Consider the following 137,805-nt stretch of genomic DNA (forward strand, 5'->3'; position numbering starts at 1 on the left):
GGGTGTGGATCGCTGGGCTCCCGTTACAAGGCAACAGGTTGGGAACTTGGTTCTTGGCAGAAGACGGCAGACGGGACCCATCTTCTTCACGGTTACATTCTTCCACGGTGCCCACACAGGACACACGCAGAGCCAGGGTGCATGTTTGGGTTGGCAGGGAGGGGCTGGGCTGGGATCTCTCGGATGTGGGAATTGTGAGGGCAGTTGGCTGTACCTGTGAAGAAGCCCCGAGTGGCCCACCGGGCAGGGCACTTTGCGTGTCACGTGAGCGGGACCTGGTCTGCCGTTAGGTTCCAGTAAATGGAGTCCCTGCTGAGCAGCAGTTCAGCAGATGGGCGAGGAAGCTCAGGCAGGGTGAGCTACCAGGGAAAGGGGAGACTGCACCGATGGGCTTCTCAGGGCCTGGGGTCCCCGAAGAGACTACCGGGCAGACTCCAGCCTGGGCGCGAGGGGTGGAGGGCCAGCCAGGGAGCCAGGCGTCACCGGGTGCCATCTGGGCGGAGGGCCTGGGCTGTGGAGGAGGAGCGCTTACCCTCTGGGTGTCTCAGAGGCGGGCCTGGGAGTGGGCTGGCCCCAGCTCTTTGTCTCCTGGCCTCTGGTCCTTGGTCCCTGGCAGCATCTGAGAGATGCAGTGGCGGGGGCGGGGGGGGGGGGTAGTGGCTCTGTCTAAGGGGGTCGGGTGGTAACTGGGCAGGGCCTGAGCCTTCAGACCCAGGACAGGTGGGACAGGACCCCTTCCAGGCGGGGGACCTCAGATCAGGTGCCTCCCCCCGGACACCATGTCAGAGCTGGACAGGGCACTGATATGCAGTGTGTTCCATCTTCAGGCCACAGCAAGAACTTTGTAGGCTCTGAAGCCAGATGTACAGAGTTTGAGTCCTGCACAGGCTGCAGGAAGTTCCCCTCCTTGTCTCGCCTTGGGCTGTCACCTGTAAATGGAGACTCTGCTACATGGATGTGGCTGTGAACCACATGCTCGTCTGCTCCCCCTTCCCCCACCACCAAATTCACGAGTCGGAAACTTAATCCCCCACTCCGCCTGCTGCTGCTATGTACTGGCAGGCCTTTGGAAAGGAATTAGAAAAAGCTGAAGCCACGGGTGGTCCCAGGAAGGGAGTGGTGGTTTTGTGAGAAGATCAGAGGTTTGAGCTGCCTTCATCTTCTCTCTTGCCTTTAAACTGACACTCGTGAAAGCTTTGCCATACATCGCCAGAATAGTTCAGGATTTCTACTTACCAGGAGCCCTGTAACAGTTAGACCAAGCTACTGCTACTTGGGTTGAGGACTGCCACCAAGTGGGAAGGATGGCAAAGCTGTAAAGGTGGTGGGGGATGGGGGTGGTAGGAACTCAGTGAGTCCCAAAGCATCACTGGCTCCATGGGCACCCAAGGCCCTGCTCTCAGAAGCCACAGCACTTGCTGGGAAGGCACCTCTGGTGTGCAGCCTGTGACCACAGTTGCCTAGGTTACTGGGCAGAAACCCATGCACAGTCCTTACTGGAGCCTGGGTGAACTGACAGGTGGCTACAAATGAGATAAAGGCTGGACACTTGAGTCTTCCTGTCACGTCCGTCCCCTGTGTCCTGAGCTTTGAGTTTGTCTCCAGTCCTCCCTGCAGGCAGACAGGTCACCACGTGGTAAGGGACACTCCATTTCCTCCACCCCTCTTTGGGCCTTTCCAACACCTACTGTCCCTGCCTCTTCTGAACTCTCAGACCACGCCCCCAGGCTAGGAGACAGTGAACCATGGTGACCCCAGGCTCCAGAGCAGTTCCTGAGTGGTGATGTTTGTCCATCGGCCCACCAGAGAACAGGCCCGGATGTCCGTGAGGCTGTGCTGAGGCCAAGCCTATGGAGAATGGACAATCATCAGCGTGAGTCCAGTGCCCACACCCAGAGAAGCAGTAAGAGCTGCTGTTCCGTGGGCAGCATCACCCCCCACCCCCATCTCCCTGGCTGGAGCCCTTGGCTCAAGCTGAATTTGGTCAGCTCCAGCTCACGTCCCGATAAAGCTTCACCTGCCCATCAGATCCGTGAGCTGTGACTCCACCTCCTCCTACGGTTTCTGTACTGTAAGATCCCACATTCCAGAATCATCACCCTCTGCCACAGTGTATACACAGCCCTGGGACTTCTGGCTTCCAGACTGTAAGAAGCAAATTCTGCCAGGAATTACAGTCTGCCAGGAGGCAGCCACACAACGCTGGTAAAGACGGGCTGAAGGAGAATGGTAGGCTCCTCCCCCCGCTCCTGCCTGTTCCTCCCAGTGAACCTGAGTGAACCTGTTCATGTCAGGGTCAGGCTGGGTGTGGCCCCTCTGTACAACCATCTAAGCTGCAGCTACTCATAGGACATGGCGCTCCAGCAGGTCTGTCGACATTGGTTTTGCTGCCTGCCAGATGAGGGCACCATCCAGGATCCCTGACTCCAGGGGTTCCATTCCAAGATGACCTGTCCCCTCCAGGTATCCAAGGCTGGGCCCAGCCTGGATGATCAGAGGCTGTTGGACCAGAGGCCCAGACACAGTGGGGAGGGGGATTCAAGAGGTTGTTTCTACCTCTTGGGCATCCATAGTGCTTGTATGGATTAGTTTTGTTGATAATATTAGTGAGATAATATATAAAACTAGTGTGCTGATAAGAAAAACAATTATAAGAGTATGGTCGTGAAAATCAGTTAGTTCCTCTATGATAGGGAAGCCCCGGGAGAGATGCAAATGGAGCATGGGTGTGTGCAGACAGTGGCTGACGACATCACTGTCCTGAGTAGAGGCTGCCCTCTGAGTCACCCGCTAAGGAAGGCCAAGGAGCCTTACCTCAGCCCACATGAGGCCAGGGGCAGTCTTTGTGGTCCTCAGGGCTGGGTAAGCGGTGACTTCATAGTGTGAGGCTGGGCAGGGAGTTCAGATGGGGGACAGGGCCAGATGAAGGCACAGGACCTACAATGGCCACCAGCAGTTCTTGTCTGAAAAGTGCAGGTGTGGGGAGGGGAAGGAGAGGGTGTATACAGGGATGAGTGGCAGATCTCATTCAGTCAACCAGCACACTGGAGAGGGGGCACTGGAAACAGGGCCAGGCCAATGTCCACACACTGGTGGGTGGCAGAGGTGGCCCCATACACCCTGAGACTGAGAGGGGCTACACCTCCCCAGAGGGCCACCCCAGGGATGCTCCTGCAGCCTAGACCAGAGCTGGGAGACGTGGGCCCCAGGGAAGGGGAGAGGTGTCCTGCAGCACAGATGGGAGCTCCACTGCCCGCCCTAGAGGTCAGCACAGAACTGCCCTGAGCTGCAAGAGCCTAGGACTACTTGTCTCTGCAGCCCACTTCCTGGTGGAAAGGGGAAGCTGCCAAGCCTGCTGTGGCCTTTTACTCTGAGCCTCTGTGTCCCTCTGTGTTAGGGGACCAAACACGGTTGTGGGAGTCAGAGGGGACTTTTGGGTGTGGGGAGAGCACATGGGTTTGCCTCCCCTCCAGGGCTCAGCCCGAGTGACCTCTGACCTGAGGCTCACAACACCCACCTGGCACACACACAGGGCCACATATTTCACTGAGCGTCCTGACAGCTCCAGGGCCCAGAGAGGACGGTGGCCACTTGTCAACTGCAGAGGTCCAGCCAACTCTGGTCTGCAGCCCCAGCCAGCCCTGAGGCCTGAGACCCCCCCTCTCCCCAAGGGCATACGGAAAGCTTAGAGGAAGGAAACGCGCTTTAGAGGAAGGAAACGCGCGGGCCTCCGGGGCCTCTGTCATCTCCAGCTCCCCCTCCTTTCCCCATCCTCTTTTCTCCATCCTGAGTGGCCCCTCCCCACGGATCTTATCCAAGAGAGCTCAGTCAGGTTCCCAGGAGCCAGGCCTGTCAGCGCCCCTAGTGCTGCGGGTGGGTCCTGGCCAGGCCGGTGGGCGGGGCCTGGAGTGGGCGGGGCATCGAGGGGGCGGAACCAGTCAGGGTGGGCGGGGCAGGGGCGGGGTCCGGGGGACGGGGCCTGGGCGGGGCCAGCCGGGGAGGGGCGGGTCCCGGGGACGAGCCAGGGGCGGGGCCAGCCGGGGAGGGGCGGAGTCTGGGATGGGGACTGGGCGGGGCCAGCCAGGGAGGGGCGGGGCTGGCCAGGGAGGGGCGGGGTCCGGGGACGAGCCAGGGGCGGGGCCAGCCGGGGAAGGGCGGGGCCGCCCCTTCCAAGGAGGGCGGGCCCGGCGGTCGCCTTTAAATGTGGCCGGGCGCTGGCGCCACCGCAGGCCTGGGAGCCGCCGCTGTCGAGCCCGGCCATGTCCCTGCGTCCGGGGCCTGTCCCCGTCTGAGCGTCCGCGGCCTGCGTGTCCCGTCCGCGTCCCGCCCGCGTCCCCGCCGGTCCCCGCCGGTCCCCGGCACCGCCATGCCGGCGCGCTCGCTGCTGCTGGCCGCGCTGGCCGCGCTGGCGCTGGCCCCGGAGCCGCCGGCCGCGCCGTGCCCCGCGCGCTGCGACGTGTCGCGCTGCCCCAGCCCGCGCTGCCCCGGCGGCTACGTGCCCGACCCGTGCCACTGCTGCCTGGTGTGCGCGGCGGGCGAGGGCGAGCCGTGCGGCGGCGCGCGGGACGCGCCGTGCGGGGACGGCCTGGCGTGCGTGCAGGGCGCGTGCCGCTGCCGCTGGGCGCAGGCCGTGTGCGGCACCGACGGGCACACCTACGCCAGCGTCTGCGCCCTGCAGGCCGCCAGCCGCCGCGCGCTGCGCCTCGCGGGCGCGCCCGTGCGCCAGCTGCAGAAGGGCGCCTGCCCCTCGGGTAAGCGGGCCCGCCCTGGGGAAACTGAGGCTCGGCCGAGGGAGGGCGGGAGGGCCCCACTTCCTGCCTCAGAATGGCGCGTCCGGCCCTGTGGCCTCCCAGGCGGGGAAACTGAGGCCCCCCGGAGGCAAATATTGACCACAGGGTCCAAGACTGGGTCAGGGGTGACACCTGGTGCCCTAGCAGCCTTCAGCTCGGAGTCGAGGCCGCCTGGAAGGCCCGGCTGGCCTGGGCAGCACCGGGTGCCGCTAGCTCTGGACTACACGCACTTACACGTCCCCTGCCCCCCCCCCCCCGCGGGGTGGGGGTTGGTCTTGGTCTCCGGTCTTGGGGCCTTGTGGGCAACACCGCCTTTTGTCTCCTCTGCGGTGGCTGGACGTGTTCTCCAGGGAGGTTAGGAGCAGGGAGACCCCGGGCCATGGGGTTGCCGGGGCTCTGGGATGAGGATTCCTCAGTCCCAGGACAGCCCCCTGACCTGCAGCTGAGGTGGTTCTGGATGGCTGTTGTCCCTCAGCGGGCCTCAGGCTCGGAGGAAAATGCTATCAAACAGTGCTGCCCCTTTCCTTGTTTGGGGCTTGCTTAGGAAAGACAGGCTCTGCTCTTGCTTGGACAGCTGGTCCCCAAGCCCAGCGAGGCCCTGGGTTTGTACAGGTGGGTGAAGCCCTGTGCATCCGCTCTGCCTGTGGTTCACAGGCTCCAGGGTGGGGCCGTCACCACGACGCAGTCCTGAAGAAGGCAAGAGAGCACACAGGAGCAAAGGTGTGTGTGGTGGTCACTGTGCAAAGTGCAAGCCGCTCAGCGCTCAGAGCAGCTGGTGGAGGGAGCAGAGGCAGGAGAGGGTCGCACCCCCCCCAGATGTCAGGGACAGTTCCACAAATGGCTGTGCCAGGCCAGTGGACCTGGCCTTCATCCTGACGGGCAGAGCTGGCTTCCCAGTAGACGGCGCATCTTTCACCCTGTCCTCCCTGCTCAGCCAAGCGGTCCTCCCTGTGTCACGTCTGATCCTCCTTCCCCTCATCCTGGCCTGCTATCCACTGTCCACCTCCAGTATGGCCACTGTGGAGCTCAGTCGTGAACTTGCAGGCCTCGGGCTTGGGACCCCCGCACCTCTTTGGGCCAGGGCAGCTGAGGGGTCCCCAGTGAGGGTGATGACTGAGATGGGGTGTGGCTTGCCACCTCTTTTCTGGCACTGAGGTGTCGACACAGCTGGCTGGCCACGGGAGGCCAAGGCCAACCACTGGTCTCTACCCTGTCCATCCTCTGTCGCTTTCTGTGCCTCCCCCACACACACCATGTGACCATGGCGGGGGTTGACAGTGGGACGGTTGTGCTCGAGCTCCTGGCTCACCAGATCCACTCAGCCTCCCTCCACCTCGGTGGTGTGCAGGCCTCTGGGTCCTTGGGGTTTGAATGCGCAGTGCTGGCAGGTTTTGCACTTGGGTTTGACTCCGTGTGAAGGCACAGCCTGGGGGCCTGTTTGTGTAGGAGCTCTGCCTGCCTTCTGATGTCCAGTCCACTTCTTGGCAGCTTGGGCTGCACATGGCTTGGACTTCCACACCGATCAGGCAAGGTGACCAGTCCCCTCTGTGCCCTCCTAGGACAGCAGAGGGTGGGGTGGCCATCCACGGAGCCAGCGGCGGCCCAGCCCCACATGAGTAGCTGACAATAGCCAGGAGCCTGTGCGGGGGCTGCTGAGACCAGGGGGGGCCAGCCGTGGAGGAGCCGGAGGCCCGGGCCACTGTCCCCATGCCCTGGGGCCGGGACTCCTGGAAGATGTGCCTCGCCTCCACCACCGTGCATGCCGGCCTGGAGCACAGAGACTGGGGTCCTGAGGCAACATGATAGATGGTGTCTGGGGCCCTCTCCAAGCCATAGGGAGGACGAAGAGTCAGGGTGCCCACCCCAACTCCAGAGCCGTGCCACACACCCCCAGGAGCCCCAAAGGTAGTCCCGGGGGGCAGCTGCCCCAACAGAATCAGAGCGAATGTCAGGCCCAGCTCTGCCCACAGAGCCCCTGCACCCATGTGGTCTGCCTACTTCATGGTGGGCAGCAGGCGGGGTGAGCAGGTGAGCACAGGGTTTCCACAGGGTTTCCAGGTGGCAGACGCCTGCTGCCGGTTTGGCTCCATGGGAGGGAGGGAGGTGGGAGAGAAAGAAAGAAAGGAGGGAGGGCACTGTGCTACCAGGTCAGGGCCTGGCACGGCTGGCTGCATGTCATGGCTCTGCAGCACTGCCTGGGGCTCGGAGCATGGTCCTGGGAGCCCCATCAGCTGCTCTCAATGCAGGAGGGTGGGAAGAGGGTGTACAAGCAGTGGGTGAACAGTGAATAAACCCACCCCCCTGTGCTCCGTGTCCTGGCAGCAGAGCCAGAGCCCACACCAAGCAGACCGCCCGCCCGACACAAAGCCTCAGGCTGGGCCCCCACCCAGGTGCCCACCTCAGCCTGCAGGCAGCTACGCCTCCTTCTCAGGTGCCCCAGCAGGACACCCGAGGGCTTGGTGTCCCAGTCCCCCTGACACTGCAGCTTCACCGCTGCCAGCCTCTGCCCTGCTCTGGTCCCAAGACACACCGTTTCTAGTGTCACCTGGCCCCACCCATGCAGTCCTCCTCCTCCTTGCCCTTCACCCACCCCTGTGGCCATTCTGTCCCCTCCAGAGCCTGTCCCCAAGGTCCAAGTTCCTCTGACCTGGGCCCAGCTGGCCCTGGCAGTGAGCAGGGAAGGCACAGACAGGAGAGCTGGCAGCATCCCCCATCCCCTGCCACTGGCCCTGAGGCGCAGAGACGCCTCTCCCAGGCCCTCAGCCCCAGGACAGCTCCCTGGTTTTCCTTCTCTCGTGTGTCCTCAGGTGACCCATGTCTCCCCAGCCAAGCACACCAGCCTCCAGCTGTGGCTCCCAGCAGGGTCCATTCTGCTGTCTGCAGCCCCCGGTCTTGCTCTGGAAGGGTAAGGTGGGATGGCAGCTGCCCAGGCCTGGGGCAGAGACGCTGCCACCCCTGCTGCACTGCTGGCAGGCTGCCAGGCCCAGCAGCACCAGACACCAGGCTCTGAGCTCCCGCTGGAGCCTCACACTAGTTCTCTAAGGCAGGTGCTCTGCTCCACCTTCAGGCAAGGCTCAGAGAGGCCAAGCGACCCAACTCAGGTGCACAGCCAGGCCCCTCCACCCCAGGTCCTAGGACCTTGTATCTGTGCCAATCTTTGGGCAGTAGGATGGCTGTCCGGCTTCGTCCAAGCCCAGCAGTGCAGCCCCCAGCCATGCCCGGGTGAGATCAGCTGAGCCCCCAGCTCTATCCAGTTCTTCCTGGATGGGCTAACAGAACCAACAGACTCCATTGTGAAGGCTGGCAGGTGGCAGCCATTCTGTGAACGCTGCCATCTGGCTTCTGCCTGTCCTCCATGCCCCCTTTACCAGTCTGTGCGCACAGTGTCTATCCAATCGACAGCACTTGGGTTTGTCTGCATCATCATCCACCAGCCCACAAAGCATGTGAATCCATCGTCCCATTCGTTGTCCAGTGGCCTGGCAGGAATGGTACCGCCGTGGTCTTGAAAGAAACTGAGGCACAAAGAGGAGAGTTGTGAGGTCTTTGGACTCCTGAGTAGCCATTTGCATCTTTCAGACCCTACAACTCTCCCCCTGCTAAATAGTGACGCCGGAACTTCACATCCCATGCCCTGTGCAGCAGGCCACACATGCCCTCACCCCCACCCCATCAGAGCTTCTGCAAGTCCAGCCAGGCACGAAGGTCCCCGGGCAGCTCTCCCCTCTTCCTGTGTCCTGGCCGTGCCCTCTCCTCTCTTGGGGTGTGGGGGTGCAGACACCTGGCCATGGTTGCTTTTATCTGTGTCAAGCTCCTCCAGACCAGAGCCTCTAGGGCCTTTAGATTTCAGTTGAGTTTATTTATGAGAAAAAAAAATAAATTTAAAGCCAACAGCTGAGTCTGTTGAGACGGCTGTGGACTTGAGGCTTTGGCTCCAGGATGGCGTGGGTGTGGGGTTGTCAAAACCCCACATAAACAGTGCGCTTCCCAGCCAGCCATGGTGGGAAGGGGAAGGGGCGGTGGACCGCTCGCCCTGACTCAGGCTGACTCATCCCCGTGCCAGGCCGGCTTAAAGGGCCCTGGGCTCCATTCTGAGCTGCGCCTGCCGAGCTGTGGATGGACTCAGCCCAGCAGAATGCACTTAGCGGCCTCCCATGAGCGTCTCTCCCCGCATCTGCTTCTGCCCCACCGTGCTAGCCTCTGCCAGCAAGCAGGGAACGGGCGTGCGGGTCAGGGGTCAGGCAGACACTCCTGCCATCTCACCCTATCCCTCTGGGGCTCCTGTGTGGGGTGAGGGCCAGTGCACAGCTTTAGGGAGTCTGTTGTCCTGTCCCCAGAAGGGGGACAGCTGGAAACAGGACTCCAGCCAGCCCGTCCCCCAGCCCTCCGTCTGTAGGCCTTGCTACTCTTCCCTGGCTCTCTTTAGTCTTTCCAGAGAGCTCTAAAGAGGACTTGCCTGCAGTCCTGATTTTACCTCGTCCCTAATTCTCCCGCAGGAGAACAAGCCACCCGCAGAGGCCACCCTGCTGAGCTGAGCTGAGCCAGGGGCTGCACTGGCAGAAACCGGGAGGGCAGAGGGGCTCAGAACCCACGAGGCCCTGGGGAGGGGATGGGGAGGGGCTTGAATTCTGCTCCAGCTCTGCAGTGCCAGGACAGCGGGGCAGGGTGGGGGAGTGGGCAGGGTAGGCCTGTGCCGGAAGCTCTGGGTTCCATATGAAGCCGTGTGCAGCCCCTTTCCTCCCCGCTCTCGTCTATCCTGGCATGCTGGGCCCAGTCCTCAGTGTGCCAGAGCACGACCTTCATGTCCCCTTCACGCCAGGCTTGCAGTCAGCGGGTGATTTTGCAGATGCTGTTGCACCCCTGGGCGTGGCTCTTCCAGGCCTGGGTCAGGCAGCTGTGTCCACCTATGGTCACACTGCTGTCCAAACAGCCAGTGGGCAACCGTCCAGGACCCAGCACTGAGCTACTGTAGCAGTGGCACAGGACTGGGCAGGCTGCACACTTGCACGACGGCCACAGGAACCCTGGGGGCTTGCCACCCGGAGGGGAGGGAGTCCCACCCTCGGGTCTTGGTGGAGGTGGGGCGCTGGGCTGGGCAGCAGCGATGGGCAGAGCAGGGCGTGGCAGCAGAGGTCGCCCCACATGAAGGATGAGGCTGGCCTCCAGGCCCTGGCCTCTTCCTGGGACCCGGTATGCCTGGCAGCATGGCGGGAGGCCCTTCCTCCGGATGGGCCAGTCCTCCAGACTGCCATTTCTCAGGGCCCCTGGGCCATGAAATCGCACGTGCTGGGCACCACGGGGGTGGCAGAGCCTTTCTGGGCAGCTGCTGTTACTGTCAGTTTCCTTCTGTGCTTGGGCCAAGGGACAGGGTGGCTGTGCCTGGCACGGGCCAGCCGGCTGCAATGCAGAATTTGGGGATGGTCAGCAGCCCTCTGGGGACTGAAACTTGGACACAGGGGTCCTGGCACTGGAGCCAATGGCCGTGGTTGCTGTGGCCTCCTGACCCTGGCCTGAGGGGGCCTGCAGGCTGCCTGCTTCCTGCAGGAGCTCCTGCCCAGGGGTGGCAGTCGCAGCCATGCCAAGCCCAAGGGCTTAGTGCCCAGAGTGTGAGTGCCGGACTGTGGGGGCCTGGAGGCCTGGGCAGAGGCCTCAGACCTGTGGTCCCAGCAGACAGCAGCCCGGCTGCTGAAGAGTGGTGATCTGAGCCTGCAGAGGTTCTGGGGAGAAGTGTGAACCGCCTCAGGTGGGGCTGACTCGTGGGGAGCCTGTCCACGGAGGACGGCAGCCAGGGGGCCCTCACTGGGGCCCTCGACAGTCACTGCACCAGCCTCAGGCCAGAGGGACCCGAGGGACCGGAGGGACTGTCCCTGCGGGCATGTCACAGGGGGCAGGCAGGGGCTGGGGCCCTGTTGCTGGCTCTGAAGCCAGCTGGGCTTCCAGGTGGAGCTGCTGCCCCATCCCCGCCCCTGCCCCGTGCTCTGGCAGGGCTGTGGGGGGCGGCTTGCCTCTGACGCAGCCTCCTCCTTCCTGCCAGTGCAGGTCTCCAGCAGCTGACCAGCCCACGGTTCAAGTTCAACTTCATCGCCGACGTAGTGGAGAAGATTGCTCCCGCTGTGGTCCACATCGACCTCTTCCTCAGGTGTGTGGCCGCCTCCCCCTCCTGCCCACCTTCCCTCAGGCCGCTGGGCCCCATAGACTTGAGGTCAGCAGCCAGGCGGGGGGGGTGTCCAGGGACCTCACTCCTCAAGGCTAAGCTTAGAACAGCACAGAAGGGGACAGGCTGGGAGAGGACAGCACATGGGGGGACAGCCTGGAGGACAGCATGGAGGGGGACAGCCTGAAGGACAGCACATGGGGAAACAGCCTGAAGGACAGCACGGAGGGGGACAGCCTGGAGGACAGCACGTGGGGAGACAGCCTGGAGGACAGCACATGGGGAGACAGCCCATCCGTCTGCAGTGCGTCTCACCAGAGCAAATCGCAGCTCAGAGAGGGATCTGCTCTTTATGGGCAGGAAAGCATGTCTGCTTCCTGTGGCCGAGTGCAGCTTGCACCCGGGCCTGTGCTCTCGTCCTCCACCCCGCTGTCCCCACCACGCCCGCCTGACCACCCCGTGCTGACAACCCCCTCTGTGTGGCAGACACCCTCTGTTTGGCAATAACGCGCCCCTGAGCAGCGGCTCCGGCTTCATCATGTCGGAGGCCGGTTTGATCGTCACCAATGCCCACGTGGTGTCCAGCGCCAACACCGTCTCTGGCCGGCAGCAGCTCAAAGTGCAGCTGCAGAATGGAGACTCATACGAGGCCACCATCAAGGACATCGACAAGAAGTCTGACATCGCCACCATTAAGATCCACCCCAAGGTAGGGGTGCGGTGGGCAGGCGGGCAGGCGGGTGGGCAGGGCAGCTCACTCCAGCCCCGTCTTCTCACCGGAAGGCCCCGGGCACTGAAGTTTGCCCACCAGCACTGAGTGTCCGGAACCCCTGTTCTGAATGTCCAAGCACCAGGCAGAGACCCAGCAAGCCTGGGCCACCAGGGAAGGCTCCAGGCCACCCCACGAGGGTCTCTCCTGACCCCAGGCCATGCAGATGTCCTCACAGGGTGGCAGACGTGAGGTGGAGAGCCCTGGGACCTGTGCCCCAGGGAGGGCCCCTTGCCCGGCGGCACAGACAGCCACGCTGAGAGCCAGCCAGGCTCTTCGGGCTCCATGCAGAAGCAGAGAGGGTGGCAGGTTCGAGGCTGACATCACACCTCTCTGGCCTGAGCTTCCTTACTGGGAAATCAGATTGAGCTGTTTTGAGCCTTCCAAAATGGGGGTTCCAGGCCCTAGCCTGGACTCCAGGGGGCAGCCAGTCTCTCCATCCTATGCATCTTGGGGTGCAGTATTTGGCGGGGTGGTATCTGTGCCTTCTACCAGAATCCACAGGGAGCTGTGGCCATTAAGCCCAGGCCTCAAGGACCTAGGAGGCCGGGCCACGGCTGCTGTGTCATGGACACTCTGTCTGCCCAGCTGAGCCTCCATTCTGGGGACTCTGGGACTGAGTCTCTGTCAGGCACTGTCCTGGCCTTGGCCGAGGACTCTGGGGACTCGCCCAGGCCTCCGGCCTGCCCTGGGGCCTGCCAGGGTTTCGCTGGGTCCCCCTAGCCTTGCTCCTCTGCTCCTCCCTCCCTCGTCCCCTCTCCAGAAAAAGCTCCCCGTGTTGCTGCTGGGGCGCTCGGCAGACCTGCGGCCCGGAGAGTTTGTGGTGGCCATTGGAAGTCCCTTCGCCCTGCAGAACACGGTGACCACGGGCATCGTGAGCACCACGCAGCGGGACGGCAAGGAGCTGGGCCTTCGCCACTCCGACATGGACTACATCCAGACCGACGCCATCATCAACGTGAGTCCCCCGGGGGCCCCGCGGGTCAGCCTGGACTCCAGCTGCCGTCCAGGTCCGACAGCCTCTGCATTCTGGAGCTCGGCCACCCTGGATGGCCGCCTCCCTGGCCAGCCTGCGAGGCTCCTGACTGGGCTTGAAGTCGTTTGGGTGAAGCCAGTGGCTCTCTGCTGGCGTGGCTGGCAACCGTAGCATGGAAGCGGGAGTCGCCCCTGTGGGTGCCACCAGGAGTGAGGGGTGACGCTGCCGCACCCAGGCCTGAGGCTTACAGAGATCACACCAGCTGCCCACTGTCCCCCGATTCTACCTATACAGCGGTGGCTGAGCACGGTCTCAGCCACCCAGTTCCCTCTGTCATCGCTGGCAGCAGAGGTGGCGCTGTGGGCTCCCCGCCCAGCCAACGCGCTCTTTCCTCCCTTGCAGTACGGGAACTCCGGAGGCCCGCTGGTGAACCTGGTGAGTGTCCCTGCCAGCAGATCACTGGTTTTCTGGGGCTCTGCTCACTCTGGCCTTGAGGTCAAGCTCACAGTGCTCCACCCAGTACCACGGGGAGTCACCCCGGGCCCCTCAGGGCCAGTGGTCACCAGCCAGGAGGACTCGCCTGAGGACAGCAGCCGGGGCTAGGGCCAGGGGCCCTGTGGTGACATGGGATGTAGCAGACGCCATGGACCACACTGTGCTGAGCCTCGGTGTCCTCAGGTGACCAGAGGAGGTAGAAGGCTACCTGCTCCCTTCCGTCCCCTCCATCACCTTTCCTCACTGCTGTCCTGAGCTCCAAAGTCAGGCTCATCCCCATCCAGGCTGAGATTCTCCCAGAACAAAGCAGGGGCTTTGCATGGGACAGGACAGGAGGTGGACAGGCGTGGCTACTCCTGAGTACCACGTAAGCCCCTGGCCTAAGGGGGACCAGGGAGGGCTTGGGGGAAGGGAACGCCTAGCACAGACTCAAGATGGAGGAGGACGGGGTACACAAGAGAGCCCCAGGGAAGAGGGATGGCAGCCGGGGCTTGGAGGCCACAGAAGCCAGGAGGATGAGGTCAGGGGTAGGGCTGAGGAGAGCGCTGGGCGCTGGCCAGATGGGGCTCAGCTCGGAGAGGCTCCTGTGGGTGGGGCGTAGGCTGGAGGCCAGGACGCCAGGCCAAGAGGACTCTGTGTTGCTTGTTGTCCAGTGGTGAGGCTGGGGGGAGGGGGGAGGACGGGGGAGGGGGGGAGGACGGGGGAGGGGCGAAGGATTCGTGGTCCTGAGCTCCAGGGGTCAGGAGGACAAACAGACCTCGTGCAGAGGGCCCCCTGGCCGCATCCTGCCCGAGACGTTTCCCTGAGTGGACCGAGCATGGAGCAGCCTCAAGGACCTTGAGGAGCACAGCGGGGAGGAGGTCACAGACCTCGAGACCTCCAGAGACTTCTGTTCAGGAGGGCGGGGCATCCAGGTCACCGCCGCTGCGGACGCCGGGCTTTGAAGGGGTCCCCTGAGTAACCACCCCCCCTGCTCCCCCTGGGCCAGGACGGCGAGGTCATCGGCATCAACACGCTCAAGGTCACGGCCGGCATCTCCTTTGCCATCCCCTCTGACCGCATCGCACGCTTCCTCTCTGAGTTCCAGGACAAGAACACTAAAGGTACAGAGCTCACCGAGAGGCCGGGGAGGCCATGGCTCCACGGCCGCCCCAACTCCCAGAGCCCACGCCAGGGGCCCACTCTGGACCCTCGTCCCTCCCAAAGCCACAGGGCCCCGGGACAGCCCTTCTCAGTGCAGCCATGTTCACCCCTCCCACTCCAGATGGCTGAGGCTCATCTCCACCCCCACCTTCTCCCTGCCACCTCCCTGTCCCCCTGTTCATCCATTATCCATCCCCACGCCCACATATCCACCCATGCTGTTATCATCCACCATCCACCTACCCACCCAGCTCGTCCACCTGTCCATCTGCCCATGTATCTGGCTACCTGCTCATTTACCCACTCATCCATCTATCCATCCACTCACCACTCATCAGTCTACCAAGCCACCCACCTATCCACCCACCCATGCATCTACCATCCACCATCCCAACTCATCCACCAATCTGTCCGTTCATGTATGCGTCCATCTATCCACTCATTTTCCCACCCATCCACTCATCTGTCTACCCAACCATCCATCTACCCATTTTCCTTCCCTCCTTTTCTTCCTTCTTCCCCTCCCTCTACCCATCCATCCACCCTTTCAGCCTTTTCCACCTGGCAGGCATTCTTTCTTCCAGGAGAGCAGATCCCAAGACTCTGCTCCTTGAGAACCTCCCCTGGGAGAGGTCACCCTGTCCCTTCTAGAGGCCCTGAGCCTCCCCTCGGGAGAGGTCTGGCCAAGGCACAGTGACTGCGGTGGACACATGCCAGCCTCCTCAAGTTGGTAATTGCCACCTGCTCTGGAGGAGGCTGTGACTTTTCCTGTTCTTAGGCCTCTCCTGTGCCCCCGTCCCATTTGTGGGCCTTTCTTGTGGTCCCCCTTCCTGTTCGTAGGCTTTCCATTTTAACATCTCCTGAGCGGTGATCAGAGTGTCTGCTGTTCATGTGGTCTCCATCACGTTCTTAGCATCTTAACACCTGCTAATATACTACATTGGTTTTGTTAGTTTCTTATTCATTTATTTGCTCAAATTGAATTCGGGGTTCACGCTTGTTGGTAGACATTTGGTCACAGGAGCCACTCCTCTAGCTCTTTTAGCATTGGTTGTTGTTGGAGATACAGTCCCTGATTATGCCTGAGTCTCCCTCGGCTTCCATCCACTTAACGGCCTTCCTCGCTGAGAGGGCAGGACACGTTATTGCTCTCAGCCACTGGTGGAAATGAGGGTCTTACAAATGCTTTCTGTCTAGGCTTTCCTTGAGCCTCAGGTCCCCCCCCCCCGCCCCAGTCTCTACCACATAAAAAGCTAAGATTACAGGTGTGTATATAAAGTTATAGCACATGGATTGATTTTTTTTTAATGTTAAACCAACCTTGAATTCTTGGAGGTAAACCTCACATACTTGTGATGCGTTATCCTTTTATATATTTTTGAATTTGATTTACTGAGAGTGTTGAGACTTTTTCATGTGTCTTCATTGGACATACTGGCTTGCTTTTCTTTCCTGGTTTTGGTATGGGGAAAATGGATTGATGTGTACTCACTTATTTTCAGTGCCTAGAGGGGTCAGTAGTTTCTGGGCTACTTCCTCCTTACATAAATTATGGACTTCATTGGAGGATCTGACGTGTTCATCATGGGACAATTTTTAAACAGGAGTAAAGCTCCTTTATTTGAGTGGCTGACTTCTCTTGACTTGTCTTCAGTAGTATGGAACTGACAGGCAATGTTTCCACTTTCAGGTGTGCAGGACTGTGGGTATGGCTCTTATTCTTGGCATCTTCATTTTCTCATGAATGTGGTGGGTAGAGATTTAGCAGTGTTACTGATCCCAAAGAGTCAACTTTTAGTTTTCCTTTATTTTCTCTTTTGTTTCTGTTTTCTATTTCATTAATTACATTCTTATTCTTGTTTTCTATGCTTCCTTTGTTTCCTTCTTTTTAGTTTTTAAGTCTGAAGTCAAATGCTTTTCCTTATTTGTTTATTTACTTTTTATTGTAATGTATAGAGGGGTTTCAGTTACATTCACCAGGTAGTAGGTGCACTACTTCTCACACATTGATGCCCCTTCTCATGTTTCTGTCCCCATTTCCCTTCCCCCACCCCCACTCAAGTGCTTTTCTAACAGTCATTAAAGTGCTACCCATTTCCCTCTTAAACGCTGCCTTTGTATTCTGCAAAGCTTGGTGTCTTATTTTAAACAGTTGAAATACTTTCTAACTCCCCGTTTGATTTCATAACTTTCTAACTCCCCATTTGAAGACAGGCTAGTTAGGAGTATTACTTAGTTTCTGAGTAATTAGGGATTTTCTAAATATCTGTTACTTGTTTTCTTTAATCAGAAAAGTTCATGAAATGAGAAAAAATTCAGCTGAGGGAAGGAAGGGCTCAAGTGATCATACATTGTAAGAACAAAGTACTGAGTTCAGCCCTTGTACCAAAGGAAAGGAAAGGAGGAAGGAAGAAAGGAAGAAGGAAGGAAGGGGGAAAAAAAGAGCAAAATGGAATGACTTTGTTCAAAAAGTTAACTTCAAAGATTTAGATTTCCTGAGGCTTGTTTGGTGATTCCGTATCTGTTGCTGTGATTTCTGGGTCTAAGACACCTGCCGAGTGACGGGGGCTTCCCTCACTGAGTGGCGGTGAGCTGTGCCCTCGTGTGGCGGTGTTACCCGGCGAGCTGGACCCACCGCTCTGGTCTATGATTTACAGCGCGGGCCCAGATAGGTCTGAGCTCAGTTCTGAGCAAGGACATTTAGGGGCTCGGCGGCCGGACGACGGTGGGGAGAGCCTGCTGGCCTCTGGGTGGGTGCAGAGCGCAAGTGTCAGAGCTGAGACGCTGGCTGGAGGGCAGAGCAGACATGAGGTCCCGGGAGCTGGGTGCTCTGTGAGGCAGGGCAGGATGCCTCTCGCCCCGTCAGGCGGGGCGGCGTCCTCGGGAAGGACGTGGGTCTCTGGCCTGCCCTAACCCAGTCCTGTGGGTTTCATTTCCAGACTGGAAGAAGCGCTTCATTGGCTTACGGATGAGAACCATCACTCCCAGGTGAGGTTGCCCAGACAGGTCCCCCTCCTCGGCCCCCTCCTCGGCCCACAGGCTGGGCCCTTACTCTGGGATGCCCACGTCTGCTCTTCCTACTGGACACTGCCCTTGTCCCATGGGCACTTCCTCCTCCAGGAAGTCCTCTGGAGTACACAGGCCCCTCCTCCCGCCTGGCTCTACAGGGCCTCCCCCTCGTGCATATCTCCCTCCCCATCTCCCTCCCCATTTCCCTTTACCAAAATACCAGTCATGGGATTTAGGACTCACCCTAAATCTGGATTATTTTATCTTAACTGCAAACACGTCACAGGCATTCCAAGGTCCTGCGTGACCTCTGGGGGGACCTCCCCACTCCTCCCGCCGTGGGAGTGGCCATCCTCTCTCTGCACAACACTGGCCTCCCTCTACCGCCTGTCTGCGGGGCCTCCGGGCCTGGTGGCTTGGCCAGGAGCCCCTGGAGTGAGGACTGTGTCCTGTTTGAAAGCCCTTTGAAGCCGAGAATACCAGCTTTCCATGGTGCCTGCTCCTTCTCTGCTCCGACTGGCCTGGTGTCTGTCTGTCCGCCCATCTCTCCTCCCATCCGCCCGCTTAGCTGTTACTTTTTCCTGGTTCCCCTCCTGCCTTTCCCTTTCCTGCCACCTCCCATCTCTCCCCCCCCTCCCCCTCCTCCCGTCTGGCCAGCCGTTGCCACCCTGCGTGCCTGTCCAGTGGGCCCTGCCTGGTGGTGGCGGGAAGGATGGTGGCTGTGTGCCTCAGACCGGGTGTGGAGGCTCGAGGGGGCCTTACTCAAATGTGTCTTTTCAGTTTGGTGGAAGAGCTCAAGGCCAGCAACCCAGACTTTCCAGCAGTCAGCAGTGGAATTTATGTGCAAGAGGTGGTTCCGAACTCACCTTCGCAGAGGTGAGAAGGCTGAGCAGGAGCCGGGTGGAAGGGGAGGGCCTGGGGTATGGGTGGGGTACGTGTGGGGTCTGAGCCAGCCTCTTCCACTGACCTTTCATGACCTCGAGACTCCTGGCAAAGTGATGTGGAAAGAGCAGGTAGATTCTGGCTGTTCCCCAACGGCCCGGGGGAGCTGGAGACAAACAGAATGTCCCAGAGAGGGCGGCCACGCCTGTTGTTGGTGGGGCGCCATCTTTCCTTCAGAGTGCTCGGGTCCAGATCCAGCTCAGCTTTGGGGAGACCCAAGCCTTTGTGAGCCTCGGTTTCCTTCTCTGTGGAATGGAGATGGTTTTCAGGGCTGAAAGAGATGGCGTTGTTTTCTTTGAAACTGTCAAGCACCTGAGCTCTGCTGGGTTTTACCACATCACAGGCTCGGGCACAGCCGCTCCCTGCCCAAGCAGGGCTCTGGGCTCCGAACAAACCCCACCCGGCCACTGCAAAACCACAGTTCTAGGAGCCTGGCGGACCCTAGAGTCCGGGCTGCTGTCAGGATGGAGACGGAGCCCGGCCATGTCCGCAGTGAACATTTGCCCCTCTTGAGCCCGGGGCGTGGGCCAGGGCCCTGCTCTTTCTCGTAGAAGCGATTTTCTTAAATCAAGCAGAGCAAGAGGGCCCTGGGCCTCCATGCGGGCCTGGGTGTGGTCACTGCACTATCTCCATTGGCAGGGGGGGCATCCAAGATGGCGATGTCATCGTCAAAGTCAACGGGCGTCCCTTGGCGGACTCGAGTGAGCTGCAGGAGGCGGTCCTGAACGAGTCCCCACTCCTGCTGGAGGTGCGGCGGGGAAATGACGACCTCCTCTTCAACATCTCCCCCGAAGTGGTGATGTGACCCGGGGACACGGGACATGGGGGCCGCCACACATGGGGGCCATGCAGCACGGGGCCACACGACACGGGGCCATAAGACGGGGCTATGGGCACCACGTGACACTGAGCCACCTCCCGCCAGAGCCTGCTGGGGCTCAGGACGAAGGACTCCTCCCAGTCCAGGAGTGGAGCTGGGCCTGGCCAAGGGTCTGCATCTCAACCAGACCCCTGGTCCCAGGGCCTGAGAGGAAAGCCCAGGGTCAGCCCTGAGCCCCTGTTGCTGGTGCTTCCGCTGTTGGGACTCTGGAGACTTCTGCAGCCCCCAGGGCGTGACAGGGGCTGCCGGCCCTGCCTCCCAGAGTCCCTGAAGGACAGACGGCGCGTAGTAGGTCTGGGGTTCTTCTCCCTGGAGCTGGTTCCGGGAGCATCCACCCTGAGCCAAGCCCTGCCCAGGCCACGCGGTCACCTGCCAGCGGGGCCAGAAGCACGGGAGCAGGGCCTCCCGCTCACCAGGTGACAGGCAGCGGCCCGGGGGCTGGGACTGAGCCGCTCGCTCCCCTCCCAGCAGGCACTGCCACCAGGCGGCCCTCACGGTCGCCTGCTCGCTGATGTGTGTTTCCAGGTGTATTTATGAGCTGGGCCGTAATAGCCTCCCGCAGTGTTGCGAGTACTGTACGTTTGTCTACTGTGTGGAATTAAAGTTTACGAGCACGTGGTTCCCTGCTAGTGGTGTCTGAGCCACGACACACGTGCACGGCACCCAGACACATATACGCACACACACACACACACACACACACACTCACACAAAACGGCACACAGACACATACACACACACACACACACACAAAACGGCACACAGACACATACACACACACACACACACACACAAAACGGCACACAGACACATACACACACACACACACACACACACACACACACACACACAAAACGGCACACAGACACATACACACACACACACACACACACACACGAGCCGGGACATTTCCTGGGGGTTTACTCTGGCACTTGGCTAGATGCACGAGGTGGGACCTCAACAGGCGTGTGTGACACTCAAGCAATAGCACACACAGGGCACACCTGTCCCCAGGCTGCCCTGTGCTGTGAGCTGGCACCTCCACTGGTCTCAGCTCCCCGCCATGGCCTCTGCCCCCACCCAGGAGGAAGGTGGACCCAGACCATCTCTGTATGCAGCAGGAGATGAGGCCCACAAAGACCCTGACTTCCAGGGCACCCCCGGGGAAGAACCTTATCTCTCACTGTAGACATGTCCCAGCAATGGAAAATGGGCAGAAAGATCTCAAAGGCGAGAAAAGAAGGCGCCGTGGGCCTGTAATGCCAGCCGCTCTGAAGTCAGGGGAAGGGGGCTGGCAGTCCGAGGCTGGCCGCACAGTCTGGGGTCCTGCCTGTTGCCAGGGGAGCGGAAGTCCCGCCCACTCCCCTCCCCAAGCCTGTCCCCACTCCCCAGGGCTCAGGGGACAGCCTGGATGCGGGCCCTCCACCCCCCACCCCGGGCACACCGGCTCCACAGGGAGATGGAGCCAGTCTGCCAGCCCTGAGTGGAGTGGCACTAGGTGAAGTCTGGATTCAGGGTCTGGCCCTACAGGGCCCACCCTGCCCTCCTCTCTTGGGTCCGCTGCGCCTGTGAGACTGCAGAGCAGGATGAGTGTCCACTGGTGGGCCTGGCTGTGCTCGTGGCTCTGACACGGTCCCACCGACCCACTGGGGCCTTTGTGCTGAGCTGCACACCGGAGGCTGTGGCTGGCGTGGCCCAGGAAGGTTCTCAGGCCTCCGTGAGGCGGCGGGCCACCTGGCAGAAGACCTCCGGCCCCAGAGGCCCTGCCTCTTGGCAGGAGTGCCTTTGTGCCGTGCAGGGCCCATCACTCCCAGCCAGGCAGGCGGCCGACCTCCAGCTGTTCCTGCAGCTGCAAAGAAAGAAAGGAAGAGCCTGTGAAAAACAACTCTTCCAGAGCCAGCCAGCTGCGAACATTGTGCAACTTTGGGGGCCCCCACCTGCCCGGCCTCCTCTCCTCGGTGTATCCCCTGAGGCCTGGCAGGCGTGCCCCAGGGCCCTCAGGCAACCTGGGGGTACAGCTGCGCTCCTACAAGCCTGGGGCCTGGGGCCAACGTTTGCCATGGGGAAACTGAGGCTCAGACAGGGGCCAGGACTGGCTCCAGGTCACACAGGCGCCAGTGGCTGGCCTCCTGGTGACCAGGAGAGGTTCTGTGTCCCCATGGGCAGCTGCGGTCACAGCTGCCATGGGGTAAACATCCGCTGCAGGGAGGAATTGGGGCTGCAGACCCTCCAGTTCTCCAGCAGCTGACCTGTGCCTTGCATCCCCCTCCAAGTCCTGGCTGCCCACCCCGACCAAAAATGGACATTCAGGGATGAGTCCCAGCCTAGGAGGAGTGGGGGAGCCTCGGCCGCTCCCCAGCCTTGAACAGGTCAGGGTGAGCACGGGGTGAGCATGGGAGCAGAAGCCATGGCTCAGGCCCTGGAGCCACAGTGCAGGCCTGCTCTGGGTCCCCTCTCACAGCCTCTGTCCCTAAAGACCACTGTGCAGGCCCGGCTCTGGGTCACCTCTCTGGTCCCCTGCTTCTAGATAAGGACTCCTCTGTGCAGTCGCCTGCTGTCTGGCAGTCCCTGCGTGGACCCTTCCCAGGCCCCACGTAGACCCTTTCCCAGCCCACAAGGACCTTCCCCTGCCCTGTGAGGACCACGAAGGGTGACAGATGCCCACAGACTTGTCCGCTGGGTGTGTGGGACTTTGCCCGTGGGACCGAGGAGGCATCTAAAAAGGAGATGTGCTTCTGGGGCGCTGCTGCCTGGGAATGCCAGAGGCCTCGGAGACAGAGGGCCAGTGAGGACAAGAGAAGGGGGCCCAGAGGCTGCTTCATCACCACTGGCCTCTGTGAGCCCCGAGGTCCTGTCCACACAACCAGGGCATCCCCCCTGCAGACACTCCCTCCACAGAGCAGGCACACAGCCTCTGCCCACTCCCCGCCCTCACCAAGGACACCAGGCCTGGTAGGCCTCCAGGGGACAGGGATACCCTGGCCTCCCCACGGCTCAGCTCCTGCCTCAGCCCTGCTCACCCTTCCCCTCTCCCCCGAGGAGCCTGGGCCCTCAGCTTTGTCCTGGCCTGCTATGCCCATCCTTCTCTGTGCCTGGTAACAGAGCACGTGGCAGGAATGGGGCAGTGGGGGCCCGCTCACCTCATGAGGGCTGGGAGACAGAGACGAGAGGAAGGGCAGGGCGGGGCCCCGGTCTCCCCTTGGTCCTCCTCAGGGCCCCACCGCTTACTAACGCACAGGGGACACACGGGCCCGTGAGGCGCACGCAGGGAGACTGGCATAGCCCCCAGGGCTTCCCAAAGGCCCTGTCACCCAGGGCCACGGTCCCCTAGCCTGGTGGTGAAGCACCAGCAGGGTCTGCAGGGCGCTGGAGCCCTACAGGAGCCTCCCCCGCTCTCCCTTCCTCCGCTCGCCCCCTCCCGTGTGGGGTCGCGAAGACGGCCACTCACGGATGGGACACGTTTGCTTCCAGTGCTAAACTGAGGCTACATGAGGTGTGTGCGGCCCTGCTGCGGGCAGGGTGGCCCGGCCGAGGCCTCCACTGCAGGATCCAGGCCTGAGCCCTCGTCCGTCGCCTGGTGCTGGTCGGGGATCCTTCTTGAGTTCTGGGCTCTGAGACTCTGCTGGCTTCGGCCAGGCTCAGCCGTGGGGCTTGGCAAGCTGCGGGCTCGGGGAAATAGTTGCTGAGTGAACGAACGCCTGGAGACTCTTCCAGGCTGGCAGGGGGCACGCCTTGCTCTGCTTCCTCCAGCAAACCTCCTGAGAGCCTGCTGGGGCGGGGACCGGGAGAGACAGGTGTCCTCACCCTGCCTCTGTGCAGGTCTCCAGGTGCCGTGCCGTGGTCCTGGGGGGGGGGGCATTGCCGACAGGAGCAGGCGTCAGGCTCCAGGCCACTCCCGTCCGTCTTCACCCAAACTCGGTCCTCATCCTCCAACCAGAGCCGCAGGGCCGGCGAGGGCAGCGTGGGGGTGGTGGGAGTGGGTTCTGCGTGGGGTTCCAGCATGGGGGGCCCGGCAAAGCAGTGCCCGCATGGGGATGCTAACGTGGGGTGCTGGTGTGAGGGGCTGGCAGGGCAGGGGAGGCAATGCCGCCCCAGGAGGGGCCCCAGGGAGAGAGGGCACCAGGCGTGGGGCTGGACAGTGGATGGTGAAGCCAGTCTGCTCGTGCCCACTCCCACACAGCCCCTGGAAGTCATAACCCTGATTCCTGGCTCAACAGCCCTGCCAGGAGCTTTCTGGGGGACCCTGCCCCTGGCAGAGAAGGAATGCGGCTTCTTGTCCAGCCCCTTCCCCCATTCCCCATCCCCCATCCCCGCCAGGCTCCTCTGCCAGGGCTGAGCTTAGTGTCCCAGGATGGGCAGTCAAGTGCTTCAGAGGACGAGCGAGGAAATGAGCTGGTGCCAGGGGCTGGGGACCCAGCCCTGCGAGGGAGACGCCTGGGCCCCCCTGGGGCCTCTCCACTGGGCCTGGTCAGCGCAGGAGCTGAATTTCTTGACCAGTCCTGCTCTGCCATTCATTTAAAACACATTTTAAAATCAAGGACCCTAGCTGGAGATGGAAACCCCCTCACCCCTTGTCCCTTTAAGGCATGGAAAGTGGGCCGTCTCCCAGATCTCAGCAGATGCAAACCTGGGGGGGTCCACACCCCAGATGATCTCCTGGGCAGAACCCGTCCTCAGACGGGAGGGGCTGCCAGACTCCAGGAAGGAGACAAGTGACAGCCGCTGGTGACATTCCTGGGCCCGGTCCAGGCTCCTCTGGAAAGACGTCTTGCTGCTAAACTCATCTGCCTGGCCTCTCCTGGGCCTCCTCTCCATCCTTTCTACATTTTTTCCCTCAAAGAAAAAAAAGTTTATTGCCCTTTTCAAATGTAAAAAGTAACACATGCTGGCTTTAGAAAACCAGATAAGCCGAGGAGAAAAATGACATTTTCCTCAGCACATGCATGCGCCGTGAGCTGCAAGTCACCCCAGTTCCCGACCGCCCCGTCTTTCTGCGGTCACAGGGACTTGTGGAAGTTTCCTTGGACTGGTGCTGGGTCCGCGCTGGGAGGGACGGACGTTCAGATAACCTGCTCTTCTCTCCGCCGACTCCTGGGCTTCCTGCCTTCCTCCCTGGTCTGCCCGTCATTGCCCTGAGAACGGGCCTGCTCTCTCAGTATGGGGACCGCGTGAGGGTGACAGAATGTTTCATCTTTTTCTGAGTGGAGACACCGTAGAGGGCTGCACCTCTGCTGTGACCTTCACAGCCCTCCTTTCCACTCACCAGCGGCGGTGCCCATAGCTAGCTTGGCTTTGCTCGGCTCCCTGAAACCTCAGAGCAGCGCCTCAGAAAACGGCTCCCGCTGGGACCGAATCCTACAGCTCCTGAAAGTGTGGGGTCAGGAAAGCACCCCCAGCCTGAGGGCATGGGTCCACCTCCTCCTCTGGCTGCATAGTCTCAGCATGGCCCCGGGGTGGATTTTGGGGGGCTCCTGAGCCTCCATCCTGCTGTTGCCTCCCTCGGAGCCCACTGTTGGGGGGCCCTGAAGCTTTATAACTGCTCCAGCACAGGACACCCCACAAGAGGCCTGCGGCAGAGAGGAGGCCCTGCCTGGAGGTAGAGGCGTCCTGCTCACGATCCTCGGGTCCACCCCTCCCCAGCCTAGGGAATGCACACCCCACCAACCTGGCACTTTTGTGACTTTGTGGACTTTGTCACCTGATGCCAGCCCAGATGCTGTCCCTTCAAAGCCATAAGGCAGGATACGACCCAGAAGACCTTGGGTGGGGCTGGGGGGAAGGTGGACAGAGACATTTAGGGGTTCGGCACCCCCGGACCATGCAAGGGCCCACATTCAAGCCCTAGGACTGCAAAAGTCAATGAACAGATCAGCCACACGTCACGGTGCAGCCCTTCGGGGAGACGGAGGACCGTGCAACAGGCTCCCTGAGAAAGCAAAGGGTCCAGGTCTGAAAGCTGGCATCAGGGAAGTCCTGGGAACACTGCAGCGCGGAATGCAGCCCCCGGGCCTCCTCCTGGGCTGGCAGGTGCCCCTGGCCCATCAAAATGCCAAGCCCGCAGGCAGGGAGCCACCTGAGTGGGCACTGCATTGGGCACTGCCGACCTGAAGCCCCTGGAGTGAGGGAGTCCCCCCTTCTCAGGACCACCCCCCCCCGACTCCTGCCTCCCAGAGCTCCTCCTAAGTCTCGGCTGGCAGAAGGGCCTGGCAGGGCTTCGGGTCACGAGGCCATTCATGGTCACCAGAGCAGCCGTTGTTAAGGGGGCCTGGCCCGGCGTCCCCACTCGCATTCCCATGGCTCTGGGCCTCTTTTTCCATTTATCCCCACCTCGCGTTGTTACTTGGGGACTCTGGGACCACCCGGGCAGGCACCATCCATACCCCTTACTCCGCTGGCCACCACGGCCATGCGCTCCACTGCCTGGCCACCCATACTCGGGAGCTCAGCTCCAGCCCAGATGGCCACTGGGCCACGGCCTCAGTCCTGCAGGCTGGCAGCTGTGGGCAGTGAGGTAGCGTCTGGTGCCGCCCAGGCAGTGCGCAGGGTGGCTGCGGGGAGAGCTAGCTCCCCAGGCAGGAGCCATCCTGCTAGCCCTCTCCCCTGGTCCTGCAGCGCCTCGCTGGTCTGCTGCCCCGTGAAGGAAGAGGAGAGCAAGAAGAAGGCTGCCCAGCCCTCACGAGCGCCTCTGGGTGGCACCCTTGCCAACTGGATGGTCCAGGGAAAGACAGGGTCACGAGGACAGCGAGTGACTCAGGCACAGCAAAGTGCCTCAGTGCCCAGGACAGACACCCTGGCTCCCTGTCAGAGTGGGGCCACCCTGACCCCAGGCCAGGCCAGGTGCCTGCAGGGACAGACCCCCTGAGCTGCCCTCCCAGGTTCTGGAAGGCCGCCTGGTCTACCCGGATGGCTGCTTCCATGGTTCCGCCCCTAGGCCCGGCTCTGGAGCCAGAGTTTCCAGAATTTCCAGTCTGGCTCCCTGGGCCGACCTCAGGTGAGCAGGCTAGACTGGGTTGTGAGGTCCTGGGAGACGCTGCCTGAGGGGGAAGGCTGTGCTGGAGAGGGCTGTGGCACCCCTGGGGTCTGCTGTGGAGGAGACTCAGGGACAGGGAAGATGTCACCAGTTTCTGGGCCACTCTTGGGGTCTGACAGCTGGCCATAAGAATAACAACAATCGGCTGGGAGTTTGGCCTAGTGGTTAAAGTGCTTGCCTAGCATGCATGAAGACCCGGGTTCGATTCCTCGGTACCACATACATAGAAAAAAGCCAGAAGTGGTGCTGAGGCTCAAGTGGTACAGCTCTAGCCTTGAGAAAGTCCAAGGACAGTGCTCAGGCCCTGAGCTCAAGCCTAGGACTGGCAAAAAAAAAAAAAAAAAAAAAAAAAAAGAATAACAACAAGACTTGGTGCCAGCTGCCATGCTGTCACCAAACCAAGTCCCATTTAGTTCTCAGGCATGTGCCAAGAGAGGCCCCAGGGGACAAAGCTCCAGCCGAGGTTGCCATCGGTGTCCGGGCAGCGCTGTCACTCTTCTTGCTTTCAGCTTGGGAAGTTAGGGTTCCAGCCTCGTTCTACAGAGGATCAACAGAGGCCCAGGGAGGAAACAGGCGGCCAGGTCTCTACAGGAACACGGGGCCACACTGGCTGCACTTCGGAGCCCTGCCCTGTGCGGGCTTCGGCCAGTCTGCAGCCAGACCCCGCAGCAAGGTGGTTTGTGAGCCAACCCACTGCTGCCTCCTAGAGAGGGAAGACGCTTCTGGGACTCTTGAGATTCCAGGGCCGCTGCTGGGCCACCTGCACCAGTGAGAACTCTGTCCAGAGGCCTCCTGGCCTCCCTGTCCTGACCACGACCCTCTGGGGGGCCTCAGAGGGCTGACCAGCCCTGGGGCCTGCTTTACAGAGCCAGCACCTGCTGTGTCCTCCTGCTGGTCTTTCTGTCCCCTGGACACACCTCACATGGGTCTCCTTTTGCAAGTACACTCCCACACACATCTATTGCCGGGGCCAGCGGGTAGCAAACCAGGGTTCGCAGATTGGGGTTCCTGAAATAGGGGGCAAGGACTAGGAAAAAATAGAAGAGAGACAGACACACTGGGTCCAGGATGTCCGCAGTCCAGGTAAAGACTGCCGCGTTTATTTTCCACTCCCCCTTCTTCCCTCCTCCTCACCCAGGGAACTTCCAGATGTTACATTCATATGGTGAATCTCAGGTCATTTAAACAGAATAAGGCCAGAAAACAATAAGACAATAAAGCCATTGTCTGATGCAAATCAAGGTACAGTTTGATTCCACTCTGGCTCCCAACAATCTATGCTATGGTGACCAAGACAAGCGCCTCGGGGCTGAGCTGAAAGAGTCCAGAGTTGAAGGAGATGCCCCAGCATGCTGGCGCTGGCTCTGGCACTGCCTTGGGCAATGGCGTGGGACGTGAGGAGCTGATTCAGGGCGAGCCAGAGCCAATGGGCAGATGAGGGAGGAGGAATCGGCCCCACCCACACAGGTGCCCCTGCACACCGGCCACGCCGTGGCCAAGGCCCACAGCCCAGGCCCTGACCTCTGGGAACCATCGGCTCTGTGCCCTGTGATTCTGAGAAGAAACGAAGCTCACGGACGAAGCCTGGGATCGATGGTCCAGTCCCATGGCCAAATGTGAACCCTTTCCATGGAGGCAGGAGGGAAGTGTGGCCAAGTGGATCTCTCAGGAGGCAATGGTTGAATAGGTGAAGGGATGAGGAGGGGAGGTCATATGCACAGAAAGAGGAGTCAAATGCCTCTGATTTTCCAGCAGCTATACCAGCAACAAGGGACAGAGCCATCCCCACAGAATGGGCTTCTGCCCAACTTTTTCTGCAAGAAAATGACTTCTGAAGAATTTTACACCCAGCCAAACTGTCCATTGTGTATGCGCACAGCAGAGGTGGCCCTGGCTAACAACTAAGCCTTCAACAATGACCCTGAGCAGAGTCAGCAGCTCTGAGTTCCATCAAAATGAGAGTCTATGCAGGTGCAAAACCACATGCAGAACCAGGTGCAGAAACACCATACACTCACTCACACGAGATAAAAGAAGGCAGTCTTTACTGCCCTCAAGGAGAAAGAACTAGGATGGGAAAACTAGAAAAAGTTTGGCTGCAGGGTACATTTGTATACTCGTGCACATTTGCATACTCGTGCAGAGCTGGTTATATTTGCATGCTCATGCAGGGCTGGCCCATTTGCATACTCGTGCAGAGCTGGTTATATTTGCATGCTCATGCGGGACTGGCCCATTTGCATACTCGTGCAGAGCTGGTTATATTTGCATGCTCATGCAGGGCTGGCCCATTTGCATACTCGTGCAGAGCTAAGGACTCCTTGTGTTTGGGGTGGGAGGTTTGGATCAGATGAGAGACAGCTTCCTCTCCTCTCCAGGAGGGAGGTTAGCAGATATTGGCTACGCTACAAAGTTGGGGAGCAGAAATACAAGAATGTTATGGAGCAATAGAGACAGGCCAACACAGTTCACTTTTGTTTTTTTTTCCTAAGGGGAAAAGGTTGTCTCTAGGGAAGAATAATTAGAGTAAGGAGGGTGTCTCCAAAGGCAGGGGAGGGCTGTTTTTGTTTTTACAGCAAACCAAGGGATTGTTTAACCCCTTGTGTTCTATGTATGCTCAACCGTGATTTGAAAACAAGCATCAGGCTTGGTGGTGAGCCACAGAGAAAGGTTGTTGGCCCAGGTCAGATGGCTACCCTTCATCTATGAGCTGTTGGAAGGTCAGGCATCTTGGCCTGGTCTCCCCACGGGGTCCTAAAGGAGCACCAGAGGGTGTGGCCATGTATCTCTGGCCTTGGACGCAGGCGGGCCTTGGACGCAGGCAGGCCTTGGCTGGCTGACTTGGCTGGGCTGTTCTAGTCCTGCTTTCTACCACGTGTGAAGCCAGCGCTGATGTTTTCCCACTCGAAGGCCTTGGACAGGAAGGAAGGAGTGAGGGCCAAGCTTGGCTTGCACTGTGGGATAAGATGACACCCCACCCTCCTGCCCCACCTTAGGCCATGGCCCGGGCCCCTCTGCCCCTGGGCCTTGTCCACATCACTGCAGGTCCCTCGGCCCCTCCAGCACCTGTGGAGGCTTTGTTTCCTCCCCGAGTCTCGAGCTGATGCAGGTTCAGCTTGCTAAGCCCCTAATCTGTCTTAGTCCCTGCCCTCAAGGCCAGGCTAGAGTTCAGTGGCCAGCAGCCTTGCTTCAGAGCCAGGTCCACAGTCAGGTGACATGCTGTCCCCCAGGTACGGGAGGGAAGGAAATGTAAGGCAGTGCCCGGGACTTCCTGCTAGGTGAAGTCGGGAGGCCCCCGGGATCAGCTTAACCTGTACCCGAGGCCCGAGGCCCCCATGCAGCCCAGCTCACCTGTCCTCCCTCCACTGCACTCCCAGTGTCTCCTGTCCAGATTCAATCCATAGCTGCCTGCTAGAATAAAAGCTGCACGAGAGCTGAGCTCTGTACAGCACACCATGCACAGGCTTTGCCAGGCGGGCCTGGAGTGGGACAGGGACCTGCAAGTCCCAAGGGAAAGGTGGCTGCCAGCAATGGAAGACACACGAGCCCCTCCTATGAAGGGGTCGTAGTGCTAGTCTCGTGGAAAATGCTAGAAGGAAGGTAGGCAACCAGAGGGGCTGTGACCAGGGGTATAGCTGTGGGGGCTTGAGAGCACCCACCCCAGGTAGTGGCAGGCTCCCTGCTCTGAGCAGAGCCCGGCTGGCTGTCTCACTGCCCCCGCTGCCCTGGCTGTCCCCGCTGCCGGGCGGGGTGGGACGGGGGAGGAAGTTGTTTACCCTTCCCACAGCAAGCTCCATCCGGGGAGGCCACAGCTGCAGCTTCCCAGAGCGGCTGTTGGTGTGGTTTGCGTATGGACAGCAGTCTGGCAGATGGCCACTGGGACAGAGGGTGGGGACGCAGCCAAGGCCTGCTCTGCTGCTGTCTTTGGGTCTCAGTGTGTGTTCACTGAGGGAAGCCAGCTGCAAGGCCGAGAGAGAAGGGAGGCTCGGGAGATACTTTGCCAGCCAGCCATAGACCTACTCACACACTCCAGTGCGGGCCCCTAAACCGTCCACTCCCACGAGGATGGTCCCGAGACACCCACAAGCAGGCTAGGATGCGCTGCCCCCCCCCAGGACCCAGGTGAAGCACCCCAAAGTCACTGAGGACGGTGTCCTATGAGGCTGGGACAGATGGCCACGAGTCCTTCTTCCTTGCTCCCCAGATTATGCAGGGCAAGCCGACACCGCTGCCCTCTGAGAGGAGTGTGCCAGGAGTGGGCTCTGTTCTGCTTTGCGTGGCCTTCATGCTACCATCTACTTACTCCCACTTCCTCTCAGCTTGGCTTTGTCTCACCCCGTCCCTGTGCCCTGTGCCGCGGTTGTCCATAAGCTTCATAAATGGTTCTCTGCACACGGGAAACTGAGTTTCCTGCAGGCTTGTGGGCTGGGTTGCCTGTCCAGACACCCTAATGTGGACAGAATTCTGGTAGAGGGCTCTCCGGACTCCGGATTGCCAAGGCAGCTCACGAGTGCAGAAGTCAGACCAGACAGATGCACAGTGAGTATGTCCCAAGCAGGATCTGGGGTGGGCAGGGGCCTGGGTGATCAGCATTCCGCTCTCCCTGTGCTCTGCGCGGGGGGCCCCACAATGTCTGTCAGGAGTGCTTCAGGGGGGTCCTGGGACATTGGGGGTGGAGGGAGGCTCAGGAGCTGGGTGTGGACTCCTGGGGTCTCTCCTGACCTTCCCGAGCTCCACTCCCCCAGGAGGGGCTGGGGGACAAGCACCCCTACCCCTCTTGCTCCCCATTCCAGACGCACCAAGGACCCACCCCAAATGTCAACTCCCCGCCTCTGCCCAGCTGTCCCTGTGTGCACTCACTCCCCCAGCGTGGCCAGTGCCAGGGCCGAGTGCCAGCTCACGCTCCCCTGGTCCCCTCCAGCACTGTTAGCTCCCCCTGGCTCTGCGGAAATGCCTATGTGAAACCCTCCTGTCGTCGGAGCTGGCCGGGGCGTCTGGAAACGACATCGGCTGCTCTCGTGGTCTGCAAGCGAGGGCAGGATTTTCCTTGAGTTTCCCTTCGTGATGGTTTTTAAAGAAATGGAGCTGCAGCGCCCTTGTGGGGAGGAGAACGGGGACTAGCTCATCCTGTCCCCTCGGACCCCAGCCTTCTTCATGCTGTCCACGCTTTCCCCTGCTGAGGGCTGACCTCCCTGTCCCCACCACCCAGTGACCAGATGCCATCACCCTGTAACCACACCTCCACCCTCATCCACACCGTCCACCCAGGGGAACCGGTTCCTGCTCACTAAGGACAGAGGGAGGTAGCCCCGCCTCAGGGAGAGAACACACAGCTCTGCCCCTGCCTCAAACCACGGCAACCACGAGGACAGTCCCCAGACACCCACGGGCAGGCTAGGATGAGCTGAGGAGAGAGAGGAGCAGCGTAAGAGTACATCCACGCCGGTCACGCACGCCTGTGATCCCAGCTGCTACAGTGACTGAGGCCAGAGGATGGCAGACAAATATGCGAAACACTTATCTCCAATTCACCAAGAAAAAAAAAAGTGGAAGGGGCCGGGAGTGTGGCCTAGTGGTAGAGTGCTTGCCTAGCATGCACAAGACCTGGGTTCAATTCCTCAGTTGCATATAAACAGAAAGAAAAAGGTGGAAGTGGTGCTGTGGTAGAGCTCTAGCCTTGAGGAGAAAGCTCAAGGACAGTGCCCCGGACCCTGAGTTCAAACCCCAGGACTGGCAAAAAAAGATGGAAGTGGGAGAGTAGGTCGAGTGGTTAAGCACCAACCTTAAGTGGATAAAAGCTAATGAAGAGCTTAAGGCCCGAGTTAGAGACAAAAACTGGCTCATGCTCACTAAGTAACAGCATAAATCCTGGGTCCAGGAGGGAGAGTGGGGAATTGGGGGGCAGCGCCTTGTTTATGTGGCAACAGCTAGGACCCCAGGCCAGGGGCAGTGTCTGAGCTGTTCTCCCTCTAGCGTCCAGACCGTCACCTTCTTCCTTCATGCCTTCTCCACATCCCGCCCACAGCACGTCCTTCCACAGAAAGGCTGACAGCGTAAGAAAGTGCTCCCAAAGCTTGGTTTGTGTTTGGCTTGTGCCCAAGAACAGAGAGAAACTTCCAAGCCATGGTGGAGGATTTTGCGGTGAATCCTCGCCTCATGGAGTGAAACACCAGGATGGAGGCTTGAACCAGGGTGGGGGCAAAAGCTGGGAAGGCACGGGGGCCTTTCTCACGGTTAGTTTCCTTACCCCATGGTCCCAGCCAGCCCGCAGGACACGACTGGTGCTTCTCTGGCAGTCAGTAGGTGCCAGTGCAGTGGTCTTGCTTGAAAACATCCAAGCCAGATCCAAGAGATGGGTCAAGCAAGCCTGGCCCCCAGCTCTGTGTCAGGGGCTGAGGACAGAGGGCCCCAGGGAGGGCCTAGCCCCCAGGGCATGGACCTGTGGCTGAACCTGCTGCCCCCCCCCCCAGTGCCACAAAGCAAACTGCGTCACTTTCCCGGCAGTTGCGGGGGGGGGGGCAGGGGGGGGCTGAGGTCAGGTCCCTAGCTCACCCTGGGAAAGTAGGGCAGCCCAGTATTCCTGGAAACCACCCAGAGCCACACCTACACCCCAGACTTAGGATCAAAGCTCAGGGCCCAAACAAAATGACCTGATGCAAGTTTCCTTTGCAGTGGCTGCGTGTGGAATTCAAAGCCAACAAAACCCAGCCCACCAGACTCCCCAGGCAGCCAAGAGGCTATGCTGGAGACATCTATATGTCTTTAGATCTCATTGGCTGAGCCATGCCTCCAACCCTGCATTTACCTCCTGCACTCTAAGGGCCTTCTAACCACTCTCCACACATCAGCTCCCCAGCTGCTCCCCGTCCAGGTGTAGGAGACACCCCTCGGCGCACGTCCAGCGTGACACGGTCCCTCAGCGCACGGGACACACCTGCGTCCCCACCCGGCTGCCAGGACTGCCTTCCAGGGCCTGCTCCAAGCCCATCCTTCCAATTCACCCTGCCACAGGCATTTCCTCAATGTCACCAGCCAGGCCACCAGCCCGTCACCAGGGACAGAGCGTGTCCGCAGGCTGGCACGTGTCATTTAGATAGCAAAGTATAAGAACAAAGCAAAACCCTTGTTATTTGCTGATGAGACAGAAGGAAAGCCAAAGAGAACCACTGGCAGACCGTTATAATTAAAGCAGGTTTTAATAGCAAAATTAGTATACAAAAGCCAGATCGATTTCCATTTTTAAAAAACTTGAAGACGCGGTCCTCGGTAGAGGCTACTTTCCTATAGAGATATGGACAGTCCTGGTATTAATTTAAAAGACAATTATAATTTCCAAAGACATTCAAGGAAGATACTTTGATTTACCCAGAAGAGAGCGCCTGGTAATACCAGAGTAATACCAAAGCCCAGACACCCATCCACATGATGGCGCCATGAAGCGAGAGACGAGGCTTTTTTCCCCCAACAGATATTAGACGCGAGAACAGAGCTGAGATGAGAAAAGGCAATACGTAGGAAAGTGCAGAACCAGACCTGGGAATGTGAGATTCCCAGGCTGAACAGGCAACAGCATTCGGGTAGTGCTCAAACAGCCCAGCGCACCGCACGCCACACCTCAATGCAGATTCCCAGGCCATGTGCCCTGGAAAGTTCTGAGCGCAAGCTCACAGAAATGAGACAATCTTGATAGAAGAACTTCCAAGCTGCCCCTCAAAGGTTTGAAGTGCAAACAATCTGATCCACTGTTGAGAAATTAAGATCTATTTCTGGTTCAAAAGTTTAAGTGCTGTTATTTTAACTCAAAAAAAAAAAAACAAACACAAAAAACCCAACACCACCACCACTGATGCAAGTAGAAGGTAACTGATAAAAGAGAATTTGTAATATATATGTTAACGTTCTACTTATGGTTAAAATCGTCTTTCTGTTGCTTTTTTTTTTTTTTTTTTGCCAGTCCTGGGGCTTAAACTCAAGGCCTGAGCACTGTCTTTGGACACTTTTTGCTCAAGGCAAGTGCTCTGCCACTTGAGCCACAGCACTCTACCAGTAGGCCACATTTCTGGCTCTAAAACTGACTTTGTTTTGAGATTTTGTGGCTTGAGCTCAGGGTCCTCACTCCTAGCCATGGTCTCCCACCAGAGCCCCACCTCCAGTTCCCGCTTTTGCCCGGGTATCTTGAGGATTTGTCTGCTGGGGCCAGCTTCAGCCCGTAAGCCTTGGGTGCCAGCCTCCTCAGTAACCAGGATGACAGGTGTGAACCGCCCGCATTTGGCTAGCTAAGATTCTTTCACAAATGAAAACACTTGGAAGCCCACATGTCCCTGCAGGTAAAGAGTAGGCATGGCCGCAAGACACACACACACACACACACACACACACACACACACACACACACACACACACACACACACACACACACACACACACGAGCAAGACACATGCCACCCTTGGGGGGAGCCACACAGGCAACTGCAAAGGCAGGGGAACAGAGGCCAGCTGTCATCCCCTTTGTCCTTCCTTGTGTAGGGACCGCTGGCCTCAGCACAGCAGGCTCTGGCTGGTGGCTCCCAGGGATTCACCCAGCCAGCCTCCCAGCCAGAGGCGCGCACGGCGAGCCCCAGCAGGCCATCCTGCGACAGGCCACAGCAGAGTGGTGAGTGGTGTTAGCAGCATGTGGCAGGTCACCTGTGCCGGAGGACACAGGCCAGCCCACTGCACACATGGGGTGGGGTGTGGGGGAACAGTGTAGAAAGAGCGTCCTTCTTTGGAAACTTCCAGTTCCGCAAAGGAAGCAAGGACTTTGTTTCCTTAAAAATGTTCACCTGTCTCCCAGGTGGGCGCGGGGCCGGCTAAGGTCACCTCATAGGAGGAGAGGCCAGCGCAGCAAGTAGAGCCCACCCCCCCCACCCCAACTCAGAGAGCATGGAATCTCAAGTCAGAGGCCCCAGGCCCAGGCGAGCAGGGCACATTCATTGTACCATGCAGGAGACACACCCTTCCGACCCCCGCCCAGGGAGGGGACAGACTCCATCAGGTCGGCTCCCTGGTCACGTGACAGGTCATGAAGATCAGGCGTGGTCAGGTGCAGGCATAGGCGCAGTGGGGCGCGGGGCTGGGGGGGGGGGGGCTGGCAGCATCCAGAGCTGAAGTCCGCCTGGCGGGCAGCGCGGTATACTGAGGCTAGGCCGTGGGCGCACCTACAGCTTGGCCTTGAGGCTGTCCACCTGTGGCTTGTTTGTAAACTCTGGCCACCAGGATGCCCGCTCCAGCACCTTGCTCTCCTGCAAGACGCCATTCCACAGGTTCTTGTAAAGCTGGGAGGAAGAAACAGAAATGAACAGGAAGGACAGAGAGGCCCCGAGCTGGGGGGGGGGGGGGGGGAGGAGCACGGCAACCCCTCCGCTCTTGAAGACCCAGGAGACGCTGCACGGTCAACTTTTAGGGACACTCGAGATGATTTAAGTTCAACCCTTCCCTCCTCTAGTAGGAGATAACTAAGAAAATGCAATTCGAAAGCATCATGAAGTCTGTCTCAGAAGTGGGCGCCTGGAGTCTGTGCCCCACACCCCTGTGACACTGTGACACATGGCTATGGGTCTGAGATCTGCCCCCACCCCACACTGGTCGCACAGGCCAGGAAGCCTGAGTGCAGGAAGAAGCTGGGTGGGGCCAGGTCCCCAGCAGAAGCCGTGGAGTGAAATCTTATCCAGGTTCACAACCCTAAGACACAGAGGGCAAGGACTGAAATGGCATGCCCACACCACAAAGGAGGGAGGGACAGCGGGTGGCTAGGAGCTGGCCACGCCCAGCCTGGATGTCCATATGTGGTAGGTTAGAGTCCTGCGGGGAGACACCTCCAACACGCTAGGGTGGCAGAAGACCTGTGCGCTGCACCAGACACAGCAGAGGGGAGAGCAAGTGAGAAGGCTCAGCGCGTCTGCACGAGAGCCGGGGGATGGACGCGGGTGCTGGAGCCCCAGAGGTTCTGTAAGGGGTTGGGGATGGGTGCTGGCATGGCAAAGAGCCAACGGCCCCCAGGTCCCCGAGTGTGACACTTTCCTGAGAGGCCTAGCCCCCTGTCCTTGCCACCCTGCCAGAGGCAGCTCCCTTCTCCCCGTCCTGCTCACCTCACCGTCGGCTCTGCCGATCGGGGAGCCCAGAACAAAGTCAGGAGGGGCCATCACGTCCACCAGCGCCACGGCGTCATCTTTCAACTGTTGGGAGACAGAGTGGCACATGTGTGGAAGCCCGGGGTCTCCACAGCGACTGATGAGCAGCAGCTACAGCAGGGCTGGCTGGCTGTGAGGGCTGTTCACGGGGAGAGGGCCGAGCCCTCGCTCCGCGGGGCTGGGCTGAGGACGCCCGGCTCGGAGCCCACATAGTCACACCACGCCGCCATCGCTCAGCTCCCAGGGTTGGCTCGCAGGGCCAGCAGAGCCGTGGGTGTGGCAGTGAGTGTGGCTTATTCCTCACTGTCCCTAGAGGCTCATCCCCCACCCAGGCCACCGTCCCGACAGAAAGGGATGCCTGTGCTGGTCAAAGGTGTCCACCCCAAACCCCACCCGGGAAGCAATCTCTTGAGGAGATGCCCAGAAAATGGCTCTTCTCTCCTTCTTCCTTTTTTGTCTTGCTAGGCAGGTACTCTACCACTTGAGCCATGCCCTCAGCCCAGTTCTGCTTCAGTTTTTTTTTTTTTTCAAATCCTCTCCTAGTTCTGTCTGGACTGTGATCCTGTCTTGCGTAGCTACCCCTGGCTTACTGATTGAGGGGGATCCTGCTCACTTTTTGCTTGGCTGGCCTCAAACCTTGATCCTCCTGACTTCTGACTCTCAAGTGGATAGGATTACAGGCAGGAGCCACCACACCCAGCGTGAGTTTTCTTGAAATGAAAAAATTATTTTTTCTCAGTTAACTAGTAACTCCAAATGATGGTTGCTGAGCGTGCTGGCGTGGGGATGATGGGGAGACCCTGGGAATGGTGGGGGCTGTGTGGGCCCGCATGAGGACAGGGGAGGGGGGGAGGAGGAGAGCTGGGGCCTGGGAAGACGCGCTCACCTGAGCACACAGGTGCAGGATGGCGTCCTCCAGGGTCTTTCCGGCCTGCTCACCGGAGAAGTATCCACCTGGAGGAAGCATGCTTCCTTACGTGTGGGCCGGGCCCTCTCCCAACTCCCCTCCCTAGGGGGCCCATGGTGGGTGGGGCCCACCACCCATGACCACGGGAGAAGAAGGCACCAGCTCAGGCCCAGTTCTCAGGCCGTCCTGCCACTCCCCAGTCCCTGTGCAAGGCAGGGTGAGAGCGGGGCCTGGCCCTGTGAAGCAGGTCTACGTAGGCCTTGAGGCCGCCGGTAGACAGAGTAGACACTTGTCCCCTGATCTCCCCACCCTGATGCCCGGAGGCCTCGCTGCCCATGCCATCCCCCCCACCTCCCAGCACCCTTCACCTCGTCTGGCCACTGGGCCCTGAGTGGTGGGGGCTGGTTCTTGGTGGGGTCGGACTCTTCCTCTGCCTAACCCGGGTGTGCGCACAGCACAGCCAGCAGGAAGGCAGCACAGGCAAATCGGAAACAGTCAGAGCCAGGTGTCGGTGCTTAACACCTGGAGTCCTGGCTACTCTGGAGGCTGAGATCTGAGACTGTGACTCAAAGCCTGCCTGGGTGGCTGAGCTTTTACCTCCAATGGACAAAAAGTTGGAAGTGGATATGCGGCTCAAGTGGTAGAGTGCCAGCCTTGAGCAAAAAGTTCAGGGACAGTGCCCAGGCCCTGGGTTCAAGCCCCAGAACTGGTATACATAAAGAAAGGGGGGGAGGGGGGGAGAGAGAGAGAGAGAGGGAGGGAGGGAGGGAGGGAGGGAAAGAGAGAGCAGGGAGGGAGGAGGGGGAAGAAGAGGGGAAGGAGGGAAGACAGGAGGTCTGAGCAGGCTCCTCAGGAAGTTACAACACTGGCCTGTGCTGGGCTCCTGACCCAGGGCCAGCCCCGAGGGCATTCTGGCTGTCCCCACCTGGAGGAAGCTGCCAGGGTTTCCAATGGACCCCTTTGGTGGTAGAGCCCTCCCAGCCCAGGTGCCAATCGGCCCATTCTACAAGCCCACAGGCTGAACTTAGCACTCTGGACCCAGCCCACTGCCCATCAAGAGGCCTTCCCGAAGCCTCTGCCAGCCCACTGGCAGCCCGGCATGGCTGAGAGCCTGCCTGCAGGGAAGGGCGAATCCCAACACGGCCCATCTGACCCCCCAGGCCGGCAGGGCTGCCGCACAGCCCAGGCCTGGGCCTCACCTCGGTAGAGCAGGGCCTGATGCTGGCTCAGGGACCACAAGGCGTAGAGTGCGCTGAGCCGGCCGAGCACGGCCCGCAGGGAGGGCGGCACGCTGGGGCTGTGTGCGTGCTCATGGAACCTCTGTGCCACCGTGAGCTCCAGGAAGGCCAGGCCCAGAGGCCGGCAGTAGAACACCTGCAAGACACACCCCGCGCTCCAGTGACCAGTGGAGGGCGGCCATGCCACCACATGGCTTGACACTAGAAGGAACCACCAGGCCACATGGCCGAGGTTCCCGCGCCACCGTCTTCCCGAGGGCCACAGCAAAACTGGGAGCTGGTGCTTTCTGCACCAAAACACTGATTAATGGCCATGCATCATTTCCCCAGGCCTGAGGAAAGGGGGAACTGCAGAGAACAGCCAGACTGATCTGGAACCAGCCAGGGGAAGGGAGCACAGCACAGGACAGCCAGCTCTAGAACCAGCCAGGGGAAGGGGGAACAGAAGGGGACAATGCCATCTGGAAGCACCTGGGAGCGGGGCAGAGGCAGAAAGAAATGGCTTGATCTAAAACCTGATCTAGGACAAGCTGGTGGGAGAAGGGGCAGCACCCAGGCTGATCTAGAACCAGTCTAGAGCTGGGGTGATTCAAGCTCTGAGGCGCCCCCTCAGATCCTCTGTCCCCACGCCCGGGGCCTAGGGAGCAGCAAGGTGGGGGGCCCGAGTCTTCGTGGGTCCTGCCCCGTCCCGGTCCCTCCCTCGAGCTAGCCCTGACACCCCACTGCAGGCCCAGACCACACCCAGGCTACACAGACCCAATACCAGTACGTGAGATGCCAAGAGCTTGTCAACATCACCAAGGCTGGTGGCGTGCCAGGCTGGGCCCTGCCGCCAGGACGTGAGCCTTCCTGGGTGCAGCCACGGAGGGAGGGGGAGGGCCAGGCGGGGGGGGGGGACACACCTGGCTATTGTTTCTGGCCTCAAAGTCACTGCTGCCCAAGCTTCTTTCCCGACTCAGCTTCTGCTGACTCTCTTGAAGCAGGTAGGACACCAACCACTGGTATGCTGCCAGGGCGGCTGCAAGGAGAGACAGGGTACCTACCACCCCAGGCGCCCGAGCCGGGAAGACCACCCCAGGCTGGAGCACTCTGGGCGGCAGCAGTCAGCCAGCTCAGAGACCGGGAAATGGAGGTGCTGAGGTGTCCGGCATGGTGGCACTTCCAGGCCACCCCGGTTCCACGGGGCTGGGGTCATGGAGCTATCCAGAGCCCACACACGCCTGATCTCACATGCCTGATCACACATGCGGCGTGTTCCTGCCTGGGTCCACATCTGAGCTGCACACAGGGTGCTGCGGGTCCCTGGATGGCGGCACAGAGGCTAGACCCCGCCCACGGTAGTGCAAGGCTGGGCGAGGAAGGCGCCGGCGTGCCTGCCTCCCAGCGGAGCCCCCGGGCCTCACCTGCCCACCAGATTGCTGTGGGCTGCTGGTCGTGCCAGCCGTCCCAAGGCCTGGGCCCCACAGGGGCCCTGAGGGACAAGAGGGAGAAGAGGCCGCAGGAAAGGGAGGCCAGGCCAGGTGCCACATGGATTGGAGAGGGAGACACAAAGCTAGGAGGGGTGCCCTCTTCCATGGCCGTCCAGGTGTCATGCCTGAGGACTCATGACCTGAGCTGACTTGCCACGGTAGTGCCCTTCCACTGAGGGCATGGGGCACAGGGCACCCATGGGGAGCGGAGGCGGGAACAGCTACCAGAGGTCCAGGTCCTGGCCCTGCAGGGCTGGTTGAGTGGCTGCGGGAGGAGGCCGGAGGCCGGGGACTGGCAGCTGTTCCTGGGGCAGAGCTGCCAGGAGGGAGATGGCGTCTGGCACAGGGGATCTAGCCACCTCCTGCCTCACAGCTGATCCCTAAGAAGCCACAGCTTGTCTGGTTCTGTCCAGGCTACTTTATCAGCTGACCCTCACAGCACGACCAAGAGGCCCATTAAATGCCACACAAAACAATGTCAGAGCCGGGCCTGGTGGCTCAGGCTGTCATCCTAGCTATTCAGGAGGCTGAGACCTGAGGATGGCGGTTCAAAGCCAGCCCGGGCACTGAAGACCAAGAGACTCTTCTCTCTAATTAATTACTAGAAAAGGGCAAGTGGGGCTGTGGCTCAAGGGGTAGGGGAGTAGCCTTGAGCTGAAGAGCTCAGGGATGGCACCCAGGCCCTGAGTTCAAGCCCCACAACTGACAAAAAAAAAAACAAAAACAAAAAACCCAAACCTACATCAGAGGCGTCAGCTGTGTACATGTCACAGAGCAGCCAGGAAGGTGTGGGATAGAGAGGCCCGCCCTCGGTGGCCCAGCCTTTCACGGGTGTGGTAAGGTCACCCGAGATCGGTGATCCCAAGTAAAATGACCGGAGTACAGCAAGAGATAGAAGAGATGACAAAGGAGCGGATAGACCTGGGGGAGCTGGCATACCACCCCTTAAATCTGGACTTCGGCCTCTGTTAGGATAAAGCTGGTGGTTCTGTTTTGTGGGGGTTTGAACTTGGCGCTCTGAGCCATGCCTCCAGGCCCTTTTGCTCTGGACATGCTCCTCCAACCTCTCTGCTTCACGTTGCTGGAAGCGTGCACTGGCGGACCCCGCTGCCTTGTTGAGATGGGGCCTCCCCAGCGTTTGCCATGGGCTTGCCTTCTGCCAGAGGACGCTGATGGCTCCCTGACCCCGCGGAACCTGGGCATGCATTCTCTTCAGGAGACTCCCCCCCCCTCCTTGGTCATATGGCACTCAATGCCCACATCCTGTCCACCCTCTTACCACACCTGCAGCCAATGTAAGTAACCCCTGCAGGTTCCAGTGCTCAAACCACGCTGACCGTATCCTGGAGCCCATGGGGCTCAGGGGCTCCAGAACTGGTGGACTAGCTGAAGGAGGGCCTCTGCTGTCCCGCTGACCCAGTGTGGCAGGCTCTGAGGCAATGGCAGAAACTGAGGGAGCAAGGGAGCCCCATGTCCCCCCACCTGGGGCTGGGAAGTGGACGTACCTGAAGGCTCCAGCCAGTGAGACGGGCGGGAGCCCGTGAATGTCCGGCCCAGGATGCCGGGGGAGGCCTCCAGAAAGTCCACCGTCCTCAGGGGGCTTTTGAAGCGAGCTCCATCTAGGGCACACCCTCCTGTCACCTTCAAACCCAGAATGTCCCGCCCGCCTCTCCACCACTGTGCAGAAGGGGCCAGCAGGCAGGCCTGACCTGGGGTGGGCCGCTCCAGGAAGCCCAGCAGGTAGTTGCTGGTCTGTTGCAACAGTACATTGTTGTCCCCTTCGTAGGTGCAATTCGGATCGTTATCGTTTCTGAGGTCACCCAACCGATTCACTGCAAGAAAGTCACAGCATGGGGGGATGCCAGCGGCTCCTGCCAGGGGCCCTCCCGCAGCTGCACCCAGCTCCCTCCTCTTCCCACGGTGAATCGAGGGCAGACATGGCTCTCCGGAGGAGAGGGCATGGCGGGTCCTGCTCACACCTGCAGGCCTTCCCCGCACGGGCGTCTGGTAAAGCTCCCAGGTGTGGAGACCACGGGGTGGGTGCCCTTCTCCCCTCTAAAATGGGGCTTGAACTCAGGCACTGTTCCTGAGCTTCTTCATTCGAGGCTGTCCTCTAACACTTGAGCCACAGCTCCACTTCTGACTTTTGCGCCCAGGCTGGTTTCAAACGATGATGCTGAGAATCAGGCTCCCGAGTGGCTGGGATGGCAGGGCATGAGCCACTGGTGCCTGTCTGCGCTGCTTCTTAACAAGACACTTGGCACATCTTCACTCTCCCATCTCCCCAGGTCCCACAAGGCTGGTTTCCTGGCCCTCAGCTGTGCTCCTCAAGAAGTGCTCCCTGACTTCACTCGAGGGGGTGAGCACCGGGATCCAGAGCCTGGTGACACCAAGTCCCCTTCCCTCTCTACCCCCACCGCAGCCCTCGACTGCAGGTAAGCTACTGGGCACAAGAGACGGGGGAAACGTAGGAGAAAAGCCTGCAGTTGATCTTTCCGTGTGGGCTAGTACTGGGACTTGAAGTCAGGACCTTACACTCTTGCTTGGCTTTTGGCTCAAGGCTCACGCTACCATTTGAGCCACAGCTCCACTTGGAGCTTTCTGGTGGTTAACTGGAGATGAGAGGCTCATGGACTTTCCTGCCCAGGCTGGCTCTGAACCGTGATCCTCAGAGCTCAGCTTCCTGAGTGGCTAGGATGACAGGCGTGAGCCAGGCGCAGCGTGGTGGCTCACACCTGATCTTTTAAGCAGACAGGGGCCTTTACAAACAGCCCTGTTCTCCGCTGACTTCAACTCTCCGGGTCCTGGCCCAGCCTCTGTGAGTCACAAAGAGCACGTCCAGTGCTTTCCTTGTCTCCAAGATTCAAGTTCCTAATTCCACTAAACACTGTATTGAGGCTAAACTTTTATAGAGTTTCTAGGAGCTACAGTAACAAATACAAAATTATGAAGAATATTATCCACCAATGCAGCAGTGCTACTCACTGGACACCACGTCAAGAATGAGCTATACAACTTGTGGGAGGGACTGGGAGGGGAAATCTGGGGGAGAGCGAGAGAAGGGGTAACACTGTCCAGGAAGAAATGTGATCTGAGCCTGACTTATCAAACAGTAATCCTCTGTGCACAACTTTATATTAACAATAAGACATTTAATCTTTTTTTTTTCAGTCCTGGACTTGAGCTCAGGGCCTGAGCACTGTCCTTGGGTTTTCTCAAGTCTAGAGCTCCACCACTTGAGCCATAGCACCACTTCTGGCTTTTTTCTATGTATGTGGTACTGAGGATTTGAACCTGGGTCTTTGTGCATGCTAGGCAAGCACTCTACCACTAGGCCACACCCCCAGCCCAAGACATTTAATAATAGTAATAAAAAAAGAACATGACTCGGGATAGATAAAACATGTAAACAAGTAACTTAGGTACAGCCGCTGCTGCCAGTATGGAGACCCAGCCCTAGTGTGGGGGGCCTGACTGGCCATCCCTGTGCCGGAGCAGGCCAGGCTAGAAAAGCCGGGACCGGTGACTCAAAATGAGCCACGGAAAAGCACAGGGCTCCACCGGAGCCAGGAATCCTCCTGGGTCCCTACGGACCTGGTGAGCCTTGCGCTGTGCTGCTGCTCAGCGAGCTTGTGCTTTTGGGAGCCAGGTCCTAGCAATTATTCAACTTGGGCACAGAGGGAGTTCTGCGAGTGGTGGCTCGAATCGTAATTCATAATTCTAGAGAGAACGTCAGCCGTAGAGCAGCTTGGGCTGCAGGTGTAGACGTGAGATGCATTCCTTTTGTCTTAAGACCAGCATGTTGTGGCATATTCACGACACCTGTGTACAGCCAGACAGAACCAGGGATTTGTCTGGTCACCATGTTAGAAAGCAAACCAGAGCCAAGCTCTGGCTTTGGCATCTGCCTGTCCACACAAAGCCACATAAAACAGACCATTCTGCTGTTTCAGAATGTGTTTCAGAACAAGACTTGGGCCCAGGTGCTGCTGGCTCACACCTGTGATCCTACCTACTCAGGAGGCTAAGATCTGAGGATCACAGTTCAAAGCCAGCCTGGGCAGAAAAGTCCCTGAGACTCCTACCTGCAATTAACCACCAAAAAAGTTGGCAGTAGAGATGTGGCTCAAGTCATAGAGGGCTAGCCTTGAGTGAAAGAAAGCTAAGAGACAACGCCCAGGCCCTGAGTTCAAGCCCCAGTAACCGCACAAAAGAGAAAAGAAGGAAAGACTTAGTACTGGCTTTCTATCAAGTCAATAACCAAAACGGCACCAGTTAGACAAATTAACACCCATTTCTACTCTGGTCCTCACTGGACTGTGCATGTGTTTCCCCTCTTTTCCTCAGCACCCCAAGTTTCAGCCCTGAAATCTTAGGCATCGGAAAGAAGCAGGATCTGTCCAGGGCAGGGGCTGACAGACCTGCTTTGCAGTGGGCCAGAAGGTGAACATTCCAGGCTCCACCTACAAGCCAGGCAGGGGTCTGTGCCACATGGACTCAGCCATAGGAGACATGATAAGAATGTGCCTGGCTGGGTCTCAAGGAGACTTCATCTACAAAAGCAGCCGGTGGGCAGGGCAGGGCCCACCGGCCACCATCTGCTGATCTCTGGCCTGACACCCCACGGTCGTGGACCACCTCTGGCTTCCCCAAAACCTACTGGCTAGATAGCCGTGTCCACCACACGCCTCCCGGCACTCCTGAATTCCTTGCTGCGCCGTCCACGAGGCCAGGGGCTTGCCAGCTGATGCCAGAGCATGGATCTCACGGCCGAGCTCCGCCTTTGGGTGGGGAAATCCAATGAGAAGAGGTAAAGGGAGAGCAGGGCAGGCCCAGGTCCAGTGGTGGCATAGGGATGGTGTGCCCCAGGGCTAACCTAAGACGCCCTCCTTGCAGAGGGCGCCCAGTTTAACTAGAAGAAGGAGGGTGTTCATCTGAGAGTGGAAATGCAGGACTACCCTCCATCTCACTGCAGCAGAAACGGACTGACTGCTCAGGAAGTGGAGACCTGAGGATTCAGGCCAGAAGCCAGCCTGCACAGAAAATGCCTAAGATACATTTTTTTTTTTAATTTTTGCCAGTCCTGGGGCTGAACTCAGGGCCTGGGCAATGCCCTTGGACACTTTCTGCTCAAGGCAGGCCACGGGAGCCTCAGCACCACCTCCGGCTTTTTCTGTGTATGTGGTACCAAGGAATCCAATCAAACCTAGGGCTTCATGCATACGAGACATCGCTCCCAGCTCTGCCAGGTAAACTCTTATCTCCAAGTGACTAGCAAAAAACCAGGAGTGGGGTGTGGCCCAAGTGAGAGAGTGGAAAAAACTACAGGCAGCACTCAGAACTGGGTTGAAGAGAAAAATCACAGGGTGATAGGGAGGAGGGTATCATGGATGAAAAGGTTGGGGAGTAGGCGGGTGAGAGGGAGGGGTGAGGCGTGGGTGACGGGGAGGATGTAGGGTGGTGACGGGGAGGGTGTAGGTGTGGAGATGGGGAGGGTGTAGGTGTGGGTGACGGGGAGGGTGTAGTGTGGAGACGGGGAGGGTGTAGGGTGGAGACGGGGAGGGTGTAGTGTGGAGACGGGGAGGGTGTAGGGTGGAGACATGGAGGGTGTAGGGTGGAGACGGGGAGGGTGTAGGGTGGTGACGGGGACGGTGTAGTGTGGAGACGGGGAGGGTGTAGTGTGGAGACGGGGAGGGTGTAGGGTGGAGACGGGGAGGGTGTAGGGTGGTGACGGGGTGTAGTGTGGAGACGGGGAGGGTGTAGTGTGGAGACGGGGAGGGTGTAGGGTGGAGACGGGGAGGGTGTAGGGTGGTGACGGGGACGGTGTAGTGTGGAGACGGGGAGGGTGTAGGGTGGAGACGGGGAGGGTGTAGGGTGGTGACGGGGAGGGTGTAGTGTGGAGACGGGGAGGGTGTAGGGTGGAGACGGGGAGGGTGTAGGGTGGAGACGGGGAGGGTGTAGGGTGGAGACGGGGAGGGTGTAGTGTGGAGACGGGGAGGGTGGAGTGTGGAGACATGGAGGGTGTAGGGTGGAGACGGGGAGGGTGTAGGGTGGTGACGGGGAGGGTGTAGTGTGGAGACGGGGAGGGTGTAGTGTGGAGACGGGGAGGGTGTAGGGTGGAGACGGGGAGGGTGTAGTGTGGAGACGGGGAGGGTGTAGGGTGGAGACGGGGAGGGTGTAGGGTGGTGACGGGGAGGGTGTAGTGTGGAGACGGGGAGGGTGTAGGGTGGAGACGGGGAGGGTGTAGTGTGGAGACGGGGAGGGTGGAGTGTGGAGACGGGGAGGGTGTAGTGTGGAGACATGGAGGGTGTAGGGTGGAGACGGGGAGGGTGTAGGGTGGTGACGGGGAGGGTGTAGTGTGGAGACGGGGAGGGTGTAGTGTGGAGACGGGGAGGGTGTAGGGTGGAGACGGGGAGGGTGTAGTGTGGAGACGGGGAGGGTGTAGGGTGGAGACGGGGAGGGTGTAGGGTGGTGACGGGGAGGGTGTAGTGTGGAGACGGGGAGGGTGTAGGGTGGAGACGGGGAGGGTGTAGTGTGGAGACGGGGAGGGTGTAGGGTGGAGACGGGGAGGGTGTAGTGTGGAGACATGGAGGGTGTAGGGTGGAGACGGGGAGGGTGTAGGGTGGTGACGGGGAGGGTGTAGTGTGGAGACGGGGAGGGTGTAGGTGTGGGTGACGGGGAGGGTGTAGTGTGGAGACATGGAGGGTGTAGGGTGGAGACGGGGAGGGTGTAGGGTGGTGACGGGGAGGGTGTAGTGTGGAGACATGGAGGGTGTAGGGTGGAGACGGGGAGGGTGTAGGGTGGAGACGGGGAGGGTGTAGGGTGGAGACGGGGAGGGTGTAATATGGAGACGGGGAGGGTGTAGTGTGGTGATGGGGAGGGTGTAGTGTGGAGATGGGGAGTGTGTAGGGTAGAGACGGGGAGGGTGTAGTGTGGTGATGGGGAGGGTGTAGTGTGGTGTGGGGAGGGTGTAGTGTGGGTGATGGGGAGAGTGTTGGGTGGGTACGAGGGAAGGTGTAGTGTGAATAACAGGGTACCAGGAGCAAACTGTAGGTTGTCTGTGCCCCTCACAGAAAGTTCACGATGGGGAACACACAAGCAGAGGCGAGGCTGGCTCTCTAGGAGCAGGGGCTGGCAAGCAAACTTGGTGGGTGTGGGCACAGGCAGGGTGTCACCAGGGCCCGCCCTACCCCAGTGCCCCCTAGGGTCCCTCTCCTGGATATGCAACGACGACAATTTAAGAGAACAAGTATGCAAGCTGCCAGGAGAACGGCTCATTCCACAGCATTTCAACAGAAAACGCGAGGCTACTTCCAGCTGCTATGGGGTCTGGCCGGGTGACCCCGGAAAGAATCACCACCACCACCACCACCAGGGAGGCCATGCCAAAGCCTGAGCCGCCGCCTCCCGCAGCACCGCTCGCTCGGCCTCTGCTGGATGCTGGGGTGCCTCTGGACACTTGCTCAAGACCCTGTCTCCCGTCTGACTGAGCACCAGGCTTGTGAGGGTGCTGCATGCCATGCAACCTGTGTTATCACTCAGCCGCTTCCTGGGCTCTCAGTGCCCCCCACTCCCGAGGCAGCAAGCAAGGCGAGACAGAAAGCAATTTGTAAACCATCCGTGAAGAGCCCGGCGGCGTCTTGCAAAGTGCTGACCTCAGGTTTGCGTGCCCGTTTCTGGCATCCCAGATCTAGCCAGTGGATCAAGGCCTTTGTTCCATTGTTTATGAAGGGACCAGGAACCGTGAAATCCTAAGGGGTTGCTAATGCAGACTGTGCAAAACCATCGCCTTCACAACAGGACGGCCACAGCTGACCTCACAGGCCAGGACTAGGCTTCCGCCAGCACAAGCCTCCCAAGGGGGTGGGGCAGTGGGACTGTGCCACCCCCATCACCCCTTATGGCCCCGTCTAGATTGCCTGACCTCAGGGAGAGGTCATCACAGCCACTGGGGAACAGCACAGCCCCCCACCAGTGCCTAGAAGGGCTCACCTGTGTGTGGCTGGGGTCTCCCCCTAGCAGGGACTGCTGTAGCTCAAACATGTGCAAGAAAAGCAATCTGGAGAAGTGGTCCAAGGCGTAGGCGGCCGCCAGGTAGGGAAGTAAGCGCCATTGCTGGAGGGAGCAAGACATCGCAGGCCGTCAGGGGCTGGCCCGCCCCCACCTCTCCCTGCTGCTCCATCCGGAGTCCTTGGGGGCTGACCGCGCCCCCCCCCCCCCGCCCCAACCTCTCCCAGCTGCCTTGTTCAGCTCATTACGGAACCCAAGATTGCTCCTGTGTATGACAGAGCCTGCCTGGGCAGACTGTGTGTCCAGCATATACAATCTGTGCTTCCTGGAGGCGGGTGGGCAAACTGAGGATAGTGCAGGCCTAGAAGTCCCTTGGAGGGCAGACAGTGTCTCTTGTACCGGCATGGGACAGGCCACATCCCTGCTGGATGGGCAGATGGATGGAAGGGCTGAGGAGAAGGAGGGCAGAGGCGAGGCCTGAGAGGAACCAGGCTGTGTCCTCTTAGCAAGTGGCGCCACCTGAAGTCCCAAGTATGTAAGACAAGAACACAGAGGCAGGGCAGCTGGCAGAGGATACCCAAGGCATTCAGATGGGGGGCTCCCCGCGTAAGTCTGGGTGGCACAGAGAAGCCTGGACATAAGCAGGACACTGCCTCGTGACCTTACCAGAACAGTGTCACGGTCAAGGTAAAATCCAAACGGAAATTCCCTTAGACCTTCATCGGAACTGTGTTTGTGCCGAGTTCAATGGAGCTGGTGGGAGTGCCCCGTCGGATGCCCGGGCCTGTGTGTGGGGTCCGAGCTCTGCCACCTGCGGGGCGCAGCACGCTGCAGGGCCACGGAGGTCCTGAGGATGGAGGCACACCTCCCCATGCGGGCATGATGCCCTCATGCATTTTGGGGTGAACGTGAGTGTGGTGCCCGGCATTTCACGGGACTGCGCTGTGACACCTGCCACCGGCCTCACTGACTCAGGCCTCCCAGGCCCTCCATCTAGTCACTTGTAGACACTTATTTCCGTTTGATGACTGTCTGGAGAGCGGGCCGCACTATGCAGGCTCATCTCCCAGCTCTGCCTCCCCCGTCCCTTCATTCAAAACCATTGCCCAGGAAGCGGCCACCGCCAGATGTACCCCTGTCCTCCATCCCGTCTTCCAAGAGTCCACCGGCCCCCAGTGACCACGCGGTCACTAGGCCGAGGGAGACGTGCAGGGAGTGGCGAGACGGCAGGAAGGGGCCCAGCCACCCACCTGCAGCGGATACTCGAGCACCGGCACTTCCTCCTCCTCCGAGGGCCCAAACTGACGCCGAGTGGCCGAGAAGCGGAGGGCAATGCACACGGCCAGCTTGAGGTTGGCCACGGACATGCCGATGATGGAGATGCGGCCCCAGGACAGGCCGCCCAGGGAGGCACCGAAGCGCTGCCTGCCGTCCTAGGAAGGAGAGCAGGGGTCGCACACGGCCCGGGTCCGCAGCCAGTGCCTGCAACTCCAGGTTCTGCAGGCCAAGCTGCAGATGGGAGTGGGCACCGCTGGTGCCTCGTGAGTGGGACGCCGCCACTCCCTGCCACCCCAGGTTCTTTCCCTCTTGGAGGCCTTCCTCCAAGCACTGTGGTATTTGGGCGGTAGTCTTCCAAGCACTACCTGCCTGCAAGTATTTGCCCCTGGCTGGTGTGGAAAGGACAGCTTTGCTGGGCTTCAAAACTGTGAGGCAGAGGCAGGAGAATCACAAATTCTGGGCTGCACTGGGAGAGCCTCGTCTCCGGAAGCAAGCAAACACACGCACACAGCGTTCGCTTTCCCTGCGTAATGGAAGCGTGCGCTCACTGTCTCTGCTCAGTGTGTGCTGGAGGAATCTGCAGTTAAAGCGACTCATGTTCCACTGGCATCAGGTATGCACATTTCAACTGTTCTCTCTAATCCTCCTGCGTCAGTCAACCCTCTGTTTCTGCCCTTGGGACCAAGGCTGAATGAAGCGAGAGGGCCCCCCGCCGTCTTCAGTTCCCTAACTGTCCTCCAGCGGCACCGGCTGCCACCCTCTGTACCCTGCCTTTGCCTTGCTTCCCTTTGAGGTTGGTCAGCATTCACCTCGCTGCGTGCTGGTGTCTCTGGGTGCCAGGGAGAGGATGCAAGGTACCTGGAAGGTGTCTCCAGGGAGATGCCTGAAGGCCTAGGAAGCAGCCAGGCCTCTCCTGGGCCCGCAGCTATGCAAGGAGCCATTCCCACCCATCTCCACCGTGGCTGGGCGGGGATGCTGAATGCTGGATTCCAGGGAGACCGTGGGTCACTCAGCGCATCTGTGTGCGGTCACCAGGGCAGACTCCAGGAATGCTCAGAGACAGTGTGGGGAGGGGAACGTGTGGACAGAGTCGGGGCAGCGTCTACAGCCCGGTCACCTCACCACACCACGGTGACGAAGCCCCCTCCCTGGAACCCAAACAAGAGGGGCGCCAGGGCCACGGCACAGCCCTCATACGTACGAGGACCGCAAGTGACGCCAGCACGTGTCCACGAAATCCCTACCTTAAAGGGGGTGACGTAGGTGCCATCAGGGGCCACGTCCCCAGTCCGGTTCAGGAGGCTCTGGCGAGGAATGCGAACCTTGTGGAACAGGGCAAAGCTGCTGGGAAGGGGTTTCCATTAGCCAGGCGGGCAGCAGGAAGGCAAAGACCGGCCAGCCCCACAGGCTGCTCCTCACCCGCTGGGCCGACCTGGAGAGGGTGCTGGGGGTGTGGGGAGCTGGTGGCTGCGGTAGAGGCCTGGACAGACCAACACTGCTCCGTGCCAGCACACTTTGTTCTGGGGGACACCAGGCCACCATGTTACAATGGGACACAGAGCAAGTCCACGTGTGTGAACTCCTGTCATGTGTGTACTTCTGTCATGTGTGTTCCTGGGATACATCTGCCCACAGATGACTGAGCCCAGCCCCTCTTGGGTTCTCTTTGGATTAGTTTATATCCCAAAAGCTGTCCCTGAAAGTCAGGCAGGGCCGAGCGATGGGTCCATCTGCCCAGCAGGGTTAGGGGCCCCAGAGGGCAGGTGCCTGTGGCCTGGAGCCTGTGTGCATACTCCACTGAGGCCTCCTGCTCCAGGGTCTACTAACTTCCTGTGCTGCTGCCCCCGGCCCAGCCCCCTGGACAGCCTGGGGGCTGGGAAACCACTTCACGAGGCCCCAGAGGCCCCCGCGCCCAGCCTCATCATGAGAAAGCCCAGCGTCACCCCGGGATTTGGTTGGAACCATGCCTTGAACAGACCTTTGCTGTTTTTGGATTTAGGTCCATTTGGCTAAATTGATCCCTGCAATCTGTGGTAGCCCGAGTTTAGATTCTCTGATGATGACAGAAGCTAATCCAATTATTGCTTTTTTTTTCACCATAAATGATACAAAAATTGGTTTAAAAACTATCAACTCAATACTGCCTCTCGAATTGGGTGACTTGAGCTGCGGACTGAGCCTGGCGCCCTCTGCTGGCGGGCCTGCAGGACTGGCCAGAGCCGCATGAGGGACGGTGGAGGTCGTGGTACTGGTCACAGTGCACAAGGGAGGGCAGAGGCGGGGGAGCTGGCCTTCAGTACTGACCACAGGCAGACAAGGCAGAACCAACCCAGAAGTACTGACCCCTGACTCCATGCCACTGGCCAGTGACGGAAGGAGGCCCCGCCCCACAGTACTGGCCATGTTCTAGTAGCTCCTGATGTCCCCATGGGTGTGATGCGATCTCCACGGCGCCCTCACAGCCGGTGCACCACCCTGGCAGCACCGTGTATGTGATGTGCCCATCGTGGGGCCTGACATCATCACATGGGCTGCGCCTGCTGTGGAGTTTGAGAATGGCATCCTGCATGGGGTGTGGTCATGCTAGAGCTGGGGGGGATTTCAGAGGCACCATGGGCAGGCTTTTCTGCGATGTGCCCCAGTGTGGGGACACCTGCCGGGCTGAAGGCCCACTAAACCCTTCAAAACTGATCTGGCTTTCTGGTGAGCTCCGCGCCTGTGCTTCTTTCTTCTCCTTAGCTGTGGCTCCAGCGCTACATCCACCTTCTGGGGGGGGGGGCGGGTGGGAGACGACTCCCTAGGGAGGGCCTGGCAGGCCCTGGCCCAGCCACTCCCTTTGAGGTGCCATGCGCGCCTGGATGTGCACCTGGAGCCCTGGCCTGCACGGGCAGCCGGAGGGGCTGCCGAGATGCACCAGGAGCTTTACTGGGGCACAAGGGTTGGGGGCAACTGCTCCTGAGACACAACTCCCAAAAAGTTCAGGATGCCCTGCTGTGGCTCTGTGGTCACTGCTGCCGGGCCCAGGGCAGCCTGCACCCTGTGGGCCAGCCTTTCCAGGACAGGGTCCTGGACCATGGGCTCGGACAGCCCAGGAGACCGCTTCACTGCCCCACAGGACATATGAGGACCCCCAGACGGGGAGGCCATTGTCATGCCATGGACATTTTGTTTGTTTTTCCGGTCCTGGGTTTGAACTCAGGGCCTGAGCACTGTCCTTGGGCTTTCTCAAGACTAGAGCTCTATCACTTGAGCCACAGCCCTCCTCCCGGTTTTTTCTGTGTATGTGGTACTGAGGAACGAACCCAGGGCTTCATGCATGGTAGGCAAGCACTCCACCACTAGGCCACACTCCGCAGCCCCATCATGACATTTTACAGACAAGGAAACTGGAAAGCAGTTGAGATGACGCAGAGCAGAGCCGAGCCAAGCTGCACCCGTCTGTTGCCAAAGCTCTGGCTAATGACCTGGGACTCAAGCACTCAGAGCCTCAGCAGGAACAACCAGTCCTCACAGGTCAACTGGGGCTCTGCCTGGGCCAGGATTTGCACTCCTGGGAATACTCAGCACCGGGCCCGGCTGATCGGCCTCATCAGAGCCCAGGCTGGGCAGGGGCTGAAACTCGTCTTGCTCACCCTTCAGGGCTGGGCCCCAGGTGTGGCTGGGTCCCCACCCACGGGGATTAACCAGGGAAAAGGAGCCCAGTAGCACTGATACCTCTGGGAGGACCCTGCCCAGGCCCCAGATATTGCCAGACATGCACCTCAGGGTCCTGTGTGGACAGCAGAGTCCAGCCAGGACCTCACAGGGGGGAGCAGACCCCACGCCACCCCACTCTCCCTACCCAAGGTAGCAGACAGCAGCCGTGGCCTGACCCCAGAGCTGGGAATGCCCTTGGAGGGAGAAACGACCAGAGAGCAGTACAGAGGTGGACCTTCTAGGCAGCACGTGGCTGCACACTGACGTGAGGCCACACAGCCCACGGCCCCCCGTGGACAGCCATGGGCGGCCCAGGGAGAGGCCTGGTGCTGCTGTGTCTGACCAGTGTCTTGGGAACCCAGGGGAGCAGGGCACTGGGGTCTCCCTAGGGTGATCCTCAGCAGGCTCCAGCCTCAGGAGCACTGTCGGGCCCAGAGAGATAGCACGTGACCTCCCGCCCAGCATCACACTGACCCGTTGTCAAGACCATTCTGCCCAATCTTCCTTCCTATGTCTCCAACCATCACGCCTGGCATGGGAAGCAGGGTCTTCGGGTCCCGGATCTGTGCAGAGCCGCAGAGAGCAACTTAGGAGGGCAGGAATCAATCCCAGTGAACGGGCAGACGGGCCCAAGGGCAGGGCCAGGGGCTCAGTATGGGCAGCTGAGGGCTGCACGGGTCCCCCTGGGAATGACCTGAGGATGGCTCTGGTCCCATCTCATCACTGGGCCATTGACACCATTTCCCAGGGTATTCCAAAGGCCCTTGACCACTCTGGGTCACTGCACACCCTCAAAAGGACGCCCAATGCCTCACCCTTAGGGTCTGGGGTCACAGACTCGGTCCTAACCAAGTAGAGCTGGAAACACCCTTCTTCCCTCTCTCCTATCTCCATCTCCCTCCCTCCCCACAGACTGTGACCGGGGGCATGGGGCATCGCCTGTGCAGTGCCATGCCACAGGCTGGTCACAGCTGATCCACACTTCCAGGACCACAGCCTCAAGTGCTCAGGCGGTGTGGTCAGTCTGTGTACGGAGCATGCTCAGTTCACTCCAGGCACAGTCTGGCCGTGGAGAGTATGCACAAGGGTTTGGGCCCTGCCCCCCCGCCCCCGCTGCCCCCACGTGGTCTCACCTGCACCAGGAAGGAATGCAGCCCATGGCACTGGCCCCCTGGTGTGTGCAGCTGGGCAAACACTACCGCATGAGTCGCCGTCTTGCCCATATTGCCAACCCAAAACTTGGCAGCTTCAAAATCAGGACAATGTAGGATGAATTCCTGCAGGGGGAGGAGGGGAGGTGAGCCTTCCTCCCTCCACCGCTCACCCCGCCAGCTGCCCCGGTAACGGCGCCCTCAGACCCATGTCCAGCTAAGCAGCCGCCGGAGGCACCGGCTCCCTCTTGTCTGCAAGGCCTGGTCTCTGCGCACATCTCCCAAGCGCCCCGGCTCACGATCCCCTCAGCCCCACCTCCCCGTCCATCTGCTCTGGCACCTACCTCGGTGGCGGGGTCGTAGTGAGCCGTCGTGCGAATGGCCTTGGTGTTACTCCCGTGACTCAGTTCAGTCAGGGCAAAACAGCCAAAAATCTAAACATACCAAGCAAGGTTTAGGGGAAAGGCATCTCTGTGGGCTACTGGGCCTCACGCCTCACCCGCAGGACCAGATGGCCCGAGTAGTTGCCGCCTCCTGCAAGGAACAGGGGCACCAGCCGAGGCCTGGCCACGTCACCTGGGGCTGAGTCCCCGGCCAGAACTGCTCCGGGCAGAGGACACAGAGGCCTAGGCCTGGACAGGAAGCCCATGTAGGCCAGGTGCCAACTTGCCCGGCTGAGAGCTACAGGTCTGCCAAGACACCCTCAGAAAACAGCCTCCCCTGGGAAATCTGCCCTGTCCATTCTCCCTGACCATAACCTTGACCTTACCTCCATGTTGTAGATCTTCTCCAAGTATTTCAGATGTCTTTCAGAACCTGAACTCAAAATCGTGGACCCAAATACCTGCAAGGTAACATCAGCTCATCATCAGACAGCGCTAGCCTCTAGCTAGAGGGCCTCATGGCTGACAGTGGCCCCCGGTGGATCTCACCACACCCCGCTGGTCCCTCACCTTCTCCTCTTCCTAAGGGACTTCAAATTTCACAGCACTGCATTTTACTTAAGAACCTATGTTAGGCTAGGCTCAGTAGCTCGAGCCTGTAGCTACAACTGCTCAGGAGCAGAGACTGGGAAGATATGCAGGATGGTAGTTCAAGGTCAGCCTGGGAAAAAAGTTTATGAGATGGGGCCGGGAGTTTGGCCTAGTGGTAGAGTGCTTGCCTAGCATGCATGAAGACCCGGGTTCGATTCCTCAGTACCACATACATAGAAAAAAGCTGGAAGTGGTGCTGAGGCTCAAGTGGAAGAGCTCTAGCCTTGAGAAAGTCCAAGGACAGTGCTCAGGCCCTGAGCTCAAGCTCAGGACTGGCAAAAAAAAAAAAAAAAAAAAAAAAGTTCATGAGACCACAACACAACCAACAGCTGGGAATGGTGATGTGTACCTGCATCCCAGCAAACACAAACAGGAGGAGTGTGACTCAGGCAGGCCAGGCAAAAACGTGAGACCCTACCTAAAACATTACAAAGCACAAAGGACTGGAGGGGTGGCTCAAGGGGCAGTGTGAAGCAAAGTGTGTGCAAAGCTGCACACACAGATGGCATGTGCTCTTAGTAGTAGATGTAGTATTCTTTAGGGAACGGGGCTGAGGCGGGGCCCTGCACGGGCCGCATCCCCTCTGTGCACACTCACCAGCATGTGGAGGACCCACTTGTTGGCCAGCGACCAGTCGTACATGCCGAGGCACTGGATGGCCGTGGGGATCCTCAGTGGCTTCTCAAACAGGTCGTCCAGGCTGCAGAAGCCGTACTCGAGGACCCGCTTGCACCGGAGGAAGTTCAGCTCCCGGTACTTCTCCAGGGACAGCTCGTCGGTCGGGGAGCGGGCGAAGAGGGGGTCATTCTCCAAAGCCGAGAAGATGGTTTTCTGAAACCGAGGGAGAAGGTGGCAAGCTTGGAGGCCACCCCGTGTCACTGCCTGGGGCACACAAGTGTGACCGGACGTGGCTCGAGAAGAGTTGTTCCCCGCTTGAAAGAGGGGCACAGGTTTCAGGACGGGTGGCAGTCGTCCACCCCATCTTCCCGGGCGACTGTTACAGGCTCCGGGGTGAAGGATCGGGGCCCCATGCCCGGTCTGGGAAGCCCCAGGGGGGAGCGGTGAGCCTGGACACTGCAAGGCCAGGCACGGTGGGCGCCTCACCTTGAGGCGGATCAAGTCCTCGCCCTCCCAGAAGAGCAGCAGCTCCCGGCTGCAGAAGGAGGCGCGCGCTCGGTGAGCACTCAGGGGCCCGCGGGGCAGGGCAGGCCATGAGGCGTCGTCCTCTCCTTCGGGCTTCGACGGGGCGTCGCCCTCTCCTTCCGGGCTGGGTGCCATCATCTGTCATCTGATGTCAACCTGCACACAGAACACAATTGAAGCAATGTGTGCCGCAGATCACCCCGGGGGCGAGGTGGCACTGCCAAGGCTGAGACCACAGCAGAGCAAGCAGAGCCCTCAGCAGGGCAGCGGCCAAGCAGACTCCCCTCACTCTTGTCCTGAGAAAGGACAGTGGGGAAACAAGAGAGAGTCAAGAACCGTCCTGGTGGCCAAGAGCTCGTGCGCGCCTGTCATCCTGGCTGCTCGGCAGGCAGACAAGCAGCTATTGTGCTCTGCCTGGGCAGAACAGTCTGTGAGACGTTTTCCACCATTTAACCAGGGAAAAGCTGGAAGCAGGGCTGGAACTCAAGTGATAGAGCACTAGCTCTGAGTGAAAAAGGCAAACAAGACGCCAAGTTCAACAAGTTCAAGCCCCAGTGCGCACACACACATACCATCTTAGAGCCAACGCTGAGAAGGCCATGGTAAACCAGCAGTGACAAGCCCAAGTGGCTGGGGGGCATGGCCACAGCGTGCTGGGCTCCGTGTCCTGTAGCACAGCCATGCCTGAGGACACTGAGAGGCCTCTGGAACAGAATGTCCAGGTTCCTCAAGGTTCACCAAACCCAGTGCCCAAGGGGCTGCCCTTGTGGAAGCCAGCCAAAGCTGGCCAATGCCTCTGCCGTACAGGCCTGTCCATAACCCCCTCTCCGGGGGAGCATGGGCCACAGGCTTTGGTCCTGGTCTGACATACAGGCCTCCCACTAAGAGCAGGCACTCTTGACTAAGAGTTCTGGAACTTTTCTGATTGGCCTGCGTCCCTTTCCCAGGGCCTCTGCTACTCAAGGCAGTCGGAGGGGAATGGTGTGGGTGCCCGGGGGGATGCCATATCTCTGAGGAGACTATGGACATAATCTCAGGTCACACTCTGTGTGGGAAGTCACCATGCTGGTGACATTTCTGTGTGTGAGAAGGGTGAGAGGAGTATGGCATGTCTGCACACTGCAGCCATGCCAGGGAGCCTGCCCTCTGCCATTGGAGTCCCACAGAGTCCTCTTGATAAAAGAGAGCCAATCAGGGGCTGGGAGTTTGGCCTAGTGGTGGAGTGCTTGCCTAGCATGCACGAAGACCCGGGTTCAATTCCTCCATACCACATGCATAGAAAAAAAGCCAGAAGTGGTGCTGTGGCTCAAGTGGTAGAGCTCTAGTCTTGAGAAAGTCCAAGGACAGTGCTCAGGCCCTGAGCTCAAGCCCCAGGACTGGTACACATACACGTACGTACACACACACACACACACGAGAGCCAAGCACCCAGTTCTTGCCCAAACTCAGAGCTCTGGAGCCCTTTCTTGACATGGCTGTGACGCTGCAGTCAGATGGGAACCCACCAAGCAATGTGGACTGGAAGCAGCTTGGGGGGGGGGGTTATCAGCTGGAACATGGGGAAAAGCTCCCATAACTAAACTGAGGGCGGGGGAAAGGGAACATGGCAGAGGAAAAGAAGCAAGGAGAAGCCAGGGAAACAGGCTTTGAAGCTCGCCAGGCATGTTAAGCTTCCATCCCTTGGCCTCCAGGAAAAAGACAGACAACATAGATTTCTGGTGGGGCATCTGAGGGGTAGCCGCCCAGACTGCCCCTCATAAAGAAATGGGAATGTGACGGGGGTGTGGGGAGCCACGGCTGCCCACACCAAAGGTACTTCAACCCTTAGTAAAAGGGTTACATGATATTTGCCAGATAGAAGGTGCATTAATTCACATACATTGATACCCTTTCACATGTCTTGGTACCCGTTTCCCTCCCCTCCACACACCCCCACCCATCTTGGTTTTCCCCCCTTCCCTATCAAATTTCAAATATCCAAATACAAATAAATTCAATATATCAGATAACAAAGTGAGATACTATACCAATATGAGATAACCAAGGGACAGCAAAGGAGATGAGAGACAACATAGTACATTAAGGACAACAATCATTCATTATATGGCTTTTGTTTCACTATCCTGGAGGTCCTTTCAATTAGCTTCACATTATATGTCCTATGTATCAAGATTTTGCTCTATTGCAAATCTCTGCTAGTAGGGCCCAAGGTTTCTACTGATTATGACGAATGAGGGAAACCATTGAGCCTAAGTTCCTTTGAGTCTGGCTTACTTCACTTAATATGATTTTTTCTAAGTCTTTCCATTTCCTAACAAATGGGGCAATGTCATTCTTTCTGACAGCAGCATAGAATTCCATTGTGTACAAATACCACAACTTGTTGATCCACTCATCAACTGAGGGACATCTAGGTTGGTTCCATATCTTTGTTATGGTGAATAGTGCTGCAATGAACATTGTTGTGCTAGTGGGTTTAGTATGTCCTTTTTTCTGGGTGGTTGGATAAATGCCGAGTAGTGGAATTGCTGGGTCATAGGGGAGTTCTATGTTTAGCCTTTTGAGGCACTGCCACACTGCTTTCCATAGTGGTTGAATGAGTTTGCACTCCCACCAACAGTGTAGTAGTGATCCCTCCTGGCCACATCCCCTCCAGCATCTGTTGTCATTCGTTTTCCTGATCCTGGCCATTCTAGCTGGAGTGAGGTGGAATCTTAGAGTTGTTTTGATTTGCATTTCTTTTATGACCAGAGATGTTGAGCATTTCTTCATGTGTCTATAGGCCATTTTTGTTTCTTCTTCAGAGAAGACTCTCTTTAAGTCTTTGGCCCATTTTTTAATGGGATGGTTATTACTTTGGAGGTTAGTTTTGGAGTGATTCAATTTTTTGAGTTGTTGATATATTTTAGATATGAGGCCTTTGTCCGTTGTTTGGTTGGTGAAGATCTTCTCCCACTCTGTAGGCTTCCTGATTAGTTTACTAGCTATATCCTTTGCCATACAAAAGCTCTGCAGTTTAATGCAGTCCCACTTATCCAGCCTTTCTCTGATTTGTTGTGATTCTTGGTCCTTATTAAGAAAGTTTCGACCTGTGCCAAGGAGGCCTAGTGTATCTCCTATTCCTTCCTGTAGAGTTTTCAGTGTGTCAGCTTTTACCTCCAGGTCTTTGATCCATTTGGAGTTAATTCTAGTGCAAGGTGACAAAGAAGGATCCAGCTTTAGTTTTCTGCAGGTGCTTAACCAGTTCTGCCAGCACAACTTGTTGAAGAGGCTGTCTTTCTTCCATTCTATTTTTTTGGCTCCCTTGTCAAAGATTAGGTGGCCATAGGTCTGTGGTTTAATATCGGGGTCCTCAGTTCTATTCCATTGGTCTTCAGGCCTGTTCCTGTGCCAGTACCAAGCTGTTTTGAGAATTATAGATCTGTAATAGAGTCTAAAGTTTGGAATTGAAATTCCTCCAGCGCTGTTCCTCCAGCGCTGTTCTTTCTGCTAAGAAGTGTTTTTGCTATACGGGGTCTTTTATTATTCCATATGAAATTTTGGATTGCCTCTTCTATTTCTTTAAAGAATGACATTGGGATGTTGATGGGTATTGCATTGAATTTGTAGATAGCTCTTGGCAAGATTGTCATTTTCACAATGTTGATTCTTCCAATCCAGGAGCATGGGAGGTTTTTCCATTTCCTTAGTTCTGCTTTAATTTCCTTTTTTAGGGTTTTAAAGTTTTCGTCAAAAAGGTCCTTTACATTCTTAGTTAAGCTAATTCCTAGGTACTTTATTTTCTTTGAGGCTATTGTGAAAGGAGTTTCTTTCCTGATTATTGCCTCGTTCCTCTCACTGTTGGCGTAAAGGAAGGCAGTTGATTTTTGAGGGTTGATTTTATAGCCTGCTACTCTTCCAAAGTTTTAAATCAGCTCAAGGAGCTTGGGAGTAGAGTCTATAGGATTCTTTAAATACAGAATCATGTCATTAAGGTGGCTGTGCATAAGCTCCCCCACAAGGGAAACCAGAGGAGCTCAACTGGGAATTCTGCCAAACTCATTATTTAAGAATACCAGCCAGGCACTTGTGGTTCACAGCTTTAATCCCCGCTACTCAGGAGGCTGAGATCAGGGGATCACAGTTCAAAGCCAGTCTGGGGGGAAAATGTCTGCCAGCCCAGGCAGGAAAGTCCATGAGACTCTTCTCTCCAATTAATCATCAGAAGACCAGAAGTGGTTCTGTGGATCAAACTGATAGAGCGGTAGCCTCGAACAAAAAGAACTCAGAACAGTACCCAGGCCCTGAGTTCAAGTCCCATGCTCGATACTTCCCTGCCCAAAAAGAGTTGGTCTGATGAAGAAAGCTAACACAATCCCCAACAGATGAAATGGGAGATGGTAGAACCTTTAAAAAGTGGAACTAGGGCCAGGAGTGTGGCCTAGTGGTAGAGTGTTTGACTAGCATGCATGAAGCCCTGGGTTTGATTCCTGCATACCACATACACAGAAAAAGCCAGAAGTGGTGCTGTGGCTCAAGTGGTAGAGGGCTAGCCTTGAGAAAACCCAAGGACACTGCCCTGGGGGCAGGGGGGAGAGGAAAAGTAGAACGAGCAGGAGACTCTGGTAGGCCCTCAAAGGAAATTGTGGAATATCGGACTCTTCCTCTTTTTCTTCCTCTAGATGGCATTTCTGCTACATGCTAATTGCCACAGGCCCAGAGAATGGATACCAACCAAACTGTGCTAGAGCTGAAACCTTCAAAAGTGTGAGCCTGGGGCCGGGAGTTTGGCCTAGTGGTAGAATGCTTGCCTAGCATGCACAAAGACCTGGGTTTGATTCCTCAGTACCACATACATAGAAAAAAGCCAGAAGTGGTACTGAGGCTCAAGTGGTAAAGCTCTAGCCCTGAGTTCAAGCCCAGGACTGGCAAAAAACAAAACAAAACAAAAGTGTGAGCCAGCCAGGCATTGGCTGGCTCATACCTATAATCCTAGCTACTCAAGAAGGTTGAGATCTGAGGACCATGGTTCAAAGCCAGCCTGGGCAGAAAAAGTCTATGAGATTCTTTTCTCCAATTAACTACCAAAGAGCCAGAAATGGAGCTGTGGCTCAAATGATTGAGTGCTAGCCTTGAAAAAAAACAAACTTAGGGACAGTGCCCAGACCCTGAGTTCAATCTCGCAGGGCAGGGACACACACACACACAAACACACATACGGCACATAGGCACACACATACACATACAAAGCCCATGAACTAGGAGATGAATGTCTCAGTAAGTGTGTGATGTTGGGGATGTGTTATAACTAAAGAAGCTAGCACAACCAAACCCCAAACAGGTGAGTTTCTGGAAACCCAAATTCTAGGCTGCCAGGATCAATTCAGCATCAGGAGGACAATTTGTTTTCTTACATAAAAAGCTCACCAACTTTGTTGTTGTTGTTTATGTCTTTGCCAGTCCTGGGATTGAACTCAGGGCCTGGGCATTGTCCTTAGACACTTTTTGCTCAAGGCCAGTGCTCTGCCACTTGAGCCACAGCGTCATTTCCAGCAGATGTTTCTGTGTTTGTGCTAACCAGGAATGGAACCCAGGGCTTCATGCATGCTAGGCGAGCAGACTACTCTACTACTAGGCTACACTCTTGGCCCTCACCTACTTCTTTTAAGCTTGCTTTCATGCTCTAGCCAGCCTGGATTGCCATCTTCCTATTTCCCCACGGGCTGAGATGAGGGATGCCCACCAGTACACTCAGTTTGTCGGTTAGGATGGGGTTTAGTTAATCATTGGCCCGGGCTAGCAATAATAATATTGATTCTCCTGACAGTCACTTCCTGAGTAGCTAGGATTACAGGTCTGTCATCGTGCTTGGCCATCCCCTTGCTTTCTGAGGTAATTCAAGGAGAAAGAACCATTTTGACCCACTGCTGTTGGGGCAAGCAGACATCCACATGTACAAGGACGAGGTTCAAGGCAGAGAGGCAAAAGTGAGGTCACAAGTGAGGTCACCAGTGAGGTCCCGGGCGGACACAGAGCTGAAATACAAGGCTCTGTTGTAATCTCAGACCTCAGAGCAGCGACACCTTGGAGGTGGCATCAAAAGCCAACCAAAGCGAAACCTCTGGCTTCAAGGAACGTAAGGACCGTCAGCGATCCCAGCTTGCACGCAGTCCCCGGGGGCCACCTGCGGCCGTCGATTCCGGGGCACGGAGGCCCGGCTCTAAGAAAGCCCGGAAAAACCTGATCTGGAGTCCACTGTGAAGGGCTGGCTGGGTGAACTCGTCAAGCGCTGTCGCCACGCTCGGTCCCCCACGCGGTGAAGACCGCGACTTGGGCCGCGCAAGCCGCCTCGGCCCCGGATACGGTCCCGGCATGGAAGCGGGGCTCGGGCGCCGCCGCCTCCGCCGGGAGGAGCCCGCGGAGACCCGCAGCCCGGCGCCCGGCCGGCCTCGGCTCCCCGCCCCGCAGCCCCGGCGCCCGGCCGGCCTCGGCTCCCCGCCCCGCAGCCCCGGCGCCCGGCCGGCCGCCGGCGACCCCGGGACCGGGGTCCACCCCGGGCCAGGCGCCCTCGCCGCCCGCCTCGCGTCCCCGGCCGTGCGCGCGCCCTCCCCTGGCGCCGACCCCCGCGCCGAGCTCACCCGCGCTCCTCCTCACATCCTCCGCGGTCTCCGCGGTCTCCGCGGTCCCCGCCGGCGTCGGCGAGGCTGGGGACCCGAGGGCGGGGCGGGCGCTGCAGGTCTGGCCCCGCCCGCTGGGGGGCGTGGTCCGCGCGGGGACCTGACGTCATCGCCCCGCGCGGGGCGCGCGCTCGTCGTGACGCCATCGCGCGGCGCCTGCGCCTGCGCCGTCGCCCGGGAGCCCCGCGGCCCCTCTTTCCCCGCCGTGAGGCGCCGGGCCCGGAGGTCCCGGGTGGCTTTGGTCCCTGGGAGCCCGCGCGGCTTCCTCCTCGCGTGTCCGCGGGGCCGCCCCGCGCGGCGAGGCCCGGGACGCCGTCTGCTGTGCGGGCTCTCCCCGAGAGAACCTGGCGGCGCGCCGGGCCTTGCTCGGTGCCGAGGCCCGGGCGCCGGGGCCGGGGTGGGGTGGGGTGGACCGGGGGGCCGGGACCCGGGACCGGCCTTCGTCCGCGCCGAGGCCTGCGGCTGCGCCTCAGCGGCCGTGACAGCCGTCCATCCCGCATCCCGCCATCCGTCCCTGCGCCCGAATCCCGGGTCCGCGTCTGTGGGGAGCAAGAGCCTCCCCAGCAAGGACGCCCACGAGCCAGCCAGACCCGGCGCTGTGAAAGCCGACACAAGACAGGCAGCGTAGCTGAGAAAAGGAAAGGTTGACCCGTTGAGAAGGCGTCAGGTCCGTGGCGTCGGCAACACTGCCGGACGGCCGGGGGATTCCCTTTATTCCCTCTGAGGTCTGAAACATCTAAATCCCATGACGACGTCTCCCTCATTGCTGTCAAAGCGGACTTTGAAAGGGGTCTAACCGGCGCCACCTTGGCCACGTGGTAATCGGGGAATCGAGTTTAACTGGTGCCTTCTCCTCTTCTGGGTTGAGGGAGGGGAAGTCCCATGTCCCTTAGTGATGTGTGTGCCTGAATGCCTAGAGGCGGGGCCCGGCCTTGCAGGCTAGGTTACTGGCGCTGTCAGTGCTGTGTCTTCAACTTGGGGAACTCTCCAGTTTTCTGTGGCCCTGTCCCCTGCCCCTGATATTTTTTAGGCCAGGATCAGCTGCTTCCCAGATCACAATATCTGCCCAAACCACAACTACTAGTAAGTTAGGTTCACCTTTTATTGAAAAACTGTTCTAGCTGGAAATTGTCACCTTAACTGGGCAATAGAGAGATTGTGTCTTCAAAAGGAAGATTTTATTTGGAAACAACAATGCACTTCATGGTGGACTAGAGGTGTAGGAGAGCACTCAGAAGTGTAAGGAGTGACTCAAGGGGTAGATCACTCACCTAGCAAGCACAAGGCCCCAAATTCAACCTTTAGAACGACTAAATATAAAGTAGATGGAGAAGTTGACACAGATGCTTGCAAGCACTAACCCTTAGCCACAGGATTGGGGACAATGCTGTTGGTCCTCCCAGGCTGGGGGGGAGGGGGCCTCCTTGAAGGAGTTATTAGAAGGTTGTGATTTTGGCAATCTTTTGTGATGGCTGTTGCCATTAATGACGTATTCATGAGAACTACAACCCATGGCCTCCCAACACCGTTTTACTAGAGTTTTAAGGTTCTATATGTGTGGGTCCAACAGTGTTCAGAAAACCATCTAGACCTACCGCAGGAATCACATCTTAGATCATTGTGAGAATTTAGAGAAGAGGGTCTTAGCATTTGTACTAAAAGTCCTGGGTTACAAGAGCATGCTGCAGTATCCTTGTGGAGGCTTCTCTTCTGGGATGCCAAGCAGCATCCTTGCTAGAAGCACAGTTACAGGTCAATATAGAGGGCCTGCAGGGAACAGTCCACCAGGGGGCTGACCACAGCATGCCAGCCCGGGGCCACCCCTCCACGGTCTTTAGGCACCACCTCTTAGTTAGCTTAGTGACTCACATTGATGCTTGCTGCAGAGGAGTCTTGTCATCAGGTGTCTGGCTGCTGCCCACATCGGCTGAAGCCATGTCCTGATGGGCACTGGGACACTCAGAATGTAGACCCCCCCCCCCACTCACCCAGCAGGCAGAGTCCCCCAGCTGCTCCCAATATTTTCAGGCTAAAGAACCGGAATGGAGAGGGCCTGCAGCTCTGCAGCTAAGTCACCTAACACAAGGACCACCTAGAGTTCATGGGACTGTTTAAATTTAATGAGACATCAGAATTGAATAAATCCTATGAAGTTTAAATCAGATCCCTTGTTATACCAGCCACATTACAAGTGCACAGTAACCACTATAGCTACCTTATTAGAGCAAGTATATAATAACTCCAGCAAAGTCCTCTGCAGGACACAGTACCAACACACGCCATGAGACTGCAGGCAGCCAGCATGTGCTGCCACAAAGCCTGCTTCTGTGACATACTTCGTGCTGGCTGGTGAGGATGCTATAGACAGGTGAGCACCTCTGAAAAAGAAACTGGCATCTATGGTACGGGAATTCAGTTTTAAGAAAAAGAGGCGACATTTTGAAATTGGGAGCCGTGAATGCCTCTTGAACAAAGCTTGTAAAGGCAAAGTCCACATGTGTGGGTGGAGACCACGCCTTCACAAAAGTGTTATACATAAAGCAGGCTAGACGAGGATGCTTATTCCTAATGCAGGTGTCATACATGGCAGAGCAAACTGTACAGGGGAATGGTCAGGGGCACTCGGGACCCGGTTATCTAGGAAGCATGACTTAGCTGGAGCTTAACAACTCACGTCACATTTGCAATCCAAGAAAATGTTCTCTGTCACCCCTGGATTCTCAGGAAGTCCCCATCTTCTATTAACTTTTATTAAAATGGTACGGTATCTATTTCACATTACAGCACTAGCAACTTTCCTCATCACGAAAGACTTTACCTGCATAAGACAGCCTCTGGTCACCATGTTCCTCTCTTCGCCTTCCCGTTACCTGCCTCTTAGTCCTCGTTCCCCAGACTCCAAGCCCCATTATTTCCAGAGCTCAGGATACTCAATAAGCTCCAAATGCCTGGCCCATCCATGCGTCTTCATTTTGTGAGATTCCTGTGTGGATTATGTATTTCATGTGGGTTCTCTCTTAAACCTGTCATCTGTCAGTTTACTTCATGAACCACTGATGGAATTCTCAGAGGGGAGCGTTTGGTCCTAGCTGGAAGCAGGAGGTCAGAACCCTCTTGTGCCTGTCCTCGACAGGTCTTCCCCCAACTTAGCTCGCCTGCTGTTAGGTCTGCCCAGGAGAACAGGCCCTCCCACCTTCCTCTTCACCTACCTGAAACTAGTACTCACCTGACTATGAGTCAGCAAAGGACCCCAGACTCTGAAGTCACTTCCTCATCCACTGAGGTCATTTCCTGAACAGTCCTGATCATGCCTTCCTCAGACAGAGGTTTCCCCAGCTCTGAGATCACTTCTGAATCCCCTGTGGACCTGCTTTCCACCTTTTCCCATATAATCTGGCTCAATACAAGTCCCCTCTCTTTTTTCCTTTCCTTCTCTCCACACACCTCCGGGCTGGCAGTTTACTCTCCCTGTAAGAAACTCTTTTCTGCCTGAACCATGTGATGGTTTCCCTTCAGCAAACCTTACATCTGATGCTGAAACTCAGGAGGTGATTGTGTCAGGAGGCACTGGATTCCCTCCTCTCTTTCTCTCTCTCGGGCTCAATCTACGTCGGTGATCACCCCTCCCCAGACCAAACTGCTGGAAGTGAGAGGCCCACTTCAGGCTTCTCACCTTTACCATGGCTGGCTATGCATTCACCACACCACCTCCCCTCTACGTCTGGTGAGTGTCTACAAGCCCTTTGCTCTGTATCACTAGACGTGATGCCACCCCAGAGGGTTCCTACGCCTTCTTGGCTGTCATTTCCCATTTTTGGGGGGGACACCTAAATGGAAGAGTCTGACCCTCACTCTACAAGAGGCACTGAGGGCACATAGGGATGCCTTCCATCCTACCCTCTTAACACTTACCAGACTCCCCCTGCAGTGTCCTGCAGGACCACACCCCAGCTACATCCTATGCGACCATGCTCCATACAGGAACAGGTCCCTAGACGTTCCCTGGGACTCCGCCTTTCTATGTCCTACTTAACCCCCCCCCCCACGTCCTCACCAGACTTCCTACCTGAGCTTCTGGTTCCAGTGGGGTGCCAGTGGTCAAGCCTGAACCAGGACACTCCCACGGGATGTCTCCTTTATTCTTTCCTACTCAAGTCAGAAATGCCTTATGGGCTAGAAAACCTCTCAATGGCCCAATGGTCTCAATGACTTGTGCCCTTGAGAGTGTGACACAGGCTGGGTCCCAGTGACACCCCCACCCCCACCCCCGTCCCAGGTTCCCTCTCAAGCCATTCTGGGCTTGAAACCAGAGTTGAAATCAAAAGAAATTTGACTTCAGTATCAATTGGACAATCTCTGCTTAAAAATTCAGCCTTAGTACCAATTGAATAATTGCAATCACTGACATCATCAGTACAGCTCTTTTGACCCCACATTATTGTGAGGTGCACAGTTTCTTCCAAGGCAAGGGTAAATGATCAGAATTTCCATACATTCATTAGCATGATGGATATAATAAATATAATATGAAAATGGTAGATGATGAATATATTATGGAATGCTAAATGAACATGAATAAAATAGTGATCTAATGAGAAGAGTAGAGTAATTAAATGAAATACAGTAATGAAATGAAACTAAAAAATATATTGTCAATACAAACTTATACCTAAAGGCTTATGGACATGGGAGATAAAAATGACGCAAGGACGTATATGCCTGTAACTATAGGATGGTCAGGAGCCTGGCTTACAAGATGTAGTGTTGGGAGCCATGTAAAGCCATGTCCTGATCACTCTCTGCTGAGGCTTGTAGTAGGGATAAAACACGTGTCTTTTATACTGATAGGCTCCCGCACCCAATATAAGGAGGAGGGATTTGGGGAATAAAGAGAGACAGATCTTCCTGCCTTGAAGCTGCGTGGTGTCTCTGTTTGTGCTCCAGGGTAAGAAGGCTGAGTGTGGGAGGACAGTGGGCCCTCTCCTCTCGTGGCTCATCCTGGTCGGGGCATGTTTTTCCCCATCCCTCCTACTAGTCGAGAGGGACCGGGGATGAAGGACCCTAACAATGTAGTATCATAGGAGCCCAGACACCTAGGCAGAACAGATAAGAGCAACAGCTAAAGTAAACAACCAGCACATCTCTGGGCACCACTGACCAAAGGCATTACCAATCCAGACCAAGCAAGGACCAAGGCATAACCAATCCGAATCAGGCATGAAGGAGTTTGGGCCAGAGAGGACCAAGCCAAGGACCAATATAAGCAAAGGACCCAGATTGAGGGACAGCACTTCTGCTGCCTTAACCGAGACTGTGGTTCGAGGATCATTGGCCATGCAGGAGCTGCTCCTTGCCTGAGAAGACTGAGGAGGACCCAGACTGGTCATGTGGCCGGGGAGCTCACGCCGCGGCAGGACTGGGAGCTGGGTCTAACATCTGACGGGCAGGCCTTGTTCGACTTTGGGACTAAGAGATGTCAGAGAGCTGAGCCAGCGGTGTGCTGGATAGGCAGATGAGGATTAGACAAGTCAGGACTAGAAGACAGGAACTAGAATACAGTGTCAACTCTGCTAAGCTATGTGAAATGAACAAACTGTTGCATCCTATCTGCCTGTTGGTGAATTACTTCGCCTGCTCACGACAGCACCCACACTGTTCAAGTGTGTCCCCTCTCTCTGCTTGCTTGTTTGCTTGTCTACTTTCTTGCTTAATTAATAACGTGCTACCATGTGTCTTACCATCATGGCTTGTGCAGAAATTCACCATCTTGTTGGCCACATGGTAGGTTAAGGGTTTAGCCTCATGTGATCCTCACTCTGCCACCAGGCTTACTACTCCTCTACCCATTTAGAAAGTCTTTAATGGTCAATCCACATGCTAACATACCTTCTTAATGAAATTGTCGCCTCCACACAGGCCCTGGAAACAGACCTGACCATATAATACGCTTTGCTAGCAAAGATGTCTAAACATATTCTGTTCTAGACTATATAGGTCTTAGTTATCTGTAAGAAATTCTGTTGTCAAAAATTTTGTGTTTGGAGTTTTGCCTTGTATTTTGTTCGGTGTTGCCCTTTTCCCCCTAGCATTGACCATATGGTTCTATCATGCAATGGGCAAAAATGTATTTTGCCGCTCGAATTCCAGAACATTTACAGTGATTTTTTTACTTTATTTTTTTAACCTAAGTATGCCTTAAAGTTTGTGTACAACAGTGTGAGTGTGTGTGTGAACATTAAAAAAAAATCATTAAGCCAGATGTGGTGGCTCACACCTGTAATCCTTGCTACTCTGGAGGCTGAGATCTGAGGATTGTGGTTCAAAGCCAGCTCGGGCACTAAAGAACACGAGACTCTTATCTCCAATTAATCACTAGAAAACAGGAAGTGGGGCTGTGGCTCAAGGCTGGTAGCCTTAAGCTGGAGAGCTCAGAGACAGTGCCCAGGCCCAGAGTTCCAGCCCCACAACTGACCAAAAAAATTATTTTAATGCATAAAATCTGTCATCATGGCATAAAAAAGAATCTTTTCTACCAAGCTAGCACGCTTCTGCCTTTAAATGTTGACATTTTTGGTACTGATATTTCCTAAAATTATTTGCTTTTTGGCTTCAATTGTACTTAACTGTTTCCACAGGCCAAAAGAAAAACTGGGCAGATTTAAATTTAAACTTAAAGAAGGTTATAGGAGGGGCTGGGAATGTGGCTTAGTGGTAGAGTATTTGCCTAGCATGCATAAAGCTCTGGGTTTCATTCCTCAGTATCACACAAACAGAGAAAGCTGGAATCAGCACAGTGGCTCAAGTGGTAGGGCGCTAGCCTTTAGCAAAAGAAGCCCAGGGACAGTGCCCAGGCCCTGAGTTCAAGTCTCAGGACTGGCAAAAAAAAAATGTTATCAAATTAGGCATTACCACAGGTTTCAAAGGATTATTACATTAAAGAGGTTTTCTAAGGTTTATTTTAAATACAAATTAAAGGACAAGGAATGTAAAGCATCAAGGGAATGTTAGTAGAGTGGCTTTGGAGAGGGGATTAAAAATAGCTTTCTCTGTATAAATAGTTAGGAAGTAATAATTGTCCTAAATATTTGTCTCAATGAGGAGAAAGGAAAATTAAGATTACCAAAGTTCTCTTACGTATTTGATTATGTCATGGTCTCCTCTCCCCAGGCTTCTCACCTCACTGCAGGCCTCTCAAGTCTCAACAGGCCTCTCCTCAGGGGTCTTGCCCAAGGCCTGAGCACTGCTTTACTCCAGGAGTTTTGGGCATAGTGCTCTCTCTGCTCCTCTCCCTCAGGAACCCTCTGCCTCTATACAAGTGGTGACATCAACACTCACAACAGATGCCCCTTACTGCCTTCTCCATCAGAGAACAACCCCACCTTCTATGCCTAATGTTGATGTCCCTTGCCTGCAGCAAGTAGCCAGTCATCTCCCATTTATAACTATCAAAATCCTGGAATGTGAGGTCTGCCCTGGAGAACAGCCCCTCCCCCTTTCCTCTTCACCTGCCTGAAACCAGCTTTCACCTGACTGTCAATCACCTGACTGGGTGTCAGCAAAGGACCCCAGGCTCTGAGGTCACTTCCTGGATAGCCCAGGTCATACCTCTCTTGTTGGGAGCCAGAGTGTGGAGTCAGACTGACCCATGAATCTGCATAACTCAGTAAGATAACTACACAAAGAAATGAGCTGTCATGTATGGCGCCATGCCTAGGAACTTTCGAGCTATGTTGTCTGTATTGTGAGCTCCCTGACCTTATCGATTTATTGCTTTGTTGTTTTTTTTTTTGTTGTTGTTGTTTTTTGTTTTTTGCCAGTCCTGGGCTTGGGCTCAGGGCCTGAGCACTGTCCTTGGACTTTCTCAAGGCTAGAGCTCTACCACTTGAGCCTCTGTACCACTTCCGGCTTTTTTCTATGTATGTGGTACCAAGGAATCGAACCCGGGTCTTCATGCATGCTAGGCAAGCACTTTAACCACTAGGCCAAACTCCCAGCCCCTGCTTTGTTGTTTTATGGCCTTGTCCTGCTTAACTGATCTGAGATTTACCACTTTTTATGAATATAACCCCTGGCAGTTCCCTGGTTTCAAGAAAGTATATAAGACTGGATTTAGAAATAAACCGGTGCTACAGTCTTAAGCTCACAGCCTTCTTGGGCTGTAGTCCTCCCAACCCCATCTGTTTGTCTCTTTTCTATTTTTTCCAAGTCCCTGCCCCCTATTTCAGGGATCCTGGTTCGCTGCCAGCTGGCCCCGGCGCTCTCTCAGACAGTGAGAGGTTCCCCAGGCTCTGAGGTCACATCTACATCTTCTGTTGTCCTGCCTCCCACCTTTCCCTATAGAATCCAGCTCAACCTAAGTTCCATCTCTTTTTCCTTCCCTTTTCCCTCTGCATGCCTCCATCTTGTGTGGGCTGGCAGTTTGCTCTCTCCCCATGTGGTGGTGTCCTTTTAGTGGACCTTACACTGTCCTCGGTGGCCTTCTCCCTCCAGAATTATACACACATCTCCTATGTGTCAACAAGGCAAGGTCACCAACTTAACAAAATCCTGCAGAGAGGGAGAGGACAGTTAGCACACAGGCTGGTTAATTCCCAGCAGTAACATGCAGAGGGCTTGTTACAGAAAGCCCTGGACAGGAGCACAGACTACATGAATTCAGCCACGTAGTCAAGGCTTCTGGATTAAGCAGGTGCATCTCTGTGGGTGTCACTCACAAGCTTTTGCTCAGCTCCACATTCAGAGTCTGTTCTTCCCTCAGATAAACAGCGTGATTGGTTAGTTTTCACTTCTCTTTGACAAGTTTGGTTTGGGGAATGGCAAGGTCTTAGCCAAGGGACAATTGTACACAGAGAAAGAAACATGATTGAGGCTTTGAATTTTACCAGAGATTCTGCAAGCCAGGTGCTGGTGACATGGGACAACACTGGCAGTATCTACTTTCTCTGTGACAGGTAATGAGGTGCTAAGCAGGAATTCTTAGGGACAACACCCTCTGGGGCAGAGGACGAAACTGTCACTCTTTACATGATGGTTGACATCTTTTCAAGTCGTGTTTGTTTCACATAAGCCTCATCCAGAGGAGACTACAAGGCGGCAACTTAAAACAAGTCAAGTGTCATTTTCTGGGTGCCCCACAAAAACTTTGCTCAGGTTCCCCAGAGGGGATGAGCATTGTGCCATCCTGGTTGAACATGCCATGCTTGAAGAAGCCAGATGGCTAACAGCACGCTCGCAAATGTGGGCCCGGTCTTTTCAGTGGGGATATCTCTACGATCCCTAATAAAATCTTGAGTGTTCTGTGTTCTGCTTTGCGCTCTTCAGGAGAGGGTCCCTAGTGCTTTTGGCTTGAGAGGAGTGTCTGCTGTAGAAAATGAGGCTTTTTCCTTGCATTCTCCTTGGCTTTCTTCCATGAAGGAAAGCCAAGGAGAATACAAGTGCAGTGGGCACTGGCACTGAGCACTCACGCTTGGGCGCCCTGATAGATCTGTCCACCCTGTGACCCGGGGCTCCATCCCCGGTGACTCGGGGGTCCATCCCGTGACCCGGGACTCCACCCACCCCGTGACCCGGGGGTCCACCCCGAATCCTGGGGGTCCATCCCGTGATCCGGGGATCCACTCCGTGACCCGGGACTCCACCCACCCCGTGACCCGGGGGTCCCTCCCGTGACTCGGGGGTCCACCCCGAATCCTGGGGGTCCATCCCGTGATCCGGGGATCCACCCCGTGACCCGGGACTCCACCCACCCCGTGACCCGGGGGTCCACCCCGTGACCGGGGACTCCACCCATCCCGTGACCCGGGGGTCCATCCCGTGACTCGGGGGTCCATCCCGAATCCTGGGGGTCCATCCCGTGACCCGGGGATCCACCCCGTGACCCGGGACTCCACCCACCCCGTGACCCGGGGGTCCATCCCGTGACCCGGGGTCCATCCCGAATCCTGGGGGTCCACCCCGTGACCCGGGACTCCACCCACCCCGTGACCCGGGGGTCCATCCCGTGACTCGGGGGTCCACCCCGTGACCCGAGGCTCCCTCCTGTGACCGGAGGGGGTCCACCCCGTGACCCGGAACTCCATCTATCCCGTGACCCGGGGTCCATCCCGTGACCCAGGGGGTCCATCCCGTGACCCGGGGGTCCACCCCGCGAGTCCGGGTGAGAGCTCGAACCCTTGACCCGGCTGGCTGGCCGCAGACGCGGCGGACAGTCACGGTAGAGGTCGGAAACGTCCGTACGGAGCGGTGGCGGCGGACGACGCGGGTCACTCCGGCTTCCCCCGGGAGGAGACGCTCGAGTCAGGCCGCCCGCAGGCCGCGGGGCCGCGACGTCCTCGCGCGCCGCCGTCCTCGCGCGCCGCCGTCACATCCCCGCGCCGCGGGGCCTCGACGTCATCGCGCGCCGCCGTCCTCGCGCGCCGCCGTCACATCCCCGCGCCGCGGGGCCTCGACGTCCTCGCGCGCCGCCGTCCTCGCGCGCCGCCGTCCTCGCGCGCCGCCGTCCTCGCGCGCCGCCGTCCTCGCGCGCCGCCGTCACATCCCCGCGCCGCGGGGCCTCGACGTCATCGCGCGCCGCCGTCCTCGCGCGCCGCCGTCACATCCCCGCGCCGCCGCCGCCCGCGCCGGGCCCGCGGACCATGGCGGCGGGGGTGGCCGGCCGCGTCCCGGTGCGCGATCCCGGCGCGCAGCTCCCCGCCGGCTTCTGGGCGGCCGTGGCCGTGTGGCTGGAGAGGCCGCAGGTGGTCAACAAGCGGCTGGCCGGCGCCCGCCTCGAGGCCCGCCGGAGCGCCGCTCCTCCCCCGGGGTGCCCCGAGGACCGGGACCCCGCGCCGGGCCCGGGTCTCGGGGACCCCGCCGCCGCCGCCGAGCTGGAGTCGTGGTGGGAACGGCTCTCCCGAAGCCTGGCCGAGGACAGTCCGGACATGCTGGCCTTCCTCGCCGGCCCCGCCCAGGCCCCGCCGGCGCCGCCGCCCCAGCTCCACCTGCTGCTCAGAACCCTCATCCCGAAAGCCAGCAGCCCCCGTCGCCCGCCCCCGGGGCCGGGGCGGGAAATCGTCGTGCAGGGTAAGCGCGTGTCGGGCTGTGGACGGACAGGGTGTCCTTTGAATTCAAGTCAGTTAAGAGAACGCGGACGACGCCTTTCCGCCCCCGTCCTGCGGCGGCCTGGAGGGGCTGGAGGGCGCCCAGGGGTGACCCAGCCTGGTGACTGGATGGATGGAACTCTGTTAGCCCCCAGGTTGGTAGAAGCTCAGACGTTTACGTCCACTGCCCCTGACTCTGAGACCTCTCACTTCCCGCCTCCAGGAAGATTCAGCAGTACGCCCGGGTCTTCCGCTGCTCTGACAGATTCCCGAAGGCCTAGACAGCCTGATTGGTGATTGATGACTTCTCTGAATTCTGAGGTCAGAGATTCTGGCTTGTGATTCCCTTGCTCTGGATCGCTCTCCAGTGGGAGAATCCTAGGGCTGACAGGTTGGCTTTCCCTAGGCGCTCTTGGAAGAGGGCCCTCTTCTGCGCCCTCTGGAGGGACAGAGTCTAGTTCTTGGTGGTTGTAGAACTGGGTCCCTGCTTCCTTGCCACCTGTCAGTTCCTGGAGGCTACTCGACTCTGTGGGTTTCTGTATGGCCTCTTACAGCTCAGTCTTGGCGGGGTGGGGATTGTCTCCGGCTGGAAAGTTCTCAGCTGTTCACAGTTCATGTCAGAGTCCCCTCCCACGTACGGTCTGCTACTTGAATCCCAGCTAAAAATCACATCAGGGGCTGGGAATGTGCCTTAATGGTAGGGTGTTTGCCTAGCACGCATGAAACCTTGGGTTCCATTCCTCAGTACCACATACACAGAAAAAGCCAGAGTGACACTGGCTCAAGTGGTAGAGCACTAGCCTTGAGCAAAAGTAGTTAAGGGACAGTGTCCAGACCCTGAGTTGAAGCCCCAGGAATAAACATGAAGCAATAAACACATCATCACATCAAATACCCCTTTTGCCAGGTAACACAACATATTGTGGAGTACTGAGCCTTAGGGTGTAAACATCTTTGGGAGACTGATCTCTTCTAGACGCCCTGTGCTTCTTCCTTAGTCTTCTAGGCCTTCCTTCCTGGGCCCTCCTCCAGGGGCCTCCACAGTTTTCCAGTCCAGCTAGAAATCGACTAGCTGTCATCAATGTTATAACTTAAATCCTCCCATTGCCCGCCTACTGGACTGAGAGTGTAACAAGGAGGAGAGTATGTGGGGCTGGATGAGTCTCCTCCCAGAGGTCCTGGGGCTTGAACTTAGGGCCTCAATGCTCTCCCTGAGCTCGTGCTGAAGGCTAGTGTTTTACCACTTAAGTCAAAAGCTTCACTTCCAGCTTTTTTGGTAGTTAATAGGAGGTAAGAGTCTCATGGGCTTTCCTTCCTGGATTGACTTTGAACCTCAATCCTCAGATTTCAGCTACCTGAGTAGCTAGGATCACATGTGTGAGCCAACAGCCCCACATGTGGATGATTCCCCCCCCCTCTCTTTCTCTCTTTCTCTTTCTCTCCCTTTCTTTCTTTCATCATTCTTGGGGCTTGAACTCAGGGCCTGGACACTGTCCTTGGGCTTTTTCAAGGCTAGCACTCTACCACTTGAGCCACAGCACCACTTCCAGCTTTCTCTATGTATGTGGTACTCAGGAATCGAACCCAGGGCTTCATGCTTGCTAGGTGAGCACTCTACCACTAAGCCACATTTATTTTTAACGTTAACTTTCTCTCTCTCTCTCTATCTATCTATCTCTCTCTCTCTCTCTCTCTCTCTCTCTCTCTCTCTCTCTCTCTCTCTCTCTCTCTTGGCTTTTTTTCTGCCAGTCATGGGGCTTGAACTCTGGGCCTGGGCACTGTCCCTAAGCTCTTCAGCTCAAAGCTAGCACCCTACCACTTGAGCCCCAGTTCCACTTCCAGTTTTCTGGTGGTTAGTTGGAGATAAGAGTCTCATAACTTTTGTGCCCGGGCTGGCTTTGAACCGCAATCCTCAGATCTCAGCCTCCTGAGGAGCTAGGCATGGGCCATTAGTGCCTGTCTTGCTATGTTCTTATATCAGAAGTAACTACAGCCAAGCTTTAAGTGTTTCCACACAAATGGATATGATGCCTTAAATGCAGTGGAGGGTCTGTTGCTCTCTTGTTGAGTGAGAAAGTGAGTGCCACGGCCATGTGCTGGCCAGACTCTGGGGGTGAAGTTCGTTCTGAGTCACCCCCATCAGAAGGTCGGCAGCAGCAGGCATTCAGCTTGCACAGAGGCTGTCGACCCTTGGTGCTTAAGCTGCTGAAAACAGCCCTGTGAGCCTTGCATTTCTGGGAGCAGGGCTGGAGCCACATACATGGCCGAAACTTGCCCCTACCCCAGAGGGTGAGGAGGCCTCTGGGAATGGTAAGCACCATGGTTTCCTCATGGCCGGTGCCAGCTCTTCTTGCTAACTCTACTGTCATCAGTGAGCCCGAGCTAAGCAGTTGTGACCTGTCTTCTGTTACTGTTTTCTTTCCAGATGTCCCCAGGGGAACTGTAACCTTTTTACCTTTGGAAGAAGACAGTGAGGGGAACTTGGGGATAAAGATGAGCAATGTGTATCAGATTCAGCTCAGCCGCACCAAAGCTGAATGGTAAGAATTGCACACATGGTCCCCGCAGAGCAGTGCACAGAACTGTGTGTCCTCTGTCTGTGGCACAGGAAGACGTGTGGAAACCACTGAGCCCCTGTTGGGTGGCACACTCACCACATAGGACAGGGGTGGAGCTGTGGGGTCAGCTCTGGGCTCTGCTGCTTGGGCAGAAGTGTGGGTTTGCAGCTCACACCAAGAAGAGACAGTTCTGAAACCACCTCTGGATTGTTTGTGTCTCTTTGGTAAAATATTTTGTAATTATTGATGCCTTTTTTTTCCTGTTCTTTTTTTTTTGCTAAGCAAACACAATCAGTAAATAAAAATTAAAACCAGTTGGACCTGGTGTCATTGGCTCACGACTGTAATCCTAGCTACTCAGAAGGCTGAGATCTGAGGATCATGGTTCAAAGCCAGCCCAGGCACCAAAGTCCATGAGATTTCTTTTTTTTTTTTTTTTTTTTGGCCAGTCCTGGGCTTGAGCTCAGGGCCTGAGCACTGTCCTTGGACTTTCTCAAGGCTAGAGCTCTACCACTTGAGCCTCAGCACCACTTCCGGCTTTTTTCTATGTATGTGGTACCAAGGAATCAAACCCGGGTCTTCTTGCATGCTAGGCAAGCACTTTAACCACTAGGCCAAACTCCCTGCCCAGTCCATGAGATTTCTATCTCCAATTAACCAACAGAAAACCGTAAATGATGCTGTGGCTTAAGGGGTAGGACAATAGCCTTGAGCTGAAGAGCTCAAGGACAGCACCTCGTCTCAGAGTTCAAGCCCCATGACCGACCAGATGCAGTTGGGCACCTGTGGGTCACATCTATAAATCCTAGCTATTCAGGAGGCTGAGATCAGGGAACTGTGGTGTGAAGTCAGCTTGGGCAGAAAAGTCCATGAGACTCTGGTCTCTAATTAACCACCAAAAAATCCAAAAGTAGGCTGGGCGTGTGGCCTAGTGGTAGAGTGCTTGCCTAGCATGCACGAAGACCCGGGTTTGATTCCTGGGTACCACATACATAGAAAAAAGCCGGAAGTGGTGCTGAGGCTCAAGTGGGAGAGCTCTAACCTTGAGAAAGTCCAGGGACAGTGCTCAGGCCCTGAGTTTAAGCCCAGGACTGGAAAAAAAGGAAAAATCCAGAAGTAGAGCCATAGCTCAAGTAGTAGAGTACTTGAACAACAAAAAAAAGTTAGCACCCAGGTAAGGTCACACCCAGGATGACCTACACCACAAATAAACAAATAAGTAAAACCAGCCCTCCTTAACTCCTGTTTCTCTTGTTTTCAAAGGTTCATATCTGTTTTAATTTTCTGTCCAGAGAGATGGCATTCAGATGGAGTTATCTATCCTAAGCCTGCCTGGCTTGCAGAAGAGCTACTAGCCAGACTGGCCAGGTGGGCAGTGGAGAACAAGAAGAGGGAATTTAAGAGCACGCTTTCTCTGGTTTCCATCATGAGCTACAGCAGGACCTACCAGGAACTTAAAGAGAAGTACAAAGACATGGTCAAGGTAACCACAGCAGGACATCGGGGGACAGCTGTGGTTGTCTTGTGTACTGAGGGGTTTCTCCAAACTCTTCCAGGATAATCCCTTCTCTGCGAACCTTCTGGCTTGTTCACATGGCCAACATGGAGACCAGGGGCATGTCCTAGAGAGCAAAAGGGAAATTTTCAATCTGAACGTCACTGGACGTTGAATGAGATACTGTGTTAGCATAACCTTTACTGTAAGCTTGAAGATACTTGAAAAAGAAAGCTGCATGGCCGGAGTGTGGCCTAGTGGTAGAGTGCTTGCCTAGCATGCACAAAGACCTGGGTTCAGTTCCTCAGTACCACATAGGAAAAAGCCAGAAGTGGTGCTGAGGCTCAAGTGGTAGAGCTCTAGCCTTGAGAAAGTCCAAGGACAGTGCTCAGGCCCTGAGCTCAAACCCAGGACTGGGAAAAAAAGAAAAAAGAAAAACAAAGCTGCAGAGCACAGGAGTAGACTACTGGGAGGAAAGGTCTTGGTATCCATCACAGCAGCTGTGTGACTGGCGCCATGCCGGGAGCTGTGGGCTCGGCAGCAGGCATCTGGTCTCTCTCCTGTTGCAGGCTCGGTGTTCCACCATTCTGTGAATGCTGAACACTTAGGGATGTGTGTCCTGGGATGTGGCTCACTGGAGTCACGTCACATGCTACTGCAGCCGGATGTGTCAGCATCTCCAAGTACCACTGCAGATGTTTGCAAAGGGTGCCTTGGAGAGCAGCCCGCTGTCTGCTGGGGCTTGGCTCACCCCTGTTCTGCTGCGAGTTGGATGTCAGTGACCCCAGGCCAGCCTTTCTCCAGACCCACTGTCTGTGTTCCACATTCTTACCAAATGAGCAGTGGGGACTACCAGGTTGAGCCCTCCGAGGGCATCTGAACAGCTCACAGTCGTTTTCTTGCAAAATACACGTAATGACATTGCATTGGTCATGTCTAGTGACTGCACATTGGTCATGTCTAGTGACTGCACAAAGGCTGTCTTTATCTCTCTCTCTCTCTCTCTCTCTCTCTCTCTCTCTCTCTCTCTCTCTCTCTCTCTCTGTGTGTCTCTGTGTGTGTCTCTCTCTCTCTTTTTTTTTTTTTGAGGGCAAGTCCTGGGGCTTGAACTCAGGGCCTGGGCACTGTCCCTGAGCTTCTTTTTTTTTTTGTTTTTTAATTAAAGAATTTATTAACATTGATGTTTACATCATATTTCAAATGACGTGTTTAACAAAGAGGTTTTCAAGAAGGGAATCTATATGCAATCACTGGCACTTAGATTTTAAAACATAATTAAAATTAGGCTGAGGGTTTGTATGTCATAGATATATAATAGTCTATGTAATAAAACATATATCTATAGAGTCATAAGTTTTTATGTCTATGTAGTTGTGTTTATATTTCCAGTACCATGTCCATAGCATTGGGTATGCATCTTTTGAGTCCTCACTCTTGTACTGTTTGGATTTAATAGCCACATATTAAGGATACCATGCACCTTTTGTTCCTTAGGTCTTGACTTGTCTCACTCTACATGATTCGTTCTAGATTCATCCACTTCCCTGCAAATGCCATTATTTTATCTTGTCTGTTGGCTATGTAGAATTCCATTGTATATATATACACACCACGTTTTTTGTATCCATTCATCTGCAGTAGGGCATCTGGATTGTTTCCATTTCCTGGCTATTGTGAATAGTGCAGAGATAAACATAGATGAGCAGGTGTCCTTATAATATCTTGGGTCGTGATGTTCAGGATAGATACCCAGAAGTGGTATGGCGGGATCGTAGGGAAGGTCTATTTTCAGTTCTTTAAGAAATCTCCACACTGCTTTCCAGAGTAGCTGAACTACTTTACAATCCCACCAGCAGTGTAATAGGGTTCCTTTTTCTCTATAACCCCGCCAGCATCTCATTTGTCTGAGTTCAAAATCTTGGCCTTTCTTGTTGGGGTAAGGTGGTATCTTAGGGTTGTTTTTATTTGCATTTCCTTTATGACAATGGATGGTGAACATTTTCTTATATGCTTTTCTGCCATTTTAATCTCTTCTTTTGATAAGTCTCTCTTTAGTTCCCTTGCCCATTTAGTGAATGGTTTGTTGGGATTGGGGGGGAGGATTAGTTTCTTGAGTTCCCTGTAGATACTGGATATTAAGCATTTGTCAGATGTATTATTGGTAAATATCTTTTCCCAGTTGGTTGGCCGTCTCTCTACTTTTGTGGCTATGCTTTTATTTGTGCAGAAACTTTTTATTTATTTATTTATTTATTTATTTTATTTTTTTGCCACTCCTGGGCTTGAGCTCAGGGCCTGAGCACTGTCCTTGGACTTTCTCAAGGCTAGAGCTCTACCACTTGAGCCTCAGCACCACTTCTGGCTTTTTTCTATGTATGTGGTACCGAGGAATTGAACCCGGGTCTTCATGCATGCTAGGCAAGCACTTTAACCACTAGGCCAAACTCCCGGCCCGGAAACTTTTTATTTTTAGGTAGTCCCATTTATAGAGTCTCTGTCCAATCTGTTGTGACCCTGGGATTCTGTTCAGGAATCTTTTGCCTGTGCCTATGAGTTCCAGTGTCTCTCCTACTCTATCATGTAGCAGTTTCACGGTTTCCGGTCTGACATTGAGGTCTTTGATCCACTTTGAGTTAATGCTTGTGCATGGCGAAAGGCTAGGGTCAATTTTTAGTTTTCTGCATGTGGCTGCCGAGTTTTGCCAGCACCAATAATTGAATAGACTGTGTTTGTTCCACTGTATATCTTAGGCTCCTTTGTCAAATACAAATTGACTATAGGTATGTGGTTCTGTTCCTGGATCTTCTATGCTGTTCCATTGTTCTCTTCTGTTTTTGTGCCAATACCATGCTGTTTTTGTTATTATGGCTCTATAGTAGAGTTTGAAGTCTGCTATTGTAATACCACCAGCATTGCTCTTTTTGCCTAGAATTGTTTTGGCAGTTCGAGGTCTTTTCTTGTTCCATATGAACCTTTGGATTGTATCTTCTATTTCAGTAAAAAATGTCTTTGGGGTTTTGATGGGGATTGCATTGAATTTGTATATCAATTTTGGCAGTATAGCCATTTTCACTATGTTGGTTTTCCCTATCCATGAGCATGGGATGTCTTTCCATTTCCTGGTGTCCTCTTTAATTTCTTTTGTTAGGCTTTTGTAGTTTTCATTAAATAATTCCTTTGCATCTTTGGTTAAGTTAATTCCTAAGCATTTTATTCTTTTGGGGGCTATTGGGAATGGGATCATTTTCTTGATCCTGAGCTTCTTTTGTTCAAGGCTAGAGCTCTACCACTTGAGCCACAGTGCCACTTCTGGCTTTTTCTGTATATGTGGTACTGAAGAATCAAACACAGGATTTGATGCATGATAGGTGAGTACTCTACCACTAAGTACCATATTCCCAGCCCTCGTGACAATATCTTATTGTAAGAAATTAACTGGGACTAGGTGCGGTGGCTCTTTCCTGTTATCCTAGCTACTCAGGAGACTGAGATCTGAGGATCATGGTTCAAAGCCAGCCCAGGCAGAAAAGACCATGAGACTCTTTATCTCCAAAAAGCTGGTAGTGGAATTTAAGTAGTAGCATGCTAACCTTGAGCATGAAAACACAGAGACAGCATCCAGTCCTTGAGTTCAAGCCCCAGGACTATCCCTCCTTAAATATAAAATAAAGAAAAGAAAATGAAAAAAGAAATTAATCTGTGTTCTCGGAACAAGCATTTTTTGTTGTTGTTGTTGTTGCACGATTGGTTCAGTTTGACTTCTGCTATTCAGCAATTCTGTAAGTATTTTGGAGTCAGATATTGCAGAGAAGTTTACTCTTATTTGTGAACATTTCTTAGGTATGGCCTGAAGTAACAGACCCTGAGAAGTTTGTATATGAAGATGTGGCCATCGCCGCATACCTGCTGGTAAGTGTCCACACTCACGCTTACGTGGGTGTTCAGACGCTGTCACAGCAGATCTACCATTAGGCAGAGTGCCTACCAAGTCCCTGCATCCTGGTGGTGCTCGTCTGTTTGTCTAGCTGCGTACTTGTACTTGTCATAGATGTAAAACAAATGGAAGTGTGAACCTGAACTGCAGGGAGGTGGATCAGACCAGATTAGATAGCCATAACCACTGCTTGCACTATGGAGGGTGAAGTGTGTGTGTGTGTGTGTGTGTGTGTGTGTGTGTGTGTATAGGTTGTTTTAAGTTTTTTTTGCTCAAGGCTAGCATTGTACCACTTTGAGCCACAGCTCCACTTCCAGTGTTTAGGTGGTTAATTGGAGATAAGAACCTCAGGCTTGGAACTATGGTCCTCAGATCTTATCCTCCTTAATAGTTATGATAGGTGTGAGTCACCAGTGCCCGGCTAATAGCCTATGTGTTGGTTATCCAAATATACAAACCTTAAAGGATCTATAGAAAGAAAGCATGAATGTGACCATTTTTAATCTGTAAACTCACACCCAGAGATGAGCACTTTGTGGCTCCATACCTGCTGAGCAAAAATAGGCTCTACCCCTGACCACACCCCAGCTCCGAACGTGGTTTGCGGATGTGGAAGAAGCTTTGGTGCTGCTGTAGCTCAGGCCAGCGCAGCCCAGTGTCCTGCCCACCGTCCACTCACCTCAGCCGATGTCTTACCACACCGCCGTGCAAGCCGGGTTTCTAGTCTCAGGGGGATTTGTGTCTTGATTTTTTTTTTTTTTTTAATTTTTTCTTTGCAGGACTAAGGTTGGAACCCAGGGTCTTGAAAATGCTAGGCTGGTGTATTGCCACTGAGCTATGCCCCAGCCCTTTGTTTTTTTATCTTGTTTCTAAAACAGGGTCTTGGCAGGTTGCCCAGGCTAGCATTGAACTATTGGTTCTCCTGCCTGTGCCTTGCCACTGTCTGGGACTACCAGTGGGGACCCCCGTGCTAGAATTACTCTTGACTGGACTGACTTACTGGCTGGCTTTCCTCTGTGTTTCCTCCCCAGGTCCTGTGGGAAGAGGAAAGAGCCGAGAGGGGATTAGCAGCGAAGCAGTCTTTTGTGGACTTGGGCTGTGGGAATGGCCTCTTGGTTCACATCCTGTGCAGCGAAGGGGTGAGCAGGACTGGCCTGTGCTGGACGCCCTCAGGCCGCCCCCTTCCTTCCTGCTCTCCTGGACTTGGTGGGGATCTGGGCTTCTGGTGTCACCAGGGACCAGCGAGTGATGGCAGATAGGTTCCTGTGTCCTGAGGCAGCCAGGGAGCAGGGAGCAGGAGTGTCCTGCCTGACCTTGACCAAAGCTATGGGCCCTGACCTTGGAAGTTTTTTCCCTGGACGGCGTCTCCTTAAAGCCTCCACTCCAGCGCCTGGTGCAGTGGGGCCGTGTGGGCCTGGCTGTGCAGGGCCTGGGCTTGCTCCTGCGCACGTGCTAAGCTTGACTGCTGATTTCTCAACCTGATTCTTCCAGCATCCAGGCAGAGGGATTGATGTTCGAAGAAGAAAAATCTGGGACATGTATGGACCCCAGACTCGGCTAGAGGTACTGGCTTAGCCATTCCCTTGATTTCAGCACATGGATCTGGCCCCTGCGGGGACTTTTTTAAAACACATGTGGCTCAAGTGGTAAAGGGCCAACCCGAACCCAAAAGCTAAGCCAGAGCTCAGGGCCCTGAGTTCAAGTCAAGGAACTAGCAAACAGAGAAGACAGACCAGGACAGATGGAGAAGCTTTATATTTTGCCCAGCCTCTGGTTACAGGGAAGACAGGATCTGGCCAGCAACCCGAGGCCCTGCCTCCACCCCTGTGCCTGTTGGGCAGGAGGGGAGGAGAGGGGGAAGGGAGACCCCTGCTGTGGAGGGGGTTCTGCAGGGAGTGTCTCCTTGCCTCTTCTCGTAGGCCAGCTTGATGAGGTGTGGAGCAGGTGTGACCCACAGGGCAGCTGGCTGGCGTGGCTGGCCTCTGTCTGGGGTGCATGGGTGTGGAGGGGCTCATGGTTGTGATGGTGCTCTCTGAGCCCGAGGCTGAGCTGCTGCTGTGCTTACTTTAGGATCTCCACCTGTGCGGTTCAGCGCCTAGGGCCAGTGAGGTCACCGAGTGCTTTTCATTACGCTAGGGAGAGAAAAGGGTAGTGGGCTGTGTCCTCAGCTGCCCGCGGCCAGCCCCCCACACCAGCTAACCGCAGCCTGGCCTACGGCACCACGCCCGGGCACCAGCCATTTCCTGTGCACGTTCTCTCTCTCCCTCTCTCTCGCTCCCTCCCCCTCTCTCCACCCCCCCTTTTTTTTTTGCCAGTCCTGGGGCTTGAACTCAGGACCTGAGCTCTATTCTTGAGCTTTCCTCAAGGCTAGAGCTCTACCGCTTGAGCTACAGCACCACCTTTGGCGTGTGTATGCGTGTGGTACAGGAACTGAACCTGAGCCTTGGGGATGCTAGGCAGGCCCTCTACCACTAAGTCAGACTGACTCTGGCTGCCTTGTCTCTTCTCAAGCATCTACATTTTTTTTCCTTGCCAGTCCCAGGGCTTGAACTCAAGGCCTGATCAGCACTGTCCTTGGGCTTTCTTAAGGCTCGAGCTCTACTACTTGAGCCACAGCACCACATCTGGCTTTCTCTTTTTCTTCTCTTTTTTGGGGGGGGGCGGGGGGAGGTCATGGGGCTTGAACTCTTCCTGGGCGCTGTCCCTGAGCTCTTCAGCTCAAGGTTACCACCCTACCCTTGAGCCAAGCCCCACTTCCGTTTTCTAGAGATTAACTGGAGATAAGAATCTCAGGTCCTTTTGTGCCCAGGCTGGCTTTGAATCTTGATGCTCAGATCTCAGCCTCCTGAGTAGGTAGAATTACAGGTGTGAGCCGCCACACCTGGCTACACCTGGCTTTTTTTTTTAATGTATATGATACCGAAGAATTGAATCCAGGTCTTTGTGTTTGTTGGGCAAGCACTCTTGCCACTATGCCAAACTCGCAGCCCAACATCTACATTCTTTATTCTACACATGTGCACAGTGCAGTAAGACATGTAATGCTTTTTTTTTTTTTTTTTCCCTAGTCCAGGGTCTTGAACTCAAGGCCTGAGCACTATCCTTGGGCTTTCCCAAAGCTAACTGTCTGCCACTTGGGCCACAGCTGTTTCTGTATATTTGGTACTGAGGAATAGAACCTGGGTCTTCATGCATGTTAATCAAGCACTCTAGGCCAAACTCCTAGCCATGTAATGCTTTTAAAACCTCGGAAGTGAAGAATGCTAGGGGAGACTCGGTGCCTGAGTGCGTGAACTATGAACTGCAGACTCAGACATGTTAGCAAAGTTCGGCTTCAAGTTTTGGTAAGGGGTCCATGGGTTGGTTCAAGTAGTGAGTCCCCAAGGCCTGCCTCCTTTGGGTAATGGTGACCCTGAAGTCCCCCGGAACACAGGTGCTAGTTGTGTCCTGGAGGATTCCAGTACCTGCGTCGGCCCTGGCGAGAGCTTTCACCCAGCAACTTCCCAGGGCCTGCATCTGGGCCAGGTGCCAGCGGGAAGCCAGGTCCCAGTCCTATCTGTGGTCCCTAGTCCCAGCTTCCTTTCTTGTGAAGAGAAAGGAAAGAGAAAGGCCCTGGTCTTCCTGGAGCTCCTGTAGTGTTTGGGGAAGGCAGGTTGTGCTAGTGTTCATGACCTGTGGTGGTCACTTCCTTGCTTCCAGCGACTGGGGTGCAGAGAGAGCCGGGTGGTCTGGAGGGTGGTCTGGCGGCCGAGGCTGTGCAGGCTCTGGCCGTGTGGTGTCATCCTCTGCCTTTTTCCAGGAGGGCGCTATCACCCCTGACGACAAGACCCTTTTCCCTGGCGTTGACTGGCTGATTGGCAACCACTCAGACGAGCTCACACCCTGGGTGCCTGTCATTGCAGCCAGGTGAGTGGCTGGCAGCGTTCTCCAGAATGCACTAAGATGGTAACCGCTGACCATTTGGGGCTGTGGAGAGCTAGGCGTGGAAATGGTGGTCTGTGGGATGCATCAGATTACGACGCCTAGCTAGGACACGAAGAACTATGGGTATGATTCACCTCATATCTCTTGGCCAGCATCAACCGAAAGGCAGTTATTTCTGTCTGGCATGGAAAGGTGTCTTTTTCTGGACAGTTTTCTCATACTAAACATTTGTCCTCAAGAGGGAAAAATTTATTAAGTATGTAGACTTTGTGCATCGACCTTGCTGTCTTTTAAGTGGTGACTGAGGGGTGGGGTTTTGTTTTGTTGTGGGCACCCTGCAGTGGGGACCTTTCAGTTCCCTCCTCGGGGGAGGTTGTCGTCCTGGTCACGGCACACTGGCCGTGTTGGTGCGTCCTGCCAACCAAGTGTGCTCTGCTCTCATTTCCTGCACGGCACTCCAGGTCCTCCTACGACTGCCGCTTCTTCGTCCTCCCCTGCTGCTTCTTTGACTTTGCTGGGAAGTACCGCCGGAGGCAGAGCCAGAAGACGCAGTACCGGGAGTATGTGGACTTCATCCGGGAGGTGGGGCTCTCGTGCGGCTTCCACATCCAGGAGGACTGCCTCCGGATCCCATCCACCAAGAGGGTGCGTCCTGCCAGCCTTGCCTGGCGGGGTGGGGTGCCTGGCGGGGCAGAGAGCCGCGTGTGCCCGCCTTGTCCTTCAGGGTCCCTGTGCTTGTCTCTTAACTGTCCTCTGTTTTGGCGAGTCTTTGGGAAATGGCTGGTTTAGGTCGGCAGTCTCACTACCTGGAGTCTTGCATCTGCCATCCTTTTACTTGTCATGAAAACCATGAACTCACCTGGGCACAGGTACCCACACTGGTAATCCTAGCTGCTCAGCAGGCTGAGATATGAGGACCACAGTTTACAGCCGTGAGACTGGTATCTCTCACCTCCAAAAAGCTGACGTGGAGCAGTAGAGTGCCAGCCGTGAGCAAGAAAGACCAGTGAGAGCACAGGATGAGGTGCTCACAAAAATCCATGGACTGTCTCAGTCACAGCTGCAGGGCTTAGGGCTGGTGGCAGCGTGGTGTGTGCACCGAGCCAGCTCAGGGCAGAAGGCAGGTGCTGCCCTGCTCTCAGCAGTGTAAGGCACAGTGGAGCAGATGCAGGGGCCCAGAGGCTGTGGCTAGATCAGCCTTCCCTTCTCCTGCGCAGCATGGTTCTGTGGTCTGTGCTGGGGAGGAGTGGCAGACCTGAGATAGTTCACCAGGCTGCAGGGCTCGCATGCCTTTCCTTGGGCTGTGTTGGGGCCCCTGCCAGGTTGACCTAAGACCTCGTCGTCTGCTCAGAGACTACTTCAGTAGTGCAATGGTGTGCGCCTTAGGCTCAGGGCGGATAGGCATGGAGCATCTTTAGGGTGCAGGTGTTGAGCTCGCTAAGTGTGGATAGTTTGGACTTCCATGGGCTTTCTGTGTGTGTGTGTGTGTGTGTGTGTGTGTGTCTGTCTGTCTGTCTGTCTGTCTGTCTGTCCCGTGTCTGTGTTTCACTGGAGCTGAAGCTCAAGGCCTTGGGACTGCTCTGGTCTACTTGTTTGGCAGATATGCCACATCTGCAGCCCTGCATTTGGCTGGGCTTAGAGATGACGGGTTACAGGGCTTTCTGCCTGGGCTTAGAGATGACGGGTTACAGGGCTTTCTGCCTGGGCTTAGAGATGACGGGTTACAGGGCTTTCTGACTGGGCTTAGAGATGACGGGTTACAGGGCTTTCTGACTGGGCTTAGAGATGACGGGTTACAGGGCTTTCTGACTGGGCTGGCTTCAAACGGATCATCTAGATCTCAACCATTTGTTTTTAAATCACTTACCATGGCTTTAGCTTTTAGTCAGGACTCCAGGGTTAGGGATGCAACTCATTAGTAGAGCACTTGACTATCATGCACAAAGCCCGGGCTCCCCCCACCCCTGCAAAGAATTTCAGAAGGGAAACTTGTCACGACTAGGTTTTTCCTGCCCCAAACACTTATGCAGTTGAGCTCTAGAGCAAGGGGATCCTGTAGAGGACGTTTAATTAGCCCGTGAGCCTGCTGGAATTCTACCTCAGACTCCTTTCCAACACAGGTGTGTGTCATCGGGACGTCCAGAGCTTACCCTGCCTCTGGAGAGGCCTGGATGGACGAGCAGCGGACCCGGTACATTCGTGGCAGGCAGTGCTGCCCTGTGAGCCCACCTGGCAGCAAGCCTTCCCCTCCTGCGCCCCAGGTGGCTGCCGACAGTTCTGGTCACCAGGACAGTGCCAGAGCCTCGGGGGCAGGGGCTGAGGACCGGGCAGCTGGGCCCTGGTTGCCTGGATTCCACCCCAGAGAGAAAGCCCAGCGTGTGAGAAATTGTGCCACTCTCCCTCGGGGTTTTGTGGACCAGGTGGTTTTGCAAGTGGCGGAGTTGCTGTTAGGTGGAAAGAAGCTAGATCCAACAAGTTCTCAAGAAGGACCTTTGAAGACCTGGAACCGAGGAGGTGAGTTGTCCTCTCCCCTCCCAGGCCAGGAAGCCCCAGAGCTTCAGGGCCAGCCTCCCTGTAGCGGAACAGACCTGGGGTAGAGTGAATGCGCCTCCGACAGCTGATGTCGTCATCCTGCTGGCATAGAGAACCGTGACGACCTTTGCCCTGTAACCTTACCAGGCCTGCTCATTTTAAGTCTAGAAAACTAGTAACCAGGGGCTAGAAAGAACGATGCATTACCCCTTGAGTACAAACTGGATACTTTTAAATGAGCTGCACCCCTCTTACCCCCCACCCCAGCCCCCCCAAAGACAGAGTCAGTTGTGATAGAAGAGTTGTTCCAGTGGTATTTCAGAGAGATGGACCCCGGGCAGTCGTGAGGGATTGAGTTGGGAACCTCTAGAAGGCCCCTGTGGCCACCAGAGGGCAGTGCGGGGCCCCTGTTGGTGTGTGAGCTGTTGCTGGAGGCGGGCTTGCGCCCCCACCCATGGCCATGGTAACACCTCCCTTCCCGAGCCATGCCGGCCTTTTCAGTGACTTGAGGGTCCATGTCCCCCTCCTTCACCCCGTCATCTCCATGTGAGCCTGTCCTCTGGTCACCTGTCTGGTCAGGATGCCAGCCTGAGCACCAGGGGGTCCAGTAGCTGGCAGGCACGTCATTGGTGTCTTGGGCACCCTCTCTCATTAGGGGGCTCTGGGGGTCTTCAGGGAGCCGGCCTGGTAGTGTACAGGAGCACAGCGGGGTCTTGTGCTCTGACAGTCTAGAAATAAAAGTGGGGAGCAGCAAGCACAGTTACTGGAAGCTAGTGAAGAGTTCATTTGACAAAGTGGAAGTAAAGGCCACTGGAAGGTGAACTGTGGCTGTCGCTGTGTGTATGTGTGAGTGAGACGGTCATGGGGCGTGAACTCTGGGCCTGGTGCTGTCCCTGAGCTCTTCAGCTCAAGGTTAGCGCTCTGCCCCTTGAGCCAGAGATCCACTTCCGGTTTTGTAGAGATTCATTGGAGATAAGAGTCTCCTGGATTTTAGTGCTGGGGCTGTCTCTGAACCTCAGTCCTCAAATCTCAGCCTCCTGAGTAGCTAGGGCTACAGATGTGAGCCTCCGGGCCCAGCTTGGGCTGTTGGATTCCCACGTGTTCTCCCTCAGGCAGTTGGAGTGTCTGGAGTGGGCAGTGGCCACAGGATGGCGGGCTGGCTGGGAAGCCATTGAGACCCTCTCCTGGGTGTTAGCCTGAGAGACTTTTGACTTCGTCTCCTCTTCCTCCCTTAGACAGTTAGTCAGCGTGTGATTGGCTTATCTAACGTGGGCAAAGCCCTCTCCTGGACAGTGGCCTGGCCGTCGAGGCTTGCTTGCTTTTCCTTTACCATTGCACACCCTCCTGTTGGTGGGCATGGATTCCACTGGGGAATCACCATCCAGGTTGCCTGGGGGGGCCCGCTGTCCTGCTCCATCACAGGTTGTAGTCCATTGTTTGGGCTCACCCTCTTTTCCACAGAGAGCCTTTCCTTGGCAGAAGTGGCCAGGGAGCTGGATAGGGAGACCCTGCAGCGGCTGAAGCGGGAGTGCGGCGGCCTGCAGACACTGCTCAGGAACAGCCACCAGGTGTTTGAAGGTATGCGCAGGGCAGGTTCACAGCGGGGTGGGGTTAGGTGTGCTCAGCTCTGAGTGTGCAAGCACCTCTGCAGTTTGCACACTGTCCTGGGCGATCTGGTGCTATTGGCAGCTGAACTAGGTTCCTGGTAGTAGCTTCTGCTTGGGTAAGTGCGGGCAGGCTGGGGGTAGGGGGAGCTGGGAGTGGGGAGGTGGGGCCTCAGGGGGAAGACGCCGCTGGTGCTGGTGCTGGTGGGTGGGCAGGCTGGGGGCAGGCCGGTGGGGACCCAAGGCCGCCCCCAGGAACGAGTCTCTGGCCCAGCCGAGCTAGACCCAAAGCCACCCTTAGGAATGAATCTCTGGCCCCTCTGTGGTGCCTGGAATCAACACTTCCTCCCCTAAAGCTTTAATCAATTCAAATGCTTGCTGTAGCCCCAGGGACCTCTGGGCTCTGGGCTTTCCAGCACATTTTTCCCTTGATTTCATGAAAGACTAACTTTTCTTTCTTTCCATTATGAATAAGCATGTGTGAATTGCTTTGGGGGCAGAAGAGACACCATTAGTTTTGGAATCACTTCTGAGTCAGAGGCAGTGCATAAACTTCCTTTAAACAGTCAGCAAAAAATAAGCAACAATGGTGGCTTTTCCTCTTGAGGAGGCAGCTCTGGTTAGTTTGTTTTGCCAGACTTGTCCCTGAGCTTCTTTTGTTCAAGGCAAATGCTCTACCACTTGAGCCACAGTCCTACTTCAGCTTTTTGGAGATAGTCTTATGGAGTTTTCTACCCAGGCTGGCTTTGAACCATGATCCTCAGATCTTAGCCTCCTGAGTAGCTAGGATTAAAGGCGTGAGCCACCACTCCCAACTATGATTTTTTTTTTTTTTTGCCAGTCCTGGGTCTTGAACTCAGGGCCTGGGCACTGTTCTTGGACATTTTTTTCTCAAGGCTAGCACTCTGCCACTTGGGCCACGGCGTCACCTCCGACTTTTTCTGTGTATGTGATCCCGGGGAATGGAACCCAGGGCCTCATGCATGTGAGGTGAGCGCTCCACCACCAGGCCCCGCTCCAGCCTTGGTTCTTGAGCTAACGTGGCTCTTGGTGCGCGGTGTGAGGTCAGTGAGCGCTAACCCATCGCGTGCCCCTCTGCTGGGCGGAGGGCAGCTGTCAGGGAGGCTGGATGCAGGCACCGCAGGGCCTGGAAGATGTGGACACAGCTCAGAGGGGCTGGAGACCCGTCCAGGGTCTCCCAGCCTCAGGGTCTCCGTCACCTCTGTCCCCACTACCAGTGCTCCTGTGCCAGCAGTGCCAAGGCTGCCTTGATCCACACACCTGTTCTGAGCAGGGCAGGAGACCTGAGCGGAGCTGGGTTGCGTGCTGGCAAGCCTGCTGTGGGCGCAGAAGGCCAAGTGCGTGCAGGAAGCCGGTGCTGGTTCCTGTGCTTCCATTGAAAAGCTCAGAGCCTGCTTCTAAAGGAGAGCCTGGTGGGGGTCTGCCTTGGAGCCAGCTCATGTGCTTTTGGGGGCCACCCTTCTGGTCCCTGGCACAGACCTGCTTGGTGTGGGGGTGACAGCCAGTATCCTGGGGTCTGGAGCCAGCGCTTGGCAGGGGTGGGCAGCCTGGCCACTGGCCTCTGTCTCCCCAGGGCTCCCAGTGCCCCAGCTGGGCGCAGTCTTGGTTCAGAGCCCTGGAGGAGAGTGTGCTGTCAGCAGAGTGGGCCTCTGGGGGCAGGCCCTTGCTGGGGAGGGCCGTGTGCCCACAGTGGCCAGGCTGTGTCCTGCACTGTACTGCGCCCAGTTGCCGCTGTGGGGTCATGGTTCAGAGCGCCCTGGGGTTCCTGGGGCCAGCTCAGGCCTGAGGTTTCCAGGGCCAGCCGGCTGTGCCCACAGGCCCACTGCCACCCTGCAACTGGCAGTTCACGGGAGTGGGTGAGAACGAGAGGTGGTTCAGAGGCTCCTTTATTCCTCCCCGCCGTGCTGTCTGCAGGCAGCTCTGTGGCTGCCAGGAGGACCCGGGAAGATCTGGCTGCTTCGGCCACATTTCCTGAGCACTGTTGGATTTCCTGAGCACTGTTGGCCTCTCAGAGTCAGATAGTGGAAAGGAGCCGGACTGCTCTGGACCCCAGTCAGTGGTGCCTTGTCCCTGCCCTCCAGACCCCATCTTGAGGTCAGCCCAGGCCACAGCAGCCCTGGCACCAGCCCTCCCATCACTGAATTTGCCCTCAGCCTACCTGTCTGCCACTGGTTTTGCACACGTCCTTCCTGGGGACTCTGCCTTGGGTGTCCAGGGCTGCCTGCAGGTGTCCTGAGGGCTGTGGGTGGAGCGGGGTGGCATGGCCCCACCTTGCACATGCCTCCAGGCTGGTGATGATCTGAAGGGAGGGACGGCCCATGTGTGTCCCTCTGGCCTCGGTCCCCCTGGAATCCCCAGCTGTGTACCAGAAGTCAGCCGGCACCCAGCATCCCCCCCCCCCCCCACAGGTCTGCTCCAGGGCTCCCTGGGTGCTTAGTATCTGGCATTGGCTTTCTGGGTTAAAGATGGGTCTGTCTTCTCTGTTCCAAACCTCAGTTCTGAACGGGCGAGTTCACATTCGAGACTGGAGACAAGAGCCACAGAAGGCCAGGAGGCCTGGAGCCAAGCGCAGCCCTGCCACGGAGGCCTTCAAGACTCGCCTGTGCTGGTTCTTCACTCACCACCCCGATGGCTGTGTGCTGCCCTCTACCAGCTGCCCATTTGCCCACGGGCCTGGGGAGCTGCAGCCGCCACAGTCCTCCAGGAAGCACAAGCAGACCCCGTGAGCTGGCCCGTGGAGGATGGGCCTCGAGGCTGCACTCCCGCCTGGCCGCCCTCTGCCTCCTATTTCCTCTGAGTTCCTGCTAAGCAGCCTGGAGCCAGAGGAGTTGCACCCCGCGGAGCACCTGGGAGAGCTGTTGTCTTCACAGCCCAGATCCAGGCTGCTTCCTGCTGGCCTGCTTGTGCTTTCAGCACAGCCCCCACACGGCCTGGGAGGAGGGCCTCCAGGGCGGCCCCCAGCCCTGGAGTGCAGAGAGGGGCCCATGACGCCTGTGACACTGCAGCTTCATCTCCTCCCTCCCCTGCTCCAGAAGTCTCCCAGAAATGGTGTTTCCACCTTAAATTATGTTATACTTTTGTTTTTTGTGCTACTGGGATTAGAACTGAGGGCCTTGTGCAGGGCTGTATTGCCTCTGAGCAGGCACTGAGGCCCAGGGGATTATTCATCTGTCTGCGGCCACAGTGACCTGAAGTGCCAGAGTTGGAGCCCAGCCTGCATGGCCTCTGTGGTGTCCCGGCCCCCAGCCCCGTGGGCAGGGTGTCCCCGGGCGCGCCCAGTCTTAGAGCAGAGCATGGAAGTAGCTCAGCAGCAGGGACAAGGCAGAGGGCTTCCCAGGGCCCTCACTTCCCAGCCCACATGTCGGCTGCCACACGCCTGGCTTCTCTGGCGGCCTGGTAAGCTGGGTGAGAGCCATGGCTGCCGCCCACAGTGGCAGGAAGCAAGAGCCAGGCTCTGTGCCAGCCTGGCCTGGCCTGCCTCCCCAGCCCGGTGCTCATTTGACCCGATTTGCCTCTAGTTATGGGTGCTGGAATCCTGGAGTGACGGGCCCTGCCCTGCCCTTCTCTCCACTCCCCTCCCTGCACCCAGGCTCTGCCAGTGGGCGGCCACCCAAGTGCTGCGTGTGCACTTCCCGTGCCGAGCGAGCCCAGGGTGGGAGGAGATGGTGGCCCAGCCAGGCGCGCCTCTGGCTGGGAGCTCAGGAGAGGCTCCAAATGGAAACTGGCTAGCCGGGGCAGTGGGGCCAGGCCTCTGTCCACACCCGCTAGATGCTCCGAAGCCTCTGAGAAGCTGGAGAGCTGGCGGTGCCAGGCTGCCCACAGGGGTGTCGTTAGCCTGCCTGGGAACAAGACTTCAGACTGTCTCCAGGTGGTAATGGTCGCAAAGCTGTTGAGTGGCCTGACCCAAGTGGGTATCCTGTGACCATGCTGATTCCACTGGCCTGGCCCTTGGGGCCAGCAGACCCCTCCCAGCGCTCAGGGGACCCGAGTAGAGCCATGTCCTCCCTGGAGAGAAGCTGGCCTAGCCCAGGCCCACATGGCACAGCAAAGTTCCTCTAGTGAGGGAAGGAAACTGTGCATCTGCAATGTGAGATGCCGCCTCGCTCTGTCCCTCCGCCAGCACAGGACTCCCAAAGGGCCAGGAGTCCCCCTCCCGAGAGAGTGCCGCAGAGTCTCTCGTTGAGGACTGGAGGAGGTTTGGCTGCTGCAACCCCACTTGGAGCTGGAGCACTGGGATCAGCTGAGCCTCGGCACTCGCCTGTCACAGAGTGAGCTGGGGCTGTGGCCTATCGTGGGTTCACCCTCCCCCCAGATGAGCTGGAGTGGTGGGGAATAGAAAAGGGGGTTTTATCCCACCCCCAGCTGCTTTAGGGAGCCCCTCCTGCTTTCCTGGGGACTAGAGCTATGTGTGGACTTGAGCCCTGGGGAGAGCAGGGGTAGAGGAAGCAGAGCAAGAGGAAGATGCGGCTCAGAGGAATTTGCTGAGCAGGAAATATTTTCTGAAAAGTTCAGTAGGGCACTCGTGGAATCTTAAACATCCACATTGACGGGGACTGGAGATCTGTGTTTCAGAGGCCTCTGAGAGTAGCTGGCTAGACTTCTGCTTTCCCACAAGGCTGCTAGCCCCAGCCCAAGGGCAGAGGTCTGTGGGACCCTGCCTGGCTCTCAGCATGGGCAGCAGTGGAGGGACAGCTAACCCCAGTCTTCAAGGAAAATGCATTTGTGATGCCGAGTCTCCACCGCCTGAGAAGCTGGCATCTGTGAGGCCAGGGTCTTCTGTGGCTAGATGCCACAGCAGTGGCAGGCCAGCCTAGTGGGCATTGCCTGGGGCTCTGCGTAAGGACCACAGTTCCACTGCAGTCTCTGATGACCCGTGCTGACCGTTCGTTAGTCACATGCATATTTTCTTTGGTGAAGTGACTAGTGTAACCCATCTTCGTTTTGAAGTTAAAGCATATATTTTTAAAGTTACTTACATTCTGAGAACTAGACCTGCATCCTGTGGTATGCAGCATTTCCCATGTTCACTGTGGTGTCTGTTCATACTTTGTTTTGGGCACCCGTGGTTCATGGCTGTGACCCTAGTTGCTCAAGAGGCAGAGATCTGTGGATCACAGTTCAAAGCCAACCTAGGCAGAAAAGGTCCCCGTGAGACTCCTATCCAATAAACCACTCAAAAATTGGAAGTGGCTCTGTCCCTCCAGTAGCAGAGCACAAACCTTGTGCACAGAGAGGCGCAGGAACAGCACTCAGGCCCTGGGTTCAAGCCCCACAACGGACAAAAATAATTATAGCCTGTTTTCATTGCTTTGGAGTCCAATTTGTCTGTGTTTTCCTTTCATCACGTTTGGTTTCATACTTGGGAAGTTTGCTGTGCCCGAGGTCACTCGCATTTATACTTACACGGTGTGAGGCAGGGGTCTCAGCTGCTTTTCTGCATGTGGGTATGCTGTTCTCCATCCCTCTGTTGAAGACTGGATGCCTTGTTAATCCTCCAGTCGTGGCCTGTGTCAGTCGTGTGTGCTTGCATCAGAATCCCAACCTCCGCCCGAGCCATCTGTGGCGGCAGCTGCCTGCCTTTCCCCACCTAGACTGAGAGGCCCGGTTCTTGGTGGGTAGATCATTTGGGATCATGTCCAGATAGTCTAGAATCCCGTGGTTGGTGCAGGGCTCTGGGGTTTGGTTTCGGCAGGTGATGGTGGGGTTGTGTGCAGCTCACCTGTGGGGGGGGGGGCGGTGTTTTCAGTGGCAGTGCCATTTTCAGTCGTGGCTGTGGCGTTTGCATTTGTCCTGACTGCCCTCCCCCAGTGGCTGGCCTGGGGCCCTGCCCGGTCCATTCTTCATTGAGCTTCCAGTAAGTCTGCCCTATTGGCCAGGATGAGGTCCCACCGCTGCCAAGGCCCAGCTTCAGAGGCCAGCATGGTTCGGGGCCTGCGTGAGGCTGAGGTAGCAGCAGCTTGAGGTGCAGTCTGCACCTCACCCCATGCCTGAGGGTCCCACAGTCACACCCCTCTGGGCTGCTGAAGGGGGCCCAGGCCTCCCAGGAAAGGGCCGGCCCCGAGGAGCCGGCACCCACTAGGCCTGCTATGGACAGCTCTGCTGGCCAGCACAGGAGAGGATGGTCTCCTTGTCACTAACAGGTGGTGAGGGGGGTTTATAGAAAGGTAACAGCAGGCCTGGGAACGTGGCTAGTGGTAGAGGGCCTGCCTAGCGTGCACAAAGGTCCGGGTTTGATTCTTTGATTCCGCATACAAAGAATAAGCTGGAAGTGGTGCTGTGGCTCAAGTGGTAAAGTTCTAGCCTTGAGAAAGCCCAAGGACAGTGCCCGGGCCCTGAGTTCAAGCCCCAGGATTGGCAAGAAAAAAAAGGGAGAGAGAGAAGCCTAACTAACTGCTGCTTGCTGGCCTGTGCGCCAGTCCTTTCTCATGGCCGCAGTCACTTGGCCAGCTCCCTGGCCTCCGAGCCCTTCTCTTTCCTTGTCATCCAGCCGCCCGCCCCAGGCCCTTCCTTCCTGTCCTCCGCTCTGTCACTCAGCCCCTCTCAGCCCTGAGGGGTGTTCTGGTTTTCAAACAGAGATAGTAATGTCTTCCTCACAGGCTTGGGGAGGGGCTTCAATAGGGGATCTGGGGAAAGGCTTAGCATGGTAAGGACGTGTGGAGCTTGTTAACTGTATGTCCTCTTAATACCACCACCACCATCATCAGTGATGACTCATGGGTGGCTGACCGTCATCACCATGATCGCCGCCACCCTAACTGCCTCCCCTCCTGTCCCCTCCTATCACCTCCATGGAGCCCCTCCCCATGGCAGGGGAGGGCCAGGGCGGGGCTCACCGTGTCCCTGAAACCCACACCACCCTTCCACGTAGGGTCTCCCGGCCCCGGCCACCCCAGACCTGTGTATGAACCCCCTCCACCGCTCACGTCGGGCTCAGGCGGAACATGGCCCAACACTGGTAGGCTCCTGCTGAGGCTCAGCTGCTTCTCACCTGTTCTTATCCCCCAAGGACCCTAAGAAGATAGCCCTGCCCCCATTGCAGAGGAGGAGCAGGCTCGAGACACACGGTGTGGGGTGTCCCCACGCCAGGACCTATGCTGACCAGCCTCAGGGAGCACCCCCAGAGCTCAGGGAGCGTCCCCAACACAGAAGCAGTGAGTGGCTTTGTGAGGAGCCGGGGACTGAGACGTGAGCTCCCTCCCAGAGACTTGCAAATAGACCTGAGATGCACCTAGCCTAGACTCCCCCAGCTCTGCTCAGCTCCGAGGCCCCTTTAGCAGGTTCCTCCAGTGGCCTCTGGGTGGACATGGCCCAGGGGCTGTAGCACAAGGGACCTGGATGGCCCCCAAGCCCCCATCCCCAAGGAAGGACTGGAAGAGAAGAGCTATAGGTCAGGGTGGCGTCAGGGGTGAGGAGCCATGAGGCAGAAATGCTAGGAGATATTTACATCTCCAAGTTCATGTCAGTGACCCTGAGTACCGAGTGTTCGTCATCGCTCTTGCACTGTTTGGATCTAATATCCACATATCAAGGAGACCGTGGGCCTTTTGTTCCTTTGGTCCTGACTTATCTTACTCAACACGATTTGCTCTAGTTCCATCCACTTCCCAGTGAATGCCATTACTTTATCTTGTCTGGTGACTATGTAGAATTCCATTGTGTATATATACCACATTTTCTGTGTTCATTCATCTGCAGTGGGGCATCTGGTTGTTTCCATCCCTTGCCTACTGTGAACAGTGCAGAGACGAGCACGGCTGAGCAGGCGCAGACGTTGTTTTCACATCACTCCTCTCCTGGGTTCTCTCCCTTCCCTCTTCTCTTGACTTCACTTCTCCATCCGCTTCGTCTTTCCATGTCTCCCAACCCTGGTTCCATTTTGGGTTCACTCCGTGTCTATCCAGCCCCCAGCTTGGGGCACAGGCAGGGCGGGGAGTGGGGGTCCACATTCTGCTGCGTTTCCTCTGCAGCTCTGGAGAGTTGCTGCTCCTTCTGTCTCCTCAGAGGCCCTTCTGTGCCCATAAGCACTGGGTCCCTGCAGTCCTGGCAGCACAGACCTGTGGGGAAGGACGCTGCCTCTCGGCCGGCTGGCTTGGGATGAACTGTGCATAAGCTGCATCCTGAGGTCGGAGGGTGAGCGGCCCTTGCAGGGACCTGCTTGGGTGGGAGCAGAGGGGCACAGATCCCTCCCCATCTCCCTAAGGAGGGAAGGAAGACAGAGTGCCAGGAGATGGCTCCCCTGCTTGGGTGAGACCACTGTGGGGCCCGTGGGTCAGCACCTTGGACAGAGCTGTGACCTCTGGCCACTCCGAGGGCCTGGCTGTGTGGCTCTGCCCGGGCAGCCCGTATCCACGCCTTAGCTCAGGACCCTGTGAGCTTTGGAGGCAGCAGGTGCACCAGCCCTCCCACTGAGACCTCTGGTCCAGAGCAGCAGCCACAGGGGGACCCCCTCGTTCCACCAGCTGGGCGCCTGGAGAGCTGCTTAGCACCATGGTGGGCAGCGACTGGGGGACTTGGCGTGCCAGGCTTCCTGGACCCTGCACTGAGCGAGGCAGTGCCAGGCACACACCAGCCGCCATCCTTGGCTTGGTGCTGCAGTCTGAGCCCAGGGCCGGGATGCTGGCTGCTGGTCCGTATGTGAGCTCGAAGCTCAGCGAGCGTGCAGGAACTGGGACGTGTCCCAGCTGGCCATCAAAGCACATGTGCTGTGTGTGCATGTATTCAAGTGCATGTACTGGTGTGCGCACACATGTGAACAGATCTGCCTGTGTAAGTGTTTGCAGTTGTGTTGGTGCCCACATGTGTGTGTCCCCTGCAGGCCAGGGGACCCCAGGGCCAAGCCTGCAGAACCCAAGTAGATTGTATGAGCTGAGGACCCACCCATGGTGGGTTCTGATGGGGCTGCATGGTGGCTCCTTGTGGACACCAGAGCCCGCATCGTGCGGCACGCCATCCACAGCCTGCAGCTGGCAGAGTTCGGGCCCCAGGCTCCCCTCCTGGAAGAAACCACAAACCACGAGCACGTAGCAGCCGCCACCAGCTGCCTTGACACATCAGAGCCTGGAGCCGGCCTGATCCTCCCACTCCACACAGCCAGGGGTCATCCCGAGACTCCAGGCCTCCCCCGAAAGCAGACAGCAGCAAACCACCATCTTATTCATCAAATAGGATGAATTATCCTAGAAATAATAGTAACTGGGCACATGGCCAGCAAAGAGTTAAGTAATGTAAAACAGGATCTGGGGGCTGTGGCTTGTTGGAAGAGGGATCTCCTAGCCTGGGCAAGACCCAGGTTCTGCCTCTAGCAGGTCAGGGAGGAGGGGGGGAGGGAGGGAGGGAGCGGTCCATCAAGCCAGCCGCCAAACCATCCAGTGCTGTCCACTTACTGTTCCAGCCCTGTTGTGTGCACAGGCTCCTTCATTCCTCTGGCTTGTTGAAGGCATGCGCACCCCAACTCCCCCCATCCCAGGTGCCCCACATGTGGGAAGTGGAGCAGAGCCACGGAGGGGGCCCAGCTTGGTCTCAGCACCCAGGGCAGGGGCGGGGCGGGCGCCTTCTCCTCCCAGGGGCTGGAGCACTCTTCTCGCTGGGGCCCTCTGGGAGCTGCTGGCCAGCCTCACCTCAACCACCCTAGCCGTGCATGTTGAGAGGCATGGCAGCAGCTCACACCTATGACCCCGCTAGTGGGAGTGTGGGAGGATCATAGCCCAAGGCTGTGTGGGAAAGGAACGACACCCCACCCTGCCTGAGACCGGTAACTAAGTGGAAGCAGGTGCGGTGCCTGAGGCAGCAAAGGTCCTGGGTTCAGACCCAGGTACTGTGAAGTCCTGCCTGAGTGAACCCACTCAGTCCTCCCCAGGGCTGTGAGGACGCTGAGCCCTGCGGGCCTCCTGGCTGGGCCCTGCACACAGGGGCAGAGGCCACCCACCATCCAGGCTCAGGGAGCCAGGGCAGAGCCAGCCTACCTCTTCCCGCCTTGCTGTGGCCATGCTGTGCACGGGGGCGGGGAAGACACTCACCGGCCTCTGGCCCAGCCCAGGGCGCCTTCTCTACCCACACCTGGATTTTCAGGCAGGGTTGGCCAAGAACCCAAGGCTGTGTGCCTGCCTCAGATGGCGGGCTGCGCTGGAGATGGGAGGCTGTCCCTGAGAAGGGCAGGTCCCTTCCCTAGGGGGTTCAAACGAGGCGGGGTTCCTTCTCCGGTTTCTGGCGCTGCCCACTGTAACCCGATTCCTGCGCTCCTCACTCGGGGCGCCCCCCCCAGCCGTGGGAGCTGCGAGTGCAGCGCCAGCGTCGGGGCCGAGGGCCCGAGTGCCACATCACAGCATCTCCATGGCGCCTGCGCCCACCGTGCTGTCACCACCGCTGCTGCTCCTGGCCGTGCTGGCCCTGGCCACGGCTGTGCACCCCGGCTGCAACCCCCTCCAGAACCCTGCCGGTAAGGATGCCCCGACCTGCGGCCCCACAACTGAGAGACTCCTGGCCAGTGAGAATGGCCCCCCAGCAGGCACCCCCACACCTTTGGCCCAGGTCCCTACTTCTAGTGCAGGAAGGCTGAGCCCAGAGAGTGCGGGTCCTGGAGCCTGTGCGGACCCTGGCACGCAGGCCACCCTGGCTCCTGGCACCCTGCAGGTGGGTTGGAGCTGCAGGTGTCAGGATCTCACTAGCCAGAGGCCATCTGAGGTCCCAGGACCTTCCAGGAACGGGATGGCGTCTGGCCACCGCAAAATCCTCACTCCTCCCTTCCAACTCATGCTGTGCTGGGCCAGCTCACAGGAAGTAGGCCCCTGGGGGTGCGGGGCTGGGAGGTGGTGGGGCAGGAAGATCCCAAGATCCCAGGGACACCTGGAGGGGCCACGCCAGTGCGGGGCCTCCCAGGACAAGGGTCTGGGCTTGGTTCTGGCCTGCCCTGCTCTCCTGAGGTGGCTGTCAGCAGCAGATGCCTGTGTGACTGGAGGGCAGAACGTGTTGAGTCCTGGGGTCACGTTGGCATCTGGGGACTTGCCTGCCCCTGCCCAGGGCCGTGTGGGTGCCAGGCTCCATTTGCATGCCCATTAACGTGGTCCCTCTCCTGCACACACCTCTTACCTGCCTGTCTGCTGCAGAAATGGTGCACAGGTGTTTCCACACCTGCCCTGCGCGTGGCTGTGGGGCTGTGGGTACTGCTGGGGAGACTGTGGAGAAGGGCACCTTGCTCCCCTGGAGAGCCGGGCAGCGTCTGGAATCAGTGGGGGGGGGTAGGTCAGCTGGGGGCGTCCCTGGGCTTGGGCCGTGGCCATGTGTCCCTCCCTTACCAGGCAGCAGGGCAAGGGAGCTCAGTGCCTTCTGGGCCTCCTCGAACCCCACATGGCTCTAGGGAGTTTCTGGAATGAGCCTCTTCCTGGGCTTCATGGAAATGCAGATTCCGGCAGGCCCCGGGGAAGGGCTGGGCGGTCAGCCCTGCTACCTGGCTCTCGTTCCCCAGGGCTCATGGCAAGCCTGGCTCTTCCCTCTGCTTCATGTCTTTCCTGATGCCCAACTCAGGTCTAAACAGGAGCCTGGGGGCCCAGCTCACTTCCATGCTGCTAGGATCTGGGGTCAGTGCTGGGCCCTGTACCCTGCTGCATGACGGGGGGCAGGCGGCCTGACCTCCCTAACTGTACCCTGCCTCCTCCTTTATTAGAGGCCACCCTCCGGTCTCTTGAAGAGGAGAGGAGGGAGAGAGAGAGGGAGGGAGGGAGGGAGGGAGGATGAGAAGGAGGGAGGGAGGGAGGGAGAGGAAGAGAGGAATCTCCTTCCAGATGCTGGGGGACTATGGCCCCCTTGTGGTCAGGAGAAATCAAGCACATGAACTGTTACAGTCTTTTTTCAGACCTGCAACAATCTAGCTACATTCTTTTTTTTTTTTTTTTAAGTATTTTTTTTTTTTTGCCAGTGCTGGAATTTGAGCTCAGGGCCTGAGCACTGTCCTTGGACTTTTCTCAAGGCTAGAGCTCTACCACTTGAGCCACAGCACCACTTCCAGCCTTTTCTGTGTGTGTGGTGCTGAGGAATCGAACCCAGGACTTTGTGCATGCTAGGCAAGCACTCTACCACTAGGCCAAACTCCTAGCCCCGAAACAATTTTTTTTGAATTTTAATCCAATGTATCCAAAATCTTATTCACATATTTTTCATTAACATAGGAATTATTGCTTAGCTAAGGGTGGTTATGCCTGACAGTAATTTCAGCTTTTCCGTGGGCAAAGGCAGGAGGGAGGTCATGGCTGGTCCCAGGCTGAAAACTTGAGAGCTTTCTTCAGAAAACCAGTTTAAGCAATAGAGGAGGCTGGGGTGTGGCTCCGGGAGTGGGGCGCCTGCCTGCCAACGGCAAGGTCCTGAGTTCAAACGCTGCACTGCGAAAACATGTGCTCGTGAAATCGCTTGCTTCTTTTTCACGTCAGGCGTGCGAGCCGGCGTGCACGCAGTGGGGGTGGCCGCTTGGCCTCCCTGCCTTCCCGGTACCGAATGGTGACATGAGGCCTGCGACTGCTGGGCAGAACGGGGTGGCTGAGAGTCTCTGGGGACCCTGTCTGTCACTCTGTCCCGCCCTGAGCTCCACAGGCTGCTGGGGTGGGCAGAGGAGAACAAGTCCTGTGAAGCCCCTGGCACTCTCCACGTGCCGCAGCTGCCAGCACAGGCAGAAGCAGAGAGGGGCTCGGAGGCCGCTGACCAGTTCTTGATAAGTGGATGAGAGTCAGCAGCCGGCCCCACCCCAGCCACCCTCCAATGCCACAGTGGCCCGAGCAGGGGGCGTCCTGGCAGCTGGGGGCTGGGCCACCTCCTTCACAACCGGGAGTGGTGGGAAGGCATGGCCCCTGAGAGGGCTCGCTGGTGAGCAGGAGGCCATGATGTGGCTGCAGGAGCCGGAAGAGGGTGCAGGGAGTCCGGGGAGTGCTCGTGGGGTGTGTGCTGGCCTCCCACGAAGTGGTTCATGTGGCTCCGTGGGCCTCTCCTGGGGCTTGCCGTCAGGCCCACAGCTGCAGCGGGAGCAGGGTTTTATGTCACAAGCCCTGCCTTTTCTGGGGAGAGGACCCCCCCACGTGTATGTATTTGTTGCTGTTGGTGCTGGGAATTGAACTCAGGGTCTTGTTCTCTCACGTAGCACTTTTGCTCAAAGGTAGCGCTCTACCACTTGAGCCGCACGAGGAGAGTCTCCGGACCTGCCTGTCTGGGCTGGCCTGGAACTGCGTCCTCAGAGCTGAGCCTTCCTGAGCAGCTGGGGTACGGGCTGAGCCCATGTTTGGGCAGAGCACCCTCCATGGCCCTGGGCGGGACTGGGGTCCTCCGGCTCCCGTGCCCAGCCCACGCTGTGCCCTGTGGGGAGCCGCCTGGCTGGCAGGGATGTGGCTGGCAGCGCTTGTCAACCCTAGGCTTCGGGGAAGCCAGTGCCGGGAGCATCACACTGCCCGCTGGCTGCCCTCCGGCGGGCCACGTGACCTCCGGCATCCAGGAAATGGGGGCATCTCCCTCACTCAGTGTTTCCCTCCCCAGGTGACTGTCAGAGGCACACGGCAGCAGAGGACAGTGGTATGCACTCCCCCCCCTCACCCTGCACCCCCAGACCCAGACATCCCAGGTGTAGCCACCACCAGCTCCATCAGATCCGACCCAAGAGCGCAGACTCCGGCCCCCTCGGGCCTCCTCCCCTGGGCTCCCCCAGCCTTCCCTCATCTTGGTACCCATCCTTTCGGCCCCACAGCCCCCTAGCACCCCCCCCAGCTCCTGCTTGTCCACTCTTCCCGTGGGCTCACTCCTGCAGACAGCCTCTGCCACCTCCAGCCCTGGAGCTCCAGTCAGCTCTGGATAGCTGTGCAAGCCTTGAAGCAGAAAGCGTTGAACGGAACTTTGTAGTGTATTTCTTTCCGGGGTGTTGGTCCTCCGTACCCCACATCAGGGTTTGAGCTCAAGGCCATGCTCTGTAGGTGCTACTCACCACTTGAGTCTCCCATCCAGTCGCACCTGCTGCTGGCTATTCTGGAGATAGAGACCAGCAGACCCTTCTGCCTGGGCTGGCCTTCCAAGACCACCCTCCGCACCTCAGCCTCCTAAGTAGATTCCTGGCGCAATCCCAGCGTTCCGCTTATTGAATGGTTTTGAAATCCTCATCTCAAGTGCCCAGGGTAATGCTGACAGCAAGGCTGACTCTCAGAGAGGCAGCCCGCTCTGTCAGACTGGAGCAGCGGGCGTGTATGTTTACGTGGAGGGCCGAGATGCAGCAATCAGAAACGGCTTTCCATCGCCTGGTAGACTGTGTATGTGCGTGTGTCATGTGTGTATGTGCATGTGTCATGTGTGTATGTATGTGCGTGTGTCATGTGTGTATGTGTGTGTCATGTGTGGCTGTATATGCATGTGTATTTTGTGAGTGTATGTATGAGTGTGTGTGCATGTGTGTTTGAAGCATGTGTATGCATGCGTGTGCATGTGTGTATGCAGCACGGGTATGCACACTTGTGTATGTATTCAGGTGTGTATTTGTGAGTATGTGTATGTCTATGTATGTGTGTGAATGTGCATGTGCAGGTATATGTGTATGTATACGTGTGTTTTATGTGTGTCTCTTCATACACATGAACCCCAGTGTTGGGGCTTAAACTCGGGGCTTCAAACAAACTTTCCCTTGGCTTTTTTGTTGTCCATCCTGGGGCTTGAACTCAGGGCCTGGGCACTGTCCCCTGAGCTTCTTTTGCTCAAGGCTAGCACTCTACCACTGGAGCCACAGCGCCATTTCTGGCCTTTTCTATGTATGTGGTACCGACGAATCAAACCCAGGCTTCATGCATGCTAGGCATGGACGGGAGCCGTGGGTGGTGTGGGGACAAGAGGTGTAGCTGACAAGGACAGGAAGGGGAGGTGGTGGGGGGGGGAGGACAAGAGGAACAGGTGGTGTGGGTGCTGACTCAGCCCAAACCTGTGCATCAGTGAGGGCCTACAGCCCACGCCCAGCCGTCCCCAGCCCGTCCCCAGCCTGACCTCAACCCGTCCCCAGCCCGTTCTCAGCCTGTTCTCAACCCATCCCCAGCCTGTTCTCAGCCCGTCCCCAGCCTGTCCCCAGCCTGTCCTCAACCTGTCCCCAGCCCGTTCTCAGCCTGCTCTCAGCCTGTCCTCAGCCCGTCCCCACCTGTCCCCAGCCTGTTCTCAGCCAGGTGACTGAGCAGGCCTGCCCTGGGGGCTCTCCTTTGGGCTTTGTCTTCCTCAGGGCTTGTTCAGCTCTGCTGCCCCTCTCCCATGCCCCCCTCTGTAGTCCTCCTGTCCCCAGGGCCTGCGCCCTGTCCCCGTTTGATTTCAGGGCTGGCCCAGGTGGGGTCCCAGTCCCGGCTCAGGTGTGACCCCCGCTCACCATGTGACTGCTCGCCCTGGGTCTCCAGCCACCTGTGTAGCCCTGCAGCTCAGGACCTGCGCCGACGCCGCCTACAACCACACGGCCTTCCCGACGCCCCTGGAGCACCGTTCGCAGGAGGCGGTGGAGCTCAGCTTTGAATATATCCTGTTGGGCGTCCTGCACCACCTCCTGGAGGGCCAGTGCAACCCTGACCTGCGGCTGCTGGGCTGTGCCGTGCTGACCCCCAGGTGCGAGGGCGGCCGCCAGCTCAGACCCTGCCGGCACGTCTGCGAGGGCCTGCGGGAGGCCTGCCAGCCGGCCTTCGACGCCATTGACATGGCCTGGCCCTACTTCCTGGACTGTGCCCGCTACTTCGCCTCGGAAGAGGATGGCTGCTTTGACCCCCTGGAGCTGCTCCGGGGTAAGGCCAGGCCGTAGGGACACGGCGGGGGGGGGTCACAGGCAGTGGGGGACGACTGATGCCAGGACAGGTGCCAGGGGACCTGTGTCTTTTTGTGGTGCTCAAGCCAGCCGCGTGTGGAGTGTCACTTGGACCCCCTGCTCTCATTCTGCATCGTGTCATGAGCTTACGCTGGCGTGGCAGCAGCCTGCGTGGCCAGTGAGCACCCTGCTGGGCTGCCCAGAGCCCAGACACGGCTCGGCTCGACCTTGCAGATCAGAAGTGGGGTCCTCGGTGGGGCACATGGCCCAGGGGCTCTGCTGAGGGACCCGGCCCGTCGCGGTGGACAAACTGATTTGTCCATGTGGACTGTGATCGGGGCTCAGTGTGGGGACGTGAGGGGTGGCAGGACACCTGTGTGGCCCTGGGGACCAGTGGGCTGCCTCTGTGTGCTCGAGCCGAGCAGAGGAGGCGGCGGGCCGTGTGGGTGGACGAGGCCAGACGGCTCCACGGCTCAGCCTGCTGTCCTCGGGAAGCCCAGGAGACGCTGCAGGGAAATTATTTTGGGCACCTCCACCACCAAATTGCCAGTTCCATCTGTTTTCTTTCTCCTCAACAACCATTTTGAGCCAGAAGCAAAGCAAAACAAAAACCGCAGGCCATTGAGTGAGACACAGGACAGCTCATTAACTCTTTGTGGCTCTCAGGAGCTCCCCAGGGAGCTGCCTGGGGCTTTGGGGGGCCTTTAGGGCAGAAAGAGTCTCCTCTACTCTGCACCCCGAAGGCCCTTGCTTTTTCTCAGTGTGGAAAGTGGCTCCATTGTGCGTGCAGAAGCTACAGGGAAGAGTTTCCCATCCAAGAGGATGTGTGGTCCCCCTCCCTCCCCCCACACGGGGACTGAGTGCGGTGTGGGTCAAGGATCAGGGTGCAGGGAGAGGCAGAGCATCCCTGGAGCACAGTGGGGAGGCCTGCAGTGCGGACTGAGCCAGCTCCTCCCCCTCCCCCAGGGGGCCTGGAGCCAGAGGAGCCGCCGCCGCCCTCGGGCCTGCCAGCCACCTTCATTCGCTTCGCCCACCACTCCTACGCACAGATGGGGCGGGTGCTAAAGCGCACAGCCACCCGCTGCCCCCAGGTGGCCCGGACCTACAGCATCGGGCGCAGCTTCGAGGGCAGGGATCTGCTGGCCATCGAGTTCTCCAGCCGCCCCGGCCAGCACGAGCTGTGTGAGTGTCTGTGCGGCCTGGCTGGAGCTGTGGGGCGGTGCTGTGGGGGGGAAGAGCCATGTTTCAGCTGAGCACTCCACCAGGAGGGCCACCTACAGCCATGCAGCGGACCAAGCCGCTGGGCTAGTCTGCGCATATGCAAAAACCCAGTTATCCTATCCACACTGCTCACTGCCCGCCAAATCCCTCCCCCACCTCCCACCCATCCACGTGTCAGTTCATCCATCTACCCACCCAGCCACCCTTTCATCCATCTAGCCACCAGTTATCAGTCTCCCCATCCGTCCACCCATCCATCTCCTCATTCATCAGTCTACCTGCCCTTTCGCTCATTCATTCATCCATCTAGCCATCCTTTCTTGCATCCATTTACCGACTTATCCGTTCTTTCACCCATCCATTCATCAATCTACCTACCCATCTACCCACTCATCTAATCACCTAGCCATATATTCAGTATCTACTCATCCACTCATCAATCCATCTCTCTACCCACCCATCTGTGCACTTACCTATCCACCATCCATTCTTTCGTCCATCCACCGGCCCCTCCAACCATCCTTCCATTCCTCCATCCACCCATTCACCTATGGGCCTGCTAATTCTACTATCCATTCACCCACCCACACATCCATCCATCCATCCATCATTCTTATTTAGAACCATTTACTCATCAACTCTACAACCCATCCATCCATCTATCCATTGATCACGTGGGCAGCTGCTTTCCCAGCCAACCATCAGTGTGCTTGACTTGTCACACAAACATGGAAAGTGGCCTGAGTGAGAGTCACATCAATCAACAATTTCAGCTAGGGTTATTGGTACCTTTGATTTGCCATGCTCGTCATTGTGGCTGAACCTAAGAAATGGGCTCTGCAGAAGTGGGGCCTTCCTGAGCCCTCAGGATACCGGAAGAATCCTGAGTCATGAACGCAGCGCAGGCCTGCTGGGTTCTGGGAGGCCCCGTGACTGACGGGAGGCCCCGTGACTGACGGGAGGCCCAGTGACTGACGGGAGGCCCTGGGAGGCCCCGTGTCTGACAGGAGGCCCCGGGCCGCCATCTCTCCTGCAGTGGAGCCTGAGGTGAAGCTCGTTGGCAACATCCACGGCAATGAGGTGGCAGGCCGAGAGCTGCTCATCTACCTGGCCCAGTACCTGTGCTCCGAGTACCTGCAGGGCCACGCCCGCATCCAGCGCCTGCTCAACACCACCCGCATCCACCTGCTGCCCTCCATGAACCCCGACGGTTACGAGGTGGCGGCGGCAGAGGTGGGCTCCCCTGCAGCCCTGCACACTCCTCCCCGCCTGCTTGCCTGGGGTCTGTTTGTGCCCACTGGGGTGGGCCCAGGACTCAGCACTCCTGGCTGGGTCCGGCCGGGAGAGCGGGAGAGGCGGGCACGGGCTCTAGAATGCACTAAGATGGTGACACACGCTACAGAGAAAAGGTTCTGCAAGGGCTGGTGGGACGCTGGGATGAGCCGGGTAGGTGTGGAGCTGTGGGAGACAGAGCGTCTCCAGTGGGTCTCCAGGCTTTGGCTGTGGGGAGGGTCAGCGAGGAACGGGAGGCTTGGGGAGGGTCAAGGGCAGCCAGACAGAAATGGTGGCTCTGGCTGGAGGCCCAGGCCTCTGGGAAGGAACGCGGTGCCTGTGTTTTCAGGGTGCTGGCTATAACGGGTGGACGAGCGGGAGGCAGAACGCACAGAACCTTGATCTGAACCGCAATTTCCCGGACCTGACGTCCGAGTTCTACCGGCTGGCCGCCGTGCGAGGCGCGCGTGCTGACCACATCCCCATTCCCCAGGACTACTGGTGGGGTAAGGTAGGAGCCGAGCCCCGCGGCCGGGGAGGGGCCTGGCTGTGCAGCAGCCAGGAAGAAAGCCCCAGGAAGGCCTGGCGGGGGCCCGGCAGTGCTGAGGGGCTCCCCAAGTCTGTTCAGAGGCAGGGTGGCCGGGTCCTGAAGGCCGCCCCCTCCCGGGCAGGTGGCCCCCGAGACAAAGGCCATCATGAAGTGGATGAGAACCACCCCGTTCGTGCTCTCCGCCAGCCTCCATGGCGGAGACCTGGTCGTCTCCTACCCCTTTGACTACTCCAAGAATCCCCTGGAGAGCAAGATGTTTTCCCCCACGCCTGATGAGAAGGTGAAGAGGATGCACTGACCTTGAGGGGCGGCGGTGGTGGTGGTGGTGGCGGGGGTTCTGCCCTGGCCTCGTGGTACCTCGGGGTGAGGACCAGCCAGGGGAGGGCGCAGGCCTGGACAGCGCCAGCAGGGGGCAGTGCTGCCACGTGTATGGAGTCCCGGCTCAGCCAGGCCTGGACTGCTCCAGCCAGCTGAGTGCTCTGGAGCTTCCTGGGCCCTGGGTGTCCCTGGGTCCAGGGCCAGGATCCCTCATGGATGAGAAGCTTGGCTTGGGCAAGGCTGAGCCGGGAGGGCCGGGGGCAGGGCTTGCCTCTGCCTGCCTGGTGGTCAGTCTTCAGGAGGTATTGAGGGGAGGGGACAGGGAGGCAGGGACGTGCCCAGGGTGGACAGCTGCCAGGTTCCCTGCTGATGGCACCCGCCTGTGGCTCATTCATTAACAACGCACGAGCTCATCTTCTCTTTTGGCCTGGCTCACCGGCCATGCTACCTCCATCAGACACTGACGCCAGCCTGGCCTCTCCAGGACCCTCTGGCCTGTTCTGGGCAGCCCTAGAGCCTGCCTGGAGGGTCCTGGGTCCATGGAGTGAGGCAGCCTCAGTGGGCAAGACTGGGATGGGGTGGCCAGGCCTCTTACAGAAGGCTGGGGTCCCTGCCTGTGTGTGCATAGATGTTCACACACACCCATGCGCATGCACCACCCGTGCTCGCAGAGGCGCACGTGCATGCACACAAATGTTAGCTCCCGCGCGTGGACATTCACACGCGCTGACACATGCACCACACATGCAGATTCACACATGTGCGCACAGGAAGCTGTGTGTGCGTATGTTTACACATGTGCACGTGCAGACATGATCACGTATGCTCACATGTGCACGTGAGAACGTGTTCCGTGTGTGTGTGTGTGCCTGCACTCACACATTGCGTGTGAGTTCACACACGTGTGTGCGCTAGTCTACAGGATGAATCCATCCACACCTGGGCTTCCTGGAGGGGGGAACTTCCCTCCAGAGCCCAACAGTGACGTGAGAGTCGCACTGAGGGGCCGTGAGGGGCCGTGAGGGGCCCAGACCACAGCCACGAGGTGAGACAGGCTCCACCTGCCTGCAGGCCGGGCAGCCCAGAGGGCCACACTGTGTCCACGGCTCGTGGGCCACGACGGCCCATTTGCTCGCTTGCTCACTCCTTCATCACTCCTTAGTTCATCCACTGGCAGATCCTCTCACTCAGTCGCTCATTTACTCGCTCAGTCCCTGGCTCTCCTGTCACTCATTCATCACTCCTGGGTGACAGTGGCGCACCGCTCTGTGTTGGGGACCGAGGAGCAACCCTACAGACCTGGGTGCTCCTCTTTGGCCCTTTGTGCTCACGTCAGCCCGGCCTCTCAGCCCCAGGGAAGGCCGCCGTCCCTAGGGGCAAGTTCACCCCGCTGATCCCAGCAGAGCCCGAAACGGAGTCTGCGCCTGGGATCATGGCGGCGGGAGCCACCAGTATGGGCTGAGGTCAGCTTTGCCGTTTATGAAGTGAGAGAGAAAGAGGCCCTGCCTCTGGGGGCTGTCAGCTCTGAACCTGTGATCTAGTCCCCAGGGGCACGCCACACCCCTGGATCCCCAGGGCTGGAGGCTCCTCCCTGACCTGGCCACTGTGGTGGGGAGCTGCCCTCCTCCATGCCAGCCACAGCGCGGGCACACGGCAGGACCCTCCCCAGCCCAGAGCTTCCTGCACAAAATCCTGGGTTGGGGTCTCTCAGGTTCAGCCATCTGAAAGCCCTCACCAGACCTGGAGCCTGGCCCAGATGGGCAGACCCCACGCACAGCGTGGTGGAGCGGGGCCTCCTTTGTCTCAGGAGACTGAGGCCTGAGGATCAAGGCTCAAAGCCAGCCCAGGCAGCAAAGTCCGGGAAATGGAGCAGTGGCTCAAGTGGGCTCAGGCCCCGAGTTCAAACCTAAGGACCAGCAAAATAAGACACACAAGCAGCTGACTTCAGGGCCCCATCACTGCTGGCACAGCGCCCCTCCTCTCAGCACAGAGCCCGCCCTCGGCCCTGGGGTGCCAGGGCCAGGCAGGCCCCTCTCTCCGTGCCCAGGGCACCGGCTCCGAGGCTGCCTCCAGAGCCCCCCATCCTGGGCTTGCCTGCAGGAAGAACCCCTTTCCCTGTACCCGTCCAGATGTTCAAGCTGCTGGCCAGAGCCTATGCGGACGTCCACCCCATGATGATGGACAGGTCGGAGAACAGGTGTGGGGGCAACTTCCTGAAGCGGGGAAGCATCATCAACGGGGCCGACTGGTACAGCTTCACCGGAGGTGCGCCTGCCAAGGCGGGCGGGCAGGCGGGCAGGGAGGGGCAGGGGCTGGCTGGAGGTTTCCACACAGTCCTCGTGGGAAGAGGAGACCTTGCATTCTCTTGTGGATGTCACATAGTGTGATTCTAACCCTGTCCAGACCTCCTGTCCCTTCTAGGGCTGGAAGAGGGGCCTAACCAGATAAAATGCTAGAGCCCCCAGGAAATTGGCATTTCGGAGGGAAACGCAAGCCCAGAAGAGGGTTCTGGTACCTGTAGCATAGCCCAATTTGGGGGCTATGTGTACGCTGTAAGAATACCCCGGCAGCGGGAGTGTGCGGAGACTTCCTTGCTTGTGACTCGGTTTCTCGGCAGCCCTGTGTGCTCACGGGTGCAGCAGTAGCCGGTGACGTGGGTAGGAATAACAATGCCTGGCTGGCTCACGTCCCACCATGAGCCAGCCCCCAGATGTTGGGGCTCTGAGCCCCTCCCTGGCACCTCTCTGGAGGAGGACAAGGACTGAGCTTGGCTGGACCTCTCACCTCAGCCGCTCCTGCACTTGTGGGCCACGTGGCTTTGACACGACCATGAGGCCCCTCGGTGATCCCCACTTTCCCCAGAGCAGGGCAGCCTCTCTTCCTCCCAGGACCTTGGTCCCCATTTCCAGCATCCAGGCTGAGAACCTGAAGTTTACCAATGCCTGGGGGGCGGGTGATGGGAAAGGAAGTGGGGTCTGCTCCATAGCAGGCAGGCAGGCTGAGAGGACTCCCTGGACGCATGGCCACAGCCTTGGGGACTCAGAAGCCACAGTGGCAGTGGTGGCTGCCACCCTGGTGAGGGGTCAGAAGCCGGAAAACTGATGGCACAGATGGGGGGGGCTGGCATCCTCACTCACTGTGCAGGGTGGTGGGCTGCGGTCTCCGGGGGCGCTGAGGTGGCAGGCCCTCCCTGGCATTGTTGGGACAATGTGGGGGGAGATGTCTCCATTGTCCTGAAAGGGCTCCTGGGATCCCAGGCCCGGGGCCAGGATGCAGGGGCCCGTGTGGCAGCCAGTGCTGGCTTCTCCGTGAGAACTGGGTTCCATTCCGCATCGCAGGTAGGGAAGCCGTGGGGATGCCGCCACCACACTGCCAGGGCGAGTCCAGCTCTGGGACAGGGAGGCCCTGCTGCATCTGCATCTGCTTCTCGGGCGATGTCCCCGGCCTCAGTCGCTCCACCCTCTGCGGGTGGGGCACAGGCAGGTAGCGGCTGGGAGCGGGGCCCTCCCGGTCCTCACGTGGCCACCCTGCCTCCAGGCATGTCCGACTTCAACTACCTGCACAGCAACTGCTTTGAGATCACGGTGGAGCTGGGCTGTGTGAAGTTCCCGCCCGAGGAGGCGCTGTACGGGCTCTGGCAGCATAACAAGGAACCCCTGCTGAACTTCGTGGAAATGGTGAGGCCTTGTCTGGCCAGAACGGGCGTTGGGCGGCCAGGCCAGGCTCCACCCTCGGGTGGCCCATGAGTCCCTTAGACTGACCTGTCCATTGCGCCGTCCAGGCCCTCTGTCTGGCCACCCCTCACTCACAGGTGCTTGGATGGGGTCCCAGACAGAGCCCCATCCGTAGGGATTCCTGTGCCTGGCCACTGTAGTGGGGTGGACTGGGAAGGGCGGGCATCCGGGGCCCGGGTTCGGGGGCAGCTGGCCTGAAGGTGACCTGACTGGGGCTGAGGTCGCCTGGCAGCAGTGGCACGGGGCGGGGGGGGACCCTTGCAAATGTGCCAGGATTCATTTAGACACAGCTGGGGAAGCTGATGCTGCCCTGGGCCGATGGGGCCCAGGAGAGGAGGCCGCAGAGGGACAGGAAGTACTCGGTGTGGCCGGACGCCTGCCCGGTGGTCTGCAGACCTGGGGACCTTCTCAGGGAAGTGTGGGCATGGCACCGGGCGAGTCTCCTCCTGAGATGGCAGCTCTGGCTGCTGTCCTGGGATCATCTTTGGGCTGGGTGCGTGGTGGGGACCAGTTTCTAGGATGATGGGAGGAGGTCAGGACATGAAGATTTAATGACCAGCGGCACTGCAGCCGCAGGCAGCCCTTGGTGAGCTCCCGAGACAGTTGACCCCCGGGGAAGCCGGACGGGCGGCCCAGGCATCTTGATAAGGATCGGGTCTGTCGTGGTCAATTGAGGCTATTTTCACAGTGATCTGGAGCAGGCCTGGGGCGGGGTGGAGGGGGGGGTGGCAGTGCAGCCCTGTCAGAGCGAGGGGAGGAGGGCAGAGCCATTCAAGCTGACCTAGAGTGGGCACCTCCCTGCCTGCCTGCTCTCAGGGTGGAGGCAGAGCAGGGGTGCGGGGAGAGGGGAGGCCTGGGCCGGGCACCTGGAGGAGGCTCCTGGAGTGGGTTCAAGGAGGAGGAGCTGGCCAGGGCAGCCTGAGGGGAGGAAGGGGCAGACTGCGGGTGGAGGCCCGGGGGCGGACCAGGGTCAGGAGCTGACGAGGACAGTGGCAGAGGCCGGAAGGGCAGGCAGCGCCAGGCTGGGCCAAACCTTGGCTACCAGGCTGGGGTGGGGAGGAGCCGGGGAGGAGCGTGGGGACTGTCCCCACCGGTGTCCCCTCTCTCGGCTCCAGGTACACAGGGGCATCAAGGGGGTGGTGATGGACAAGTTTGGCAAGCCTGTCAAAAATGCCCGGGTCCTAGTCAAAGGCATCCGCCACGACGTCACTACAGGTGAGTGCCTTCCCCGTGCCACCTGGGCCACCACCCCGGCCACCACGCCAGCCACTGCCCCGGCCGCTGGCCTGGCCGTCTACACGTTTGGATCTACAGCCGTGCCTGCAGGGCCGTCACAGGCCTCCCGCTCCCAGCATGCCTTGCACGGGGTTGGGTATCAGGCCAGCCTGGCTGGGCAGGGCCTTGCCTCCCCGCCTGCCCCATGTTCAGGCCTGCTCGGCCACGGCAACTGAACAGCACTGATGACGGTCCTGTATCCCCAGCAGCATGCCGGCTCCCCCCACAGCCTGGCTGTGTGTCCCAAGGCGCACACCCCACCCCTCAGCATCTAGTTCAGGCCTGGGGCTCGGGCCGGCCTCACACACACCCCTGACCTGGTAACAGCACGGGATGGGGTCTAGGCACAGATGGTTAAGACACCTAAGCAGGACTTTGAAGGATGAGTAGGAGTTCGTCAGATGTGGTGGGAGGGACATTCCAGGTGGGTTCAGGGAAAGTACAAAACTGGGGTCCGTCTACCCTCTGTGCTGACCTCTCCCCTGCTCCCCGCCGCCCCTCCGGAGGCAACCTACACCTAGTTTTGTTCTCTGAAGCCCCTGATGGAGACTACTGGAGACTGCTGCCTCCCGGGTCCTACATCGTCACCGCCCAAGCCCCCGGCCACTCGAGAGTCATGAAGAGGGTCACCATCCCGCTGCGAATGAAGCGGGCCGGCCGCGTCGACTTCATCCTCCAGCCTCTGGGGCCGGGGCCCAAGAAATTCCTCCCTGCCTTTCGGAGGACCGCGTCCCCCGGGGCCCGGGAGGTGCGGCTGGACCGGGAGCGGGACCTGCAGCCGGACCTGGAGCCGGACCTGGAGCCGGCAGTGCGCAGGCTGCCCTCGGCCGGCGGGAGCAAGCCCTGGTGGTGGTCTTACTTCACCTCGCTGGGACCCCACCGGCCGCGCTGGCTGCTCAAGTATTAGAGCGCCCCTCCTCAGCTCCCCGAACACGGGGACCCCAGCTCCCACGGCTGGGCCCCAGGCTCTTGACTGCGTCTGCCATAAACACTGCGCAAAGCCGTTGTTTATTAAAGTGATCTCGTTCACCTTCTGCCATGGCGAGGGTCTCTGCAGGGCCCTCTGGGGAGGAAGGAAGGCTCTGGGCCCCATGAGAGGGCCTGTGGCAGGACTTCCCCACCCGTGGATGCATGGCCAACAAGGAGGGGTGGACGGTCTGGGCCCCTGGACTGCTGGCCTGGACCACATCTCCGATAGGAACCTGAGGCCAGGGTGGACTGGGCGGGAGAGGGGCTGCCAGTTCATAGCACGAGCTGAGCTCGGGTGCTGCTGCTGCAGCTTAAGGTGTCCGGAAATTCAGAAGAGGAAGCTGGGGCCCAGGTGGGAGAGTAGGGAGGAGAACAGAAGTGACCTCAGGGAGAGCCAAGCTCCAGAGGGCAAGCGATCCGGGCAGCGCCTGGGCCCGGCACCCTGGCCAGGGAAGGGTATACGTGGAGTGTTCTGGCTTCCCCGGGCCCCCCACTGCGTCATCCTGGCTCCTCCTTCACTGTGTGTGTGTGGAGGGGTCACTAGCCGGGGTCCTGTGCGTTCCACCCTCGCCCTCTCTGTCTGCTTCCTCACCATCAGTCCGGGGTCTGTCAGGCAGGGAGAACCGAGGTGTATCCGCCAGCTAAGGCTGCGTAATGAGTAGTGACGGGTGTTCAGCAAGCCCCATGGTCGGAGTTATTCAGCAACAGATTTATGATCGCAGTCCTAGAGGCTGGAAGTCCGAGGTCCAGGTATGGAGGGGCTGGTTCTCCCTGGGCCTCTCAGCGTGGAGATGTCTGTCTTCTCCTTGTGTCCTTGTGGGGTTGTCTCCACGCGCTCCTAATCCAATCTAACTGGAGACCCTATGAAAAGAGGAGGTAGGACACACACACGCAGAGGGCACTGGCTCTGATCCAATTGGACAGAGGAGACGGACATACCGATGACTTCATTTAACTCAGTTACCTTTATGAAGACCTGTGTCCAAATCACGTAGTAACAGGAGGTGCCAGGGGCACCGCTGGTCAGGAGGTTGGCAACGCCATTTGTCAGCAAGAGCCAAAAGAGGAGGCACTGAGGTGTAGAAAGTTCTCAGGAAAGGAAAGGGTCCTGGTGTGCCCACCCAAGATCAGAGTGCGGTGATAATGCTTCTACCTCTCTTCCACCTCTACTCGAACACAATCATGAGGCTGTGAAGACCAAGGAATGCTGGGAAATGTAGTTTTGTCCAGGTTGGAACTGCGTCCCACGGCTCTATATTTAAGCAGGGCAATGGATTCAGAGAGATGATTAGACCGCTCCATCCTTGGAGGCCAAAGGAAGAAAAGCTGAGATCCAGGACCCACCTAAATGTGGGGAACGCAGGCCTGGTGGGCAGGGAAAGAAGGACGAATCGATCACTCTAAGAAGGCATTCTTCTTTTTTTTTTTTTTTGGTGGGTTGCAGGGCTTGAACTTGGCCTGGGCGCTGTCTCGAGCTCTTCAGGCTCAAGGCTACCGCCCTACCCTTGAGTCAAGCCCCACTTCCCATTTTCTAGAGGTTAATTGGAGATAAGAGCCTCAGGTTCTTTTATGCCTGGACTGGCTTTGAACCTTGATCCTCAGATCTCAGCCTCCTGAGTAGCTAAGATTGCAGGCATGTGAGGAAAATGACCAAGAGAAAAGACAGAAGAAACAAAGCAAATTGAGGCAATGGCAAACATTAATCAACTCCAGTCCTGGATCTTTAAAAATGACCACCAAACAGACACCACTCGTAAGCAATGAAGAGTAAAAAAAGACTGAAGGAGGAGACAATGAAGAAAAAGAGATGTAACGAACACCAGAAGGAACCCAAAGTGTTTGTTTTGTTTTTCTTTTTGGCAGGAAAACTTCATATAGCTAGAAGACCCTACAAAATGTAGGCAGTGAGGACAAAAGGTGATTTTATGTACTGTGGCTTTTATTTCAATGAAAGAAAAAGATTCTGAAAGCCTTCTTCAAAGAGCCCTGGCAGAGCCCCTGGACGTGTGGAGGCGGGGCAGGGGCCTACATGGGGCGTCACCACGTGGCCCTGGTGGGCACCACGGGGAAACTGAGGTTTCCCCCGAGTTCTCCCATAGTATGTGGTTATCTTCCACGTGGTCTGTGTTGGCCAGGGAGCTCGCTGGGGGAAGTGGTAGCGCGTGTGGGGTTCACTCTGAACCCTGGGTCCTCACAGACAGCCAGGCCAGCCGCTGGTGCTAATCACACAATGAATAAATGAACAAATGGCTGAGTGAGGGAGTGAATAACGAAACAAGCAGGATTGGAAGTGGACCCTCATTTTGGTAGTGTGGACACCACCTACCAGTGGGCAGCAAGCTGGCCTGGCCAGCATGGTGCCATGCGCTGGCCCTGTCTGGTGATGGGAACGGGAGAGGCGGGGAGCTGCCCTGGCTCAGGAGCTGGCAGGGGGGAGGTGGAGATTCTCCCTGCTCCCCGCCCTCTCTGCGAAGATGGGGAGTCATCCTGTGAGAGGGAAGACAGGCCGTGGGCCCAGAATGCGCTGGGGCTGAACAAGACCAAAAGTGAGGGATCTTGGGACGGGGTGGGGGGCTGATTGTGTTCAGTCCTTGTCTTTCCCTTCCGTTCTGTGCTGCCCTGGGGCCTCTTGAGCGGTCTGGACTCCTGGTTCTGAAAGGGCTCCGAACATCATCCAGAGACGTCTCCTCCCTGACCTGTGGCTGAAGGACCCACTTGTTTGCTTGCAGCCTCAGGGACGGGGGCTGGGGGGCTCACCCCTGCCGGCCGGGTATTCCATGGGCATTTCTCAGCATAAGCAATGCATCCACAATGAAAAATAACTCCTCTTCCTCCTCCTCCTCCTCCTCCTCCACCTCTTTCTCCTTCTTTTCTTCCTTCTCTGCCCACCGAAGACTCCCTCTGAGATGGCCAGCCAATCTTTTCTCTGTGACAACTCTTCGAGGACTCAGGGCAGAGCCAGTGGCCTCCCCACTTTCTCCTCTCTGTGTCCATCCATGTCTCCTCTCCCCGATGGGTGACAGGTGACGGGCAGGGAGAGGAGGCCGACCCTCGGGTCCAGCCTCATGCCCTACTAACCATAAACTGTAAAGCACTCTCACAAGACTTTATGAGAGTCATTTTTCTCCTTCCATTTTCATATACAAATCTAATCTTTTGAGAACCCGCTCCCTTCTAGCTCACATATTATGGGCTTTCATCAATAATAATATACGATCAATTACTCAAATGTAATTGATTAGTGGAGAGAGCCACATTTCCCTTTCTCGGTCTGTGTCTGATTGGACAGAGGGCCTGGCCCGTGGCTGTGAGCTATCTACCTTTTAGCTGAGATTAAATTTAGGTACAATTTACTAATGTGAGCTTAAGAAAAACCCAACAGGGCACTTTATGTCCCAGCCCCACGGATGACACCATCCGGGGATGTGATAAGCCGCTGAGACGGGGGCGAGAGCCCCAAATGGCCTCTCCACTTCACTGAGCTCTCTTCTTCTCTATTTGACCACACAGATAATTTTTTTTTTGTCATCAGAAAGTTGAGTTCCATAAATCTAATAGCGCTCAATTCAATAAAGAGAATCTGAGCTTGTTTTGACCAGTCTGTGCCCCCCCTCTCTCTTTCTCTCTCTCTCTCTGTCTCTCTCTCTCTCTCTCTGCTCAAACAAAACCATGAAGCTTTACAAAGATGGTGGTGAAGGCTACGCCATGCCGCAGCCTCCAGACAGACAAGGATCATGGTCTCCCCACGCTGGGCGTGGCGTCTCGACAACCGACCTACCTCCTCCCCACCTCTGCAACAGGTGTCTGAGTGCCCGGACCCTGCCTGGAGAGGGAGGCTGGAGCGGGGGCCCGGGGTAGGAGCTCTAGACAGCTCCTCCCGCTTCCTGGAGGAGAAGTTCCAGGAGACGGGAGATGGGGGAGAAAAGTGATGGAGGGAGAGAGAAGATGGAGGGAGATGGATGGAGGGAGAGGAGGGGGGAGAGAGGTGCTGGGGGAGGGAGGTGATGAAGGGGTCAGGTGATGGAGGGAGAGACGTGGGGGGAGAGAGGAGACAGAGGGGGTCAGGATTGAACTAAGGATTCTTTGCTGGGCACTGGTGACTCAAGTGGTGTGGCTCTAGCCTGGAACAACCCGAGCTGCTCCTTTCCTGAGCGGGAAGGGAGCGCGGGGTGTGGTGCCGTGGGCGAGGGTGCCTGGAAATCAACAGGGGTGGGCGGCCCCTCGGGTATCACCATGGAGACATCTGGACAGAACACACCCCTCTTCTCTTACCCTGAGACAAGGGTGATGGGCACAAGGATGGCACGAGGGCCGCTCCCCCTGCCGTCCCTGGTTCCTACACTTGAGGCTGTGTTTCCCGATTCCTCGGCCCAGCGCTAACCCCTGGTGATTCGGGGAGATGGCGTGGTTGACATCATGTAGGACCGTGGCCTCTAAGGAGGCCCCAGAGGGCTCACGCTCTCTCCTCACACGTGGCGAGGAGACGCCATTAGACAGACCAGGAAGGAGACTGGCTGGCACCTGGGCCTTGGGCTTACAGCCTGCCAAACTGTGAACAGAGGGGCGACTGTTTATGGGACCAGTGGTGGCACTTGGCAACAATGGTGGCACTTGGTGGCAGCCGTGGCACCTGGGAGTGGTGGCCCCAGCTCACTGAAGCACATGACTCCTGAGGCTAAGGGGACCGTGGACCTGGGGCGTGGCTGGCACACTGGCCCTGCCCAGTCTCTAGGCCTGGACCTTTCTGCATCACCTTTGCCGAGGGAGAGGCAGGAGGGCCCGGGGGCATCTTATGCAGAGTGGCCCATACCACTAGAGGAGCAGAGCAGCCGCCATGGCCACGGCCGGTGGCCCGTGCTGGGAGGGCTTCCTTCTCAGACTGTGACCAAGTGAGCAGGGTGCAGGCTCCTGAGTCCCCAGCCTGGCTGTCCCCGATGCTCCCCCTAGGCCTTCGTCGGTGTCAGGCTGGCCTGGCACCAGGACTCTGACAGAGACCAGGACTTCCAGAGCTGCTTGGAATTCTGAGCCACTGAAGTTGTAGTTTTGCCCATTTGGGGCTTGCTGGGTCGAGGCCAGGACGCAGTCTGCCTCCCATTCCTGCCGCCGCCGTTCTTCCCAACACCCCTAAAACAGGCCCCGCATTGACGGAGGCCTGTCTGTCTCTCAAGCTGCTTCTGTGGCATCGCCAGGCTCCTTGGCGTGGCTGGGATGTGGCCAAGGCACCGGTCCCTCCTCCTGCCCAGGGCCTCCTGGCGGGGTGCACCTCACCTGGATGTGCAGGAGGAGCAGGGCTCCAGGGACGCCACAGGGGAAGACAGCCACGCAGAAGACGGCCTGGGCCTCACAGACCACTTTGGGTGGCCATGTGTCCTCAGGGAGCCAGGTAGGGGTCCTGGCCCTGGCTATGTGGAATGTGACCTTATTTAGAGGTGTCGTCTTTACAGAGTGACCAAGGTGACGTCCGTCTGGATTTAGGGGTGTCCCCATGAAGAGAAGGGATAGACACTTTCGGGGTGGGGGGGACAACAGAGACAGAGATGGGAGTGACGTGGCCATGAGCCACTTCCTGACCCCAGAGGCGGGAAACCTTGCATCGCCGTCACGTGAAGGCATCACGTGAAGGCACCAGTCTGTGAGACACTACCACAGAGCCTACCACACCGGCCAGGAGGCCCGCTGGGGAAAAGGAGGTCGGGGCTGCCCTGTACCAGGGAAAAGGAGGTGGGGGTGCTTCTCTGGAGCTGGGGAACATTATCTCTCTACCCCCAGGCGGCCATTTGCTAAGAGAAGAGGAAGGCAGAACCCCCTCCCATCACTCTAAACCCAGCTGAGTGCCTGCAGCTCAGTGGGCCGGGCATTAATTTGTTTGCTTTGCAATTCTCTCCCCTCAGTGGAGACAAATTGATTTATCTGTGGAAACGGGCTTGGCTGGGAGGCGGCTGGCTTTGTTAGAGATGAGCTGTGTCGGGTTCACGGGAGGGTTCTGGCAAGCTGGCAATGACCCTCTGCTGGGCAGGAGATGGGGCCCTGCTCAGAGCCAGGCTGTCTCCCGCAAGGTCACCTGCTGTGCTACCTCATGGGCTATCCTGAGCCTCAGGGACCCAGAGATGCCACAGGAAGACAGGCGACGAGGCCTCTCCGCCCCCCCCCGCCCCTGGGCCACTGGGCACTCAAAGGAAGTGGCAAAGGTTCAGAGGAGCCCCCTGGGGCAGCCTGGAAATGCGGCTTGTTCCTCTGAATCTGGGCCCACGACAGGAGATGGCTTGAGGGCAGGGCACACAGTAGGCCCTCGCCAACCTGGCTATTGACAGGCCAGAGCTCTGGACGGCCATTGCCTGAGTCAGGCGGGTTTTGCCCCAGTGGAGGTGACCACTGCCGCGAGGCCGCCCGGGACTGCCCGAGCCTGCCCAGGGCTCCAACACTTCCCATTTAACCTGGCCTACCAGGGACTTTTGCCAGTGTGCAGCCCCACTCCGCGTTCCGGCACCGCTGCAGGGCTGGCCAGTAAAGCGGGGAGACATCCGTCAGCCAGGGGATTTAGGGCTCAACCCGGGCCTGGGAGTTGTGCTGAGGCCAAGGGGAGACCAGGACTCTCACGTGAATCCCCTCGATTGAAGCTCCCCACCTCGGTGGAGTGCTGGAGAGTGTGAGGTTGTGCCTGCACTTGACAGGTGGCCTGAAGCCGGGGCTCTGCCTCATGTGTCGGGCATGGGTGGCAGATAAGGTCATGTCTTCAGTGTCCTCTCCCTACCCTTGTCACCAGCCCTGTGACACCAGCTTCCCCACACAAGAGAGAAGGGTGGGGTCGGGGGTAGGAGGAGAGTGTGAATAGAGGAGAGGACAGGTTCTGAGCCGACAGCCGGCACCGGGCCAGGCTCCCATCCACCACCCTGGGGTCTGGCCAGGTAGGAGAGGAGGTGCTGTTGTCGGTGGCCCCGGTCACCTTGGACAAAAAGCTCAGTGGAGCCTGTGGTCTCTGGCCAAGCCCATACTGCAGAATTAATGTGAAAGATAAACAGAGCCTGGAGGCAGGCACCCCAGCTCCAAGCCCAGGTCAGAGGTCTGCTCTGGAAGTGTGAGAAAGGTTCAGGGAGGAGGGTCAGATGTCTATGGTCCAGACAGGCGGCCCCAGGGCCGGCTCCTGTGAGGGGAGCGGGAGCAGACTGTGCAGATTCATTCACTGGATGGAAAGGCAGAGCGCCTGCCCGAGTGCTGCTCTGGCTGTCGGAGCATGTCACTGTCACCCCTCTCGTGCAGCCCCGTCCCCATCCAGGGCCTCTGTTGGGCAGTGGGCTCCAGTGCCACATCCCAGACTGGTGGTCCCCAGCCTGTGACCTGCAGCCCTTCATTTCTGGGTTTCACTGGAGAGCCCTGGCTGCTTAGGGTCACAGTGGGCTTTACTGGCCTTTGCCCTCATCTGGCTGTGGTCAGTGGGGACCCAGCTGTGACAAGAGCAGGCTGAGGTGGGCATTAGCCTGGTTTTTATAGCTGGGGGCTTTGTGCAGGCCTTGAAACCCCTGGAGCCCACTTCTGAGCCACAAAGCCAGTGAGGAGGGGCGGGGCAGGGCAGGAGAATGGGAGTGCGGGGTGTTGTCTGTAATCTAGGCCATCCTTTTACTCCACATTCAAGGAACTTTCAGCCAGACTACCTATTCTTCTATGTGTGTGCCAGTCCTGGGACTTGAACTCAGGGCCTGGATACCGTTCCTGAGCCTTTTCTGCCTAAGGCTAGTGCTCTACCATTTGATCTACAGCTCCATTTCTAGCTTTTTGGGTAGTTACTTGGAGATAGGATTCTCTTGGACTTCCCTGCGGGGGCTGGCTTTAAAGCGTAATGCTCAGCTCTCAGCCTCTAGAGTAGCTAGGGTTACAGGAGAGACACGGATGTCTGTCTCTTTTGTTGTTGTTGCTGGTCCTGGGGCTTGAACTTAGGGCCTTGTGAAGACCCCTTTTTTGTCTTGGTTGCCTGTGGCTGGTGCGCCACTACGTAAGCCTTGCATCCAAACCAGTTACCTGGACTCTTCTGCGAGCCTTCCTGAAGTTCTAGGCTGGCGGTTCTCTGCTATTCCCGCATAGAAGTCGGGCTTCTGAACAGGGCTTGCATTTTTCTAATTTTGACAAATGTTCTGGCATCTGATGGTTGCACCCCTGTGTCTTAGAGGGGTCTGAGCTTGGTTCTGTGTCTTCACGATGTTTAAGAACACTTAATTAAATTAGAGAGAGAGAGAGAGAGAAACACACAGAGATTTGTGGTTCAAATTGTACAGAGTAGAGATCAATTTAGGAAGATGAGACATCTTTAAGTTCATGAAGCTCTGTCTCTCTGGCTCTGGGCTATATCTCCATGTCATAGGTCTTGTCGGAGCTTGCCAAATTGCTTAATGCCTTCTCCCACAGAGACCTTTCCAGATTTACTGCTAGGTGCTTGCTCTTTGTTATTGCTACTATAACAATTAGATTTTCTCTTTGTGGCTGGCTTAATCTAGTTTTTTTTTTTTTAATATATTGATCTAGTGTTTAGAAATACTACTGATCTTTTCCCAGTTCTCATAGTCTATCTGCAGACGATTTGGGTTTTCTACAAAGAATAACAACAACAAAAATTCCACCAAAACTATTTCAGAAAAACAGGGAGAAAGTGCAAATAAAAAGAACCCCAGGGAGGGCTGGGAGTTTGGCCTAGTGGTTAAAGTGCTTGCCTAGCATGCACGAAGACCCGGGTTCGATTCCTTGGTACCACATACATAGAAAAAAGCTGGAAATGGTGCTGTGGCTCAAGTGGTAGAGCTCTAGCCTTGAGAAAGTCCAAGGACAGTGCTCAGGCCCTGAGCTCAAGCCCAGGACTGGCAAAAAAAAAAAAAAAAAAAGAACCCCACGAAGGAGGAGATGCAACTAACTGAGACAGAGATTGTGAAAGGACACAAAGCCGGGCCTGGCACGGTAGCTCACAGCTGTGATTCCAGCGGGGGAGGGAGGCGGGGCTGGGAGGACCGAGGTTCAAGGCCCGGCTTTGCGTCGAGATGCTCATCTCTGCCTGGAAGTCTGGATGTGGGGCGCAGGACCCTCATCCTAGAGACAGGGAAACCTGAACAGGAGAATTTCAGTTAACCAAGCAGAAAATGAACCGCGCTCTCAGAAAAAAACAAAAACCAGAAACAAAAGCAGAGCAAGAAAGGGCTGGAGGTAGCAGACCACCACCAGCCTCGTGAGAGCAGGGGCTCCTGGCTCACAACTGTCTCGGCATTGCCAGGCCTCGAGCTGCCCCCCTGGAAGGGTCACAGGGAGGAGACCTGGACTCAGGAAAACACACGACCCGAGCTGTGGGAAGGACTACGAAGGCCCAGGCTGGAGGTGAATGCAGCCCAAACTCCCTCACGGGCCCAGCAATGGACAGCACGGGTGAGGGAGGGTGAGGCTAGGCGGGCGCAGGCCAGAGCGTCCCAAGAAGGACTGGTGATTCCAGTGCAGCCAGGGTCAAACGAGGTGGCCATGCCCTAAAGAAATCACCTATGGGGATCACAGCTCTTCCTGAGGACAGCAGAACTATCAGAAGGAAATATAAGAGGCCAGCCCCACTCCCCCAGACCCTGTTTCCGGGGGACCCCGTTCTCCCGAGACCCCAGTCCCCCACACCCCCGCTCCTTAAGGATCCTGCAAAACAAAGGGCTTCAGACCTAAAGGACTCAGAGAGATTTGATTACATCAGAATTTGAGTTGTCCCCGGCACAAAAAATGGCGATAAGAATCATGTAGCACTGCCAGGCTCACACCTGTCATCCTAGCTACTCAGAAGGCTGAGATCTGAGGATCAGGGTTCAAAGCCAGCCCAGGTACTAAAGTCCCTGAGGCCCATGAGACTCTTATCTCCAGTTGGCCACTAGAAAACTGGAAGTAGTGTTGTAGTGTAAGGGGTAGGGAAATAGCCTTGAGTGGAAGAGCTCAGGGACAGCGCCCAGGCCCAGAGTTCAAGTCCCACGACGAAAGAAACAAAAAGAATCCAGGGGCAGGCAGAGGCCTCTGTGGTGTAGAAAACACAGGATTCACACCCAGAATGAGTGAGCAACAGCTGGTTAGGGGAGCAGCGGAGGCCAGGGGCAAATGGACACAGGACAAGGAGGGGCAAGGAGGCCAGGTGGGGCCGGGGCCAGGCCGGCCAGCAGGGACGGCGGCCTCCCAGGGCTCTGCGGGGGGTGGCGGGGACACCGCCAAGACCTGACCTGAGCCACACATGGGCCGTGGCAGCAAGAAGTGTCTACCATACAAGACAGATGAGTGCGAGGGGCGGACGCCAGGCTGAGATCTGAGGATTCCGGTTCAGAGTCAGCCAGGCACAGAAGTCTGTGAGACTGTCATCTCCAGTTAACCACGAGAACTGGAAGCAGTGCTGTGGCTCAAGTGGTAGAGCTCTAGGCTTGAGTAAAAATACTCAGGAACAGTGCCCAGGTCCAGACACACACACACACAGACACACACAGACACACACAGACACACACAGACACAGAGACACAGAGACACACCCACAGACACAGACACAGACACCCACAGACACAGAGACACACACACACACGCACTCACACACAGACACAGAGACACCCCCCCACACACAGTGTTCTTGAAATCCTGATTTAATTAATAAAGCCAAGCTTGCTGGCATACTTTTGTCACCCTAGCTACTTAGGAAGCATGGTTAGAAGAATTGTAGCCTTGAACTCTTATTACAAAAAGGTTGAAGACATAACGGGCATGACGCAAGTGGAGGAGTTCCTGCCTCGCCTGTGCCCAGCTCTGCCTGCTAAATCCCAGGCGGGGGCGGGGGGGGGGTGGAGAGAGAAGGAAGAAGGAGGGAGGGAGAGGGGGAGAGAGAGAGAGAGGGGGGGGCAAGGGAAGGAGGGAGAGGGAGAGGGCAAGGGAAGGAGGGAGGGAGAGCGACTGTGTAGAGATGGCAGCACAGGACAGAGCACCTGAGTCCATTCTGCGATGGCCAGGTGGGATTTTTGCCAGGATGTCCTCGTGTGTTGGAAGCTTTATCTGCAGAGGCACGGGGTGGGGTGGCAAGGCGGGTGGCGGGAAGGGCTGAGGGGGGGGTCCTGCTTCCCTGGCCCGCCCTGGCCCTGGTAGAGAAAAGCCTCACCAGGCTGCTGCCCTCGGTCCGGCCCGGAGATCTCACTCTGTGAGATCCCCACAAGCTCCCCAGGGCGTCTGCAGGAAGAGCTTGATGAGGTCGAATTTGAGACCCGCCATTCCCAAACCCAGGGCGCTTCAGGCTTGCTGGTGGTCTGGGCAGGTTGCAGGCCCCGAGGGGACAGGTTGGGGCCTGGTGGACTCTGGGGACCATCCTGAGCCCCTTGGATGTCTTCATCTTCTTCCCATTATTAGAAGAGGTGTGGAAGACCTGAGAAGGGAGCATTTGCTTTGGGTCTTGAAGGTTGAGTAGGAGTTTACAAAATGACAGAAGGATGAGAGTTCAGTATTATTCTAGTAAACAGGAGGTTAAAGGCACGAAGGAGCCCCACTAGCGGCCAGGCCTGGTCAGGCCTTGTGCGCATAGCCAGCCCCATCCACGCAGCCCCGCTCTCACCAGGGCCAACCCCAGGTCTGCCTGCAGTCTCCGGGCCTGCACCTGCCCACCACGAGGTGGGGTCCCCTCTGAGCCCTGCAGGGTTCCGATGTGGGAAACCAGAACAGAGACAGTCAGGGCTGCAAGGACAGCAGCGCAGCCTCCCTCCTCCGTGACCGTCGGGAGCCAAATCAATACCAAACCAGTCCCAGTCTAGACGCATCAACGTCAAGCGATTACGTGAAAGACAGCCGGCGCAGGAGAACACTTAACTCACCACCCGAGCAGCCCGTAAGTGGCTCACGAGGATTTATGGGAGATGAAGACAGTTTAACTAAGCCTGGAGCCCAGCCCTGAGGCCCGCAGGGCTTTATCTTCCTGTGCCGGGGCTCATTTCCACCACGGCACACAGGGGTCCCCACAGCGGGCGGGAGATGCCGCCCCCACCTGTCACCTCCCACAGTAGCAGAGGTAGCAGATGAAAGCATGCACGGGACGCTGCCACGTCACTCCCTCCCATCTTCCCAGCAGGCCAGGGGCGCTCATGGATTTTCTTGCCCAGGCTGGCTTTGAACCGCGATCCTCAGATCCCAGCCTCCGGAGGAGCGAGGATGACAGGCGTGAGACATGGGCACCTGGCCAGGGCAGTTTTGCTGGTAAGCACAACCAACACTCAGAAAAAGAGTAACACCTGCATTTCACACCCGGTCTCAGAACAGGCAGGCAGCACACATCCCCTGTATTCACAGGCAGGAGCGGTCACCTCCGGGATACCCTGGACGCCATTTCCCAGGCAGAGCAACGGAGAAAAGCTACACATCACGCGTCACGAGCATTGGTCCAATAGGAATTCCTGATGAAAACTGTTACCCACCGACTCACAACGGGGACGTCCATAAATCATTGGAGTCGTCACCAAACCAAACCTGAGTCCGCGCGTGGCCGTGCTCACCTGTAATCCCGGCGCTCAGGAGTTCGAGGCCAGACTGGGCTACCTAGAGAGACCTGGTCTCAGAAACGCAGAACAGACCTGCCAGAAGGAGGCTCTGGGTGTCACCCAGCGAGCCGTCGTCCCTGAAGAGCCCTTTAATCTTGTATTTGAAGTTTGTTTTGGTGCTTGTGCTGAGGCTTGAACTCGGGGCCTGGAGCTCGCACCAAGGTTTTCTGCTCACGGCTGTTGAAATGGGACTTTCTGTCCCCCGCCCCCCACCAGGCCTGGAGAGTTGGCAACTGGAGCTGAGACTCCCAGGGCCACCAGAGTGTCACCCAGGATCCCTCCCTTCAGTCCCGTGGTCCACCGAGTCCTCAGGCCTGCTGGCTGTCACCCTAGGGCCACAGGGGTCTCTTCCAGACCCCTTGGCTTGTGGCCTCAGCCTACACATGGCGGAGTGGCTGCAGTCCGCGCCTCTCCTCTTCCTCTGGGGTCCACTTGGGTAACGGTGAGGTCACCCCATCTCCTCATCCTTAGGCCAATCATGTTGACAAAGACTGCGTGAACGGCTCCCGGGGACGGGAATGAGCTGGCTGTCCCTTCCTTGGCACTAGCGCACACACCGCCATCAGCTGGCCGGTCCCTCTGTGCCCTGAGCCCCCTGGCTCTTCCCTGTGCCCGGAGCCCAGGCCCGGGTCCAGCCTGCCCCAGGAGCCCAGCTCTGCCCCACAGGGCTGTAGCCCAGGGCCTGTCCTGCCCCTCTGAGCCTCCAGCAGCACTGGCCTCCGGGGGTCTGTCCTGTCCAGGGGTGCGGTGTCCGGGGAGATAACCATCCTCACGAGCTCCAGCTCGGTGACGGCCCCAGAGGAGAGATGTCCGCACCTGGAAGGCGGGTCAGTCACGGTCACGGCCTGGTGTGAGGGGGGTCAGAACCACAACTGCTTGTCCTCCATCATGGAGACAAGGGAGCCGTCCCTGTGCCGGGAGGGGCAGGCCAGGGGAGCTGTTTAAAAGAACCCTTTAGCTCACCTGTTCCTGGAACAACCTGTCCTCCATCGACCCTGTGGGCGGGAGATGTGGCCGCCCCCGGCCCCCCTCCGGGCGGCCTGGCTCCTGGCAGCCCTGCTCCTCAGATGGGGCCTCGATTTAGAAGCTCTTCTGGGAAGAGAGAGCAGTGTGACCGCCCGTGATGCTGAGGTGTCACAGGCTACTGCTTCCTCGCCACACCGCAGACCCCAGGGACAGGACCAGCTGTCAGGGAGGAGCCCAGCCTGGAGGGGGCCGGTTCCAGGCCTCCCCGGGGGGGGGGGGGACAAGATGGTGTGGGAGTGGCTGGGGAGGGAGGGCTCCCGGTGACCCCTGACCCTCACCCAGCCCCTAGGCTGCCCCACGTGCTGCACGGGAAAGCACACTTGTTGATGTTTGGTCTAGCGGGCCATTACAGGGTCTTGGGCCTAGGCACTGGCCACACCCAGCTTGCAGTCTTGGCCTTTGGGGGGCACCGTGAGGGAACACCCACAGGCGGCAACAGGTCAGCGTCCGCTGTGGACATTCAGTGGGCAGGCGTGGCTTCCCAGGCCCCTCCTGTGAAACACTGGCCTCCCTGGGTGGGCAGGGCCCCTGCCGGAGGCCTCCCTGTTCACACACAGCCACTGGTCCCACAGCCTGGGGAATCAAGGAGCCCCCGCTATCAGAGCAGCAGATCTGGGCTACTGGGGGCAGAGAGCTCAGGGCCCACGGCAGGGGGGCCCCACCAGTGTCCCCTCCCAGCTCTGCACCAGAAAGCACCCCAGGGGGCCGGGGGCCATGGACGGGGCAGCCGCCCGGCTCCCCTGGCCATTGCTTGGGAAGGAATGTGTGCAGTGTGGCTTGGTGAGCTCTCGGCAGGGCCTGCTTCCTCCCAGGGCCGGCTTCCTCCTCTGCCCAGCGGAATGGGCCGCACTCGGCTGGCACTGGAGGAACCCAGGCGGCCGGCGGTGATGGGATAGAGGAAGCAAGCGGCGGTGAGGCAGTGCGCTCCCTCCTGAAGGTCAGCAAGGGTGGGGGCGGCATCCGTGGTGCTTGCTTCAAGATATGCTGCCTGCCTCAGTTTCCTCACCTGCTCGGGTGGGGTAGGGGCTTCAGCCACTGGGACATAAACGTGAGACTCAGCCTCTTGTACTCTTTCATTTGTTATTTATGGTTTATTTAGAAATGTTAAAGGATTTAAGAGCGCACAGAAGAGCTTTGGCTAGACCTCACCATTCATCCATGCAGGTCACCTCCTCTCCCCCCTCCTACCCTCCCCACCCCACTGTCATGCTCTCCCCTCTCCACCTTGCAGCCTCACCGGGCTCAGGCGTGGAGTGGGGGTGGACTGCCTTGGCTCCCAGCAGGTCCTGGCTGGCTCTGTGTGGGGCAGCCAGCCCAGCTGGTACCCACCATGGCCCCTTATAGTCTCTGCAGACTCCCAGAACATGGCAGAAGAGCTGCCCAGGGGGCAGCACGTGGGGCCGGCCTGCCTGTGAAGATGTGTGGACTCCCAGGGTGGCCTGAAGGCTCGGAGGAGAGGCAAGTGTGGCCAGGTTGCTAAGCGACGCTGTGGACCCTGGGGTTGTCCCAGGCTGGCCTGAGTGTGGGTGTGTGCCTGGGCTGCAGGGGTCGTGCCCACCTCACCGGGGGGCAAGGGCTGTCCACCACACACTCAAGAGTTTGGGTAACCAGGTGCCAGTGGCCCTGGCCTGTAACCCTAGCTTCTCAGAAGCTGAGAGCTGGGGATGGTGGTTCGAAGCCAGCCTTGGCAGCAAACGCCATGCTGATCTCCAGTTAACCACACGAAAAGCCAGAAGTGGAGCTGCAGCTCAAGTGGTAGAGCATGGGCTTTGAGTGAAAGGCTCAGGGACAGCGCCCGGGCCCTGAGTTCAAACCTCAGGACCAGCACGCATGCACGCACGCACGCACACGCACACACACGCACGCACACGCACACACGCACACACACGCACGCACACACACGCACACACACGCACGCACACACACGCACACACACGCACGCACACACACGCACACACACGCACACACACACGCACGCACACACACGCACGCACACACACGCACACACACGCACACACACGCACGCACACACAACGTTTGGGAGCTCAGGCATTTGAAAAACATTTCAAAGCATCTGCAGAGCTGCACAGACACGTGGCTTCGCTTAGGCCCGACTCGGGCGGGCTTTCTTGTGGGAATCGGCCCATCCCATCTCAGAGCCCAAGAAGCCAGGAGGGAAAATGAAAAACAAAGTTTCCCCAGATCGCCAGGGCTGCCCTCTCCTTCCTGCCCCTCTCCTTCCCTTTCAAGTTGACCCAGCAGAGCTCAGGTCCCCACATCTCCCAGCTTGTGTGCAAATGTGAGGAGGAGGAGGAGGAGGAGGGTTTTTGCCACATTTGATTCCTGTTTGTGCCTGGCTCGCGATGACAAGCGCAGGAGGCTGATAATGGACGAGGCCTGCGTGCTGAGGCCTGGGGCCGCCATCGGTCTTGCTGCTCCAGCTGTCACCAAGCCGGTCAGTGTGGCAGGTGGGGCGGGACACACAACCAGGGGGTGAGTCCATGCTAGGCATGGCTGCCAGGCAGAGTGATTGCCCCTCACTGCAGATTCTGGGGTCGCTGGGAAGCCATGGCCACACAGGGACACCCACGGGAATCAGCAGGGCAGAGGTGAGGCCTCTGTCCCTGGGTCTCTGGTGAGGCCTCCACCTCTCCCTGCCAGCCCCAGGACTGTTATTCCATGAGCACAAGGTAGAAGCCACACCAGCTCTACATCGCAGCCCTCTGGAACCTTCTGGAGCTTTCTGGAGCCTTCTGACTTTGCTGCACGGTCTGCTCCTTTGCCTGTTAGCAAACCCAAGCCAGCCTGCCAACGGAGCAGATCAGCCGTCACGGCGACGGCCGGGGGCGGGGGGCTGTGGAAGCCCCTGCTCACCCCTCCTGGCTGGGCCCATGTGGATCGTGGAGCCTGGCTATTTACCCTGCCGCGGAAGCTCACTGGCCCTGTCACTGCTGTGGCAGTGTCACCCAGTGGCCTTGGGGTAGCAGTGCCAGAGGCCTGGATGGAGGAGTATGGGACGGCACTTCGTGGACCTTTCCTCCCGCCAGGAGTGAGCAGCGAGTCTCTGCCAAGTGAAAATTTGATAACCAGACACCGTGCTGGGGCCCACGGACAGCCCAGCCTGCCTTTGATAACTCGACTCCGTGCTGGGGCCCACGGACAGCCCAGCCTGCCTTTGATCCTGGGCTGTCTGGGCGGCTGCTCCCAGCCGTCCAGAGTCTGTTTTCCATTTGGGCTCGGCTGAGCCCTCCTCTGTGGAAGATCTGTTTTCAGACCCCAGCAGCCAGCGCGTGGTCAGGAAGGAGCTGTCCCCAGCCCCCAGGTCAGGGTGGGCTGGAGCTCCCACACCCTGGTACCGCTGCTGTGCGCGTGGAGCCCAGGGGGGCAGGGGGAGCCTCTGGGGCAGGGGAAGCCTCCAGGCAGCTCCCAGGGACTGTGGCCCCAGGCACAGTGGCAAGGTGCAGGGGAGAGGCCCCAGGGCTGAGAGTCTCCATTGCCTCAAGCAGCAGCAGAGACCGGAAGGCTGGTGAACTAGGCGGAGGAGGTGGAGGAGGCAGAGGAATGATCAAGACCTTGGCGTCACTAGGGTGTCTTCACAGGACAAATCCACAGAGGGGGTAGAGTAGTGGAGAGGCGGGTGGATCCGGGCTGGCAGGTGGCATGCATTCATTGATGCATGGGTGGATTCAGAGATGGAGATGGGTGGGTAGATTCAGAGATGGAGATGGGTGGGTGGATGGCTGGAAGATGGGTGGGTAGATTCAGAGATGGAGGTGAATGGATGGATGGATGGATGGATGGATGGATAGATGGATGTATGTATGGATGAAAAATGGGTAGGTAGATTCAGAGATGGAGATGAATGGATGGATGGATGTGTAGGTGGATGGTGGATAAATGGGTGGGTGGTTGGATTCAGAGATAGTAATGGATGGGTAGGTGGATGGGTAAGTGGTGGTAGATAGATGGGTGGGTGGTTGGATTCAGAGATAGTGATGGATGGGTAGGTGGATGGGTAAGTGGTGGTAGATAGATGGGTGGGTGGGTGGATTCAGAGATGGAGATAGGTGGTGGATGGATGGAAGGATGGGTGGGTGGGTGAATGGGTGGTGGAGGGTAGGTGGATGGATGGATGGGCAGGTGGATGGATGGATGGATGGGCAGGTGGATGGATGGATGGATGGAGAGATGGTGGATGGATGGGTGGGTGGGTGATGAATGGGTGGATTGGTGGGTGTGTGGGTGGATGGATGGATGGATGGAGAGATGGTGGATGGATGGCTGGGTGGGTGATGAATGGGTGGGTAGGTGGATGTGTGGATGGTTGGATGGATGGATGGGCAGGTCAATGGATGGATGGATAGGTGGGTGATGAATGGGTGGGTTGGTGGATGTGTGGGTAGATGGATGGATGGATGGATGGGTGATGAATGGGTGGGTTGGTGGATGTGTGGGTGGATGGATGGATGGATCGGTGGGTGGGTGATGAATGGGTGGGTTGGTGGATGTGTGGGTGGATGGATGGATGAATGGATGGGTGGGTGATGAATGGGTGGGTGATGAATGGGTGGGTTGGTGGATGTGTGGGTGGATGGATGGATGGATCGGTGGGTGGGTGATGAATGGGTGGGTAGGTGGATGTGTGGATGGTTGGATGGATGGATGGGCAGGTCGATGGATGGATGGATAGGTGGGTGATGAATGGGTGGGTTGGTGGATGTGTGGGTGGATGGATGGATGGATGGATGGGTGGGTGATGAATGGGTGGGTTGGTGGATGTGTGGGTGGATGGATGGATGGATCGGTGGGTGGGTGATGAATGGGTGGGTTGGTGGATGTGTGGGTGGATGGATGGATGGATGGATGGGTGGGTGATGAATGGGTGGGTTGGTGGATGTGTGGGTGGATGGATGGATGGATCGGTGGGTGGGTGATGAATGGGTGGGTCAGTGGATGTGTGGGTGGATGAATGTATAGATGGAGAGATGGTAGATGGTGGATGGATGGATAGGTGGGTGCAGCTCCGCACCCTCCAAGCAGTGCTGCACAGAAGATGCATCCTGTCTCCCTCACAGGATGCATCTTGGCCAGAAGGGGGCAAAGTCCACTCCCCACTCTTGTGGGACCCTCAAATCCTGTGTGTGTGTGTGGAGCGGGTGGAAGGCAGATCTGAGCAGTCTGAGCAGGTTTGAGCTTGCTGGCTTCTTTGGTCAGCTGGCGCTCTACCTCTTGAACCACATCCACCTCCACCCCCAAGACCTTCATGGAGAAGAGGAAATGCACTAAGCGGGAAGACTGTGGCTGGGGTTACTGGAGGTAACACCAGTCCCTGGCCCGGGTCTGTGGTCCCAGGTCTCCCAGGGTCTTCAGGCGTCTCCTCTAAGGGACTGCTTGGTGGGCACGTGGCTCGTCAATCCTGCTCTCCAGATACCAGCTGAGCCACGTGTAGTGCGTTACTGAAGGTTTTCTATCTTTCCACCTGTATTCTTTGCCTGGCCTGTTTTTAGGTTCTCTTTTCCTCTTGATGCTGCTTCTGGCTTTGTGTGAGGCACCAGTGACGGGTGGCAGAGGCTCTGCGCACTGTTGGGTCCCTCAGAAAGATGGCGGGGGGTCTGGAGAGCAGACCTGAGTTTGGGGTGCAGTCTTGGCAGCCGTGTTTGCTTTGGGCTCACCCGAATTCTAGGGCATACCCCCAGGGACCCTGGCTGGGGACGGGGGTGTCTTTGGGGGTCTGGGTCTCTTCAGGACTCTGAAAGTTCACTTTGATTTTCAGCAAAAAATGCCTTTCCTGCTTTCTCCCCTGAAGTACCTGAAAAACTTGGCAAATAAAGCCAAGTGTGGCGGCTCATGCCCGCGGGCCAAGCCCAGAGGAGGCTGCAGGCTGCAGGAGGACTGGGTGGAGGCTGGGGTGGGGCGGTTGTAGTGACAGCAGCTGAGTCCCAGTAGTGGTGGGAAAAGAAAGAGAGCGCGAGCGAGCGTGAAAGGTGGATGTACAAGGTGCCAGGATGGGGCTGGCGGCCCAGCCTCGCCCGGCCTGGGCCTGGGGGCTGGGACAGCTCCCGGCACCAGTGGTGACAGTCCCGGCTGGGACAGCTCCGGGCACCTGTGGTGACAGTCCTGGCCACGGGCTGGGCCAGCTCCAGCACCCGTGGTGACAGTCCCGGCTGGGACAGCTCCGGCACCCGTGGTGACAGTCCTGGCCACGGGCTGGGCCAGCTCCAGCACCCGTGGTGACAGTCCCGGCTGGGACAGCTCTGGCACCCGTGGTGACAGTCCCGGCCACGGGGCCCCTGCCCTTCTCCCTTCCTGAGAACCACAACCCACTCCGTGGAGTGGAAGGAACCGCAGAGGGTGAGGGGATCGCAGAGAGCCCAGAGCTCAGCTGGTGCGGCCCAGGATGGACTGCAATAGGGAGGGGGAGAGGGGAGGAGGAGAGGGGAGGGGGAGAGGGGAAGAGGAGAGGGGAGGGGGAGAAGGGAGGGGGAGAGGGGAGGGGAAGAGGGGAGGAGAGGGGGGAGGAGAGGGGAGGAGAGGGGGGAGGAGAGGGGAGGGGAGGGGGAAGGGGGAGAGGGGAGGAGAGGGGAGGGGGGAGAGGGGATGGGGGAGAGGGGAGGGGGAGAAGGGAGGAGGAGAGGGGAGGGGGAGGGGGGAGAGGGGAGGAGAGGGGGGAGGAGAGGGGAGGAGAGGGGGGGAGTAGAGGGGAGGGGAGGGGGGAGAGGGTAGGGGGAGAGGGGAGGGGGAGAGGGGAGGGGAGGGAGGGGAGAGAGGGGAGGCGGCTAAGCACAGGCAGAGGGCCTCGGTGCTCCCCCCCGCCCCGTCCCCCCCGCCCCCCTCCCGCCCCCCTCCCCCCTCCCGCCCCCCCCTCCCCCCTCCCGCCCCCGGCCCGGCCGTCCGCGAAGGGGTGGGGCCTCCTCGGATGTCTGGGGCGGACTTGAAAGGGGCCGGGCTGGGCGAGCCGGCCCAAGACTGCGCGGGGCGGTGGCGGCGAGGGCTCCTGTCCAGGGGCGGCCCCGCACCTGCGCCCCGCGCCGGCCCCGGAGGGGGACCCGCGGCCGGGACCCCGCCCCGAGCCCGCACCCGCCGGGAGGGCCAGGGTGCAGGAGCCGCGCTCCCGCCACGCCAGGCCGGAGGCCCCGCCCCCGGCGAGCGTAAAGGGGCGGGGCCGGAGAGGTGGGGCCGTCCGGGGGCGGGACCGTCCAGGGGCGGGGCCTGTCGAGGGCGGGGCCGTCCGGGGCGGGGCCTTCCGGGGGCGGGGCCTTCCGGGGGCGGGGCCGGGGGAGGGCGGGCCTGTTGAGGGCGGGGCCCGTCGAGGGCGGGGCCGTCCGGGGGCGGGGCCGGGGGAGGGCGGGCCTGTCGAGGGCGGGGCCTGTCGAGGGCGGGGCCGTCCGGGGCGGGGCCTTCCGGGGGCGGGGCCGGGGGGAGGGCGGGCCTGTTGAGGGCGGGGCCCGTCGAGGGCGGGGCCGTCCGGGGGCGGGGCCGGGGGAGGGCGGGCCTGTCGAGGGCCGGCCTGTCGAGGGCGGGGCCGTCCGGGGGCGGGACCGGGCGGGGTCCCGCCCAGCGCGTGTTCTCTTGGGTCTCCCCCTGACCGGGTGCCGTCCCTGAGCTCCCCACTCAAGGCCGCCTCCTACCCCGGCCACAGCCCCACTCCTGACGCCTGGAGGATAACTGGAGAGAGAGTCTCAGCGTCTTCGTGCCGGTATGGCGTGGACCTCCATCCTGGGGTCTCAGCCTCCTGAGTGGCTGGGATGACGGGGTGAGCCACGGCGCCCATGCTGACCTCAGCGCTTGCCCTGGGCGCGTCTCCGAGCATCTCTGTGCGCTCCTCACTGTCCTGACCACGTCCTGGGTCCTGCCGTCCCCTAAAGTGACAGTCCAGACAGCAGCGGCCACGCCCGCAGCCCGCGCACACACCCAGCCTCCATCCCGCGCCTCGGGGTCCTCCTCTCCACTGCCAGGCTGGTCCCAGGCTGATCCCAGGCTGGTCCCCAGGCTGATCCCAGGGCTGGTCCCCAGGCTGATCCCAGGGCTGGTCCCCAGGCTGATCCCAGGCTGGTCCCCAGGCTGATCCCAGCTGATCCCCAGGCTGCTCCCCAGGCTGGTCCCAGGCTGTTCCCAGGCTGATCCCAGGCTGATCCCAGGCTGATCCCCAGGCTGGTCCCAGGCTGATCCCCAGGCTGATCCCCAGGCTGATCCCAGCTGATCCCCAGGCTGATCCCCAGGCTGGTCCCCAGGCTGGTCCCAGGGCTGGTCCCCAGGCTGATCCCAGCTGATCCCCAGGCTGGTACCAGGCTGATCCCAGGCTGGTCCCCAGGCTGGTCCCAGGCTGATCCAAGCTGATCCCCAGGCTGGTCCCCAGGCTGGTCCTAGGCTGATCCCCAGGCTGATCCCCAGGCTGATCCCCAGGCTGGTCCCAGGCTGATCCCAGCTGATCCCCAGGCTGATTCCCAGGCTGGTCCTAGGCTGATCCCAGGCTGATCCCCAGGCTGGTCCCAGGCTGATCCCAGCTGATCCCCAGGCTGATTCCCAGGCTGGTCCCCAGGCTGATCCCAGGGCTGGTCCCCAGGCTGATCCCAGGCTGGTCTCCAGGCTGATCCCAGGGCTGCTCCCCAGGCTGCTCCCCAGGCTGCTCCCCAGGCTGATCCCCAGGCTGCTCCCCAGGCTGGTCCCAGGCTGTTCCCAGGCTGTTCCCAGGCTGATCCCAGGCTGATCCCCAGGCTGGTCCCAGGCTGATCCCAGGCTGATCCCCAGGCTGATCCCAGCTGATCCCCAGGCTGATCACCAGGCTGGTCCCCAGGCTGATCCCAGGGCTGGTCCCCAGGCTGATCCCAGCTGATCCCCAGGCTGGTCCCAGGCTGATCCCAGGCTGGTCCCCAGGCTGGTCCCAGGCTGATCCCAGCTGATCCCCAGGCTGGTCCCCAGGCTGGTCCTAGGCTGATCCCAGGCTGATCCCCAGGCTGATCCCCAGGCTGGTCCCAGGCTGATCCCAGGCTGGTCCCCAGGCTGGTCCCAGGCTGATCCCA

The 137,805-nt window shown here is 57.9% G+C and overlaps 4 protein-coding genes across 6 annotated transcripts; 3 read left to right on the forward strand and 1 right to left on the reverse strand.

The window, feature by feature from the left end:
* Positions 1 to 4,236: 4,236 nt before the first annotated feature.
* On the forward strand, positions 4,237 to 19,779 carry Htra3 (HtrA serine peptidase 3). The gene is made up of 9 exons (XM_090343874.1): positions 4,237 to 4,751; positions 10,830 to 10,929; positions 11,431 to 11,653; positions 12,477 to 12,671; positions 13,092 to 13,124; positions 14,173 to 14,287; positions 17,267 to 17,315; positions 18,117 to 18,212; positions 18,918 to 19,779. Exons 1-9 carry the CDS (start codon positions 4,367 to 4,369, stop codon positions 19,081 to 19,083), a joined length of 1,362 nt encoding a protein of 453 aa, XP_090200000.1. The 5' UTR covers positions 4,237 to 4,366; the 3' UTR covers positions 19,084 to 19,779.
* A 15,346-nt stretch (positions 19,780 to 35,125) lies between these two features.
* Acox3 (acyl-CoA oxidase 3, pristanoyl) lies at positions 35,126 to 56,433 on the reverse strand. The gene is made up of 17 exons (XM_090343875.1): positions 56,245 to 56,433; positions 55,738 to 55,971; positions 54,876 to 54,950; positions 54,451 to 54,540; positions 54,089 to 54,232; positions 53,430 to 53,518; positions 50,504 to 50,600; positions 49,232 to 49,414; positions 47,964 to 48,086; positions 44,632 to 44,752; positions 41,681 to 41,803; positions 41,477 to 41,590; positions 39,405 to 39,520; positions 38,464 to 38,638; positions 37,244 to 37,311; positions 36,316 to 36,402; positions 35,126 to 35,502 (listed from the first exon to the last, which is right to left on the reverse strand). The coding sequence occupies exons 1-17, from the start codon at positions 56,419 to 56,421 to the stop codon at positions 35,386 to 35,388; spliced, it is 2,133 nt and encodes a 710-aa protein (XP_090200001.1). The 5' UTR covers positions 56,422 to 56,433; the 3' UTR covers positions 35,126 to 35,385.
* Positions 56,434 to 65,730: 9,297 nt separating this feature from the next.
* Positions 65,731 to 95,399, forward strand: Trmt44 (tRNA methyltransferase 44 homolog). 3 transcript variants are annotated; one of them, XM_090343877.1, is made up of 11 exons: positions 65,731 to 66,663; positions 76,443 to 76,557; positions 77,839 to 78,058; positions 81,911 to 81,979; positions 83,036 to 83,143; positions 83,496 to 83,567; positions 85,804 to 85,910; positions 86,390 to 86,573; positions 88,049 to 88,442; positions 89,922 to 90,038; positions 92,582 to 95,399. In XM_090343877.1, the coding sequence occupies exons 1-11, from the start codon at positions 66,630 to 66,632 to the stop codon at positions 92,809 to 92,811; spliced, it is 1,650 nt and encodes a 549-aa protein (XP_090200003.1). In that variant the 5' UTR covers positions 65,731 to 66,629; the 3' UTR covers positions 92,812 to 95,399. The 3 variants fall into 3 exon arrangements, with proteins under 3 accessions (XP_090200003.1, XP_090200004.1, XP_090200005.1); XM_090343878.1 differs by lacking the exon at positions 65,731 to 66,663 and adding an exon at positions 74,094 to 74,172; XM_090343879.1 differs by lacking the exon at positions 65,731 to 66,663 and having other exon boundaries at positions 76,448 to 76,557; positions 77,868 to 78,058.
* Positions 95,400 to 100,312: 4,913 nt separating this feature from the next.
* On the forward strand, positions 100,313 to 115,270 carry Cpz (carboxypeptidase Z). Its single transcript, XM_090344122.1, has 11 exons — positions 100,313 to 100,520; positions 103,595 to 103,630; positions 105,472 to 105,846; positions 106,833 to 107,048; positions 108,124 to 108,320; positions 108,709 to 108,870; positions 109,031 to 109,189; positions 111,357 to 111,492; positions 112,765 to 112,904; positions 114,077 to 114,176; positions 114,773 to 115,270. The coding sequence occupies exons 1-11, from the start codon at positions 100,415 to 100,417 to the stop codon at positions 115,141 to 115,143; spliced, it is 1,998 nt and encodes a 665-aa protein (XP_090200248.1). The 5' UTR covers positions 100,313 to 100,414; the 3' UTR covers positions 115,144 to 115,270.
* The last annotated feature ends 22,535 nt before the right edge of the window (positions 115,271 to 137,805 follow it).

Source organism: Megascapheus bottae, chromosome 13 (assembly GCF_031878675.1).
Source record: "Megascapheus bottae isolate mThoBot1 chromosome 13, mThoBot2.hap1, whole genome shotgun sequence".
In the NCBI taxonomy this organism is placed as follows: Eukaryota; Metazoa; Chordata; class Mammalia; order Rodentia; family Geomyidae; genus Megascapheus; species Megascapheus bottae.

What these genes read in the sequence shown, in the direction of transcription:
- Acox3 (XM_090343875.1), bottom strand. Translation starts at nt 56,421, where the DNA reads ATGATGGCACCCAGCCCGGAAGGAGAGGGCGACGCCCCGTCGAAGCCC. An exon ending in AGGACTTGATCCGCCTCAAG is followed by an intron (nt 55,972 to 56,244) that starts GTGAGGCGCCCA and finishes CCTCGGTTTCAG; the next exon opens with AAAACCATCTTCTCGGCTTT. An exon ending in TGGACACGGCTATCTAGCCA is followed by an intron (nt 41,804 to 44,631) that starts GTAGGTTTTGGG and finishes ACTTTCTTGCAG; the next exon opens with TGAATCGGTTGGGTGACCTC.
- Htra3 (XM_090343874.1), top strand. Translation starts at nt 4,367, where the DNA reads ATGCCGGCGCGCTCGCTGCTGCTGGCCGCGCTGGCCGCGCTGGCGCTG. An exon ending in CACATCGACCTCTTCCTCAG is followed by an intron (nt 10,930 to 11,430) that starts GTGTGTGGCCGC and finishes TCTGTGTGGCAG; the next exon opens with ACACCCTCTGTTTGGCAATA. An exon ending in CCGAACTCACCTTCGCAGAG is followed by an intron (nt 18,213 to 18,917) that starts GTGAGAAGGCTG and finishes CTCCATTGGCAG; the next exon opens with GGGGGGCATCCAAGATGGCG.
- Trmt44 (XM_090343877.1), top strand. Translation starts at nt 66,630, where the DNA reads ATGCATTCACCACACCACCTCCCCTCTACGTCTG. An exon ending in AGTACAAAGACATGGTCAAG is followed by an intron (nt 78,059 to 81,910) that starts GTAACCACAGCA and finishes AACATTTCTTAG; the next exon opens with GTATGGCCTGAAGTAACAGA. An exon ending in CCATCGCCGCATACCTGCTG is followed by an intron (nt 81,980 to 83,035) that starts GTAAGTGTCCAC and finishes TTTCCTCCCCAG; the next exon opens with GTCCTGTGGGAAGAGGAAAG.
- Cpz (XM_090344122.1), top strand. Translation starts at nt 100,415, where the DNA reads ATGGCGCCTGCGCCCACCGTGCTGTCACCACCGCTGCTGCTCCTGGCC. An exon ending in CCCCCTGGAGCTGCTCCGGG is followed by an intron (nt 105,847 to 106,832) that starts GTAAGGCCAGGC and finishes CCCCTCCCCCAG; the next exon opens with GGGGCCTGGAGCCAGAGGAG. An exon ending in CCCCCACGCCTGATGAGAAG is followed by an intron (nt 109,190 to 111,356) that starts GTGAAGAGGATG and finishes GTACCCGTCCAG; the next exon opens with ATGTTCAAGCTGCTGGCCAG.